Raw genomic sequence first — 144,179 nt, forward strand, 5'->3', positions numbered from 1 at the left:
ACTGGAAATAACCTGCTTAAGGGATTTTAGAGATTGAACATAGCAATTTGAACACAATTTAGTTCTGAAAGGGATGAAATCCTGTAACAATGGAGGAACAATAAAAGGAACATTTTATGAGCAAATGCAATGTGACAAATACTGAGCTGCTTGCTGTACATGTCTTGTCTCACAGGATCAAACAATGCTGGGAGGGAGGTACTATAATGACCTCCACTCTACAGATGTGAACACAAGGCATCTAAGGCTCACCGCCTCCCAGGGGGCTTCATCCTGGGATTTGACTTCTTTTGAATTTGACCAGTTCTGTTCTTAGAAGATTATTTAACCTTACCACCTTGTCTGTAAAATTGGAAAATGAAACCTACTTCCCAGGATGTGGTGAGGATTCTCCAAGATTTACAAGAGTCCAATACAGTGCTGTCATTCTGTGAGGAGGAGGATCTGTTTGCTGCAGCTTCCATCTCTGGGGCGTTGTGGGCATTGCCACATATGAAGAAGGCCAGTATCTTTATCAGTGATCACATGATTTGGGCATGAAAAGAGTAGGACATCATCACTGACTTCTGAAAAGAAGGTTTGCACAATTACATTTATTTTAATTACTACCTAGACCATTTTTGCCTTTGTCCAAAATTGGAAAATAATGATTATCTTCTGGTTTTCTCTCTCTCCCTCCCTTCCTTCCTTCTTTTTTCCCCCCTTGTCATTAGAGTATCTCAATAACAGATGCATCCTTCCTTCTTATCATGGTTTCCTGGAACATGTTTTTTCTCTTTGATTTTTTAGTATTGTCATATTCTATCTTTTAATATATTCAAAAAAGTGACTTCTATTCCTTTCTATGTTCAACCTGATTCCATGTATGATAAGAAAACCAACATAATGTATAAACTCATGATATCCACTCTACATGTCATAATTTGTTACTATTTAGGCAAAAATTCTCATGAAATACTTGGTATATGCCTCTGAATCTATTTACTTCATAGCTACATTTTTCTTGTTTGCTCCAATATGACCATTCTGTTTAAAAATCTAATGGCAATCCAGTATCCTAAGTAAACTACCACATCCACCTCTTGATTCATCCATCTCTGTACGTTGCTCTGAGGGAAAACTCCATTTCTTTTGGAGCAAGTACCAGACCAGTGTCCTAAGTACAGAGGTCATGGAATTCCAATAGGATAGGCTGCCAATGGCTTTCTCTAAATAACACTAAAATGAGTGGATAATGCATTACTGGTCTCTAAAAAGATTCCTCTTCAGTGGAAAGGCAGAGGTGAGGTCTTAGGAAGGAGAGATAAAATGTTGCTTTCCCCAGAGCAATGACCAAATGTACCAGAATTCTTGGGGGAGCTTGTAAAACATAGAGTCCTGAACCCCTTAAGTAAATTTTTATATCAGATAGCTATTCTAATTTGGTAGGTCAGAACAGGTTTAAAAATCTATATATCCTTAAGGCTAATTTTAATGATAGTATGCATATTGTTCTAGTAGGATTTTTAATAGCCCCTAGTTGGTAATAACTAATTGTTCATCAATAGACCAGCAATGAGAATGAATAAACTTCACACATAGTGACAACATAAATTTCATGAACATAATGCTGAGCAAAGAAAGTCCAAGTATTATATTGTATAATTATTAGCTTACTGAATGAAGAGTTTCCAAAAGTAATCATACCCAGAAAACTATTAAGATCAAGAAACAGTATTAGCACCCCCCAAATTCCTTTCATATTCTTCTTCCACAGTTTCTTCCCTCAAAGTTAGTCAATCTCTTGACTGTTCATAGTATAGACTGATGTTGCTTTAAAAACTTTATATAGGGGCTATTAAAAATAGTGCTGCAATTAACATTCTAGTGTTCATTTTGTTCATGTCTTTTGTTCACATATATATGCCTGACCACTGGGTACATATCTAGGAATAAAATTGCTGTGTCAAATAATAGGCAAATGATTAGTTATATCCTGCCAAATGAGTTTTCTTGGTGGTCATATCAAATCCATCTTTGACTCCATGTTGATTCAGATGCCAGGTCTGGTAACCACTAAACTAAAGTAATTTGAAGGTAGCCACCATGTTAGCCTCTTTCTGTTGCTCCCAGTGTATTATTGGTATCTTACACATGGGAAGATATCAACAAATATCTGTTGGATTGTGTTCAGATTAAATTTTTCACATCTACTCATAAGTGAGAAACAACAAAGTTGTCACTTCATTTTTTTATCACCTTGCAGTTATATAGAATAGAATCCCAAAGGAGATCATGAAAATGAGACATAAAACCAACCAAACCAGTCATCTGTTCTCACTTCATAGAGACCACTTCCCAAATCCCTCAGACCCATTCACAAAAAAAAAAAAAAAAAAAAAAAAAATCCTACTAGAACTAATTCTGGCTCAACAACAACAATAACAACAACAACACACATACACACTGAAATTTAACAAGCATTTATTGAGCTTACTGGGTTTGGATATTTTTTCGATAATTTTAACTAGTTCTAAAAGAAAACTAAAGTTGGCTTTCAGAGAGACACCTTAGCACACTGTTTCAAAGCATTTGCTCACTGGTTTCCAGAGAAAGAGACTTCTGACCTTTGCCCTCTTCAGGGAGACAAACCCTCCAGAGCTATGGTTAGGTTGTTCCAAATTCACAAGTTCCAATACCCCAGCATTGGCACTAATACTGGTTTAAATAGGCAAGGGCTCCCTCAAAAGAAGAAAGATTCTATATAAAAGGCTGAAAATTAGGACTAAACTATCTTTTCAAGGGGAAAAAAATTATGTTTATGGCTAAAATTTTCCCAAAAAATAGACAGTATAATCCCAATATTTAAAAAATATACTTATGTATTTGTGATTGTACTTACATACACTCAGACCTATATGCAGGAAAAGAAAAACCACAGAGTCTGAATGACTAAAGGGGAAAGTCTCATATATATCAGTAGGACTGTAAATTGCTTAAAGCTTTATAGAAGGCAATTTGACAAAGGCTGTTATGATTTAGGTATTAGGTGTCCCTCAAAAGTTCACATGTGAGATAATGAAAGAAAGTTTAGAGGTGAAATATTTGGATTTTGAGAATTTTCACCTAATTAGTGCATTAATCCCCTGATAGGAATTAACTGGGTGATAACTCCAGGCAGGTAGGATGTGGCTCGAGGAGCCAGGTTGATGGGAGAGTACCTTTGGGGCTTATATTTTGTCTGTCATGAGGACAGCTCTTTCTCTGCTTCCTGGTGCCATGTGCTGAGCTGCTTTCCTCCACCACACTCTCCTCCTTTGTTCTGCCTTGCCTCATGCCCCAAAGAATGGAGTCAGCCCTCTATAGACTAAGTCCTCTAAAACCACGAGCCCCTAATAAACTTTTCCTCCTCTAATTGTTCTTGTCAAGTCTTTCGGTCACAGCAGTGAAAAAGTTGAGTAAAACAATGGCTTTCCCATTTTAAATGTAAATGCTTTCTGACCCATAAATTCCACTTCTGTGATGATTCTTAAAGATGTTAGAATAGGAGCCCAAGCACAAATGTACAAAGATGCTTATTACAGCATCATTGGTCATATAAAAAAAATGAAAACATTCTAAATGCTCATGGAGAAAGGAATGGTTAAAAAAAATCATTACATTCATACAATGGAAACCTATGCGGTCTTCAGTAAGAACAAAATAGGTGTTTTATTTTGATTTTATAGGTACTGAAATCTATGATACACTGTTAAATGAAAAAAGCAAGTCATTTTAGCAATATTTAGAGTACGATCCCACCTGTGTTAACAAGGTACTCCCTACATATGACTGTGTACAAAATCATAAGAGGTAAGTCTGGAAGGACAGAGTTGGTATGGTTACCCCTGGGAAAGTAGGATAGAGGACAAAGTATACAGTTTGCTAGGGCTACCATAAAAGATACAATAGGCTAGGTGGCTTAAACGACAAAAATTTATTTTCTCAGTCTGGAGGCTGGAGTTCAAGACCAAGATGCCCATAGCCTTGGGTTCTTATGAAGCCTCTCTCCTTAGCTTGCAGGTGGCTGCCTTTTCACAATGTCCTCATATGCTTTTTCCTGAGTACACATGCCTAGTGCCTCTTTGTGTACCCAAATTTCTCCTTTTCATAAAGACACCAGTAAGATTAGACTGGGTCTACTCTAAGAGCCTCGTTTTAACTTAATTACATCCTGAGGTTCTAGGAGTTAGACCTTTAATATGTAAGTTTTAAGGGGATCTGAGTTAGCCCATAACAGGGTGACCTCCACATTTTGTTCTACATTATCACAGTTTTTAATAATGAGCATATGTTTCTTTTGTATTTTTAAAATCAATAAAACAGAAAAAAATTGACTAGAAATCAGAAGTAAAAGTGAAATGTTAACATGAGTTACCCCTAACTAGTATAGGCGCACCTTACTTTTTCCTCCTGCGTTTTTCAGTTTATTCTCTAATACTTTTCAATGAACATATATTACTTTTTAATTAGGAAGGAGAATAAATGTTATTCTTTAATTAAATAAATAAATCCAACAGCTCCCTCTACAGCCCGGAAATTAGACACATTTCCAAGCCTGAAACTTTTGGAGTTGACTAATGATCTTTAACAATCTGTAATGATTCCTCCACCTAGAGTCAAGCTATTTGAAATATGCTATCATTCAGAGATGGCATATGATTCTTAGGGTCTGAAAAATCAACATATCTACTCTTAGTTTTCCAAGTTAAAATAGTTAAGTGAATCCATTCTTAAGTTAATAGCCTTTTTAAACAATGTTTCAAACTAAAGATTTTTTTTCAAACAAGGTCTACATTATGCCTATGCTGCTAATTAATTCTGTGAATTGCATTTTTTCTTTATTAACTCAGTTCCATTAAGTAATAAGTTTTAATCCTAATACCAGAATAATATCCTATATATTAATGGACTATTTCTTCAATAGATGTACAATATAGTCACTAATGCCATCATATTATGAAATCACTGTGAAGAAATGTGTTAGAATAAGAAAATAAACAGCTTATAACTTTAATACTTACCTACTTGGCCGCAGAGTTAGAATTCAATTGGAAATACCCATGGATTCACTAATTCCTAGGTTCTACAATTCTACCTTGGGGCCCATTTGAGTAAAGTACTATGAGGTGGTAGTTTTCAGTTTAGCTCTCAGAAGAGTTCTCATCAGTGTGGAGAAACACAGGATGCTTCAAATGTCCTCATAAGAAAATTATTTCACACTGCCCAACTGGTTACTGGAAGGATGAAGGTGATTTTTTCCAAACTGGATCTTCTTTTTTTCCCCCCTATCTTTGGAAATGGCCCTTAGTGCTGGTAAGTGTGGATTTCCCAGAGTTGGAAAGAAGTCTAAAGTAACAAATACTGGAAATTTTGAAATTTTCCTTTCTGTGGTCAGTATTCCCAACAATTTTCTTCTCATTGGAGGAGCCACTCCTAACTCCTGATTATTCATGAACCCACTAGACTGCAACAGATTTCGAAATCCTACCTCTTTATCATGCCAAGTCTTATCAGTGACAGTAGTTCACATTTACCACTGCTTTGAGAAAAAAGAAGGGTCCTTTTCACGTTTTTAGTTGTAATAAACCAAAACAAACATTTGGAGAATTACTATGTATAGATGATTGTAGAGGAGTAAACAGCTTCCACTATTATATCATTGAATGTGATATTCCACAAACTCTTTGGCAATAGCAATACTGTATTCACAAATATTTTCTTCCCATAAATTTTAAACTACATCTTGCACAACTGTATGCAAGCTGCAAAGGTTAACCTTATTTGTTTACCTGCTGGGAAAAGGGTGGGAAAGAGGAAGGAAGAACCAACTGCCAAGTGATTGAGAGAACTACAGTGTTTTGGGGGTTTTGTTTTGTTTTATTCAATTCTCTTTCATCTGAGCACTGCAGTGTTTGGAGGTTTTGTTTCGTTTTGTTTTATTCAATTCTCTTTCATCTTTCAGGTGTGAAACCTATGCCCTTTTCCCCCAAGAATAAGAAGTCAGGTTGTTTGGTCTGACTTCTGAGGAGGCACCTAAATTAGCTAAGATGGTTCCAGGTGGCCAAATGATCAGCAATAGTTTAAATGAGAAGGACTCAAAGAGATGGATGAAGAAGGATGAGGAGGCTGCTGGGCTTCTTGTTCTTTCCTGGTTCTATCCTGGCACGCAGTGGGTGAAACACCTGCTCACGAACACTGGTGATTCCTTTATGGTTTTCCAAGCACTTGTATATTCAAATGATTCATTTGATTCTCAACACTTCTTAGGAAGAAATAGCAGGTGTATTCAGTAAACATTATTTTGAATCAAGTCCTGTTTGATTTTCACACTTTGGGGTCATACCACTGGTATTCAGATCTTAATCATTTCCTGCCTGTATAAACTTAAGTAAAATAATTAACTGCCATGTGCCTCATGTTTCTTATTTAATAATAATAATAATAATAATAATAATAATATCTTTTTCATAGAATTAAAAACAAAATGAGATAACTCAAGTTCTCAATACATGACCTAGCACTAATCATTTCTCAATTGATGTTAGCTACTATTTTTTCTTCAGATGTTGATGGACTTTTATTCATTTATTTATATGCTGTGTTGAGAATCGAACCCAATGTCTCCCAAATGCTAGGCAAGTGCTCTACTACTGAGCCATAACTGTAGCCCAGTTAGGTACTATTTAAAACCAATTTTTAAAAATAGTTTCTTTGGATCTTCTCTCCCTAAGATTACTTATTTGCTCATATTTCCTCCTAATGTCTTGTACTTTACATTTCAATATTTTATCTACTTGGAATTTATTTGGATATATGGAATAAGGAAGGGGGATTTGTTTTCTTATTTATTTATTTATTGTTGTTTTTCCAGCTGGCTACAGGGCATAGTACTTTAAACAAAAAAAAATCACATAAAGTACACAATGCCCCCCAAGAGTCAGGACTAATTCTTTCATAATAAGATAAAGTTCAATTTTAACTTTTTTTTCATTATGGTATATTCTTTTCTTCTCTAACATTATATATATTTATAGGTGTACACAATATATTTATTTTTATTTTTATGTGGTGCTGAGGATTGAACCTAGTACCTCATTCATGCTAAGTGAGTGCTTTACCTCTGAGACGCAACCCCAGCCCTGTGGTATATTCTTTATTTTAATATTTTTTAATTGTTTAATTGTCAATGGACCTTTATTGTATTTATTTATTTGTTTATATGTGGTGCTGAGACTTAAACCCACTGCTTCACACATGCCTGGTGAGCACTCTACCACTGAGCCATCATTGTGATATATTCTTTTTAAAATCTTTTTATTAGTGCATTATAGTTGTATGTAATAATGGCATTTATTTTGACATAATCATACGTTCATGGAATATAATTTACTCCACTTCAGTTCCTAGTACTTCCTCTTTCCCTTCCCTCTTCTTTCTCCTGTTCTTCTTCTACCCTACGGTCTACTTATTTATTGTTTTTTAATTGGTACTTCATAGATATACAGAAAGGTGGAATTCACTGTGGTATGTTCATCTATTACACAGGATAATTTGGTCAATTTCATGCTGCAGTTCATCCCTTTTCATGCCCTTTCTCCCTTCCCCTCAATTGCCTTCCTCTAAAATAAAATAAAAATAAACAAATAAATATAAAAATGAAAAAAAATCTATAAGGGATGTTTTTCTCAAAGGATATGAAATTATTGTAGTTCTTCTTGGTTTCTGTCATAAAAAATAACAAAAATTATTTTGTCCTCTCAAATTATAGGGAAAGAATATTCCAAAAGGGTTATTCTTTGGAAATAAGAGAAATAATGGCATGTTGGTTGTACCAAATAACTTCTGTTCATTTATGGCAGGAAGGTGATGTAAGTAATCCACACTTCCAGACACTTGACAAAGTAACAGGGAGGGGAGGAAGCATACAAAAAACAGAATATTTATATTTTATTTGCTCATACTTAATTTTTGAATTAATATAGTTTAATGAAACATATAAAAGAGTAAATTAGAAATGGACAATTAAAATGAGGCAAAAGAAAAAAATAAGAGTAAAACTATAAATAGGAAGTAAGAATAAAGTTAATCTATGGGCTGTGGTTGTGACTCAGAGGTACAGCGCTTGCCTAGAGTGAGGCACTGAGTTCGATCCTCACTATCACATAAAATAAAATAAAGGCATTATGTCCACATATTTTTTTAAAAGCCCTAAAAAAAGAATAAAGTTGATCTAAAAATACTTACCACTGAATTCTGAGCATTTTCTAAAAATGGGACACAGATTTATCTCTGAGCTTTCAACTATCAATGCAGAGTTAAATATAATTTCACTTATAAAATGCCAACTATCTGTAAGGAAAAAAGAAAGCAATTTCTCAGAAGCTACTGTTGAAGAAAAATACACAAAGGTGAATATTATTTGTTGTATTCCCAGAATCCATCTCCCCTTCATCCTTCCTAACAGTCTCAGTTTTAGTTTTGCTCAGGTATCTACTTTCTTCATGCAGCATTTGTGATTGAAGGGAGTTGATCCCAAATGTGATCAGCTGATTAATATAAAATTATTATACCATTAGTATGAGTCAAGCAGTGATTGGTTTAAGAATGAACATATGACTCAACTGCAGCCAATAGGATACAAGGAGGTGGTTGCTGAAGAACTTTTGGGAATATTTTCTTGGCTTTGAAAGATACTAATAAGAATCCAATGTCTCTTACCTGATGTATGTGAAAAGAAGCTGCAATTGCTACTGAAATCCATTTGGAAATCATGAGGGAAACTTGATTGAGGACAAACAAAACATACAAGAAGGGAAGAGCCAAACAACTGAAGAGAAATGAATTCGTTTCACTGTACCAGAAGTTATTACTACTGCTAGACATCCACCCATATAAACATCATTATTTACTGATTTGATTCCAATGTCTGATATCTGTAGTCCCCAAAATGCTGAAGCTTATGCCTTCCAATGTATAAAAGCATGATCTCTCTCCCAAACTTAACATCTAAGTAAGTATAACTGTATAACAACACACCCTCTCCTATTCAACTGCACATATCACAAATACTACCTTGAACTTATCTCACATGGCAGTCTACTGTGCAAAGTTCTGGGAATGTAGTGATGTGATGGTGATGTAATAAGTGATATGAAAAAGTACTTCATGCCATAGGAAAGAGATCTGATCTATTCTGTGAGGCAAGCAAGAGGCCTTCTAGGAAGATCCATTTAAATTGAGATAGGAAGGATTAAAATTGAGGAGTCATTTGCCAGGAGGAAGAAATAAAGGAGGAAGAATATTCTCGGCAAAGGAAACAGCATTTATCTCAGACATAGTGGAACTGAAGTTAGTTCAGGAGAGCTGGAACTGAGATAATAAAGTAGAAAATAGGATGAAATGAAGCTGAGGGACAGGCAAGTGTCCCCTAAGCAACATGAAGGATTTGGAGCTTTATCTTCATGCCAATAGGATACCCTAGAAGTATTTTAAGCAGGGGTGAGATAACATTTTCAAAAGACTATTTTGACAAGGGATCAAAAGGGTCAAAAGTTGTTATAGAAAGCCACTTTAGGAGGCTCATGTGGTAATCAATGTGACAGATGATGATGGCTTCGATAGATGGTAGCTACAATGGATGAAGACATGCATAGACCAGACAATGTAATCTCCAAGATTTGTTGATAATGTGGATGTGAAGAATGAAGTAAAGATAGAGGTAAAAAAACAAGCACCAGGTTTGTATAAGTAAAAGGTGGTGCCATTTAATGAAACAAATAGCAGTAGACTAAAGAGGAGGCTTGAAGGTTGTAGGAAGTAATGAGTTGGATTGGTTAATTTTTTCTAACATTTTATTATGAAAAATGTTCAAGCATACAAAAAAGCTCAAAGAACTGCATAATTTACTTCCATGTACTCAACATCTAGATCCTATAATTAAGGTTTTACTGTATTTTCTTTATCACATCATATATTAATCCATTTTATTTATTTATGTATTTCAAAATTGCAGGAGTCAGCACATTTCATCCCCTAGATACCTCAGCATACATATCATCAACTATGTATTAAATACTAGCTTTGACTTCTTTTTTATTCCTCTTTAAGGTAAGATTTATATGCACAAATCTTGTGTATAATTCTGTCAGTTTGGGCAAGTACAGTCATGCATTTCTTAATTGTGGGGTTACATTCTGAGAAATGTGCTATTATGTAATTTTATCATTATATGAACATCATAGCATGTATTTACAAAAACCTGGACAAAAGAACCTACTACACATCTATACTACATGGTTCAATCTAGGCCATGTGCTCCTAGGCCACAAAATTATATAGCATGCTACTGTACTGAATACTATGGCAATTATAATACAAGTGAGTATCAAAACATATCTAAACATAGAAAGGGTATAGCAAAAACATAGTATAAAAGATTAAAATGGTATACCTGTATAAGGCACTTACCATGGAGCTTGAGAACTGGAATTGCTTTGGGTAAGTCAATTAGTAAATGAGAAGGCCTAGGATATTAACTGTATGCTACTAATAGACTTTACAGATATTTGACACTATAGATATTAATTTTATTTAAAATTCTTCTTCAACAAAATATTAACTTCAGTTTACTGTAACTTTTTTACTTTATAAGCTTTAAATCTTTTGACTCAATAACAGCTTACATATACAGTGTACAGCTATATAAAATATTTTCTTTATCGCTTTATTCTATAATTTTTTTCTATTTTTAGAAGTTTTTATTTATTCTTTTTTTTTTTAATTTTGTTTAAAACTAAGACATGGGGCTGGGAGTGTAGCTCAGTGATACTGTGCTTGCCTAGCATGCAAGGCTCTGGGTTCAGTACCTGGCACTGTAGAAAACAAAAGAAAAGAAAAGAAACATAAGAAAACACACACATTCATTATCCTAAGCCCACACAGGGTCAGAAGTGTCAGTACCACTATCTTCCACCTCCACACTTTGTCCCACAGAAAGATCTTGGGGGCAATGACATGCATGGAGCTGTTACCTCCGATAACAGGGCCCCCTGGAATCCCTCCTGAAGGGCCTGCCTGAGGTTCATCTTGAAGAGGTAGAACTCTTTTCAGAAATATGTCCGTGGTGGTTTGCTTTTTAAAAATTTTCACCATACATTTGCTTGTAACTAGATAATGCATTATTATTATTATTATTATTATTATTATTATTATTTTAAAGAGAGAGTGAGAGAGGAGAGAGAGAGAATTTTAATATTTATTTTTTAGTTATCAGGGGACACAACATCTTTGTACGTGGTGCTGAGAATCAAACCCGGACCGCACGCATGCCAGGCGAGCGCGCTACCACTTGAGCCACATCCCCAGCCCCAATAATGCATTATTAACATTGCTGTCTATTATTGAAAAAACATCTTTGTGTCACTGGGGGAGTGTGTGTTTTTAACCTTTTCAAGGTGCTTGTTTAGGTTTGGAAGAGCTTCGGCTAAGCCCTTCACTGAATTTTTTCTTTTTCTTCTGCAATTTCCTTTTCTTTTGCCTTTTCTTAAGCTATGTGTTCACTAGGTGATAGCAATGTTTCAGCTCCATTATAATCTTGCAGGAGCCCTATCATATATGCAGTTCTTATTGACCAAAACATCATAATGTAGCACATGACTATATATTCACCTGTGTAACCCAAGCCCCTATTGTGATTAAACATTACCATTAACCTAGAAAATTTCCCAAATCCAGCTTGTTCCCAATAAATTAACTCCCTAGCACCCAAGAGGAAATCACTTGTGATTTTTTTTTTCCTATAGTTTAGCTTTTGGTCTTCTAAATTTCCATTTTAAAAAGTGGAATGACTTGCATTTACTCTCCTACATCTAACTTCCTTCACTCAGCATGTTCTTAAGAGTCATTCAGGTTGGTGAACACATGAGCACTTCATTCCTCTCCATTGCTAAGTATCATTCTGTCATGTCCCCTCGCCAGCAAGGAAGACACGACACAGGATTCTTCTTTCAGCAGTTTATTCAGGACCCTTGAAGCATGGCGAAAAAACTCTCTCTCTCCCAGTCTGCACTAGCTTAAATCCCTCACCCAGCCAACGCACTTGTGCCACGTGGGAAAAACTGATTGGTACACGAAAGTGGAAACAAGTCAGAGCTCAGCTCTACAGCCTTACAAGGAGTTGTTTACTTCAACAACTCCAACTGCCAAGAAAGCGGAAGAAGGAGACCGACGCCATTTTTAGGGTGTGGTCACTGGCTCCCTACATCATTCCATCATAGGACTATTGCCATTTTATTTTCTGTTTACTCCTTCAGTTTATTATGCCTCTTTACCTCCATTCCCATCCTCATTCATGCTAACAAAATTGTTTGTATAATTCCTTTATAATTCATGTGTTGGTGTGTATATGTCTATATTATCAGTTGGTATGTCCCCTCACCTTCCTCCTTGTCCTTAATATCACCATTATCAAATCTTCATCTAAGTTGACAGTTTTCAATTGACACTTTAAAGATATCACTGGCCAGTTTCTGATGAGATGTTCACAGTCATTTGAATCTTTTTTTTATCTGTTCATAAAATTCTGTTTTCCTCTGGATGCTTTCGAATGTTTCTCTTCATTGATTTTCAGAACTTTGAGCCTAGACAAAGTTTTATTTGTATTTACCCTTGGTAGGGTTCTTCCTGAACCTAGAAATATGTCTTTTGCCAAATTTGAGAAAATTTTGGCCATCTGTTTCTTTTTTTAAAAAATTTTATTGGTACATTATAATTATACATAATAGTAGGATTTATTGACATTCATATATGCACATATTATAATTTGATCAATTTAATTCCCCAGGATATCTGTTTCATTAAATAAATTTTATGCCCTGTTTTCTCTTTTCTGTCCTTCTGGAACTCAATTACATGTATTTTAGACCTTTTGATATTGTTGTATAAGTTCCTGGGAGTGTGCTTATTTAAAAAATCTTCTTCCTTTATTTTCTTCAAATTAGAAAATTTATATTGCTCTGTTTCAAGTTCACTGGCTCCTATGTTTTTTATGCTATTAAGATCTACAGTAAATTTTTATTTAAAATACTGTATTTTTTAGTTCTATAATTTCTATTTTGTTCTATTTTATTATTTCTATTTTTCTGTTAAGAGTTACTATTTGTTCTTTTAGTTTGTGCATATTTCCTCACCTTCATAAATTGTTATAATACCTATGAAATCTTTATCTACTAAAATCTTTACCTACTAAATTTACTACCTAAGGAATCTTAAGGTTAGTTTCCATTGATTGCCTCCCTTCCTTTGAATATAGAATCACATGTTCAATTTTTTTATGCTTAGAAATTTTGGATTCTGTGTGGACATTGTGAATGATACATTACAGTGGCTCTTGATTGTTATATTTCCCTAAAGAGCATTGATTTTTTTTCTGTTTATTTGCTTGTTTTATTCAGTAACTTGGCTGAACTCATTTAAACTCTGCCTCTCTTGGATGGTAGCTGAAGCCTCTGTTAAATACTAGTCTCAGCAGGGCTACTTGGAGTCTGCCCCAAGCAAAGATGTCCAGTGTGGGGTTAGCTAGATACATATATTTGAATTTGGGGAAAGAGATTTAAACTAGAGATAAAGAGATTTTGAGGAATCAGCATATAGATGGCAGATAAAGTCACTGGAGTAGGTGAAGTCAGTGAAGAATGAAGTGAGAAAAAAGGATATTATATTAATTTTCCAGGGCTACTATAATATAGGACCACAGAATAAGTGGCTTAAAAGTTAAAAATTTATTTTTTCATAATTCTGGGAGCTTAAAGTCTGAGATCAAGGTGTCAACAGGTTGGTTTCTTCTAAGAATTCTTCTTGTTAGTTTTGCATCATTGTGACCAAATACTTGACAAGAACAACTTTGAGAAGTGTATTAGTAACTTTTTCACTGCTGTGACTAAAGGATTTGACCAGCACAACTATAGGGGAGGAAGAGTTTATTTGAAGACTCATGGTTTCAGAGGTCTTCGTCCAGAGAAGGCTAGCTCCATTCCTTGGTGCTTGAAGTGAGGCTGAACATCATGGTGGGAGAGGATGGCAGAGGAAAGCAGCTCACATCATGGTGACCAAGAAGCAGAGAGACAGACTCCAGTTCCAAATACAAAATATATACTTCATAGCCATGTCCCCAATTAACCACTTCCTCCAGCCACATTCCACTCACCTCTAGTTACCATCCAGTTAATCCCATCAGGGATTGATTTGCTGATCAAGTTAAGACTCTCACAATCCAATCATTTCTCCTCTGAAACTTCCTGCATTGTCTCACACATGAGCTTCTGGAGGACACCTCATGCCGCAGTCTCGCTCGGCTGGGCACAAATCACGAGTCTCCACACAGCTTGTAGATTCAAACAGCAATTCTTTATTCCCGAACTCACACCGGCCGTCTACAAACACGTTCTGGGGAAATCCACGTTCTCTGCCCAAATCCACACTCTGCCCTAATCCACTCTCTCCCAAATCCACTCCGCATGGGCTTCTGTCTCCCAAAATATACTGTCTGACCCTAAGCACTCAAGAGGAACTCAGCAGCAGGATACGCCCTATTCCAAAAGAGGAACACCCTAATCTCCTATTATACTAAACCGCCCTATTCTAAAGGGGAAACACCCTACTCTCCTATTATGCTAAACTGCCCTATTCTAAAGGGGGAACACCCTAAACACGGATCCTGCCCTGGTCCTTGAGCAAGGTCACCTTTCAGAAGTCCTTCCACTAGACAGCATGGGAGTAAGCTGGCAAGGAATTTGTCATACCTACTTGGCTGATGGCTCCCAGCAACCTCATATCCAGACCATAATAAAGAAGAAAAGTTTATTTTGGCTCACAGTTTCAAGATGTTAGTCCATGGTGAGCTGACTTCTAGCTCAGGGTCCAAAGTGAGGCAGAATATTATGGCAAAAGGGCATGATGAAGGATTGTTGCTCTGTTGTTCATGGCAGCCAGGAAACAGCAGGGCAGGGCAGTCACTAGAAAGGTGAACCCTTCCAGGGCACACATCAGTTACCCACTATCTCCAGCCATGCCCTACCTGCTTACAGTTACCATCCAGTTAGTCCACTCAAACTAGGATGGACTGATTAGGTTATAGCTCTCAATTTTTTTTTACCTCCTGTATTAACACAGGAGCTTTTGGAGGACACACCATATCCAAACCATAGCACCTTGGCTTACCCATCTTATAAGGATATCAGTCATTTTAGATTAGAGCCCACCCCTAATAATCTCATGTTAGCTTTATTAGCTCCTTAAAGACTCTAGCCCCCAGGGGCTGGGGTTGTGGCTCAGAGGTAGAGCACTTGCCTAGCATGCCTGAAGCACTGGGTTCAATTCTCAGCACCACATAAAGTAAAAAATAAAGACATGTGTCCACCTATAACTAAAAAATAAACACTTAAGACTCTAGCCCCCAAATACAGTCATATTCTGAAGTTCTGGGTATTAGGACTTCAATATATAAATTTGGGGAGGGAGAATAATTCATCCCACAAGAGAAAGCATAAATTAACCAAAGGAACTCTAGCATTTAGGGTCAGAAAGTGAAAGACAGGCCAGCAAAGGAGGCTTTAAAAAATATGTCGTAGAGGGACAGCCAGGAGAACATTCTAGGTGCCAAAGGAAGAATGAGTTCCCAAGAGGAAAAAGTCTACAATGCCAAATGTTCCTGTGAAGTTAAACATGATAAAGACTAAAAGATATCCAATGGGTTTAATGAAAGGAAAACCATTGGTGATCTTGATGAGAATTGTTAAAGTGATGATGGGAATTAAAGTCTGACTGATAGATTGAGCAGTTAGAAAGAAGGAAATAGAGGCATTTAACTCCCCTGGAGTTGGAAACTGAAAGAAGGCAATAAGAAACAAGTCAGGCATCATTGCAGCACTTACTGTAGATTATTTCATTCAACCCTCACTTAACCACCTTCACTGTGGTGTACTCACTACTTAATTGAATTTAATACTTGTTAAATGCCTACTATGTGTCACACATTATTTCAAGAGCTTGGAACAAAATAAATATCCCTGCTTTTGTGAAGTTTAATTCTTGCTGAAAGAAACAAAACTATAATCATTAACAACAACAACAATAATAATAAATTTTTATTATATAAACAGTAAGCTATAAAATTATATAGCCTATTAGAAGGGATAAGTACTATGAAAAAAATAAAAGAAAGAATAAAGAAAATGAGAATTATAGGAAATGGGGAGGGGGAAAAGCTGCAGCATCAAATATTGGGTATAAAATTAATGAAAATACGCAATATTTCTACACTTACAACTACCAAACTAAAAAATTTTAAGAGATCAAATACATGGAAAGATGTACCATGTTCATGGATGCCTCTATACAGTTAGTGTATCAGTCCTCTTCAAATTGGTTAATATATTAAAGGCAATCACAAATCAAAATCACAGCAGACATATTTTTGTAGGAATTGGTGATTCAATTTTAAATATATAAAAATTTTAAAATCCTTTTTAAAAAATCCCAAGAAAATCTTGAAGAAGAAAAAGTTGGAGGTCTTCAATACTGATTTTCAGAATATAGTATACAGCAACAGAAACACCCCACCTGCTGGCTTCCCTCGTGTGCAACTAAGATCTGTATACCTGTCCAAGAATCTTTTATGCAGTAAAAGCACATCACAAAAACAACCTAAGTTAATGCAAAGTCTTCCCAAAGATATAAATGAACTAAATATACCCCAATGTTAACATTTGGTAATGTTGTCCATAGCAGAGAAAGTAGTCAAAACATTAAGAAAACTCTTTTATCTCAAAAGAAAATTATTAGCTCACTGGAGATTTATTTTCAATTCTGTTTGCCCTAATCCAAAATTTCCCAAAGTTTATGACTTGGTAATGTTATTTTATGAAAATGAAGGGGAATGACTCTTGATCACATAGAGTTGCGCTGAATTCAACAAACTTTTCTACAGTGATTCTATTGATGCAAAACTTCCCAAAACTTTTAATATGTTAGTATGCTTTATAAGTATCCAAGATAGCAGAGAGTAGACATCTGCATTTCAAACCTTTATAAAGTAACTAGTGTTCAATGAAACAACACACTTTCAGAAATTCTACCTTAGGTCAATGAAAAAATGTTGCAAATATTAACTAAATTTTTTCCAACTCAGGAAGAAAGAGCTAAACTTAATGCTTATAAGGGAAAATCTTGTATTATATGAGATATAAGGCATCTACTTTTTTCCAAAAGAACATAGGATTAGAAATCAGGAGATGTGCTCTTGCTGTTGATAAGGTAGAAATTTGGTGATACAGAAAAAGAAAGACTGAATCTCAAAAGAAAAGTACCCAAGAGCCTTTGGAATGCAGGAAACCCTTGTGAGTTCAAATGCAAAACAAGCATTCTTGAGCAACCCAGCCTGTGCCCTTGGTTAGTGCCTCTGATCCATGCCCTTGCCTGTAAAAACTAACTCTAGGGCAAGAGGCAAACTGGCATGAAATTGTTTAACTACACCCTGTCTCCATCTCTAGTTTAACCCCTAGCTACTATAAATATTAACACCAGAGACAAAGGGTTTTCTGTCTCTTCCTTTGGAGACGGCCTTCTTTCACTTGCCTATTAATTTGTATTTAATTGGTTCTTTATGTAATCTCTTTCTCTCCCACTTTCCTTTCTTTTACTCTAGCTTCCACATATAAGAGAAGACATTTGACCTTTGAGTTTCTGAGTTTGGTTAATTTCACTTAACATGATATTCTCTATTTCCATGATTTACTGGCAAATGCCATGATTTCATTGTTTTTAATGGCTGAGTAGAACTCCATTGTATATATAGCACAATTTCTTAATCCATTCATCTATTGACAGGTATCTAGATTGATATAATTTAGCTATTTTGAATTGTGCTACTATAAATATTGATGTGGTTGTGTCACTGTAGTATGCTGATTTGTGATCTTGTTGAGAAAATATCCAGGAATGGGATGGCTGGGTCATAAGGTGGTCCCATCCCCAGTTTTTTTTAAGGAATTTCATACTGCTTTCCAGAGTGGTAATACTACTCTGCAGCCCCACCAACAATGTAAAAGTGTTCCTTTCTCCCCGTTACCTTGCCAGCATTTATTATTTGTATTCTTTATCTTTGCCATTCTAACAAGAATGACATGGAATCTTTGTGTAGTTTTGATTTGCATTTTCCTGATTTCTAGAGATGTTGACCATTTTTTCCTGGGGCAAGACAAATTGATGAAAACAGAATAATACCTCTGAGTGGGAGATGGGAAGGAATGACTGGAAAGGGGCATCATGGAAATGTTTTATATGTTGAACGGGGTACAGATTGCATGAACACATGCATTTGCAAAACTCATCAAATTGCATGCTTAAAATCTGCATTTTATATGAAAATTATATCACAATTTTAAAAAAGAGATTACAAAAAGCATAAAGAGTTGCTTCTGCTCTCTATGATGGATACTTATATAGGCTCCTTCAAACTATTTCATCTCCTCTGTGGAGAAGTTGGAAATCTGAGAGTATTCTTCCCTACAGTCAGGCTTCTGCATCTGAATTGGATTTGCCAATTAGTATGTCTGTTCAAGACTTGGATAGTGGAAAGAAAGCAACATCACCTTGCCATTTCCATGGATCTTTGGGCAACAAATAGACTCTGACAAATGATAGTGCTGGCAGTGGTCAGACCCCACACTGCTATAGAGCAGCTGACAGTGAGAGCCTGACAGACATCAGTGACAGAATGACAGTAGCAAACAAAACTCTGGATCTCAGCTGTGGGAGAATGACTGAAACCAAGAGCCCAGGGGCTTTGTCTCCTCCAGCCCTTCTAAGGTTTTGTAAGCACCTATTCCTGTTCTAAATTCCTTTCTGGTTCAAATAGCTGGAATGGTTTCCATTTCCTGCACTGAACCCAGATACAAAGCCCCACCCCAGACCTAACAGAGTAATGCTAGAACCAAGTTCAAGGGTGATTGTGAGGCTTACATGAGATCCTACAGTTAAAAGAAAAAAGGACTTGCAATAGAGTAGATGCTCAGTATATTAGGAATCTACTAAATTATTGGGATTATTGGGTTAAATTATGGAGATTATTACTGGACAAGGTATAAGAGAACATAAAAACTTAGTGGCCTATTATAAAAACACATTCAAAATTTCAACCAACTCATCCTTTCCTAAATTCATATGGATTATGATATTGCAATCGGAGGAAGTTAAAGATGTTACTTAGATGCAGTTGTTTGGACCAGGGACTGGTGACGAAGCCCAAGGATGTCATACTAGGTGTGAACAAAAAGGTCAATTGCCCTAAAGCTGCTGATTGGGGTCAGCCGTTCCCATGTGGTCTCTCACATCTACTCCAAGCCTGTGAAAACACTAGTCTCCATACAGTAGGCATAATGGTCTTCTAAACTTGCAAATCAGATCATATCACTTCCTTTCAATGACTCCCCATTATCCTTCAAATTAAACTGTAAACTCTTGGAAACTTTAGTTAATAATACCCCTGTGGTCTGTTCTCTACCTGGTGTTCAGATCTTATCTCACATTATCCTTCCCCTCATAATCATATCTCAGATTAGGCTGTATTCTGAATATTTACATCCCATAAAATTCATAAATTGAAACCCTAGTCCTGATATGATTGCATCTGAAGAAGGGGCCATTGGGAAGAAATTAGGTCATGAAAGTAGAGCCCTCACATGAGTGATACTGGTGCCATAATAACAGCCAGAGATCTAGCCAGCTCTTTTTCTGCAATGTGAGGATACAGTGAAAAATCAGCAGTCAGCAACCCAGGAGAGGGCCCTCACAAGAACCAAACATGCTGGCACATGATCTCACTTTCAGCCTCCAAAACTGTAAAAAATAAATTTCTGTTGTTATAAGCCATCCAGTTTATGCTATTTTGTTATAGTCTTATAACACTAAGTTAGACACCAATGGGTTTGGGAAAATATAATTGGTTTCTGGTGGCAAGCATTGCCAAAATACCCACTAAGGAACCACAGATGCAGAAAATCCTGATAAACTGAGTCTTTTGTGTAACCATGCATTTCATTTTTTTTTTCATTTATAAGGAAACTTAAGCAGTTTCCATCACCCAGTTTTTTGTCCCAACATAAAATAAGATGATATTATTATTATTATTATTATTATTATTATTATTATTATTATTTCAGCATGAAGCATGCCAGAAAATTACCTTTGCCTTTCTAAAGCTGCTCAGGTAGTGCAATCTCCTGTGGAAACATCAGACAGTGCTTTCCTACAAATCCCACACATCCCTGCTCTGGAACCAGAGAAATAAGTATGGTTCTTTTTCCCTCTAAGAGCCTTGACACCTATGACCACCGTTTACTGAGCATGCCCAGGCTCTAGGTGCTCAATGGACAGGCACAAAGAAGAATGAGACACAGTACTATCTTTAAGGAACCAAGAATTTGACAGAATGTGTAATGTTCTGCATAGCCAGGCTCAGTGACTATAGTACTAACTCTGAAGAGTTTGTGTGAGAATTAATGAAATTAGTCCTGAGCCTGGCAGATGGTCACTGCTCAAAAATGTTAGCCATTATCATCATAATTGAGGTGAAAAGTTAATTCTAAAATAACTTTCATCTCAGAAGCTTTTTTCCTAATCTCTTAGAATTCACAAGATTAAGAAGGCAACTTTCCTCCTACAGAAAAAGTGAAGGTTTAGTTTCTCTTTTTCTTGTTATTCTCTTATTGATAAACATTTGCCGAGCACCTACAATGTTCAAGAAGCATGCTAAATACTGGAGGTAACATACAGTTTTGGACTCTGCACCTTTTGTATCTCAGCTGTTACAGCACACATTTTCACTTAACAATTTAATGAAAAAAAGAAGGGAAAGATTGGAAGTATTGTGAAAAAACAAACTAGGGTAAAGACTGACCTAGTCTTGAGGTAAGGAGAGTGGCCTGGAGCAAGTCACAGTTGAGCTGAACTTTGAAAGGTAGGTAGAAATTAGCTAAGTCAGGGTTTGGATATGAGAAGTGGGAGGCCCATTTCAGGCAGAGAGAGTAGCAAGAGAAAGGACTGTGAAGGAGCAGGGCAGGTTTTCTGTTTGGCAATGGTGTATATGTGTGGTTATATTTGTTTCTTTTTACCTTTCTCCCATAGACCAGAACCTCAATGTTATGGTAGGAAGTGAGGTGTTCCCCCAAAAGCTCCTTTGCTGATGCATGAACACTCAGAGGTGAAATTATTAGATTATGAGAACTATAGCCTAATCAGTCCACTCTAGTTTGAATGGTCTGACTGGGTGGTAAGTATAGGCAGGTGAGGCATGGCTGGAGGGTGTAGATCACTGCAGCTCTGGAAGGGTTCATCTTCCCTCAGGTCCCTTATCCCTTCCCTCCCTGCTTCCTGGCCACCGTGTATGCAGCAGCTTCTCTGCCATGCATTTTCACCATGACGTGCTGCCTCACCTTGGATCCAGAACAAAGAAGTCAGCCAACCATGAACTAAGACTTCCGAAACCATGAGCCAAAATAAACATTTTCCTCCCCTAAGTTGTCCTTTTCAGGTCCACCAGGGGCCTGGACACTTGTTCTAGCAGAGTCATTATCTGGCCTCTGCACATACATATGAGATCTTAAGTCAGTCTAACTTTTGTGGGGGCTTCCATTTCTTTATTTGAAAAATGAGAGTGTTAGGATAAAGTGATCTTTAGGGTGATTCTGATGATCTCTTATACCACTTGGAGATGGTCTGACATATGTTGACATATTTACTGGATCCTCCTTCTCTGGATATGCCATATTTCTGATATATGGCCCCTACCACTCTGAACATGATTGATTTGGGGGTGTGAATTTGACTCAAGCTTGTTTTCTTCCCTGGAAATTTTAAATTAGGCTAATCCTCTGAATAAATTAAATTAAAAACTGGGTGGTTGTTGGGAAATCACTTTCTTCCCATTGGGTAGAATACTTAGGGAAAGGAAGATTTCAGAGGGAGAAGAATGAAGCATGAACAGAAAGTTCTTATCTAAGTTCTTATTCAAGTTCTTATCTAAGGCTTAGGTGTAAACTTCTGCTTGTATTCCACTAGACTCCCTTATATCTTGAACAATAAATTCCCCTTTTTCTTTAAGCTAGCTTGAATTACATAGTGGATTGTAGTGTTTTTCTAATGATGTGTTCCCTTACCCACTCCTTTTGGTTTACCTAAGGGAATTCTCCCCTTACTTTTCATGGGGTTCTATCTAGTAAGACAAACCATCATCAACACTGCCTTCCAGGATGAGTTCATAATCTATCCTGGCCAATCAGGGCACACTATAGCCCCTGGCCACAATGACTGCTTTGTGTATGGGGCTTAAGACCCAAGCAAGGTTAATAAATGTCTTCCCTAAAACTGATATGCTGAGTTGGAAAATGAAGTTCTCTTTCTGCTGAGTGGCAACTGAGATATATTTAGGATGTTCAGGCACCTTTTTACCTGATTTGTGAAAATGCTATCTGCAGAATGAAACCAAGCAGGGACAAGCCAACCTAAAAGATGGAGTGAGAGAGCTCTGAAGACATCATTTGTACCTTATATTCTGCCCTGCCTAAAACTAGGTCCACTACTAGACTTTCCTGGTTACATAAGCCAGTTAATGTATTTCATTGTTGCTTTGTTTAAACCAGCTAGAATTGGGTTTCCATCACTTGCGACCTAAATATACTTGATTAATATCAATTAATTTCTATTACTTGCCACCAAAACCTTAACTGAAACAAATATATACAAATAAAGAGTTTGATGAAGTCTTGTAACTTGAACAGTTTTCCCTGTAGAATTAAGAAAGACCACTGTTTGAGCAAGGGCTCCTGAGTTACTCAGGTTAACTCCTTTCAGATGCACTCTCTTTAATCTCTGGTTTCCATTATGGGTTGAATTGTGTAGCCTCTTAACAAAAGTAGTTAAGTTAGTTACTTCCTAATCCCAGTATTTCAGAATGTGACCTGACTTGGAATTAGAGCCCATTTAAGTTATAAGTAGATAAGAAGAAATCATACTGAAATGAAGAATGGGAGCCTAATCCAATATAAGCATCTTTATAAGAAGACATCCATTGAAGAAAGAACCCCAAGGAAGGCTATTCCTACAATCCAAGGGACATCTACTGACATCTACAAACCAAGGAATACTTGAAATTTTCAGAAGCTAGGAGAGAAGTGTGAAACAGATAAGATGCTCCCTCAGAGCTCTAAGAAGACACCAGTCCCACTAACGCCTTGATTTTGGACTTCTAGCTTCCAGAGCTGTGAGACAATAAATTTCTGTTCTTTTAAGCTGTCCAGTTTATAGTTCTTCTGTTATGGCAGTCCTAGAAAACAAAGCTCCCAAACCATGAAGCACTGCTTGGGTGATGGTTCTAGGTACATATGCTGTTGCACTTGCTGCCTCCCATAAGGGTTGTAGTTTTATTTAGGTTAGAATAGCTGTCTTTAGACTACCTCCCTACTTCACTACTCCCCTTTCATAATTTCTTTCCTTTGGCTTTAAAGAAACTGGAGGCCTAAATGGAAATTCTGATAGAGTAGCCCATGGTCAACCCCAGTGGAATTGAGAGTTCAGAGCCTGGTTTCCAAGGGCCAGAGACATCTACGGAAGATGGCATTCATGACTGGCAGCAAGGAGGAAGAAAGAAGACAATGAGAACCACATGCTTCAACACAGCTGGCGGCAAGGCAGACACCCACCAGTTAGTATCCAAGGCCCTGTTCCCAGCCTATGTTTGGGCAGTCTGTGTGGCAGCCGTGTTGAAAAATGAGGGAATTGTCCTTTTCTTTTCCCAATAGCCAGTGCCAACCCTCAACACAACCTCTGGGAGAGCCAGCCCAGGGCATGGAAAAGGAGGGGAGTAGAAGGCTGAACAAAAAGTAAAACAAGCACAAAACCTGTATCTCTGTCCCAAGAAGAGATGTACAGGAAAGAAAGTCCCATTCCAAGTGCCTGACCTCCTTAGCAAGCTAATTAGAAACCAGATATGATGTGGGATAATGCCAGTACATGATAAAAGGCATCCCCATGCTGAGGGCTACATGGTTCAGCAGGAAAGAGTCTCAAGGAGCTGCAAGTGAGGTTCAGAAGATGAGCTGGCAATTGTTACTCAAGCATTGTTCCTCTAGCATCTTCCTTCTGAAAAGACCTAACCTCCATTCACAAACACCTCACTCCACCTGTAAGAAGGACCTGCCAAACTGGAGGTAAGTACTCATTACAGGAGCAGCTGCTGAGCTGAGTGCTTTTTCAAGCCTCATCAAAGGTAGCATGTGTGAAGGGGAGGGAGTGGAAGCCACTTTCCTATTGAAAAGGATGACCTAAAGGGCACAAGGAGCACCTTGTAGTTTTGGAAGAACAAAACAATCTCCTCCTTGATATACTTGATATTCTCCTCCATATACTTGATATTCATTGGTTTCCCAGCAACAGCTCCATTAAACTGGGATTTGATTTAATGTTCAAGTGAGGTTAGCACCAACAAGTGGCGCAAACTGCACTGGCCTTTAGGACAGACAGGTTTTGGTGACCAAGATCCCACAGGTGTGAGTGGATCAGGGTCAGGCTTCTCCATATGGTGCAAGCAGCACTCAGGCAATCAGAAAAAGACAAGCTCAACTCAGTGCTCTCCCCAACCTCACCATGCCCTGCTCATGCCTCAGGGCCCTATAAAGCCTCTGCTTTTATCTTTACTCACTTGATAGCGTTACCAAGTCCTCAGCTTTTGGAAATCTGGGTGTGGGGAAGATGAGGGGGTTGTAGGACAGGATCACACGCACCAAGCTCTTCACTAGTGTTGAAGTTTTATTTTGGAATGTCCTCCAAAGTCTCATATGTTAAAGGCCTGAACCCCAATGCAGCAAAGTTCAGAAGTGGGGATCTGGGGAAGTGATTAGACCATGAAGGCTCTGACCTCATCAGTGGATAAATCCATTGATGGCTGAATGGACTACAGGGAGGTGGTGGAAACAGGGGACAGATAGAGCATGGTTGAGAAAGCAGATCACTGGGGACATGCTGTTGGGGATACATCTGATCTTGGGCCCCTACCTCTCTCTCTGCTTCCCAGCTTCCATGAGCTTAACAGGTTTCCTTCTGCTGTGATGTTTCTGCCTTGGCCAGCTGATCATGGAGTGAAATCTCTGAAATCATGAGTCAAAATAAATCTTTCCTCCTCTAAGTTGTTTCTTTCAGGTATATCACAGTGATGAAAAGCTGAATAACAAAACCAGTTTGAGAAAGTTTTTCTCGCCAAGGCCACCAGAGATGGTGCTTTCACGTAGACTGCCATGGAGGTAGGGGAGAAATAAAATTTGGGGTCTGGGTACCTTTTGCGAGGGGTGGGGGTGAAGGAGAAATGCTTTCAGTTTTGCCACTTGGGTGTGTCAAGCTAGAAGTGTTCTTGAGGGCATCCCATTCCCACCCCATACCATGTGCCAACACTTGGGGGTAAAGAGATAAATACAATATGTACCCTTTCAGGACCTTATAATCCAGCAGGTAAGAACCAAGCAGTAAAACACTGTGGGATAAATGCTGTGACACTCCGAGTGAGTTGTGCCTAGGGTACCATGGGGATCCAGCAAAGATGTCCCCTGTAAACATATTCTTAAATTAGCTGTTCATCACAATATTGAATGACTACATAGGATACCACAGGACACACGTAGCTATGACTACATAGGACAAATACCTATTTTTGCTTAAGCCTATTTGAGTTCTTTTCAGTCACACTAAAGAAACAAATCCTAATATAATTTCCAGGGGGAATATTTGAGTCAATATGCATTGGTCAACTATAGGTCTTCAGTTCCCACCCCCCCAAAAAAAAGCACAAAAAATTAGGATGCTGCCTTTTTTATCTTTTTCTCACAGTGTTCATCTTCCTATCTCTAGTTACTGAACAGACTTTTAAAGAATACGCATTTGAAAGGTCACCAAGGTATGACTTGCTAGTGACATTCATATGCAATAGTTTAGAGCTATGGGAACCCAAAATTTAATGTTCATGCTGCAGTTTCTTCACTAATTGTACAATATAAGTCTCATAGTTTTTCTAAGTCTAAATTTAGCAGTGTCTATGTGAAAGATATGAGATCATGTTTATAGAAGTGTTTTAAAATCCATAAGGCAGTGAGTGGTACATGTGAGTCAAAGCAGATAGGAACACATTCCACCTTAGAAGTCAGCTGCTTAGAGGAGAAAAACACCCTGAGTGGAGGAAGCACTTATCTCAAAGCAGGGAGGTCAATTTGGACATTTTAGTATTAGATCAATGATGCCAATTGGAACTCCCTCCCTTTGATGATTGAGAATGGCTCAAAAAGTGAGCTGACCTACAGTCTTATCCCTTCTTTTTCCTAACCCTCCCCAATATAGGCAGACAATGTTAGTGCCATGAAGTTCAAAATTCCCAGAACCTTCCAGATTATTCTCATTACCACGACAGGTAGCCAACTAGAAACTACTACTAGGGAGAAAATCATTTTACAACCTAACAGTCATTCTAACCTTTTCAAAAAAGCGTAAGTGGGGGCTGGGGTTGTGGCTCAGTGGTAGAGCACTTGCCTAGTATGCAATGAGGTATTGGGCTCAATCCCCAGCACCATAAAAAAAGTAAATAAACAAAATAAAGATGTCATGTCCATCTACAACTGAAAATATTTTTTTTTAAAAAAAGCACAAGGACCTCTTTTAAATACCTATTATTTCCACAGACCTGTTTCTATATGAAAGAATCTACTAAAAAAATACTGCTGACTTAGAAATTGTATGACTCAGTAATGCTTTAAAGTGGATTTATATGCTACTCACCATCACCATAGTTTTAAACATCTGGAAAGCCAGTCCTACAAGAAGTACGAGGTGTACAATATGTTCAGTCATCAGATAGTCTTCTTGGGACACACAGATTCCTGGCAAACAGATCAGACAAGTAGGACAGCCCCTGAGGGACTGGGACAGCTGATCCATTCCTATTTCCCCTGAAGCCCCCTTTATTGTTAACAAAGGTTTTTGCCACATACTCCTTTGATCTTCTACCTTTCAGGTAAGTGGACAGGAAGTTCAAGGTCTTGTGGGGTTTTGTTATTATTATTATTTTTTTCATAACTTGGACTACATTCAAGGTTCTGATTGAACCTTCACTGGTCCTTCACCATCTGTACTCCCAAAAGACAAAACTTGGGACTGTGAATAACACTCAGGTTGTCAAGGGAAGAGCTGTGAAAGTGTATCGCCTCCAAAACCACATCTTTGTATCTGAATGATAGCTACTGCCAGATGGAGCTCTAGTCAGACTTCTCTACAAAAGTAGGTGTTTTGAGGATCATGCTTGAATATGGTCAACCATAGGACTTTGAGGAAACTTACATTTCTCCGTGGTTCCCTCCCCCATCCCACAAGGGTTTCTCCCTAAATTCTCCTGACCTTTTCTTGCTGAGGATCCAAAGTGGGCTCTTCTGGTATGTGAGCCTCTGAGCTATGAAGAACAGTTAGTGTGACTCTTAAAAAAAACAGGGAAATTTTTATAACACACCTGACCCCTCAACAAAGGAAGGTGGTTTGGATCAGAGTGGGGCTGGCAGTCTTTGTTCTGAAATCCATATAGGGAAAGTCAATCAATACTGGAGGGCTGGGTAAGGGGTTAAACATAAATCCTGAATTTTCCACCTCAGTTCCCTACAACTGCTTGGCTTCTCACAAATAGCCCAATCAAGAACATTCAGGTTTATATATTCCATTTTTCTAAAAATCCTACTAAGCCAGGAATCTCCAACATAGCATCTGAAGAATAAAAGCACTATTTGATGTTAATACTGTCCCTCCCCCCCACCCAGGGTGGGGAGAGTTCCCTGGTGAAGTAACTTTGAAAAGCGTTGGGTCAATAGACAGTTTCAACTGCAGGACTTCTGGGAACTTTTGCAATGTTAACATACAGTGTGACTCTTCAAACCTGGGTCGGGACTGCGGCATTTTCTAAATCTGTTAATTCGTTCCAGGCAAATCATACTATGATGCTCATATCCTGTTGAACATGCTCTGTAAAGAATTATGCTGGATCTAAAGAGTCCCTAATTTTTAGGCAGAGAATAGTGCTCTAACTCAAATATCCTGCTGCCAGCCCTGGAGAAGAGGCAACAAGCAGGAGCCCATGCCCCTTCCTAGAGGATGTGAAAGGCAGACCCATGATGGACAGCATCAACTGAATCTACCTGGAGACTCCTTCTTCCCTTTGCTAGGCTCCTGTCCCTCCTCCTGGCATGGCCACTCCCCACATACTGCTCCACACCCAGGATTGGCCATTACTTTTCCCTCTGGGTTATCATCCAGGTAGTGCTCCTCTTTCTAGACCAAGAATACCACTGGCTAAAATGCTGACCATTTGCCAAGCTTCCATGTTAGCTTTGGTCTTCTGAATTCAAAGATCTTGCCATTGTCAGAAATGGATTGTTAAACTGAATTCATCCTTGTCTATCCAATTCTTTACCATAATGGTGGAAGACTCTGGATGGTAAAAGATGGTGGGAGGCAGGCAGTGGACATCTTTTTGAGGATATCTAGGGAATTCAGCAATGCAGTCCACAGTGCACACCTAGTTTTTGCTTGCCCAATACCCACTTTATTGTAAAAACATAGATTTTCCTTTGAGAGTCATCTCTTCCTTCCCTCTTAGTCCACACAATTTGAGTGAGGCTGACACCATTACCACTTGAGAGAGAAAAATACGCCCCAGTTCCAGTCAAAGAGTACTCTGTAATCAGCAGCAATTCTAGGAGATTTTTAAAATTTTTATTTATTTTTATTTTTTTGAAGTATGGGCAGAGATGCTCTCTCGGTCTACTAGAGTTGTCTAGAGAACAGAAAACTAAAGGTTATGCTTCTGGGAAAAAATACTGAAGAAAGCAGAGCTGAGTGATGGGACAATATCAGTGTGAATTCTGATATTGTCTGAATGCCTGGATCCAGGTACATCTGAAGCCAAATAATCTACTAAATTTCTTAGTTACAAGAGCCTATAAATTCTTTTGAATCAATTTGTTGGATTTCTCATTTGCAACAATATTCACTCCAATTTCAAAACCTTTGGATTTACCCAAGTTAAAACTGACTTCCATATCCCTGTCTTAATATCTTGGAGCTCAAAAACCCTTAATTTTTACTCTACCATCCACCAAGAAGGCAACTCAAAGATTATTAACACCTACTGTGTGCCAGGGTTTGTGATTATAGCCTTTTGCAGGTTTTGTTCATATCCTAATGAGGCAATTGGGGCTTAAAGACCAAAGCTTGCTCAAGGGTAGATGGAAGACTTAACACCACCAGAGCCTTAGGCACATCTGACTTTTTCTGTTCCATGTTGTTCCAAAGCATGAGAAAGGCTATGAGAAAGGTAGATTGATAGAATATTTCAGGCCAATAACTAGAGGTTGATAATTTTTCTTTCTTGGTAGGAGAGGGTGTACTTCCTTGCAACTGTTTGGTGTACATGTGGTAGGATCTGACAGTCCTAAGTTCAGCCAGGCTTGTCATTCTGCCCTTACTGGATGGATGCTGGCATCTGTGCTGGAACACAGTGAACTTCACTGAGAGGCCTGTGGGCTCTTTTTAATTCTGTCACGTTTGTCATGGGGCAGTGTGACCTCAAGCCATGTGCAGGTGCCATAGGTTGTATCTGTTCTTCTAACTGGGCACATTTGAGTACTAGATGTAAAGATAAGCCCTGTGACTCACGCTGACATTCACCTCACCATGAGCTAGAAGGCTGCTTGGAAGAGTCCCCCCAAAGCGAACAACTCAAAGAAACCTAACCACAACCACCATGTTCAAGAGCTCATCTCAATACGAGAGTGGTGTGAGTAGCTATTTCCCATTTTCAGATGAAGTAACAGAGGGTCAGGTCAGAAGGAAGGAGGGCCAGCCAAATCCTACAGATGGAGCTACGATTCAACCACAGGTCTAATTCCTAAGCCTGTGGTAGTTCCATAATGCTCTTTAAAATTCGGGAAACCAAAGCTTTCCTAATAACTGACTTTTTTAAAACAAAAGATTTTTTAATAAAGAACTTTAAAATCATAGCCACACCAAACCTTAAAATATGGACCCAGTCCCTACCACCACAACTTACCTGGGAAGATTAAACAACTAACAGTAGGGTGAGTGCTGGTAACAAGTAGCAGGGGGTATACTGTGGGGACTGCAGAGATCCCTCAGGAACTGCTGAGGCTTTAAATTTGATGTGTCTTAAACAATGGAGGCATCAGAGGGTTGAATTTCTAGGGCTTTTATGACAGTGTTATCAAACCACATGTAAAAATGTGTGTATCTCAAATCTCTGACTTTTTATAATCTTCCTTTTAAATTGCTTGGTGGTCAGCAACTCATTTAAAATATAATTAACTGGTTCATTTTATATCATTGTATGCTTAGAAATCCTTGTTGGCGGGGGGAAAAAACCCTCACCTATAGTGTTCTCAATATTTTATCAATTAAACCGGAGAGCATTTATTTCATTGTGTAGATATTTATTTTGTCTCTTTTCTTTGCATAATTTGCAACCAATGTTTTTGTTTTTTTTCCCCCATGTTTTTTCAAAACTAACAGACACTAAGCAACAGTGGTCAAAACAGAGCTTAGAACTAAGAGAGGAGCATGTGGGAGGTCCAGGACCCAGGTACACTTCAGCACTTAGAACAGCCTGAGATTGGTTGTCACAACTAAGATGGATTCCTTCTTGCAGCAAGCCAGCTACCATTTCAAAATATATGCTCTCCACTAATATTCTGCCTTGAAAACGATAAAGAGCTTCAGAATTTCCTATCATTCCCAGATGCACCAGGAAGAAGCACCTGTGCCCATCATCTCCATTGCAGAGCATCATTTGCTCCCAGGATGAAGACCAGTTACCTAGATGGCAACTAATCAGTCCAGCAGCAGCCTACCACACTCTCTCCACCATGACAACAAGGCCCTCATGAAATCATCATTTGTCATTGCTGTTGGTTCATAAAATTTCATCTTTAACTTGACCTTTGATTCCTATAAACTTGTCTACCTTTTATTAAAATTTATTAATTTTAAAATAATTTCTCTACTACAAAAATTTTGTAAATCTACCATTTCCCAAATTGTAGTAGAGAAATTATTTAAAAATTAATAAATTTGAATTTTTTTTTTTGATGCAAGGTTCTTTAGAGGGTTGGGAATAGAGAGGAAATATAAAGGAACAATGTCCTGAGCCATCAGAAACTTAAATGTCAGAACACCTAGGATGTTCTGAAACAGGTGCTAATCCAAGGCCCATGCTCAGGTCTAGGGTCAGGCTATCTGCCAGGTACGGGTCAAATATGACAAGGAATTAAAGCAGTCCTACACCCAGGCAGCCCAACAAAATGACAGCTTCTGCTTATTTGAGTAAAGGAATGATGTCACTTGGCCTCTGTTAAATGTCAAACACTGATAAATTCTTTTTCTCAAATTGCTTAAGATGTGGTCGACAAAAGAACAAAAAGACTTAGTTGTCTACTGACATTCCCATTAACTATTAGTCACTTCTAAAGAACAAGATAGGGTCATCAGAACAGGGAAGCTGTGACTAAGCCCCAGTTACTTCCGGTAGCTCTGAAGCAGGTAAGGAACAATGGAGATACAGGTTGGGCCTAGGGTGCTGCATGCCCAATCACCATGGCCTGGTTTACCCGACTCACATGTACCTCCACAGGTTTCCAGTAGCACCAACCAAAAAGCAATGGAATACATACCTTCTTCTCCTGACACACTTGACAAATCTACTTCTTCAGCCTATCCTATTCCCCCACTCAGGTACTACCAAAACTGAAAATTCTGTTTCCCTGGTTCTTCAGTTTCTCCACCTACCTTTGATTTTATTAATTGCTTCAAATCTTTTGGACTCCATCGTGCCTACTTCTTTTCCCCTTCTTTAGCACTCTCAATTCTTGTGTGTGTGTGTGTGTGTGTGTGTGTGTGTGTTGCTGGGGATTGAATCCAAGGCCTCGTGCATGAAGGGCAAAGCACTCATACTGAGTTATAGCCCCAGCCCCATACTCAACTCTTTTGCCTAGTGACCATAGATCCAAACGTCAGTTAGTTGATGTTGGCCAGTGTTGGCCTCATCTGGGAGTCTCCCAATCTGACGACCAAGATAGAAATGGCAACCTAAGAGTGACAGTGACAAAGGACAGGTACCATGTTGCAACATAAATTTCTGTTTTTCATTTTTTTTAAAAGTTGCTTCTGTGATTAGACAACCTTTACCACTTTTATCAGAAAATATTTTTAAAAATAAAAAACAAAACCAGTGAGGTTTAGTTGCCCTGATGGGGCAATTTGAATTTCAGCAGGTCCTCCTGTTGTTCTTTCCTAATCAGCATGATGGTGTAATACCTTAGTTTCCTCCTACCTCTTACCAAGGTTTTGATAAGTATGATAAAATCATCAGGATATGATGGAAGGAGATTGATTCTCTCTGCTGAGAGACAGAAGCAGGGTCTGAGGATATACACAATGATTCTACCATGATATCAAACAAATTCACAGGTATACTTGCCTACAAAACTTAATGGTCCCATTGAACAACTACTGCCATAACTCAGAGCACTCCATTCCTGTCAGCAGAGAGGGGCGGACAGGCCAAGACAGAAAACTAAGCCCCCAAATGCTGGAATCTCTCTCAGCAAACTACCCCAGGTCAGTAGCTAAACCAATCAGGATCAAATCGGAGAACACAGCAGAAAATGTAGGAATTGAAAGGTTTCCACAATGTACCAGCAAGCAGCAAAGGGTAGCTTCTGCCTGAGAAACAATACTGTTCCTGAGAATTAAAATAGGGGCTGGGAGGAAGCTATTTAAAAAAATATTAAGTTTTTCCTTTTCCAAGCAATTCCATCACCACTTCCCCACCACACACTATCAGATTTGTAGGCAGGAGCACATAACATCTTCTCCACTGCTTGGGATGATCCATCTGGTCTGAACCTGCCACCCTGAATTGACCGGAGGTATCATTTCCAGGTCTTGTGCCAAAGGACAGAAGCTTTCTGTCAGATAACAGACACGTCCAAGCAATGTGGCTACTTCATTCTATATCTGAGTTCTATATGGGTAGGTCTGAGTTAAGATATCAGTGTGGTAGGCAGAATTCTAAGATGGCCATCTGTGATTTCCAACCCCTGCTTATTCAAATCGTAATCTAGACACTGCTGTGACCAGCTGATGTTAAGACTAGGAGATTATCCAGGGTAGACTTTGGTGCTATGAGTCATTTGAAAGCAATATTTTCTCCAGTTGGCATCACAAGAGGAAGTCAGATTCAAGTTGAGCATGGTGGCACATGCCTATAATCTCAGTGACTCAGGCAGGAGATCCTGTTTCAAAATAATATAAAATGAGCTTAAAAAAAAAAAAAAACCAATATATAGGATTCAGTTCACCAATGCTGGCTTGAAGATGAAGACAGTCAAGTAAATAGAAATGTGAGGAGTTTCTATATGCTGAGAATTATATTCAGCAGCCAGCCAGCAAGGAAGTAGAGATTTAAGCATATATCCTAAATTGTCAACAATCTCAATGAGCTCAAAGCACATTCTTTCCTGGAGTCTTCAAATGAGAGTCTGATCCAGCTGACATTCTCACATCAGCTTTGTGAGACCCTATATAGAAAATTCAACAAAACCTACCCAGATTTCCACCCTATAGAACTATGAGATGACAAATGGACATCACTATAAGCTGCTAAGTCTGAGTTCATTTGTTATGCACCAACAGAACACCAATACAACATTTAAAGTTTTCAGTAGAGTGCCTCAGCTCATATGGCCAGGCCTTCCCCAAGCTTAGCTCTCCATCTCCACATCTCCCACATCCCATGCTCACCAGAACACAGCCTTTCATTGGCCTTTTTCACTAACAAAAAAGCTTTAAAAAAAAAAAAATGGTACCAAGAAACATTGGTAAGGCAAAGACTATTCCTTTCTGCAAAGCCCACCCAGGTGGAGAATATCATTAGATCCTTCCCCTGCTACCAACCACAACTCCATACATACCAAAATATGAAATCTATTTGTTGGCAGGGAGAATCTACATGGGTCCTGAGTATTTCTGCACATGGTTACTGGGAAGCCTTTATCAAATCCGTTCTTAGAACTGTGTTTGCAGCAAATATTCTTGAGAGATAAAGTAATGTCTCCAGGTAGAAAAAAGAACAGTCTTGCTAAAAAAAAAGAGGTGGAGTTTCCAAATTATGCACTGCATTTAGACGGGCCCCTTCATGTCCACTGTGGGACTTGTGAGATAGGTGCTATCAATATAAAAAAGAAGTTCATGCTGCTTTCTGTGCTGAGTCTAACAGTTCTCTGTTTCTGACCCAGGACTTTCATGTCTTCTTCTAGCATCCATGAAACAGTAATCAACCTTATCAGCTTATGCACAGGTAAAATCCCAGATGCTGACTTCATTATACTTAGACCTTTAAATCAGGAGATCTTACTTTTTTTTTTTTTTTTTTGGTGATTCTTTCACTGCATTTCACCAAAGGTTTGATATTCACTGAACCAATTACAACACTGGGAAGGAGATCTTACGTTTTTACATTATAAATACCAAAGGAACAAAACACACATTTTGAATTTTCTTCTGGAGATAATAAAATTTATATCATAGGGCTGTTATAAGAATAAAATATAGTATGGCACACTTGGTATATGGAAGACATCCAAAACACCCAATAACTGCTCAACCCCAACACCCCAGCTACCCATTCCTCATACACACCATGAACCAGATGAGAAAAAGCATATGTTCATGATAGCAATCCAGTCAGAAGACAAGAGATAAAATGGTCTACTATACCAACTTCAGACATTTGCATGGCACTGCAGGACACATAAAGAGTTCCCACACACATTGTTGCATTTAATCCCTACAATAGATACCATGGTCAAAGAGGTGAGTCCTTGCAGAAAGAAAGGAAACAGATTCCACAGGTCTGGAAGATAGCTGCAGCCCAGAAGTCCATGAGTGTGAGCTGAAAAAGTACAGAATGCTTCTGTGATACTGATTTAGAAGCGTGATCATGTCTTGAGGACACTGTTCCTCTAGGTCAGCCAGGGAACATGTACTTCGACCAGGCCTCCAAGGAATGTCAATGCCACTGAAGAAATAACTGGAATCCACACAGCAGAGAGATGCCTTTTATTTGCATATTGATATTTTAGTAGGAAATCCTTAATATAAGTGGCTATCCTGCTCTGGATCAATACATGTGGACTTGGTCCCTTTGGTGTCTTTGGCAGCTTCTGTAGGCAATGGGGCTTTATCTTGTGACAGTATCACTTGAGAGTCTTGCTAAGGTTGGAGAAGCCAATGCCCACACAGGTCATCAGCACTTTATCCCCACCTTTAAGTTCTTCACCACACGGCTTGGTTTCAATTTTAAACATAATCTGGAAAAAGCTCTTCAAGTGCCGTAAAAATTCTATCCTAAAAACAAACAAACAAAAAAGGGATTTATTTTTTTAAATTTCTCCTCTCCCTCCCCATACCTAGAATTCAAATTTTTAATTTTCAGACCAAATACAAAGATTGAAATTAAGAGTTTCTAATCAAGCAGTATTTACTTATAGCCTACTAATTTCCAAAAAGGATTTAGCTTACAGAGATGCACACAAAACAAGTTTAATTGAAAAAACAAAAGTTAATCCATGACATCCACAACAAATAAACCATTTAGTCCTACAGAGTGTGAACATATGGTGATAATTCTGAGTGGTCCATGCAGACAGAAACATGTAATTCAATGATTCACAGCATCGTGATGTGAAAGACAAGCAAAATGATTCTTTCTGGTGTTTTTAGATAAGTTCTCCCTTCATTCCCCAATAATTCCCCTCTGTTTACTCAACAAATATTGAGTGCGTACTACTACATGCAGGCATTGTTCTTGGTGCTAGGGAAGGTCGTGGCCACCTGAAAAGATGAAAATAAAAATTCTTCCCTCATGAAGATTTTGATCTAATAGTACAGACAAGATAAATAAATTCAATATTTTTGAAAAGTACAGTGGTAATTTAAATAAAGCAAACAACACAGATGGGGAAGATATTGGTCTAACTGTATTTATGCATATTTGACAGAAGGCAAAATTTAATAATATGGTCATGGAAAAGTTCACAGTAAACATGGCAAATAAGATTCAGGAGGTTGTTTCTTATAATCTCACTTAACACAGAGTGTTAACAGCATCCCAAGATGACTTTGGGAATGGCAATTCTGTAGGCAGTGTGGGCAAACAGGCCTCTAAAGGGATGCCCTTTATGAGGTGATGCTGCAGACTCACCACTACCTCATTGAGCCTGACTATAAGACTCACCTGGAGAGGTCACTAAACCTGTGTTCTGATCAACTTGCAATCAAAAGGGAGCAGGTGTCCATGTGGAAGAGCCCTGAGTCACAAACAGGCAAAAACTTGCCTTCCCCACCTTCCTACCAAGAAAGCTATTATTAGTAAGCATGCCTGGCAATTCTTATCAGGCAAGTTTGGGAAACACTGGTTTGGGGAAGAATAGTGGCATTAGCTTCTTTAATGAATATTACAGAAAACCTGTACTATGCTGCCTTCCTATCAAACTACCCAAACTCCATGTCCCATCCAGATAATTCTCAACCTTCACTGTACATGGAATCACTTCGGGGGCTATAAAAATGCTGATCCTAGACATGTAGACCAGTGTAATAGAGTCAAGAAAAAAATACATATTTAAGGGCAATTTGATAATTCAATTGGGAAAGAATGATCTCTTCAAAAATGCTATGGAAACAACCAGATACCCACAAGCAAAAGAATGAAGTTGACCCTTTCTCATTTCACAGAAAAATTAACTCAAATGGATCAAAGACCAAGCTGTAATTGCTAAAAAGATAAAACTTACCAAAAGGGGGGGGGGGAATAAATCTTCATTATTTAAAAAAAATTTTTTTTAGTATATTTTTAGTTGTAGTTGGACATTTACTTATTTGGTGGTGCTGAGTATCAAACACAGTGCCTCACACGTGCTACACGAGCACGCTACTGTTGAACCACAACCCAAGCCCCTTTATTACTTTTTTTTTTAAATAAGTTTTTAGTTGTCAATGGAATTTATTTTTATTTATTCATATGTGATGCTGAGACTCGAACCCAGTGCCTCACCATGCTAGGCAAGCACTCTACCACTGAGCCACAACACCAGCCCCCCTTCATTACTTTTTGCTAGGCAACAGTTTCTTAAGTATGACACCAAAAGCACAACAATAAGAGAAAAAAATAGATGAAATGAATTTCACTGAAATTAAAATCTTCTGTGCACCAAAAGACAATATCAAGAAAGTAGAAAAACAACCTACAGGATGAAAGAAAATATCTGCAAACCATATGTCTGATAGGATCTGGTACCCAGAATATTCAAAATCTTTTTCACCTCAATAGTAATTTTGTTAAAAAAATAAAAAATTAAAAACTAAAAGATGGACAAGAGATCTAAATAGATATTTTCTTTAAAAAGACATACAAATAGCTAGTAAACATATGAAAAGATACTTAATATCATTTGTCATTAGAGAAATGAAATCAAAACCATTATAAGCTGGGTTCAGTGGTACACACCTCTAATCCCATAGGCTCAGGAGGCTAGGGCAGAAGAATCGCAAGTTCAAACCCAGTCTCAGCAAAAGCAAGGCACTAAGCAACTCAATGAGACCCTATGTCTAAATAAAATACAAAATAGGGCTAGGGATGTGGCTCAGTGGTCAAATGCCCCAGAGTTTAATCCCCAGGACCACCCCCCCACCCTCCCCCCCCACCCTCCCCCCCACCCTCCCCCCCCCACCCTCCCCCCCCCACCCCTCCACAAAAAAAAATCCACTATGAGATACTACTTCATACCAAACAGGACGGGTACACTAAAGCCAGACAATAACAATAATGTGGGTGAGGAAGTAAAGAAATTAGAATCCTCACACAATGCTTGTAGGAATGTAAAATGGTACAGCTGCCATGCAAACAAACTGGTTGTTCTTTCAAATGTTAAACAAAAGGCTACCATATGACATAATAATTTCCCTCTGAGGTATGTACCCAAGAGCAATGAAAACAAACCCACCACCTCCCCCACTTTGTCCTAGGGAAAAACAAAAACTCATACACAAACATTTATAACAGCATTAGTTACAACAATCAAAAAGTAGAAACAACCCAAAAGCTCATCAGTTGATCAATAGAAAAATAAAGTGTGACTATTATTCATATTTTAAAAATTTTATTTAAATGTTTTTATTCAGATAAAAATGTTTTTTTATTTCAATAAAATGTTTAAATGATTTATTTTAAATAAAATAAAATGGAATATTATTCAGCCATAAAAAGAAACAGAGTACTAACACATGCTCAACATGGATGAACGTGAAAGTATGTTAAGCAAAAAAAGCCAATCAAAAAGGACCACATACTGTATGGTTCTATTTATATACAACGACCACAACAGGCAAATCTATTACAAAGGCAGAAAGTAGATTAGTGACTGCCTGGGGTTGGGAAGAGTGTAAGGTTGACAAGTGACCACAATTGGGCACATGGTTTTTCTTCTGGGGGTGATGAAAATGTCCTAAATTTAAGCTGTGGTTACACAACTCTGAATCTGCTTTAAAAAAAAAAAAAACTATTAAATTATACACTTTAAGTGTAAACTGCATTGTATGTATATTTCAAAAAAGTTGTTAATAAATAAATACATATCAGGCTGGGGTTGTGGCTCAGTGGTAGAGAGCTTGCATAGCACATGTGAGGCACTGGGTTCGATCCTCAGCACCACATAGAATAAATGAAAAAAAATTTAATAAATAAATACATATTTATGAAGTAAAAAAAAAATACTGATTCTGGTTTTCAACCCTACTCAGTCTATACCAAACTAAATATAAGTCTACTGCAATTATTTTTCCTCCCTCTCTGTGCCTCTGATCTAGTCAAAGGAAACAAAAGGCAACAAGGAGGAAAGAACATCCTGTCTGGCTGAAAATGACCAGTGTGTCGGGGCAAAGGGACAAACCAGCAACTACCCTGGAACACCAGAGCTCAGGTGAGTGTACAAGCCCACAGAAAGCGCTCCACTTCTTTTCATTCCCTTCCACCCAGGAATGTACAGCCTCACCTTCATCTTTAAAATAGCATCAACTCTTCCTATGAAGCATTCCTTAGTCAACAATGCCTACCCTACGGGATTTCCCCTCCCCTCTGGGGTTTCCCCAGCATTCTGTTTCTGGTGTCTAATTAAATGCTTACATACAGTTCTGTCCATAACTGTCCCCTCTCCCTTTGTAAATTATATAAAAGCATCAATGACCTACTCTATAGATGGAATCCATTATAGCTGCTAGGCACTATCTAAGTCCTCAATAAAAAGGCACTGAATAGAATTTAGGAGTTATGGGTGATTTTGAGAAATGACTTCCAACATTTTTGGCAACTAAAGGAAACCAGTTCTCCCCCTGCTGGCTTTTCTGTCTTCCTAACCAATTGAAATTTCTTCCCTCTCTCCATTCATCCCATCACCTCCCTCACCCTGTCCTAGGGAAAAAGAAAAGAAAACAAACACATCAAACCCATACATAAACAGGCCACATCTGTGGGCCAAGCTTCCAGCTGGCAGCAACACAGAAAAAGCCAGCCGTCTCACCCACTCATCTGTATTCTAAGGAGAAAACAGCTTGTTCTCTCTTTCACTGCTGCTGTGGACTAACATAGGCCCGGGGCTCTCTCTGCTCCCAGAGCCTTACCCAGCCTACTTCACTCTGAATCATTTAACTGTGCTTGAAAAGCCAGACACCTCCCCAGCTGGCAGAACTCCTGAGGGGCCTCAGCTTGCTTGATCTCTTGGAGGAGGATGGGAGAAACAGGTTTGGGTATGCAGGACTATGTATTTACAGCTCTGGGGTATTTGTAGCCTTTGGAACAGTTAGAGAAAGCAAAGTCGGTTTGACTTTTTACATAATGTTCTGCCAACCTCTCTGCCTGTCCAAAGAAGGCTGTAGAAGAAACTGGATTAAGGTACATTTCAGAATGTCTTTCCCCCCATCTCCAATCCATTTTCCTTAAGTCTCCAGTAGCTGGAATATTAAATAGCAAAAATTCTTAGAAGCTGAGAAATGACCAGGGATGATGGTAATTCCAACAAACAGCCTTTTTAGGAAAATGGAAACCAAGAGAAGAACAAACTCACCCAGACCTGCATGCAGATGAACAAAGCCTGAACTGGTGCTGCTCCCAAACCCTTCTCCACAGCCCCAGGCTGCCTCCCCATTCACAACACTTCTTTTTCCTTTGCTCTCACAGCGCATACTGCAGACTCACACTTCGTAGGTACAACCACATGGCAGGACAAAGGGACCTACAACACACTGTGGGCAACACTGCCCTTCAACTGATGACCACCAGCACAGTGCAGCTGGTAGCCTTTCAATAGAGCCATTTTAGGCAACTGGAACTCTATGAAACTCCTGGGTGAAGGATTTTACTCCTGACTCGGAGAACTATGTCTGGAAAGAGGCTTTATTTTTTTCAGAGGTGATTTATTTTCAGAAAATAAAAAATGAACTTTTCTATGCAAATCTCCAATCCATCTAACAAGCAGATTTTAGAGAATTCTGGAGCACAGACATAAATTTTCACATATTTTCAAAATGTGGGTTGTTCCCATTGCCATTACCACTGCTGGTCAACAGGCAAGGGCCATCAGATTCATGGCCATTAGCCCACTGAATCCCAATTACCCAAGACTTGCCAGGTCCTGCCCCTTAGAAACAACCCCTCTTACCAGGACCCCTTCTGAAGCATGTTATCGAAGGGAAAGCAATCATGGGCTCAGCTTTTTCTTTGGCAGTTCCACAGACACAAACCATTACAGAAGGCCCTGCCTCTTGCTCCACTAAACCACTCAGTTTCCATGATACTTGGATATAGGACAGACAAGAGTTGGGGTTAGCCACAACACAGGTATGTAAGGCATTATTCAAGAGGTTAAGGAGAAAGAACTGGGAGTAGGAAAAGAAATCTGCTGTAGTCATTACATGGCAGCTTTTAAATATATTGGTGGTGTTTTTTTCTGCCGATAACAGTGTTTCTGAAGCTTATCTAACATCAACTCCAAGAATAAAATTATTACTTCAGGTAACAGAACAAGGCAGCTGCATTGTCGAGACTCACAGTTCCAAGCAGAGTTTGGCCAGGATCAGGCCACGATGTCTCCTTTTTCATCTGAAAAGTAAGGGCATTACTTGTTTTTTACTACATGCCAAATATGTTCTGAGGCTCAAACATTAACAAAGGTGATAGAGCGTCACAACATTTGTAAAGCACTTCATAAATGTAAGGGAAAGGGTGTTGTGTGAGCACCCAGGAACAGTGAAGCTTGTCAATCTGTTGATCTTCATTTGCTGTGCTTCGTTCTGGGCGGGTCAAGCAGCCTGATCGCAACAGTTTAAAAATGATGAGGGGCTGGAGCTCCCTAGCACTTCCAAAAGTAATGGGAAGAAGCTATTTGTCAGAGTTAAGAAAAAAACTAAGTGGCATGATCTATTTTAGACTTCCAACTAAAGATAGGATATAGTTTTACAGCAGAGTTTGAAAGGAAGACTCTCAAGGCACCCTGCCTCAGGCAAAGAGCTGGGAATCCAATAATGGAGAGAATCCCAGCTCTTACATAAGAGCACAGTGATTAAAGGAAACAGGAACTCCAGATAGAGCTGTTCTGATCTGAACCCCACTTCCTGTCTGTGTGATCCTGGCACATGACATGACCTCTGTGTGCCTCAATCCCATCACTTGTAAAATGATGCATATAGTAGTAGTACCTATTGTTGTTGTTGTTGTTTTAACCCACCCCCATAGGATTATGCTGAGAACTGAGTAAAACATTATTTGAAGGCTGGGGATTTAAGTGGTACAGTGTTTCTCTACAATGCACAACCCTGGGTTCAATCCCCAGCACCACAAAGAAAAAAGAAACAAAACAGTATCTGGCTCACAGTAAGCGCTGTTTTTTTTGTTGTTGTTGTTGTGTTTTTTTTTTTTTTTTTTTTGGTTTGTTTGTTTTTTAAATAAACCTCTACTTTTCAGAATTCGTGGGAATAGTAAATAAGATACACATAATTTGCTTAGTAAGAGGACTACAGGAAGTTATTCATGTTTAAAAATCAATGGATATAGATTTGCAGGTAGATGAGTAGACAATTTGCTGCTGACTTCAGTCCTGGGATTGCCCAAAGCAAGTTTACCTCCTAGTGTTCAAAGTGATCTGACTAGGAGAATGGACTAGGGTAGGGCGAGGAGGTGTCCAAGCAGGAACCTTGGTAATAGAACTGACTATCTCCTCAGGAATGTTGCCAGGAGCACTAGCTACCTGACCTCACTTAGGCCTCACTCCCTTTCCATGAGCCCAGGATTTCAGAACCATTCATCTTATCTACAGAGCCTGGCTTATAGATGCTGAACACCACACCAATGGTCCCCCAAACACTCTGTGGCAAATCCAGAACTTGTGGCTGGACTCCAAGGCCTGGCATAGGCATTCACAGGTGACTGGTAACCTCAGTCACCTGTCACAATTTCTAAAAGTACTAATTAAGATGTTTATTGGTATGTATTTTTCTTGCTGCTAATCCAACTTTTAAATTAAGTATAAATCCTCCCCTAAACTATAAAATGAAGCTTTTTAAGTACAAGAGTAGAACCAGTGTCACCAATTTTAAACTACATTTTAAAAAACAAAAACCTACAACAACAACAAATTTAACACAAATAGATTCTCCATATACCAGTGTGTAATCCAGTACTATTTTACTCTGATGAAAAATAATCTCTCTTGCCTTCCTTGAGAATTTCATATGTAGACTTACTTTTTGGACTAGTACAATAAAACTATCAACAGCAACCTCCCAGAGCAAGAGAGTGAGAAAAGAAAACAGGAGGGATACAGATATCTTACTTTCCAGGAAGGGACTGAAAAGTAGCACTGAAAGAAAAAATACCCTTCTTAATCCCAGTGTTCTGTAAATAGACATTTAAAAAAACTACTTAAACAAAGCAAAATATATGCAAACTGCCAGAAGAAATACATTTTTTAAACCAATGAAGATGTTGCTTTGGTTTTCTTTAGAATTGTGAGGTTTCCCCAAACTGACTTCTATAACTTTAACTGAACATAAAAATCTATGTGAACTAGGGAACACCTGTAATCCCAGCTACTCAGAAGGCACAGTCAAGTTCAAGGCCGGCCTGGGTAACTTGGGGGAGACTCTGTCTCAAAATTAAAAATAAAAAGGCTGGGCATGTGGCCCAGTGGAAAAGCACCCCTGAGTTCAACCTCCAGTACTGCAAAAGAGAAAAATGAATGAATGAGAGAGATACTTTGGTCTCCAAAACTCTTGACTCCAACTAGAATAAACTGTTCCCTCTACCATGATGGTACTGACAATGGATTCCCCTATTGGTACTGAAAATGGGCTCTGCCCCATTTTACCCTTGACTGTCCTCATAAGTAAGATGTTGACTATGCCAATAAGGTTCTACCTTTACCATTCATCACTATGGGCCACTGGAGCCTTCCACAGTAATTAAGAGCAAAAAGTATCCAAATACAAACAGAGCTTTCTTGAAAATAAATTCTCTATTCCCTCTCTGTACTAGCTTATCAAAAAGAAGAGAGGCTGCCGTTCCTATCCCAAAACAGAGCCCTCTGCATGAATCCCTGGGAGGCAGGTAAAGCAGAGGAAGAAGAATGTGTCCAAGTCACAGGCCAGGTCTCAAAACACATAATCTTACAATCTGTCATACTCCTTTCAGAGCAGACCACTGTCTTCCTGAGCATGCAGTAATTTAGGCAAGGTTTCTGGAAGACAAGACACTGCAATTAATGTTTGGTGAAGGATGTGCTGAGAAGGATGCAGGAACCTTTAAAAATGTCTAGTCACATCCTGGCCATCTCCAATAGTCTTAAAAAGATTGTTTCTTCTCTGGAGCCAAACTGAAAAAAATCTCCAAAAGGAAAAAAACAATTTTTTTTAGAAAAAAAAATAAATAAAAACATATATTCCATTTTCACATAATGTTCTGCCAAAACCCATGCACAAGGACCACATGCATTTTGGGACAAAAACTCTTTGCTGTGTAAGCTGTGAGGCCTTCTGCTGCCCCTGAAGCAGAGCCTGGGAAAGCAGCAAAGACGCTATCTAAAAAGTGGATTGGGCTTGGGGCAGTCACACAGCTATGTACCACTTCTAGCAAAATTTTGATGAAAAGTGAATATCTGCATTTAGGGTGCTATATTCCCAGCCTTCACCTCCTCTTCAATGCTTCACCATGTCTATTTTAGCAATGTTGACTACTGGTGTTAGCATGTCGTTTAGGATTACTCAATTTCAGGTTTCCTGTCCCATGAAATACTTTACACAAGTTATCAGGAGATAACGTGCTGCTCACCAGTTCCCTTTTGTTAGTCATCCCCCACTGCTAACAGAATGCACTCTATTTTCTTGATCCAAAAAGACCTTCCATCACTAACCCAAAAAATAAAAATAAAATAAAGCCTCCAAAAGAATCTCAGTTCCTTGGCTGTCATGCTCCCAAAGCTAGGACTCACTGCTGCACTGCCCTGTCATAGTTCTTGCCCTTTTCTCAACGTGATGGCACCACCATTCTTCAGTTATCACAGTACTGTACCTTTCAGATATACAGCATCGGTACCATGATAACCGAAAAAGGACAGTTCAGTCTCATATCTAGCTGAGTATTCTCCCTCCCAACTTACCACCCACAGATGGACATATAATCATCATGAAGTACATAAGCACATGAGTATGCCAATTGAAGTCAATTACTCCAATAGGATGTTTTCAGCAATCTCACTATTGATGGAAAATGCTTCTGGTACTGTGCTCTTCATAATTAGTCTTGTGACTAGCTTCTCTTTTTGTTTGTTTTCTTACCTCAGCAGTCAATTTCTGCTAGCATTCAACTGCCAAACTCCCCACTACAATTTCCCTACTAGTCTAGTAATATTACTATAAACTCTGCCTTTCTTCATCATTTCTAGCAAGCTAATACCTATCATTTTGGAGAGAAGGACAGCCCATTTGAGGGACTTAAACTAAGAACAAAATCCAAATTATATAGAACCAGAAATTAACCTCTAAAATTGAAGCAAAATCTAAAGCACAGACAAAAGAAGAACTACTCAATAAATATCTTGTAACTTCCGTTACATGGAAATAAGTGGGTAAGGAGAGGAAGGCAGCAATCCTTGTACGTAAAAAAAAAAAAAAAAAAATCAGGTCATGAGCAGCAACTACCAGTTCATTTAAGCAGGTGGTCATATGATGGGCTATGCGCAGGGCAACATTTCTATCATTTCTACAATTAGAAAATTAAACTGGACAGAATAATGAAGTTGAAAGAAAACGACTTACGTATAAGGAGAGAGTGGTCCTAGCAGAACTTTGGAAACATCCTGCTGTCCAAGGGTCATTAGCAGTAGAGCCAGACTTTGATTTGTCGAGTCCACACATCCACCCTGTAAACACAAACACTTTAATGATTAATCATTATACAAACCAGAAAATGGAAAAACAGCAAAAGAAGGAATGAGGGAAAACCCAGAAACACTCAGAATGTTAGAATGTACTACATAGGAGACTACAACGTTCAAGTAATAATAAAACAGAACACAGGTCTTATAAGAGTAAACCCTGTATCAACTAACATGAGGAAGTTAAACTAACAATTCAGCAAAGCAATTATAAAGCTGAGACAATCAGAATGGATAACATTCAAATTTCCAGAAGTCAATCTAGTGAAAAATGAAACTTTCCCTTGGTAACTGAATAGCAGTGAGACATCATTTTATTAAGTATAAGGAAAAAAGGCAAATTCAAGGAAATGTTCAGTTAATTTCAGAGTTAAGTGCATTATGTTTATATTTCTTCAATCTGTCACAAAACAACACAGTCAACCCGACATAAAAGCAGCTTTCCCTTTAAAGAACCCTACTCCTACACTTATTCCAACCACTCAGAATCTGCTGGTCATGCTCTTAATTCTCTTCTGCACTTCTTCCTGAGTGCCTTGAAACTGGAGAACTGTTACTGTCATATCCCTCCATACTTATTACTTATACATTATTTCCTCCCCATTTTCTTTCTTTTTTCTTCCAAATCAATAAGCAGAACAGGAATCTCTTCAAAAATTTCCTCCCAAGACACAGCTGCTTTGGTTGCCTTTCTTCTTTTGTTCATTTTCTCAACCACTTCAGTCAATTTGCTTCTAGGCATTACTGCTATTTAAACTTGTCTTAAAAATGTCTTTATTTCGGATCATTCTTTCAGGTTAACTTTAGTTGCAACAATTTAAACCTTATATTGTACACAGGGCATGTAGGATGACCTAGAATTTCTACCTATTTTGCACAGGTCACATGTGGCATGCTGCTGTCCCAGGTTAGACTCTGAATAGAATAAGTGGCCAGTCAGTACTGTTCATGGGGGACATTCCCTTCCTTTTTAATGCATGCAGGGTAAGAAGTAAATCAGTTCTCAGGTACAAACACTCATTTTCTGGCTGTCAGATTTCATTTAGTAACCTTGACAAGAACATAGGAAATAAGGGGGGTTATCCTACTGCTAGTGTTAATTAAAATTTATTGCTCTTCCTCAATTACCTAATAAAGAATAGGGAACTATGTTTATCTCACTCAGCAAAATTTAGGACAAAAGTTCCTTTTCCAAACAAAATCAGAAATCTCACCAACAAAATTAATTCTGTTTTACAGATCTTGCTCCCTTTCATAATACAGCCTAAAATCAAACTGTTCTCTTCGGGCTCTGCTTCCTATCACTATGCTGTTATCGCACCATTCTCAACTGATTCTTATTAGATACTGGACCAATATTTTAATGCAATAAATATGTTAGGGTCCTTTGCAGGATACCAAGGAGGAAGTTGTGGGAGCTACCAGATGCCAAGGCATGGGATAGGTTGCCTGCCAATTACCCAGTACCAGAGGGAGGCTTTGAGAAGCAGGTACTTGAACCGTCCCTGAACAGATGAACAGGCTTTGGAGAGGGAGAGCAGGACAATGGGAAATAATGAGCCAGGGCCAGTGTGGAACAACCATAGGGGGAAGGTGGGGTAGCCAGAATGAGGAAAGGCTTTCCTAACTAGGTTAAGAGTACTGACTTTATCTCAGGAAAGTGAGAAGCCAGGGAAGGTCCCTGAACATAGAAGCAAAGAGATCAACACGGTGTTTGGAGGGATATTTAGACTGCAAAGGAGGCTGGAGAGGATTTGGAAAGGACTTCTCTGGGCCAGTGTCCATGTATAATCCAGGTCTGAGATGAGGTGAGGTGGCATGGGATGGGCAGGACAGGAAGGAAGTTCCTGGAAGTCTGGTACAGAATCTAGGGGCTTAACAATCAATAAACAAAGGAATTGGGTCAGAGCCTTAAAATTTTGGTAAAAATAAGGAGTACCTTCAAAAGGGGTGGATTTTTATTACTCATTCAAATCATGTTGCATCACAGATCTGTAAAGAATTACTTTAAAAAGCATGAAGTATATTCTTTTACCAAGTAAAGATTATAGTCACACAAAGAAGTTTTCTTAATGATTAAAACAAAACAAATTTGGTCAAAAAATAACAAAATGGTTTAATAAAGCTCTTAAGTAGAGTAAAGGGAAAAAAAAAAGGGGGGGAGAGGGCCTAATCCAGATTGTTTGTTTTTCCTCTTGTGGACTGGTGGGCTGTGCTTTCACCCTGAGGCTCATAATTCATTCCAGCTGTGTCTGTGAGCTCCCTGAGACTGCTCTAAAATGTGACGCTTTCAATTCTCCTAAGGTCTACTAGAAAGGAAGAGAAAAGGGCCCATGGTCCAAGGGAGGGCTGGTTAGCCACCACAGGATCAGGTAAAATAACCCTAAATAATTCAAAAACGAGCTTGGGTACACACATATTACATGCATCTTTTTGCCTTTCATAATGTATAGATAGCAAATGTCATGAATTAATTAGTTGGCAGATCAACCTCTTCATCACTGACTTTCAAACTTTTAGCTACTACCCATCTTTCAAAACTATCACCAAAGCTAGTAACAAAAAAATGAACTGATTTAGCACCAAAAATCTTGCAGCAGATCTTGACTGCATGAGACCTGTAACAGGACACTTCCTCCTTGAGGAGAATTTTACCTCCTTCCTCCACTGTGGTCCCACTGTGAGACAAGAAGAGAGGGCGGAGCCACTGTCCACAGGGTACAGCTATAATGCTTTGTCTTCCATTTTTAATTAGATGAACATTATTACATAAATCCACTTAGGATTTGGAAATTTTAATTAATTCTGAAACAGTTCATTCTCACTTATCTCACCTTGTGACCAATGAGATATTTTCAAGAACACTGGCATAATCAGGGAAGCAGACTATGACAGTAAACTGTCTTTCACTGTAAGGCCTTTCAAGGGAGCAATACCCAGAATCCAGGCTCCTCTGCACCTACAGAGATTAATAAACTGAACCAGTGGCAAAAGGTAGAATTAAAAGAAAAACAAAACCACCAGTGTACCCACTTAACTGATTTTATTTCACTGGCTCAGATGTGATTTTTGCTACTTTAAACAGGATACAACTTCCTTGGAGACCACAAAGATGACTAAAAACCAGAAAGAAATACATAAATAGTAAGATGGAAGCTCCTTAGATGGAAAAGAGAGAGAATTTACAAATATTAAACACCCTCCAACAGATTTTATATTCAAGATTTCTTGAAAATTTTGAGTGCAATCAGTCTCTATTCCTACATGGCAACAACTAAGGGAGATGACAGTCAAGCCATCTGGATTATGTTCTTACTAGTGTCTAGCCCAAAAATGTGGAGCCTACCATCCCTCAGAACCTGGCCTGCATTCTGCACATGTTGGGAAGGGTTTTGTCTTTTTGAGGCAGAACCAAGGCAAAAGAGAGTACAACTGATCAAAATTCTGGTACTAGGTTTATGACACTCTTCTAACCTATTACATGGCATTTTGGAGAATGTACTTTCAGACAGCTGCATCTTATTCCTACTGCCATCATCTTCTCTTCCCTCACAATTTCTTCCCTTACTTTAGGTCGCCTCAGCTATTTTGGGGAATCAATAAAAGTATATGCATGCTTATGTGCACATTGCATGCATGGATTAACACAGAAAGATGGTCACTAAGGCAGGTTGATCTGAGCTGTGTCCCATCAGCAGAGGTGCAGAAGCAAAGTGATAATCAGCTGAAGTATGTCCTCAACGTTGTATTGTCTTTTCTTTGCCCCAGGTTCTCATGCTTTCCAAAGCCCACCATAGTATGACACTGGCCTGCTTTCCCTAGACATTCATCTATGCTCTAGAATAGATTGTAAAATCCAACCTGCTGGCATTAATTTATACTGAATCAATGGTCACATGCAAAGCCAGATTTCCACTTTTTCTTGAAAATCCTGAATGCAAGGAGTCCCCATTCCCACATGGCAACAACTAAGAGAGATGACAGAATCTGTCTAGTCAGAGCAGTATACTAGTCACTAGTCTTACCTTACCTGCTTTATTTTTTTAACCTTCACTCTTTTGCCTATTCCAGTTCTTTCTCTGCCCCCATTAAAACTTTTTGCTGTAGTTAATGCTAAACTGTTTGATAAATAGGTGCAGATTAACTCCTTGGCTTAAGCCCTTGGAGAACACCAAGAATGGGTGACACCAAACTGCTTTTCCCTGATTACTCTTCTCCTAGCACCCGCAGAGGCTGAAGACATACCCTGTAGATTTCTTCAAGCAGAAGCCTGGCACAGTTCTTGCCAAGGTCCTCTGGAAGCACAGCTGCTCCCTGGCCCTGTGGGTTGGAGGCCAGTTCAGCACTGAGGAAGGTGCCATTGGTGGTCTCAGCAACCAGTGACAACCCAAAGCCTGGAGACCTAGGGATTCAAAGACACAGACACTTAGTTGGTAAAGGTACATGGGCCAGCAAGTAGAGAACAGAAACATCTTTTGGATGGGCACTGTGTCCTAAGGCTTCCTTCTGTTTGCATGAAGCATTAGAGTGCCTGTAGCTTACACTGGAAATAACAGATGACATAGTGAGGTCACACAAAGCAGAACTAGCAGAGGTATAAGTTTGCATTGCTTTACCTCTTAGCCCTCCACTCCCTCCCCTCCTTAGCTGCAAAAGCTCTTCTGTGAGAGTTTGTAACAATCAACAGTACCTGATAACCTCAAGGGCTATCAAGTATTGAGTACCTACTTTCTGCCAGTTATGGAGCTAGGGGCTTTGCAAATAAAACTTGTGATACTACAAACGCTGCATATGAGCTATTATTATTTTAATTTTACAAATAAGAAAAATATTGAGATTAAGCAGTCTGAACCAAGTCCACATATCTATACAGTGACTGAAATGAGTTCCAAATGCCCATCTTACAGATCCAAAAGCCCACAGAAGTTCTCCACCACAGCACTCACTCCAACCTATCACCAGCAGCCCAGGAGGCATATAGGCCCTGGAGACCACTGATCAAAACTTTCCTTGAGAAACATCAGGTGTTTTTCCCAAAATGAAAATCATGACACAAACTAGACCGGGCCTAGATAAGACATACCTTTACATTTTTGTCCTCATAGGATAGCACTAAACTCAGAATTCAATTAATATAAGCAAAGAGCTTGCACTATGTTCTCTCTCATAATGTTTCTACCACCCAACAGCCAAACTCTAACATAACACCCTGCTTGTTCTGGACCACAGTAGACTCTTTCACTCATGTATCCAACAAGCATCTCAGGGAAAGCACCCACAGGCCAGGAACTGGGGGTACTGTGGTAAACACAAGAGTAGCAACCAGGTTAAACACACACACACACACACACACACACACACACACAAAGCCAATGAAAACAACATTCCATAAACAATAAAAAAAAGTACCTTTTCTCAAAATTTTAAGATTTGGTACCTCAAATCTACTTTGCGTTTTAAGTAAAAGTGTTATCAAGAAAGCTATAGTTCTCCCAACAGCAGTCACATGTGACTTGCAATCACAACAAATGACCTGCTTTCTTCAACACAACTCAACATTGCTCATGAAGTACCTTCTGTTTGTCCAACAGAAAGCTAGCCAAAATTATTTGTTTGAGAAAAACTATTTATGACATTAATAAGGTTTTAAGTATACATGAGATCACGATGTGGAAGAACTATACTGATCAGTTATTTGAAAATTAAATTGTCACCAGGAGTGGTGGTGCATCCCTGTAATCCTGGGTATTCAAGAGGTTGGGGCAGGAGGATCACAAGATCAAGTCCAGCCTGAATAATTTACCTCAAAATAAAATTTAAAAAAGGACTGGGGATGTAGCTCAGTGTTTGCCTAGGATGTATGAGGTCTTGAGTTCAATCCGCAGTTCCATAGGGGGAAAAAAGAAACAAATAATTTCAATTAATTCAATCATCTAATCAATCAATATTTAGTAACACCTGCTAAGAGAAAGGGGCACAACAACTTACCCACTTAAGCAAAGGCTCAGAGCACTCTGACTCATGTTTAACAAGCTAACATTACCCACCATCAGAAATGCCTAAAAATTCTAGCACGACCCCAAGTTGCCTTTGAGTCACTTGATCAGGAGGAGGAGGGTGATGGCACACAGCTTATCACAGAGGAAGTAGCATGCAAAAAAAAAAAAACCAGAAAAGAGAGGAAGGGAGACCCAGAAGACAGGCTGATACTGCTGCTTTAACCCACTGACCTGCATTTTCAAATTTTCCTTTCCATGTGAATTTTTTAAGGTGGTTAAATCAGTACTGTTCCACTTAGTTGTTTTCTTTGTTGATACTGGGGATTGACCCCTAGGTTAACCACTGAGCCACATCCCCAGCCCTTTTCATTTTTTATTTTGAGACAGGGTCTCGTTAATTTGGCTAGGGCCTTGATAAGTTGTAAGTCACTTTGAACTTGCAATCCTTCTGCTTCAGCTTCCCAAGTGCTAGGATTACAGGTATACACCACTTCACTCAGCTCACATAGTATATTAGGCAACTTTTGGAGAAAATAAAGAATATATAAAGAATATACATTGAGCGTTATGTATATTACTCTTATTTTCCCCTCAATTTGGGGTGGGTACATAATTGGGCCTAATTTATGTTAGGTTGACAACGCAGCAAGCCATCAGGTGACCTGATTATCTGCATTGGTATAGATGAAAAGGAGAGCCTCCAAATGGGAAAGGGCTAGGAAACAAAGTATTTACTCTGAGAGTGAAAATGGGTCACTGTGAAATGATACGCATGCTAGTCATAGCACTGACACAGACCACCAAAAATTGCCAGCCCTCTGGGGCCTGGACCATGGCCATAGAATAAATTCTCACTCATCTCTAATGGTAGGTGATGTTAAATAAACTCACTCCTATATTTGAACAAGCCAACTTGTGGGTATTTCACTGAATTAGAAGAGAAAAATACACATCCATGACTTCATTAATTTTAAAACCAGAGAAAAAAGATCATCATTTGTTATCTCTAACTGGAAATTTAGAAAATTAAACACAAACTTAACTCATACATTGGTTTTATGTCATTTTGCAAATGGAGCATGGAGTCAATGACCCATGGATCTATATCATGTCCACATCCTGATTCATATGTAGTAAGGCTTCTTTCTACTCACTGTTAGCAAGCATGAAACTTGATCATGCACTAGGGTCAGCTGAGTCAGAGGCATTATTAAAAGCTCCACTATAGCTGGTAGCAGTCAGCATGGACTTCAGGCCTGCTCTACTTCATTCCTGCCCACTTATTGCTAAAGCTATCGACCAGATTTAAAAAAAAAAAAAAAAAAAAAAAGGACTATCAAGATCAGGCCACTTGGACAGCTTCTGCAGCTACCTATCCTTCCCTAGCCCTCTTTAATCCTTCTCCAGAAAACAGCTTGACAACATAATTCCAGACTTACAGCCAAGATGGGAGTGGGGGAGGGACAGCAATAGCAGGCAGGCACTGTTTCTGTAGCAACTACCTTCAATGTGTAAGTAAAGAAAATACTATTGATGCTTGAGTAATAAATCAAAGTTTTGAAGACATCATTGACTTTCCCAACCCCCAGCTTTGCAGAGAAATCCTTTCCCAACCCTGACCTCTGACACCACCACCTTTGTTGCTTTGAACTATGAGCCAACATCATATTTCTGAAATCACCTTCACCAAGGTCAAAGATCTTCACTCACACTTAACCCCTTTCCCCACAGTTCCTCTTTTCTTTTTGCTAAGTTAAAATAGACCTTGGGTGGGAAAACTGTGAAAAGGATCAGCTATGGTACCACTTAAGAAAAAGTTAACTTTGACCCACAATAACCAACTTCACACTATTTTTAGGAGACACAACCTAAAAACTTCAGATTAAAAATGTAATGACGCCATCACTCACACTAAAATGATTCAGCAAAACAGAAAAACAAAACCCACAAAGAAATAAAGTAAATGTGGCAAAACACTCATTGCTAACTATAAGCAATAGGAAGCTATGCAGGTGTTCACTGTACTATTCCCTGAATTTTTTGTAGGCAATAAACAAAAATGGATTTAATTGCTTCCCTACCTTCCCAGTTTCTAAATACACCAACAAAACCCAAAACAGGCATTACGCAGATCATTTTTTTCCTCTATTTTCATTTTAATTTTCCTTCAAGTTTTTTTTATTTTTTTTAATTTCAGTTTATATTTAGTTTTTTTAATTTTTTACCAAAGTCTTTAAGTAAACTCAATTCAAATCTGTAATAACAACTTTCTCTGGATCTAGGTGTGTTGTTATTACAGATGGAGAAAGAAGCTGACTTGCAGGTAAATGACAGAGAATTTTTTCCCCCTGTACTGTTATTTGTTCAGGGTATAAGAATCTGTTCATTTTAAATTTTTGTTGGGCTAGAGTGTAGATGGAATTAAAGCCCAAGTCACTTTTTATTAATAGATAGGTTTAATCCCCAATGGTTAAGAACTAGACCCTAAGCTCCTAGCCCTGGCCACTGGGATGTTTTCCAAGTGACAGTGACTCAGAAGTGCCTATTGGTGATAGAAGCAATAAGTTGGAAGGAAATTAATTCTGAAATAATTCTTCCCCTGCTACCCAACCTCAGAGCTGGCAGTTTTAACTTTACCCAGAAGAGACATGTAGCTACCAAAGGTAGCTACAAAAGTAGATTCCAAAATGAAGACACTTACTTCCCAGAGTTGACTCCTTTCATGTGATCTGTGTAAATATAGATATCAGGTATGAACTTGTTGAGGATGCCCCTTGCAGAATCCACGATCCGGTTTGCCATCTGAGGTGATACACGTACAGAGTACCTGTAATCTGGAGTTAAGGGTGTCATGTTCCTTGGGCTCCGGGATAGAAGAAAGTCAGTTCTAAAGCTGACAAAGTGTTTTGGAACTGTAATAACATACAGTTGTAACATAGTTTTCCAACTGTGTTTCATTGTTTAACTTTATAGTACCATAACTCAATTTTTTTCATTATAATTATAAAAGGCTTAATTGGTCAAAATTAAAAAACGTAAATTCAGGGCTGGGGCTGTAGCTCAGTGGTAAAGCATTTGCCTTGCATGCATGAGGCACTGTGTTCAATACTCAGTACCACATAAAAATAAGTAATTTTTATGTGGTATGTGGCTTAAGCGGTAGCGAGCTTACTTGGCATGCGCGGGACACTGGGTTCGATTCTCAGCACCACATAAAAATAAAATAAAGATGTTGTGACGCTGAGAACTAAAAATAAATAAATATTGAAAAATTCTTTTTCTCTCTCTCTCTTTAAAAAAAAATAAGTAAAATAAAGGTCTATCATACCCAAAGTTAGCCAATCCCAAAAAAACAAATGCTGAATGTTTTCTCTGATATAAGGAGGCTGACTCATAGTGGGGTAGGGAGGGGGAACATGGGAGGAATAGATGAATTCTAAATAGGGAAGAGGGGTGGGAGGGAAAAGGAGGGAGCAGGGGATTAGCAAGGATGGTGGAATGTGACGAACATCATTATCCAAAGTACATGTGTGAAGACACGAACTGGGTGTCAACATACTTTATATACAGAGATATGAAAAATTGTGCTCTATATGTGTAATAAAAATTGCAATGCATTCCACTGCTGTTGTGTATTTGAAAAAAATAAAAGATTAAAAAATATCTATCAACAACTTTTTTTTTTGTTGTTTGTTTGTTTGTTTTAAATAAAAACATAAATTCAGAGACTGGAAAATATAAAACATGAGCTCTTCCATCCCTGCCCTCACCCTATTTTCTATTCACACCCCTCTATCTAGAAATGGCTCAACTCTAGGAGTGAAGACAATTGCCTCTCTGCAAGTCATGGGTCAGGTTCTCTTCAAGCTCAACACCTGAGAACACTTTTCTATTCTCTATCCATTCCCACTTCTGTAAGCAAGAAGTCTTTCTCTTAAGAACCTAAGGTCAGGACAGACACCACACTGAGGCACATCAGGGCCAATCCCAACCCACCTCCTATATGCTGACAGGGAAAGCAAAAAATGTTTAATCAAAGAGCCAGATGAGTACTGTTTTTTTCAAACTTACAGATCCTATTGTTTCTATTATTTAACAACTAATTATTCCATTTGTGTATGATACAGGCTCCTCCATCTGCTATGTTATGGTCAAAAATACTGATCCCTAGCACTTCCCAAAGGAGGCACCCCGAAAAGAAAGGAAGAAGATATTACTAAAGCAAGTAAAAGGCTGGTGCTTGAGGATGTGGAAACTGTTAGCTAAAATCAGACTTTATTACAGAGACTGGTTCTTCCCAACCCCATATGTCAAATTAAAAGTATTAAGCACTTTCAGGTGCAATATATGGTTAAAAGCTGATTGTATATGTAGGACTAAAGAAATTGAAAAATAATGTCACCTTCCCACCCTGATATGAACCACATGGCAAGTCCAACACAAAAAGCAAGGTGCCATTCCAGCCTAGCTGTTCAAGAATTACTGTCAATAATACATTTAATTTTCATTTGAACTGTAAAAACAAAATGCTATACAAGGAACCTGACCTGACGTTTACATCCCCCACCACCAACATCTGATTCATCCTGAACATTTTACTAACAGAGCAATCTCCTTTAGGCTGGTGAGTGTCCCAGTGACTCCTGACTCTTCAGGGTCCTTTGGAAGACTTTTCAATCTGCTCAGTATGTTCATCCCCAGCTTTGCACTATCACTCCCTACAACCCCCCCCACACACACACACATTCAAACTGTCCAAATTCTTCAGTGTGAACTGCCTTCTACCATTTTCCAGTCCAGAGTCCTCTCTCCTTCCCTCCCTCTCTCTCTCCTATAACCCTCCAGTCAGCACCCACCTGTGTTTTTCCCCTGAACTCACCATGTACGTCCTTTCACATGCACACATCTTGCTCTTGTTCTGCAGAAAGACCATATATTCCATAAGGCAGGAACTTTGATTCTGTATCCCTTACAACTCTCCAATACACTACTTTTGTACCCAGAAATACCCAATAAATATTTGACTAGACAAAAAGGACAAACCTGAAATGAGGAAAGAGCAAAGAAGGATTTTTCAATACACACACAGTCCAGTTACATCACCCCTGCTCCTGTCCAGAACATACTTCTAACCGCAGACAGTTTAGACAAATTGTCCCAAGTCTCATACCCTTTGGACTGAGTGGGTGCCACCCTGAAGGCTTAAACCTACCTACCCTCCCCAGAACTGATGATGTATCCTAATACATAATCCACAGCACTCATGGCTCCCAATATCTTTGGCGTCGTATCACCTTTTTTTAAAAAAATTTTTTTTATAGTTGTAGATGGACAGCATGCCTTTATTTTATTTGTTTATTTTTATGTGGTGCTGAAGATCAAACCCAGTGCCTCACACGTGCTAGGCAAGCGCTCTGCCACTGAGCTACAGCCCCAGCCCCATATCACCTTATTTTATGCTCACAGCAACCCTGCGGCAAGGGCCATGATGCCTAGTTCTAGGGCTCACCTTAAGAAACAGAACTAAGACACTTGCTCAATATTAAACAGATCTGACTTTCAAAAAAATCTTCCTCTTACCCCTCCAAAAATATGGAAACCAGGAGGATAAGAAGGGTGTGTTTTTTAAGTGAAAAGAGATGAACACTTTCTCAAGTGCCTTCCCTACAATCAAGGAAAGGAAAAAAGATTACTCCACAAATTCCAATTCATTCCCAATTCATCTATAAGCTACTTCGTTTAATTTTTATGTACCAAATCATGAGCTCTGGGACAACACGATAAAACTAAAACAGTGTTCCTTTCTTTCTTGCCTCACCTCAGGCAAAGGGAGAACCACAGTGGGTGGCATTCAATAAAAGGTAACTACTGTCTATTCACAGTATTGGCAGGAATCAAACCAGCATCCTCCCAGGCCCTGGCTGGTTGGTCATCATTCTGCAGAATGCAAGAGAAAAAAAGATGCATTGGGAAGGAACTCAGTTAAAACCACAGTTCTCCCAACCACAGCTCTCCCAACTCAGCCCTCCTGTGAGGAAAACCACCAGTGAGCTCAGTCCTACAGCCAACCAGCCCTACAAGTAAATAAACCACAAATTTAAAGCTTTTTCCAAAAGCAGTTCTTTTTTCCCAGGCTCCAAAACTGGCAAAGAAGATGATAATTCAAACCTACATTCCTTTGAGGTGTTTGTTAAATGGGCAGTTCTGGAGACCAGTGGCTGGAATGTTTGATCCATAGACAGTAATCTGAGAAAGGGTGCTGTGTTGACTTTCCTGGGGAGTTGAGAGAAAGCCTCTACTAGTCACAGATACACTGGGGATGGTTTAGGTATTCTTTATCTCACTTAAGACCGAGACAAACATGAGACCTTGCAAGTGTTTTCCTGATTCTAAACAGGGAAGGTTCAAGGAACACTAACAGGAGAAGCCAGAGAAAAACAAATTTGCATCCAGGGGGGCGCCAGGGCACCAGCAACTCTTCCAGCTTTTATGTTCTCTGTAAACCCTCGCAGCTTCCCACATCCCACCACCACCACCAAAGGAACACTCGCCAGGCTTTGAATACTCACAACAGAGAGCACAGGGGCACCCCAGTATGATGCCTCCATGAAACCTAAGGGATTATGACAAGACCATATCAAAACAAACAGAGCGCACTGCCGGAAATCACAGTTATGGACCACAGACTGGATTCCAAGCAGAGTTCACTGCCACAATACAACATTAAAGAAACATATCTCAAAAAAGGAAAAGCAACAAAACTCAAAATATTCCTGAAAGTGTATAGCATTTCATGTACAAGGCCATTTAACTACAGTACTTTGGACAACAATGAAAAATGCAAAACAATTCAAGGGTCGTAAATAAGATTTGACTTTTTGGAGTCCTTTATATGGCAGAATACATTGTGTTTATTAATAAGATCCATCTATAAGTGATTGACATGGATCAGTAGAAAAGGAAATTTTGGTTTTAAAAAACATGCATACCTAGCCAGGCACAGTGACACACGCCTGTTATCCCAGCAGCTGGGGAAGCAGAGGCAGGAGGATCAGCAAAAGTGAGGCACTAAGCAATTCAGTGAGACCCTGTCTCTAAATAAAATACAAAATAGGGCTAGAGATGTGGCTCAGTGGTTAAATACTTCTGAGTTCAATCCCTGAGACCCAAAAACAAAAAACAAAAAACACACACCTAGTCACACTGTATTTCATTTCTTTATAACCTTCTCTATAGCCTTTTTTTCCAGCTCCTCAGAATCCAAGAATATCAAAATTGAACAATCTTAGGAAATCACTCAACCAATTTAACTATCAATCAAGTTGGGGGCTTCCAGGACAGGAACCATTTCTCCTCAATTTGCCCGTGTTCTCACACAGATAAGGTTTGGCCCTTAGGTAGTTCCCAGGACAGCCATCCAAAAACAGACAATAAACCAGTGAAATTCTGTTATATATTCCTCCGTTCTTTTTTATTTTTCCTTTTATCCCATTTGTGGCACTGGGGAATGAACAAACCGAGGGCCTTGGATATGTAGACTAGTGCCCTACCACTGAACTATACCAGCAGCCCTTTTTATTTTATTTTGAGATACGATCTTGATAAGTTGCCCAATCTTATCTTGAACTCATCATCTCCTACCTCAGCTTCCCAGGTAACTGGAAGTATGAGCCCCCATCCTTGGCAATTCCTCTGCTCTTGATGATTCTTACAAAGAACTTCAGGCAGCATCACAAGTTTGATCTTTTAGGTAACAATTACACTCTCCATCTTGTGGCTATGCAGCCCACCCTATTCCATGTCCTTCACCACTTTTTATTCAGGTTAATCAAGGCCTCTGAAAAGTTAATCCACACCATACCTCTTTTCCTCCAAGTAAGACCATCCCTGTTTCTCAGTAAAAATTCCTGAGAAATGCAAAACATTAAGCACACACCTTGCCCCGAGAAGCAGGCATCCTGGCCTACCTTCTTCCTCTACTTCCAGGAAAGTCACTGTCTAACTCATCCACCTCCTTTGCCTCCAACACCTAGCTCTCTTGTCTGCACGTAGAATCTTAACTCTTTTAATAACTAAAACATCAAAACAGAATTCCCTAAACATAATTCCTACCCTTCCACACAGCATACATATCTACTTCTGTTACACCTGATCTTCAAATCTATTAAGATCTCCAATCCCTTGACTTCCTGCCTTCTCCAGGACAGTGAGTCCTGCTACCTTACCGAGTAAGTCGCGTACTGGCAATTGTTTCAATGACATAACTGTCCACACTCTACCTCTTTCCACCTGTCATCCTGCACTGCTCACCCACCTGGTTAAGTGTATTCATCCCCTGGGTGAAACTAGCCTTCCTGCCTTCTCTATTCTTCCCTCTAGGATGCCACCATGACAAAATTTCAACTTAAGCTGAGCCCTTATTGCTGTTCTCCAAACCTTTTTATTATCTTCAGTTACTACATAACTGGAATAGCACACCTTTACCAACTTTGTCACTCTCCTTGTCCTACCATGCTGCTCCTCTTATCTTCGATACCATCCTATCTCAATAAAAACTAAAAATTCACCCCATCCCCTTCTACTCACCTCCACACAGTTCTATCTTCAGCCATCCTTACTATATGCCTATATACTTGAATCCCTCCAATAAGAGTAAAAATAACAGCAGCCACCATCTACCAGTAACTTACCTGTACCTCTTACTGTGTATCTCCTGTCTCATTTAACCTCACTGCAAACCCATGCAGTAGGCACAATAGACCCACTGATATATGAGTCAACCAGGGCTTGAAGCCAAAGTGCTATCATCAGCAAACAACAAAACAGAATTAGAACCCAGGCCTGTCTTACTCCAGCCCCTGTCCTTTTACTCACACCTTGTTACCTTAATTCTTCAATCGCCCTCTTTCCTACTTACATCCACTTTATCCAATCTGCAAAACACTCAAATAATTACCAACATTTTCTTAAAAGGGAGGACATTCTACACTCTCTCCCCATCAAGTTACCACCTCATCTTTTTTCCTCTTCTCTTACTATTAAGATTCTGAAGAGAGCATGGTAGCACACGCCTGAAATCACATATTGAGGCCAAAGAATTGTAAGTTTGAAGCCAGCTTGGGGAACAAAGCAAAACCCAGTCTCACAATAAAATTTTTTAAAAAGGACTGGGGATGTAGCTCTGAGGTAGAGTGCTCTTGGGTTCAATCTCCAGTACCATGAAGTAAATAAGTTTCCGAAAAGAGAAGTTCCAACACATCACCATTTGGTGCATGCACCACTCTCTGGCAATAGCTCTTCCCAAAGACCTTAGCTCTTTTCCCACCCTAACACAGTCTCTTCGGGGGCCTTTGCAGTGCTGATCTGGACTTCCCAAAGGCTGTACTCTCCTCTTTACTTTGCTTTTACTTTCCAGTTTTGGTGGCCTCTCAGGGTTCCACTCTCCTCTCTTCTCGTTCTACCTAGTAACTGACTCCAAATCACTCTTTGTAGCCCCCTCCTTGCCCAAGTTAGAGAGCTACATTTCTAATTTCCTTTTATACTTACCACCCTGTAATACTCTTGAAGGACCCACAAATTCAACATGTATAAAACCAAACTCAATCCCACCTTCACCCAACCCCACCCCAAATTTTGTAGCTACTATCAGAACACAGATATCTACTTGGGTGTCTCAGTGAGAAACATCAAAATCATCCTCAATAACTCCCTATTCCTCTATCACTGACCAGGTCATCCTGCTGTCATACTCACACTGCCTCTACAGCCTCTCAATAGCACGTCTTACCTGTCCTCTGGCCACTACCCTCACTGCCTCTCTTTTAGGCCCAACAATAATCCCATTACCTTTGCCTCTAAGTGTTGCCATTAGGTGGTATTTTTTAAATCTGATTTTCAAAAATGTCCACAGTGAGCCAAAGTTCTTACATTATCAAAGGTGTTCTCTTGATATACAAATTCATTCCCCAGATGAAAGTCACCGATTTTCGAACAAAGGTCAACTCCTCAACATGCCCTTCAGCTATTTACTGACTCCTACCTGTCTTGAAGTCCTGTCTTCCCCATCATCTTTCCCATCAAATGCCACTGACTCACCTGACTGCCAGCCACACCACAGCCACACTGCCTTGCTTGTTACTCCCCTCTACAGAGGTGCACTGCTCTGTCTGAAGCACTCCCCCTTTCTATTTCCATTTCACAAGCCTCAGTCCTTCAGGGCTCTAATCGAATGGCCTCTCCTTTCTGTGGGAAAAAGAGGATAAAAGCCTGGGCTCCAGAGTTTAAATTCCAGCTCTGCTATTATTGGCCTTGGGATGGTATTAACAAATTCCTTAAGCTTCTGAAGCCTCAGTTTCCCCATCTGTAAAACAAGATGTGAGTAAACTCAGTTCTTCTTCTGAGTTTAAAAATAAGGTATAGGGGCTGGGATTGTGGCTCAGCAGTACAGCACTCGCCTCACACATGCAAGGTCCTGGGTTCGATCCTCAGCACCACATTAAAAATAAGTAAATACATAAACAAATAAAGTTAAAAAAAGAAAAAAATTTAAAAAAATAAGGTACATAAAATGATTGTCAAAATACACACAGTAAACACATAAATAGTAGATACTACTTATTATTCCAGCCCTCCTAAATCCTTTAGACAAAAGTGGCGAATCCCTACTCTCAATGCCCCAAGCCCACTGCACACCCTCCTATATACCATTTTGCAAGTTATATTAGAACTATAAGGTTGTATCATTCGTTTCCTTTACCAGATGATGAGCTCTTCTGAGGGAGGGAAGGGACTACAGTTCATCTGTGACTCTCAAACCAAACCCTCAGGAGAAGACCTCATACCCCAGGGTCATATGCTTAAACATTAACTGAAAAAAACTGAACAAATCAATCTAGCATGGTGAGACAGATAATAAAACATCGTATCTCAACTAACAAGTATGATTTAACTAAAATCTTTCCCTAGGCTGTTGCCTAAAATGTAAATAATCCTTGGAAGAAGTAAAGCTATTAGTAATTCTTATCTTAGTAAAGCAATTAAAAAAAAAGAAAAAAAAAAAGAAGGAATCTAAACTCAAAGCAAAAGGATACGCCATTCCTCTGATACGTTTAATTTTTCCTGGATCTGTGAGCTGGACAGGCTTCAGGGCCTTCTTTACAGGACATGAGAAAATCACTTCACCTCCTCCCCCAGGGGGCATTCCTCGACGCACAATCTGCACAAAATGATGAAGAGTGATGAAGCAAGGATACAGCAAAGCAGTGAATTACTCTGACACCTAATCCAGAGAGGTTTCATTTTTCCAGTAAGCTCTTCCTCAAGGCAGATGGTCCTTTCATATTCAATGTCAATCCCTTCAAAACCAACAACACCTTGTGTTACCTGCAAGAGGGTATGTGCTGTTGGCAGCATGTCCAAGTCAAAGTCAAAATGGGCTTTGCTTCATCTATCTACAACCCTGGGTAGGTCATTTCATCAACGTGACCTATTTTTTCTTCCCAGTTCATCAGCTGATCCCATTTCTTAGCTATCAAGAATCCCTTTCTCGGGCTGGAGATATGGCTCAAGCGGTAGCGCGCTCGCCTGGCATATGTGAGGCCCGGGTTCGATCCTCAGCACCACATACAAACAAAGATGTTGTGTCTGCCAAATACTAAAAAATAAATATTAAAAAAAAAAGAATCTTCTCTCCTATGCAAATACCTGATCTATCAAGCCCAAAAGAAATCACTGTCCCTGTTTAAAAAGATCAATTTTAAAAAATAAATATGCTAAACAGCTTAAGATATCCAGAATAACTCTTATTAAAGTTTGGATACACAGTATCTCCAGAAAGATACTGCAAGAATATTAACAAGTAAAATGATTAGATTATGAGCACTGTAGGCTAATCAGTCCCTTCTAGTTTAAAGGGCCTGAGTGGGTGGTAACTATAGGCAGGTGGGGAGTGGCTGGAAGTGATGGATCACTGGGGGCATGCCCTGGAAATGTTCATCTTCCCTGTGGTCCCTTCCCCACTTTCCTCTGTCTGCTCCCTGGCTTCCATGAATGGGGCAGCTTCCCTGCATTGTGCCCTTCCAACATGATGTTCTGCCTCACCGTGCCCAGAGCAATGGACTTGGCCGACCATTGGCTAAACCTCTGAATCGTGAGCTAAAATAAACTTTTCCTCCTCTAAGTTGTTCTTGCAGAGTATTTTGGTCATAAGCAACAAAAAGCTGACTAACACAAATTCCTTTAAATAGGAACTTAAATCACTTATACTATGTATTAGAAATACTGAAAAATCTGAGAGACACTCACGTTGGGAGTTCCTGAACACAAACTATATCAAGATCAGACTGGCAATAGGAACAGAATCCTTACTGCTCTCCTAACTGCTATGGAGAGGGCTGTGTGACGAGTACAGGAGTTAATACATGTAGAATGTTTACCACAGCACCTACCACAATGTACAACATGACTGTTGGTCACTACTATCATTACTAGCAAGTCCCTTTCAGTTCAAAGGTTATAGTGTTTGGTTCATGAGCCCTTTGGGACTTCTTAAAGATGATAACTTCAATTGTGACACACATACACACTGAGTCACAGAACTCTTCCAAGTAATTGATAACATACATACAGCCAACAGTTCAATATATTCTTACCTTTAGTTCAAACGATTCACCATCAATCCCAAACTGTTTCAACAGAGGGAGAGCTGTTGCCTTAAGAACATCAACCTATAAAGTATTTGAAGGGAAAAAAAGTTTAATTAAACTTTGGGCAGATAGAAAGAGTTCAAAAAACAGGCAAGGGTTAGCAACAAGGTAGGTGGTACAGTTTGGTGAAGAGAAAATGCTGGCCTACAACTGCTGTATCCAAGTTAAGTCTCTGATTTTGCAAATCACTGGGCTTCTCTGAGCTTTGCTTTCCTCACTGATGACATGGAGACCTACACCTACCTTGTAGTCTCTTTGAGCATTACATGCAATCGGCATGAAGAAACTGCAGGGCTCATAGAAAAAACAAACCGGGATCTCTGCTCATTTTTACAGGTATACGCACTGTGAAAGAAACTATCATTCTCTTAGAGTCCAGATGAAGGTGCTGATTCTACATGGGAGGGGAGAGTAGTGAGGGAATTATAGTCTCAAAACCCATGAGGCAACACAGACCCCAAATTATAATTATAAAACCATTCACAGTTAACGGCAAGACTTTTGCCAAGTGTTATTCTTATCTCTTCCCTATTCAGAGCTCTGAGGTCTTCCTTATCAATTTGTGGATTTCTCATAGGATATAGGGTTGGCATCCAAATTATGTATATCTAAAAATCAGCAAATGTTGCTCAATTGTAACATGGGCATTATATCTTGGCTATGAGGTATCCCCCAAAAGTTCCTGTGTTGATATTCAGAGGTGAAATGATTAGATTATGAGAGCTGTATCCTAATCAGTGGACTGATCCATTTGATAAATTAAAAATACTGAGCAGTAACTCTAGGCAAGTGGGTCATGACTAGAGGAAATAGGTCACTGGGAGCATACAGTAGAGATTTTATATTTTGTCCCTGGTTCCTTGCACACCCTCTGCTTCCTAGCCACCATAAGCTGATTAACTTTCTTCCCTCACACCCTTCTACCATGAAGTCCTGCCTCACCTCAGGCCAAGAGCAACAGAGTTGGCCAAACATGAACTGAACCTCTGAAAATAATGTGCCAAAATAAACTTTTCCTCTTCTGAGTTGTTCTTGTAGGGTATTTTGGTTACAGCAACAAAAAAGACTACTAACATGATGGGAAAGTGAATCATTCCCTACTAGTTCCTAATGGAACCAGGGGCTGGGGATATAGCTCAGTTGATAGAGTGCTTGCCTCACATGCAGGAGGCCCTGGGTCCAATCCCCAGCACCACAGGGGTGGGGGGAACCTCTAATGGAAACAGGTATTCCTCCTTGATCCTGAGAAGACTGACCCTATCAGGGGACAGCGAGGGAAGGTAGCACAAACAGAGGATATAGGAGAAAGCCCTAATCCTGGTCTTGGCTCTGCCTCTAATTAGCTGCACAGCCACAAATGAGAAAAATCACAACCATCTCAATTTCTTGTCTCTAGATAAGAACCTTATGCTGGTTCGTCTCCAAGCTGCTAACAATTTTCACAGGCTGATTTGACAGAATGATCTTCAAGGAGGCTTTATAGCAGAAGATACGCTCTAACTAAATATCTGGGTATTAGAAAATTAACCAGAAGTAGAAATAACCTGTAAAGCCTGGGAACGTGTTCAGAATGGATCAGGTGTGGCAGAGGCAGTGACGAGGAAAACCTATTAAAGATTAGCTTATTTTAATTAAATATTAAAGCTAAACATACCCAAAAACGTAATTCAGTCATGCATCACTTAACAATAGGGATATTTTCTGAGAAACACGTCATTAGGTGATTTTGTCCCTGTGCAAACATCACAGAGTGTTCTTACCTACTTTTTTTTTTTTTTTTTTTTTTTTGAGATGGGGGTGTTGCTAAGTTGCCCAGTTGCTCAATCCTCCCATTTCAGCCTCCAAGTGGCTGGGATTACAGATGCACACCACCACTCCAGCTAAGTGTGCATATATAAATCTAGATGGTGCAGACAAGTACACTCCTAGGCTATACGGTATGGTTGATTTTTAAATTTGTCATTTTTATTTTTTGTTTAAACTTTTTTGTTCAAAACTAAAACACAGTCTGGGTGCAGTGGCGCATACCTGTAATCCCAGCAGCTCAGCAGGCTGAGGCAGCAGGATCACAAGTTCAAAGACAGCCTCAGCAACATGATGAGTCCCTGAGTAGCTTAGCAAGATGCTGTCTCAAAATGAAATATTAAAAAGGGCTGGGGATGTGGCTCAGTAGTTAAGCACCCCTGGGTTCAATCCCTGGTACAAGAAAAAGAAAAAAAAAAAAAAAAAAAAACCCTAGGGCACAAACACATCAGCTTAGGTCTATGCGGGAACAAGATCATCAATATCGCTATCTTCTACCTCCAAATCTTGTCCCACAGGAAGGTTTTCAGGAGCAATAACATGCATGGGGTTGCCATCTCCTCTGAGAACAATGCCTTCTTCTGGAATTCCCTTTTGAAAGGGCTTTCGTAGGGTTGTTTTACAATTAGCTTTTTCATAAGTAGAAGGAATAAACTCTAAAATAACAAGAAAACTATAATAGAGTAAATACATATACCAATAACATTTCTTTTTATCAAGTACTATGAACTGGATGAGCACAGTGGTTTACATCTATAATCCCAGGCTGAGGCAGGAGGATCCCAAATTCAAGGCCAATCTAGGCAATTTAGAGAGACCTCAGGAACTCAGTAGAACAGTGTCTCAAAATAAAAAATTAAAAGGGTTAAGAATCTAATTTAGTGATAACCTGTCCCTTGGGTTCAATCCCCAATCCCCAGAAAAAAGTATTATGTCCTGTACATAACTGTATGTACTATGTTTTCATATAACTGGCAGCACAGTAGGCTTGTTTACACTAGCATCACATGTGACAGAAGCTTTGCACTATGACATAAGGACAGTTGTGGGGTATTTTGTTTTTGTTTTTGTTTTTTATCAGAGATTGATCCCAGGGGCACTTAACCACTAAGCCATATCCACGGTCCTTTTTTGCATTCTATTTAGAGACAGGGTCTCCCTAAGCTGCTTAGAGCCTCGCTAAGTTGCTGAGGCTGGCTTTGAACTTGTGATCTTCCTGCCTCCATCTGAGCCTCTAGGCTTACAGGTATGCACCACCACACTCAGCTAGATGCAACATTTCGACAGCTACAATGTCAATGGGTGACATCTTATGGGACCACTGGCATACACGTAGTCTGTCATTGATGGAAACACTATTATGTGGCACATGACTATATACTCATATGGGATTGCCAGAACCCAGAAGAGTCTGTCTAGGATAGAATTAAGGGTGGCTGGGGAAAGGACGAAGCCAAATCTTAAAGACTTGGTAAATGCTAGGATACAGGTTACTCTGAAACTAGGCAGCCACCACCTCTCCTGGAGAAAAAAGGTAAGAAAGTAGAGCATCCTTTCTGGCTCATTCTACTTATACCCTAAGTCACAAAAGACAAAGTCAAATAAATTTATTTCCAAAGTCAGCCAGAAGCACAAGTGTAATTTCAAGTACTGTCCTGTCTCCTAATCACTCTCCACCAGACACACTTGGTATTGTGAGACAAGGGTTGGAAAGCTAAAGAGGGCTTAAGCCTCAATCTGCCTCTAACTAGCTGTGAAATCTGGGATACTTCCCTAAATCTCTGAAGCCTTAGTTTCTTCTGTATGAAATAAGAAGCTAGCCAGAACACTCTATTATCTTCTCCAGCTCTGCATGTTCTAGCTAAAGCAGAATAAGGCCTGCAAGTTTCAGGGAAACTGAGCTGTCCCTCTATGGTCAGAGAGAAAAGACAAGGGTCTGACCTAAATGGTAACTCAGGGTACCTTTCTCAGAGGTCAACAACACTTCTCACTACCAAACCTCACTGCTCAATCTTAACCTGACTCCTGCAAACAGTAACTCTGGATCATTCCCAGCTACTTACAATTTGACTGCTGCTTGGTTTCTCCAAATTTCTTTTCTATTTCCAGCTACTTTTTTCTCTCTCATATCTTAAACACTCACTTCCCCTCATTCTTCTATTCTCAGTTCCTTGCTCCAGAGGGCAAAAAATAATAAACAAACCAAAAAAAAAAAAAAAAAAAACTACGACTCACAAAGTCTAGAAAGGAAATTGAAATGAATAAGGAGGTCAACTGAGAATTGTGTCCAGCTGGAAAGCTCATGTCTTACCAGAGGGCAGCTGCCACATAGCTCCAACTGATGGCCATCATGCAGGAACAGCCTTCCACTGTTCCTGCATTGCCCTACTCATGCAAAAGCTGGGATTTTGACATGAACAACAAATTCATTCTCTCTCTCTCTTACTCCCCTCTGCCAACACACACACACCACTGCCATCATCACATTATATAGGCCAAAGCAAAGACAGCTATAGGACCAATTCAGCTAAAATGCTACTAGTGTTCAACCATAGCTGGTCAATCTCACTGACCAGATTTATCTCAGTAGATAAGATCCTGAGGACCTGCTTTGAATTTCCAGTAAGTAGTTTCTAACTGCCATATGGACATCCCCAAGTGGTTATGCTGCCAAAAGCTCAGAGTACGGTAACAAAATCAAACACATCATCCATTATCCTGCCACAATTTCCCCTTACTGTGTCAAACACTATCTAAACATTATCCTTAAAGTCAATCAGGACAAAAAAAATTATGAAGTCACTTTTGGCCATTCCTCTCAGTCCATCTCCAAGTAGCTGTCAAGTCATGAAGTCACTCTTGCCATCATGCCCTTCTCCTTATTTTCTACTTCCAGCTTTATAAAGCCCAAGCTAGTCTATCACTTCTCCAATTCACTGTTCACTCAACATCCAGGATTATCCTCCAAAAAGCCATATTTAGCGTGTTAAGAGGTAGGACCATGGAAGACCTAAAGATACGCAATCCTGTCTTCCTGTTTTCTATTGCTATAATAAAATGCCTGAGTCCAATTAAAAAAAAAAGAAAGAAAAAAAGTTGATTAAGTCATGAGGACACCACCTTTGCAAATGGACTAAGGATATCATCACAGAAGTGGGCTTGTGAGAAAAGGATACATTTAGCCCAATTTTTCTGTGTTGCCTACACCACTTTATGATGCAAGACAAAGGCCCTCACCAGAAGCCAGCACCATGTTCTTGGACTTCCCAGCCTATAGAAGTGTAAGAAATAAACCTCTGTTCTTTATAAATTATCCAGTCTAGGTATTATGTTACAGCAATGCAAAATGGACTAAGGTACTGACGATCAGCACTTTGCTTGTACCTCTATCAGGGACCAAGGGGATTCAGTTTTTTCATCTCCCTAGCCATGCACACAGGTGTCTACCCCATGAGAATGAGAGCTCCCTGACAGCAGAGTCACTCTTGCATGACATGAGTAAATGGAGACAGGCTGAAGAAGTTACTCCTTACCTAGGATCAGGAGTATTTATTTTAACCTGGGCTAAGCCAAGTATATCAACCACCATCATTTAGTCATGCTGCTGGCAAAAGGAGACAGTCCTGTCATATATGAAAATAGATTTGTTTTTAATATGCTGCATAAAAGAATTAAGTACCGTTTCTGGGGAAGTTATCAACTACACTGAGAACAGCTTTTAAAAAAAAGTAATTATAGAAAAGGAGTACAAAATTGGGATACACAGCATTAAAGTCCCAAGTATACTTTAGAACCTTTCCCCATAATTTGACACACTTTGCCTCCTTACATCTCAAAATATAAGATGCCTCCTCTCACACTTTTAACAAAAGGGCCCATTTCCTAGCATCTTCTTAAAAATGCAGATTTTCTTCTTGAAAATCTTCTCAAAATGCTTCTTGAAAAGCAATCACTTAAATTAAAATTCTTATCAGTTTATATAACATTCATTTACAGGTAATAATTTCAGATCTTGCACTGTACACTGTATTTAGCATGCTAGAAAAAGAGTTTACACAGCTGAATTCCCAAGGATTGAGAAATAAGTCTTCCATTGCCTAAGAACACATTAACCCAGATACTGGAAGGTATTCTGGTGGATACCAGCCTCCAATTTGGAGCTCAATACACCACTAACTGGTCTTTTCCAGTTAGGAATGCTGCACACACTTCACAGTTGGCCTTAGAAACTGCCCTTTCAAGGTTATGGTCTATGTCTGTAACAGTGAAGACAAGTCAGGCCTCTTGGTCATCAGCTTTAACACCTTCTCTGGACAGTTAAGTATCCAAAAGCAGCAACTTTTCCCTCTGAGCACACTGGCATTAAGAGAGCTGTACTGATCAAAATGAAGGTTTCAATTGTATATCAAACTGTTCTCCCCACAAATGCAGAAAAACTAGAGAGTTTAGTAAGAAGTTTACACACATTCCTTCCCTGCCCTTATGCTTTTTTCTAAATCTGCAAATTTCTCAGATAAAGAAAGTTCCTGATTTTATAGTTGAAGACTGGATAAGTCAAGACTCTGCTGTGGCAATGCCAAGAGATTATTTTCTGCCTAAAACTTTGATCTGCTGCCCTCTAGCCTCAGCTCTCAGATGACCTTACAAAACTCCACTCTCATACACTTCAGCCAACAGAAGCATATTTCATGTCAAACACTATGAGACATCAAGCATCTGTTTTGAAGATTCCTAGACATAACAATGAAAGGCACCTTGATGAATGTTAGTAATCATCCTGAATGTGATGATCACAAGTTTTGGTTCATCTGCCTCCTGGAGTAAATTAACCACTAAATCTCAGATAAATAACAACAACAACAACAACAAAAACCCACTCAAAAATAGAAGCATGCTTATGAGAAACATTTTTCTTAGTAATTGAGTAATAATGAGAAACAAAAGAAAAATCACACCATGGTTTGACCTCGATACTCACCGAAGGGTCAACTTGGTCATTGGTCACTCCTCGCAGTACTATTTTTAATGGGTGCTTCATAAATGGTGCCAGGCAGAGAAGACCCTCCAGATAATAGCCAATGCCACGAAGGACACTACAGTCATGTTCCAAGGATCCACCATATAGGAGGCCAGGTTGATAATATAAAGTCGTTCCTTAAACCAGAGGGAAAAAAAACAGCCAGATGCAGCAGGAACAAAACCAGTGTCACAAGACAATGAATGCAGTAAGTCCCGAGGGGAAAACATGGCAAGGGCATCCAAGGGAGTTCAAAATGCCATTCCTGAGAGTCTGCACTTCACTCCAAAAGCTGAGTCACTACTGACAAGCCTCTGTAACAATAATAAACTGTGAGTGTAATTTAATAAATAGTAATAAATTAAACCCTTCTCTAAGCCATCTGAGTTTCCAAAGTCATGGCAGGGCACAGAAGAGGGCTCTTCATAGGCACCCTAGCCTCTTAGATGAACATTCTCAGGCTGTGCTGACTGTAGGTTCATGAACAATAGCCTTAAAGCATCACACCAGCAGCCAGTATCCTCTAGGCCCCTTGAAATGAGATTTCTCATACAGTTCATAAACCAAAAAAAGATGCCTAGAAAAGCAAGTACTTTGTGGCACTCAATGCCAAGAGTGGCAGCAATTTTAAATTAATACTAATAAATGGAACTATCTAAAATTATGTTATGGCTCTTGGTAAACACTCTTCTTCATTTTCTTTACTTATTTTTTCACATATATTTATATCATCCCCAAATTTTCTTACTAAATCTGATATCAGAGGAAAAACATTGTAAAACACCCTAGATGATTTGGGACAGTAGGGTAAACTAAGTACTTCTACTGCTCAAAATCTTTTGCAATGTCTTCTGGCACAATTTATCGAAAATAAATAAAGGAAAATAGCTCTTGAGAATTTATAAAATAAAACACAAAAATCTAAATAATCACAATCATGATTATATTCTCATTAAAGTGACCAACACTTCTCAAAGGGTATGATTCTAGGTCATTTATCCTCAACAGTGTTAAGATCAAGAAGCCAGAGAAAGAGTATATAACCACAAAATCCTTCAATTCCACCTACTTATGCCAGAAATTAACCAAATGAGAAACTGACGAGATAAGGATGATGGCTTTTATTCTAATGGGGGAATGAACAGGGTCACATAAATGTCTTTCCAAACTCCACTGTGGACATGACTAGAGAATAAAATTATCTGCCTTCTGAATCTCCAATAATTTTTTCATTGCTGAAAAAAATCTCCAGCAATTTCAAAGTAAACAAGGCAAGAAGACTGAGGGAATTACAGCTGGCAAAGAGCATTTAAACATTTCAGGTCTGAACCTTGTTCTCTGCCAGGTATAGGTAAATGCAGCTACAGATCAACATATCTCACATGGTACAAGGCCATGTATGAATCCAAGCTTGTCTTTCTTTAGAGAGTCAACATGGTGGTAACTGGGCATGGTGGCCAACACCTATTGTCCCAGCTATTCAGGAGGCTGAAGTGAAGATCACCTGAGCCCAGAAGTTCAAGTCCAGCCTGGGCAACACAGGAAAACTCTGTTTCAAAATTAATGAAATTTTTTAAAAAAGAAAGCCAACATATGAAAAGTCAGCAATTCCTTTGTGGAATATGTGTATAGAATTCACAAAGCCAGTCAAAGGATATTTGCCATGACTCGTTACACAAAGCATAAAGATTCTAATAGAAAAAAAGAAGAAGAAGGGGAGAAAAAGCTAGAAACAACCTAAGTATTTATCAGTAGAGAGCATTAAATAAATTATCACCCATCCATACAATGGAATACAATACTAGAGCCCACAGAAATATGGAGGTGGACCTGCATGTGCCAGTAGGGAAAGTTCTATGAGACATCTGTGCAAGTGAAAAAAAAATACTAGCTACAGAACTGTGAAGAACATGACCCTGTTGATGGTCTGGGTTACATAAGTGCTCATGTAAGCAAGTGTGGTGACTGTAGCTACCCCAGGAGAAGGGACTGGAAGAGGAAAGTGGTAAAGGGATTTTTGCTTTTTTTTTTTTTTTTTTTGCACATATTTGTATAAACTTATTTTAAAAGACAAAATTTTAAAATAGATTTCAACACGTACAACTACTCAGAGTTTACTTTAAGAATAATATGATGATATATGTAAATGGACTTTGAAAAGATTTATGTAAATAATAGGTATAAAACATGCTTGCTTGCTCATTTGAAACTCTCAGTTCTCTACCTTCCTTAAATCAAGTGTATGCCCCTTAAGTTGACAGATTTCATATACACCTCTGGAAATTTTTATCAAACACAGGAAACTGGGTCTATTTGAACTATTTTAATGATCTAGAATGATAAGTTTTTATTACAATCTTCACTCACAGATTCCTCTTGTTAAATCCAAAAGAGAGCCTCTAAACATTCTAACTTAATGAAGACTTGCGTGACACAAAGTAATTAGTAAAGTTTTAAACACAATATAGTATTTATACCATTAAAAAGAGAGAGGGCTGGAGTTGTGGCTCAGTGGTAGGGCACTTGCTTAGCATGTGTGAGGCACTCACTGGGTTCGATCCTCAGCATCACATACAAATAAATTAAAAAAATAAAGATCCATCAACATCTAATAAAAATATTTTTAAAAAGAGTGAGAAACAGAGGAATGTTTAGGTAATATCTATAGGTCCTTTCAGGAATGGACAGAAAAGGAGCTCACCTGTTTGGTTTATTTCAATTCGAGAACCATTCGTTATTTTGTCCAATAGCCTTATGAAGCTGGCTTCAAAATCTGTGGGGAAAAGAGAAAGATTGGCCTCATGTTAGGACACATCATCTGACCCTGGTACTTTAGTAGACAACAGGTTATTTCCAGCACTATATGCAAGCTTTCCTCAAGAGCTGTGTGAGTGGATGAGTTGAGGAACCTGAAGCAGTAGGAAAAGCACTAAGTAGTATATATGGTTAGCAGAACTGTTAGAAACAACTCAGCCTTCACATTCCACAAAAATCAGCAACTCTATACCAGCAATGTAATGGGATATTAATTTCAACTGCATAAAAGTCCTTTATTTGACCTCAGGAGGACAAATCAAATAAGAGAAATGGCAGAAAGCAAGCAAGGGTTTTGACTTCAATTCTTCCAGATTCTGAGAGGGGAGATTAAAATTATGGGCCACTCTTCAGTCTCACAGATAGAAAGAGTTCACAGTTTCTCTCTGGCACTCCCGCCAAAAAAAAAGTGTCCCTTCTCCCTTCCTATCCCTTTCTGATCCATAATCATCTAACCAGTTCAGTTTTTATTAGATTAAAAAGGTGCTTGGGGACTGAGGTTGTGGCTCAGTGTAGAGCACTTGCCTCGCATGCGTGATGCACTGGATTCGATCCTCAATACCACATAAAAATAAATAAAAATAAAGATATTGTGTCTATCTACAACTAATATATATATAAAAGGTACTTGAACATACAGTATAACTGGCACCTACTTTAAAATGTATAAAAAAGACTGGGAAAAATGTTAATGGGTTTTTCTTGATAGGATGATAGGATGGTATATAAATTTCATACTAAAAGCTTATATTTTTATGTTTGAATTTGCTTTAATTCATTTTATGAACAGATTGTTTGTAAAAGCTAGTCATTCTTGAAAAGAAAGAGTGGAAGGAAAGAAGAGTGCAAGGAAATGAGAACAGATTTTAAATGTGAAATTATGGAAGAAGGGGAGTGATGAGTGAAGGAAGAGAATATGTCCCCTGGCCTTCCCTGAAGCTTCTCTTACACAAACCCTTTAGCCGTAATCTGCCCATGGACAAGAACAGGAAGACCAACTCTTCTGCCATGGAAGGTACTGGAACAGCTTAGCACTTTTAGACAGTTCCCACTTCTGTAATCAACGAGCAGTATGGGGGAGAGATCCCAGCAGTCCTCTAAATTGATCCTAAAGGGTGACGAGATTAACTAAACAATTCTCATTTACCTGGTCTGTAACTTAACCCTGTCCCATAACTCCTGTCATAGTAGGTTCTGCAATCTGTATAAAGAACACTGGGCTAAAAGTCAAAAGAAACTCCACTAAAATCCTGAAACAAATAAAAATAGTTAATAACAGCTGCTGTGTATAGAACACTTACTTAACACATTACATTCTGTCATTTCATCCTCATAACCCTGAGACAAGTGTCATTCCCATTTTACAGAAGGTTGAGTGACACCAAGATTATCAACTGGTCTAACTTGGTCAAATGATCAGTAAGTGGCTGAGCCAGGATTTGAGCCCAAGCCTTTCTTTCTCCAAAGTCTGTGGTCAACACCACACCATCACACTTGTTTGCCTCTACTCTGTTGAATCACTCAAAGCCAAGCTCTTTTGCTAGAAAATCAAGGCAACTTTTTTTTTTTAATTTTTAATATTTACTTATTTTTTTTAGTTTTCGGCGGACACAACATCTTTGTTCGTATGTGGTGCTGAGGATTGAACCCAGGCCGCACGCGTGCCAGGTGAGCACGCTACCGCATGAGCCACATCCCCAGCCCTATGGCAACTTTTTAACTACAGGCAGTGACCCATTGAAGGATCTGGCAGTCAATTTAATGAGGCCCAATCAATATTTCTTTGTAACATAATTAGAACAGAATGGACTACAGTAACTACCTCCTATCTACAGTTTTACTTTCCACAGTTTGTTCAACTCATAGTTACCCACAGTCTGAAAATATTAAATGGAAATTTCCAGAAATAAACAATTTATTAGTTTCAAACTGCATGTCATTCCAAGTAGCTCGATGAAGACTCATGACATACCCTTCTGTTCTGTAAGAGATATGAATCATCCTTTTGTCTAGCATATCTAAACCATATATACAACCCACCAAGCCGGGCACGGTGGCGCACCCCTGTAACCCCAGTGACTCAGGAGGCTGAAACAGGAGAATCTTGAGTTCAAAGCCAGCCTCAGCAACTAAGCAACTCAGTGAGACCCTGTCTCTAAATAAAATGCAAAATAGGGCTGGAGATGTGGCTCAGTTGTTGAGTGTCCCTGAGTTCAATCCCCGGTACTTAAAAAAAAAAAAAAAAAAAAAGCCTCAGCAACCCACTAGTTAGTCAATTAGCAGACCTCTCAGTTATCAGATCTGTTGGGAATCGCCCTGGCTCCAAAGACTAACTTCCCCATCCCCCAAGAAGAGCAATCCAATGGTGAGCCCTGCTTTGGCTCACATGATCCTTATCCACCAATCAGAGTCCTGCTGGCTTACATGATCAGTTTCCTCCTTACATGGGTAATGTGTCCTCTCTGCTGGTCGACTACTCGGCTGCTAGAGAGACACTTACCCTCCCCTTCCTCTCCCTTCTTTCCGGCCCTGGGAGTATCCGGCCTCTCTAGGAGGGGTCCCGAAAAGCCTTGGCCAAGGTCTCCGATGGCTCCGGCTCTGTCCAGGACGAGAGCTTCGACTGTCAGGTTTCGGTGATGACCAATCTCTGCAGTTCGAACCTGCCACTTAGGCACTCCTGATTTTTTGGCTCCAGTGGGGACGCCCCTTTTGCCAATAAATCAGTTTCCTCCTTCTCTGTGTCCTCTTCCCTCCTCCTTACATGGGTAATGTGTCCTCTCTGCCAGTCGACTCTCCCCTACAATGCCTCTTGGATCAAATATAGCACCCAGGCCTGGCCCACTATCCCTTAGACAACCAAAGCAGATGGCCCCCTTTTGGGTCCCTGGATCCCTCCATTCTAAGGGATCTCTTCCAGGCTTTCTTCTTGCTCCGATCCAATCCTGCTCTCTGCACCTCTTGCAAACAAATTCTTCTAGCCGTCCAAAGGGCGCTCAACAGATGACAGAGTTTTCCTATTTAATTTCTTGGCCTTAAAGGGATATCGGGCCTCTCCACAAAAGGTCCAAATAGCATATATCTAGGGTTCTCTATCTCTCAAGGGAAAAAGGCCATTATACTAGACAGAAAACAGCTTATTGTGTCTATACCTACACCAAAGACCAAAGATGACTCTCCTTCTTGGATCTGGCTGGGTACTTCAGAGCCTGGAATCTGGCCAAGGACCCCCAAGATGAACCCCTACTTAGCAGTAGGGAAGCCCTTTAAAAAGGCCCTCCTCTGGGCACTCACCCTGCATCTCCCTGACCTCTCCCAACCCTTCACCCTCTATGTACATGAAAAACAGGGACAAAGTCTGGGTGTTCTGGGTTAGGAATATGGTCCCACATTTGCACCAGTGTCCTACCTATCCAAACAGCTCCACCCCACTGTCAAGGGCTGACCCCCATGCCTCAGAGCCCTAGTAGCGGCCCATGACGATTTTACCCTGCCCTACCACTATTTTCTACCACCAAGCTGAACTCATAGCTGCCACAAGGGCATGCGAGCTAGCAGAGGGAAAAACCCTCTCCCTATATACTGATCTCCCATGCAGCCATTTGGAAGAAAGGGAGCTATTGACCACCAGAGGGATGGCAGTCATTAATTCCACACTTATTTCTGGCCTACTACGAGCCTCCAGGCTGCCTTCCCAACTGGGAATAATCCATTGCAAGGCCCACCAAACTGACTCCTCCCTTACTACTATGGGGAATTCCAAGGCCGATCAAGCGGCTTGATCAGCCGCCCTACAGAGCTCTACCTCCTCTCCACTACTCGTTACCACCAGGGATTGGCCCAAAGATCCCCAGCAACTCTTCCAGTTTCTTCACTCTCTATTCCATTCTAGTCCACAGAGTCTTATTATTTTCCTTCACTCCTTTTTCACAATTTCCCACGTGATAAGACCCTCCTACAACAGATCTCTTCCGCTTGTCAGACCTGCCAGAAAACCAATACAGAGAATACCAATACCAATACTCCATTAAAACCTAAAACTTTCCCTTCTCATCAGGCCCGCGGTCATACCCCAGCTGCAGACTGGCAGATTGATTTCACCAATATGACCTGAGTAAAAATACATAAAATATCTTCTTGTATTGGTAGATACTTTTTCAGGATGGGTTGAAGCCTTTCCCACTTCCAATAAATGGGCCTCTATGGTAGTTGATCTGTTGCTTACTCACATAATCCCCCGTTTTGGGATGCCCACTTCTATCCAATCAGACAATGGCCCAGAATTCACCTCACAGATAACTCGGGGACTGGCTCACGCGCTATCACTCCCTTGGCACTTCCATTGCCCTTATCGCCCCCAGGCTTCCAGAAAGGTTGAAAGGACCAATTGGTCCCTTAAAGAGACCCTCACCAAGCTCACCATGGAATTAAGTCTGGACTGGGTAAAGGTGCTCCCCTTGGCTTTATTGCGCATTAGGGCTCTGCCAAAAAAGCCTTCTAATCTCTCACCTTTTGAAGTCATGTATGGCCATCCCCTCGTTCCTCCCGGACTGCCTACAGAACCCCTACCCTTCTCCAAAACCTATGCCCTGCCCTTCCTCTTTCATCTATGCTCTGAACTCTGGTGCTATCAAGCCTGGCTCCTTCCTGACCCCAGTCTCTCTCAAAACCCTACCTCCTTAATACCTGGTCAACTTGTCTACTATTGCCCACCGGGGGAAAAGCCCCCTCTAAACCAAACTGGGAGGGTCCTGCTCAGGTGACTATGTGCACTCCCTTGGTGGCCAAACTCAAGCTGTCTAATAACCAACTTACCCTGTGGATTCACATTTCCAGGCTTAAGCCCGGCACTCCTACACCTTCATCAGAAAAGCCAACGATCGTCATCTGTCATTAAGTACTCTTGTCAATGCTCCCCCTCATTTCTGGCTCCTCTTGGGTCCTCTCTTCACCCTATGTCTGAAGATTCAAGGCAAGTGACCCTAAGGGCCCCCTCCAGCCAAACCCGCCCCCCTACTTGCTTGAATCTGGCCGGTAGTAGGATCGCTGTGTGTTGTCCTTCTGACAAACCACTTAGGTGTCCAGAGCATGGTGACCCCTGAATAAATGTTGATCATAAGAGAGCACTTTACCAGTTGCCTTCTGGGCCTAAGGAGAAACATGTGTGTTTTGTTTACCCTCCCAGTTTCATTGAAGTGTAACTGGTGTGCAGGACCCTGCACATAGTTGGCACGTACAGTTTGGGCATGTGCACACCCTGGTGTTCCCATCACCACTCTCCAACAGTGTTCCCACGCCTGAGTTCCTGGTGAAGTTGTTTCTTCCTGTTGCTTACATCTACCCCTACCTGAGTTACCTTAAGTGAGTCCATGACTGTCCTGGGAGGCAACCCGAGTTCTCCTTGGGTGAGGCGTTGGGTGTGCTCTGGTCCAGCCTACCTGCTCTATCGTCACTCTGTCTTCCCCTGTCTGAAGTGCTCTCTAAATCCTTCCTTTCCTCAACTTCTCCATCCTGTGTGGAGGTTGCCCTGTTATGGTGATCCACATGCCCTGCTTCTGAAAAAACCAAGGTGCTTCTTTGGGTCCTGCCCGTTTGCCAATAGAAGAGTGAGAAGCTTTGGTGTCATGAGCTAGTTACAGGCTTTGATAGAGTTTCTGCTTTTCCTATGTGTATGTGTGTGCATGTCTGAGTTCAGTTTTAAGTTCCCAGAGGAAGAAATCACCATCTTCTGACGGCAGCTGAAGTGTACGTAAGTACCACTGAGACTCGTTGGTCAGACCAGTGTCCCTTTATTACATTAGCACCCACACACCAAGGGTGCTAATGTAATAAAGGGACAATAGCTAGGGGTTGCATTACGGACAGAGCCAGAACAGAGTCAGAGCATCTATGCCAAGAGTGATAGCATGCACTTAGTGTGTACACCTTCAAGTTTACACAGGGCTCCAGAGGGCCTCCCAGTTTCGTAAGAATTCCAAGTATCAGTACTTAAAGTTGAGGTGTTTCACATAAAACCTGGAGAGATCTGACTGCTCTCAAAGGGAAATATGGTAGCTGGTACACCCAGGTAGGAGAAAGTTTGAAGAGCAGCCTTAATAGAGAGGGGAGGGAGCTAGATTGGACTAGGAATGAAGAGTGGAATTGAGGATGTTAGGTGCAGGACAGGCTGATCTGTAGGGCCTGCAGGGCATGCCAAACAAAGTTAGCTGCAGAATGACCTGGCCTCTCAAACCCTCTGTCTGGTTCTATATCACCTGTTTGCTTCAAGCCCAAATGCCCAAGCCCCAGCTCAAGGCTGAACACTCAACCCCCACGCTCAGGGTTGAACACTTAACTCCCCCTTGGGCCAACAAGGCAGCTTGCAGACCCAGAGACCCCATTAGATTTGGGCTATAAAAACTCCCTGTGCCTGTTCCTTCCCCCTATCATAAAGTTCATTCAGACTCAGGTGGGTAAAATTTCTAATCAAGCTTTTAACCAGCTTCTCCTCAGGAATTACCAACTCCTGGCTACTGATGATACCTCCAGTCGAGACCTATGCCAAGTGGACTGACGTCATCATGAATCTGTGGTGGCAAGGAACCTTTGTTGATACTGGTCTTCTCTGCCATCCTGTGGGGGCTCCTTACTTCCCTCCTCTTTCTCCACACCACCCCATTTCAGCAGGAAGCAGCCAGAATGAGTCAACGTCCATTCTCATTTAATAAGAGGGGGGAATGTTGGGAGTCTCCCCAGCTCCAAAGACTAATTTCCCCATCCCCCAAGAAGAGCCGTCCAATGGTGAGCCCTGCTGGCTCTCATGATCCTTACCCACCAATCAGAGCCCTGCTGGCTCATATGATCCTTACCCACCAATCAGAGTCCTGCTGGCTCACCTGATCCTACCCACCAATCAGACTAGCCCTGCTGGCTCACCTGATCCTTACCCTCCAATCAAAAAGCACCCCATGCCAACTGTCAAACCACCCTTGGCTCTATAAATATGCAGAGCGGTTCCTCAATAAACGGGTATTTGCTCCGACGACAAGCCTTGTTCGTACTTTCAAGATCCATCATTGTGACACCACAGTAATTGCGTTCAAGTTATCTTTATTTTACTTAATAATAGCCTGAAAGCATAAGAGTAATGATACTAGCAATTTGGGTTTTGTTTGTTGCTTGTTTTGTACTATGGATTGAACCCAGGGGCGCTTTACCACTGAGCCACACACCCAGCCCTTTTCTTGTATATATTTAGAGATGAGAGTCTCTCAGAGTTGCTTAGGACCTCGCTCAGTTGCTGAGGCTGGCTTTGAACTTGCAATCTTCTTGTCTCAGCCCCTCGAGCTGCTGGGATTATGGGCATGTGCCACTGCACCCAGCCTTTGTTTTTTTGTTTTGTTTTGTTTTGTTTTGTTTTTTTGAAATGGAGTCTAACCATGTTGCTCAGATGGGTCTCTAAATTGTAAACTCAAATGATCCTCCCACCATAGCCTCCTGAGTAGCTGGGACTACCAATGTGTGCTTCCATGTGAGGCTGATGGTGGCAATCTGGATATGTTAAAGAAAAACCTATCATCATAAGTGCTTATGTATAGAAAAATCATAGTAAACATAGGCTACAGTACTATCCAGAGTTTCAGGCATCTACTGAGGGTCTTGGAACATATGCTCCATGAAAAAGGAGGTACGACTACATAAGGGAGTAACTGTCCATACTATGGATGCTGTTCATGAAACTTTGGCTTCAGTTTTACATATATTTGTATGCATAATAAATTGTGGTAGAAGTAGCATAACAATGGGGCTGAGGTTGTGGCTCAGTGGTAGAGCACTTGCCTAGCATGTGTGAGGCACTGAGTTTGATTCTCAACACTACATATAAATAAAATAAAATAAAGGTCCATCAACAACTAAAAAAAGTAGCATGACAAAAATTGAAAGTAACTGAACTATGCTATGTAGTTAAAGCAGAAATTATTTCCTTAGTTTCTATAGAATATTCTATTTTTTAAAAAGCAGGCACAAGGAAGGGGCTGGGGTTGTGGCTCAACAGTAAAGCACTGGCCTAGCACACGCAGGGAGCTGGGTTCGAGCTTCAGCACCACATAAAAATAAATAAATAAATAAAATGAAGGTATTGTGTCCAACTACCACTAAAAAATTTTTTAAAAATAAAAAATAAAAATCAGGGATTTCAACATGGCAGCAGGTGCAGAGAGATCAATCCTGTGATTCCCCAGCTGCGCCGGCAAAGAGAGACTTCAGACTGACTGAATGCTGTCTGCTCAGATACATCTGGCAATGCTGGGCTGAAGTGGATCTTGGGCAAGCAGTTTGAGCTTCTCAGAGGCCACAAGTGGGCTCAGTGCAGGTGAATTCAGGCTGCCCCGCAGGCAGAGTTACTGGCTGATTGTTTGGCGCCCTGCCGCCAAACCGCCATGACTCAATGCTACAGAGACGCTCGAGCGGAATAGAGAAACAACTCTTCAGTTCTTTTGTGAATCCTTTGAGGTGATGCCAACCGAGCCTCCATAGGCCAGCGGGCCCAGAGCTGAGGTGGGACCTGGGAGAGACCGACCGGACTCACCCTTCCAATCAGACACTCTGGCAGAGATAACGGAGCCCACCATGGCAGAGAACTGACATCACCAGAGTTCGGGGGATGGGATAGCTCCGCCGCGGGCGACTGAAGGTATGTGACCCTCGGCCCCGCTCTCCACACAGCGGGGAAATCTCAAGGGCCCCTCCCCAGCTCTCCGTGAGCGTGACTGTCGGACCCGAGGGAGTCAGGAGAGGCGCCTGAACCCCGGCTACCACTCCCACCAGTGCTGACAACGGAGGACACTTTCACCACCTCCCAGGGGCGTGCCTACTGGAGGGAAGTAGGCAAAATAAGCTGACGGTACCCAGCCCCGTGAATGGCAAACAGAGAGAGTACCCAGTCGTTCAAGAAAATAGGGCACCCAGGGAGCAGCAGGCCCGGTGTGTAGCTAGTTCTGTGGAGAATGCCACCGGTAAATGGGGCCTGGCTAGCAGGAGAAGCAGGGAGGTGGCTGGAGACCAGGAAAGGCCCTGGGCGACCAGGATTGGAGAGCCGCCCAGTGGGGGAGGAAGAGCCGCCTCACAGGGATCATTTCCTGCATAATGAGAAAAGAAGCTTGGCCCGGTGGGCACAAATCCACCTACTGGAAGAGAAGTTAATCGAACTTTAAGAATGCATTTATCCTAACTATAAACAAATTAAAAACTCAAACGAGAGTATCATTAGTAGAGTAGATCAAGTAGAAGTCAGAACATCAGACAATGAAGACAAAATATATCATCTCAAAAAGAGTCTAGCCAACTCAGAAAGGCTGGTAAGAAACCACGAACAAAACATCCAAGAGATATCAGATAACATAAAAAAACAAACTTAAGAGTCATCGGGATAAAGGAAGGTATAGAGGTCCAAACCAAAGGAATGAGCAATCTGTTGAATGAAATAATCTGAGAAAATTTTCCAGACATCAAAAAGGAAACGGATATCCAAATCCTAGATGCATACAGGATGCTGAGCATACAAAATCACAGTAGACCAACTCCAAGACACATTGTTATGAAGATATCCAATATACAGAACAAAGACAGAATATTAAAAACTACAAGAGAAAGGAGGCAGATTACATCCAGGGGTAAACCAATTAGATTAACAGCTGATTTTTCATCACAGACGCTGAAAGCAAGAAGATCCTGGAACAACGTATTTCAAACACTGAAAGATAATGGATGCCAACCAAGAATTTTGTATCCAGCAAAATTAAGCTTCAGGTTCGACAATGAAATAAAAATCTTTCACGATAAACAAAAGTTAAAAGAATTCGCAGCCAGAAAACCAGCATTGCAAAGCATCTTGGGCAAAACACTACACGAAAAGGAAATGAAAAACAACAACCAAAACCAACAGTGGGAAGTACCTCAGTAAAGCGAGGGTGGAAAAAAAAAAAAACTAATCAAAGAGGGAAAAACAAACCAAATTAAAAATAAATAAATAAATAATCAAAGATAACTGGAAGTACAAACCATATATCAATAGTAACCCTAAACGTTAATGGCTTAAACTCACCAATAAAGCGACATAGGCTGGGAACCTGGATTAAAAAAACAGATCCAACAATATGCTGCCTTCAGGAGACTCATCTGATTGGAAAAGACATACAAAGGCTGAAGGTGAAAGGTGGGAAAAATCTTACCACTCACACGGTCCTCGGAAGCAAGCAGGGGTGGCCATCCTCATGTCAAATAAAATCAACTTCAAGCCTAAGTTAATCAAAAGGGATAAGGAAGGACACTATATACTGCTAAAGGGAACCATTCACCAAAAAGACATAACAATTTTAAATATTTATGCACCAAACAATGGTGCTGCTACATTCATAAAGCAAACTCTCCTCAAGTTCAAGAGTCAAATAGACCACAACCCAATAATTATGGGTGACTTCAACACACCTCTCTCACCATTGGACAGATCTTCCAAACAAAAGTTGAATAAAGAAACTATAGAACTCAATAACACAACTAATAACCTAGATTAGTTTTTACAAAACCTTTAAAAAAGAAGTAATACCAGTACTTTTCAAGTTATTTCAGGAAATAGAAAAAGAGGGAGAACTTCCAAATTCATTCTACGAGGCCAACATCACCCTGATTCTGAAACCAGAAAAAGATACTTCAAAGAAAAAAAACTACAGACCAATGTCTCTAATGGACCTAGATGCAAAAATCCTCAATAAAATTCTGGCAAATCAGATACAAAAACATATCAAAGAAATTGTGCACCATGATCAAGTAGGATTCATCCCTGGGATGCAAGGCTGGTTCAATATATGGAAATCAATAAATGTTATTCACCACATCAACAGACTTAAAGATAAGAACCATATGATCATCTCGATAGACGCAGAAAAAGCATTCGACAAAGTACAGCGTCCCTTTATGTTCAAAACACTAGAAAAACTAGGGATAACAGAAACTTACCTCAACATTGTAAAAGCTATCTATGCTAAGCCTCAGGCTAGCATCATTCTAAATGAAGAAAAATTGAAGGCATTCCCTCTAAAATCTGGAACAAGACAGGGATGCCCTCTCTCACCACTTCTATTCAACATAGTTCTTGAAACACTGGCCAGAGCAATTAGACAGACGAAAGAAATTAAAGGCATAATGATAGGAAAAGAAGAACTTAAATTGGCACTATTTGCGGATAACATGATCCTATACCTAGCACTCCAAAAGGTTCTACAAAGTAACTTCTAGAGCTAGTAAATGAATTCAGCAAAGTGGCAGAATATAAAATCAACATGCATAAATCAAAGGCATTCCTGTATATCAGTAACAAATCCTCTGAAATGGAAATGAGGACAACGACCCCATTCAGAATATCCTCAAAAAAAGTAAAATACTTGGGAATCAACCTAACAAAAGAGGTGAAAGATTTATACAATGAAAACTACAGAACCCTAAAGAGAGAAATAGAAGAAGATCTTAGAAAATGGAAAAATATACCCTGTTCATGGATAGGCAGAACTAACATCATCAAAATGGCGATATTACCAAAAGTACTCTATAGGTTTAATGCAATGCCAATCAAAATCCCAAAGGCATTTCTTGTAGAAATAAATAAAGCAATCATAAAATTCATCTGGAAAAATAAAAGACCCGGAATAGCAAAAGCAATTCTAAGCAGGAAGTGTGAAACAGGCGGTATAGCGATACCAGACTTTAAACTATATTTACAGAGCAATAGTAACAAAAATAGCATGGTACTGGTACCAAAACAGGCGGGTGGACCAATAGTACAGAATAGAGGACACAGAGACCAATCCACAAAATTACAACTAACTTGTACTTGACAAAGGTGCAAAAGCATGCAATGGAGAAAGGATAGCATCTTCAACAAATGGTGCTGGGAAAATTGGAAATCCATATACAACAAAATGAAACTGAATCCCTTTCTCTCGCCATGCACAAAAGTTAACTCAAAATGGATCAAGGAGCTAGGTATCAAACCAGAAACTACGTCTGATAGAAGAAAAAGTTGGCTCTAATCTCCATCTCGTGGGGTCGGGCTCCAAATTCCTTAATAGGACACCTATAGCACAAGAGTTAAAATCAAGAATCAACAAATGGGACACACTCAAACTAAAAAGTTTTTTCTCAACAAAAGAAACAATAAGAGAGGTAAATAGGGAGCCTACATCCTGGGAACAAATTTTTACTCCTCACACTTCAGATAGAGTCCTAATATCCAGAGTATACAAAGAACTCAAAAAATTAAACAACAAGAAAACAAATAACCCAATCAACAAATGGGCCAAGACCTGAACAGACACTTCTCAGAGAAGGGTATACAATTAATTAACAAATACACAAAAAAATGCTCACCATCGCTAGCAATCAGAGAAATGCAAATTAAAACCTCGCTAGGATACCATCTCACAACAATAAGAATGCCAGCCATTATGAAGTCAAACAACAACAAGTGCTGGTGAGGATGTGGGGAAAAGGGTACACTTATACATTGCTGGTGGGACTGCAAATTGATGCAGTCAATCTGGAAAGTAGTATGGAGATTCTTTGGAAAGCTAAGAATGGAACCACCATTCGACGCAGCTATTCCCCTTCTCGGACTATTCCCCAAAGACCTAAAAAGAGTGTACTATAGGGAAACAACTACATCGATGTTCATAGCAGCAAATTCACAATAGCTAGACTGTGGAACCAACCTAGATGCCCTTCAATAGATGAATGGATAAAAAAAAAAAAAAATGTGGCATTTTATACACAATGAAATATTACTCAGCACTAAAAAATAACAAAATCATGGCATTTGCAGGGAAATGGATGGCATTAGAGCCGATTATGCTAAGTGAAGCTAGCCAATCACTAAAAAACAAATGCTGAATGTCTTCTTTGATATAAAGAAGGCAACTCAAAACAGAGCAGGAAGGAAGAGCATGAGAAGACGATTACCATTAAACAGGGACGGGAGGTGGGAGGGAATGGAAGAGAGAAGGGGAATTGCATGGAAATGGAAGGAGACCCACATTGTTATACAAAATTACATATAAGAGGAGGTGAGAGGAAAGGGGGGAAAAAACAAGAGAGAGAAATGAATTTCAGTAGATGGGGTAGAGAGAGAAGATAGGAGGGGAGGGGAGGGGATGGGGGATAGGAAGGGGGTAGGAAAGGCAGCAAAATACAACAGACACTAGTATGGCAATATGTATAAACGTGGATGTGTAACCAATGTGATTCCGCAATCTGTACACGTGGTAAAAATGGGAGTTCAAAACCCACTGAATCAAATATATAAATATGATATGTCAAGAGCATTGTAATGTTTTGAACAACCAATAAAAATAAATAAAAGCAGGTATAATGTGTATCATTATGCCACTTTCTAGCTAGGTTTATAGCAAATGCAAGGTACTCTGCACTGCACCCCCCCCACTAAAAAAGAGAGAGAGAGAGAGAGAGAGAGAAGAGGGTGGGGACTTGATTTACTCAAGATTTCCAGGTGCTTTAATATTAAAACCCCATGGTTTTTATAGATTAGGAAAGAGAAGAAGAAAGTATGACTTTAGAAATGTTGTTTTGTGATCCACAGGAGCTGTGGAGCATAAATAATCAGAAATGCCCCACCCCAACATGAACAGAAAAAGACAGGGCACCTAAAGACACCTCCAGAGGAGATCATCCCAGGACATAGCAAACAGGTGCTTCAAAAGCAGTATTTCAAAGAACTAGACGTGAGCTAGCTCATCCTGGCAACAGTGAAGATACAGCTCCATCACCTGGTATAAAAACAATCTCAAGTTCACCTAATAGTAAGACAGAAGTTCTCAAACTTCATTAAGCCAAGATGTATAGGATTCCTTACCCGTTTACCTTCTGGACACCTTGCTCCTGGGGGACAAAATTTCAGCTATCTAAAAACCTTAAAGGAAAAGTCCCCAAAGCAAGCATAATTTTACTACATTGTTTAGGAATACATAATAAAGTTATACATCTATAAAGAGAATTGAAGCAAATGCCATATTAGTCAGGATGTGCCTACCACTAAGGACAATGTAGTTAGCTATGAATAACTGTAAATGGCAAGAAGTGCATAGATGTGGGCAAGGTTCTACTTCTTGAACTGGATGAGTGTCACCCAAATGTTCATTTTACGATCCTTTAAGCACTATTTTATGTCTTGGCTATTTCTCATGTTCTTATATTTCATAGTTAAAATAAAATTTTAACTGTTAGGATAATTAATCTTGGGGTTCCTTAAATTCCACCTGCCATGCCTAATCCCTCCCATCCCTTATCCCCAGAGTTACTCCTCTGGTAAGTGAACTCATCATTTCTTTCATGTGTGTATATGTGCCCTATAAGACAGAAAGGCAAAAGCATGTCTCAAAGAAGCATGTACTTTAAAAACAAGGACCTGACCTGGAAATAGAGCTCTACGGCACCTGCCTGGCATGCCTAGACCATGGGTTCAATCCCCAGCACTGCAAAAAGTAAAATTAAAATACACCCAGGAGCAAATTTCAATAAAGCTTCAATTTCAAAGTATTCTAACTCAAATGTGTACAAATACCGAGCTGATTAAGTAAATAATGGCACATCCATGTATCATATCACTCTGCAGTCTTTTTAAAATACACTGATATAAATCATCTCCAAGGTACACTCAGTGGGGGGAAAAAAAGATGACCATTTATGTAAAAAAGGAAATTATATATTATAAATATTGCTTATATAATTTATATAACTTGGTTATATACATATATATAATTTGTTTTGAGAAAAGAGTTCTGAAGAGAAACAAAACAAATTAATAATACTGCTTACTTAACAGCGAGTGGGGATTAGAAGAGAGTCAAAAGAAAAACTTTATAAACTCCCTTTGAATTTTGAGTCATGTGCATGTATTTTGACAAATAGTTTCACTAAAAATACAAATAAAGTTACTGCCCTATAATTTAAAAAGACAAAGAGTTTTAATCAAATAGCTTAAGACATATCTTTATGATACTATGTAGCCATTAATATGTTTTTTAAGTTGTTTATTTACAAAAGGACCTGCTAACACTATATTAAGGGAAAGTTTAAAAGGAACATATGCAATGTGATTGCAATTTCTTTAAAGAATAACTGGAAGACAAGACAGTAAACTGTTAAAAAATTAAACTGAATCATTATTTTCCTCATTAAATTCAAGACAGAAATTACAAACACATACCCAACTCTTAGAATTAAAAGATGTCCACACACTTGAAAATAATATGCTTTATTTATTTATGCACATGTGATTATATAAAATGTGATGAAAAATTATATTTTAATGTAAAGAAATATATAACATCTCTCCTCAATTACGACCAGGTCAAGGGAAAATTACAGGACATAATAAAATACCTTAAACAGATATTTAAATTTAATCAAAATATATGGTAGTCTACCCAAAGAAAAAGTTACAACTCTAAAGATTGTAATTTGATTTGATTACCCTTAATAGCCAAGAAAAGGAAAAAAGGCAAAAATAGCTGACAGTTTAGAAATGGAACAAAATTAAAAGCTAAAAAAGTAAATGAAAACAATTATCCCCCTAGAAAATAAACAAAATTTAAAAATAAGTGTTAAAAAAAAATCAGGCTAATTCACTGAGAAAACACAACACAAAATAACAACCTCACTTGTTTAAAAAAAAATAAGGAATGATTGAAAATTAAAATAAAAACATTGAGCTTTTATGGTAAACTATTTCCCATTATTTACTAATACATTTAGAATTAAGATAAATAACTGTGATAAATGGCAATCCAACACAGATAAAAACAAAAGATATGTAACAAAGGGAAAGAGAAAACTTACCAATAATAAAAAGAAAATGAAGGACTTGGAAAACTTTTCCAATACTCAAAGAAAAAATAAAAAGCATATCACATACTTCAAAATACAAAAAAGAATGTGCAAAGATGGTTATTGCAAAACAAGAACACCTCTAAACAAGAAAATTACAGGTTAATCTCATCCAATGAGAACCGTTTTTAAAAAGCTAAATAACATCTTAGAAAAGAAATTATAACACATTTTTTAAACTATTCTTTATTAAGAAGGGTGCTTCCCAAAAATGGATGGCAGATGAAGCATAAGAAAAACTACAGTATAATTAAATATAATTCTAAATACATAAATGGAGAAAAAATCAAGCAGGATAATTACTACTGAATATGTGTTTGATAAAATTTAAATCAGTGGGGCTGGGGATGTGGCTCAAGCGGTAACGCGCTCATCTGGCATGCATGGAGTGCTGGGTTCAATCCTCAGCACCACATAAAAATAAATAAAGATGTTGTGCCCACCGAAAACTGAAAAATAAATATTTAAAAATTCTCTCTCTCTCTCTCTCCTCTCTCTCTTTAAAAAAAAAAAAAAATTTTTTTTTAAATTAGTTACTGGACTAATGATATAGCTCAGTGGTAGAGCACTTACCTAGCATATGCAAGGCCCTGAGTTCAATCCCCAGCACCAAAAAAAGAAAATTCAAATCTGTAAAATTTGTTTCCTACTTAATATCCAAACTCTCCAGTTCTAGTCCTTTCCTTCCTGAACAGAGAGCATTTCATTCACCTCAGTAAACCACTAGAGACAGAGGGACATTAAATAATAACAAAAGTCAATGCACCAAGATGGCACACCAATCCTAAATGCATCAAACAACAAAGCTGCAAAAACTGATCAAATTGAAAGGTAAAAGATAAATCCATAATTATTGTTGGAGATTTCAACACCCCTCTCTTAATGATCAAGAGAAAAACTGGACAGAAAATCTTTAAGGACAGAGTAACTGCAGGTTCTAAGATTAACTATACCCAACACTGGGTATAGAGCACTCTAACCCAACAAAAGGAATACAGATTTGTTCTACCTGACCATGGACTATATACCAAAATAGGACATTAAAATTTTTTAAAAATTGAACTCAATCAGAACATGTTCTCCTGTGATAATGTAATCAAATTAAAATCAATAACAGAAAATTAACAGGAAACATTCAAACAGTTGGAAACTAAACAATAACTTATAAATAATCCATGGGTCAAAGAGAAAGTCTCAAAGAACATAAAAAATACATTGAACTGAGTGAAAATTAAAATATAATACACCAAGTCAAGCACAATGTCATGTGGCTGTAATCCCAGCCACTCAGAATAGAGGACTACAAGTTGAGGATAAGCCTAGGCAATACAGTGAGACTCTACATCAAAAAAATAAATAATAAAACACAATATAATAAAATCTGTGGGACAGTATTTAAAATCTGTTAAAAAAGTATTGAGAAGAAAGTTTATTGTACTAAGTGCATATATTAGAAAAGTGAATTTTTTTCCAATAATCTGAGCTCTACTGAAGAATTTAGGGAGAAAAAAAGGAAAATAAAACTAAACCAAGTAAAGGACGGAGGTAATAAAGATACAAGCAGAAATAAATGAAATTGGAAACAAAAACTAGAGAAAACTCACTAAAACAAAGAGCCAATTCTTTATTTTACTTATTTAATTTACTCCTTTTTTGCTGGGGAGGGAAACAGTGCTGGAGATTGAACCTAGAGCCATATGCATGCTAGGCAAGCATCTGTCCACTAAGCTACACCCCTAGACAAGTACTGGTTCTTTAAAGAGAGCAATGAGATCAATAAAAATTACACACACACAGAATAAGAGAGACAGGGAATAGAGAAGACAATTACCAATATCAAGAAGGAAACAAGGTAAGTCACTGCAGGCATCCAAAAGATAATAACAGAACACCATGAACAACTCTACATATATAAATTTGACGAGTTAGATAAAAATGTACTACATCTTCAAAAAATACAAACGACTACAACTCAACCAATATGAAGTGCATAATTTTAATAGCCCCATAGGTATACAGGAAACTGAGTTTAAAATAATATTAAAACTTCCAAAAAATAACCCTCTAATCCTATATGCTTTCATTGGAGAATTCTATCCAATGTTTAAAGAAAGTTAGAATCAATTCTGCACAATCTCTTCCAGAAAAAAAAGAAGAAAAAACATTTCCAATTTATTTTAAATAAATATGACCCTGATACTAAAACTAGAACAAGAGAACACAAAAGAAAAAAAACAACAGACTAATATCATTCATGAATATACACACAAAAATCCTTCATAAAGTATGAGCAAACATATGAAATTATTTTACATATTCAGTAATACATAAAAGAATTATACACTATGACAAGAGGGATGATTTCCAGGAATGAAATGCTAGTTCAATATCTGAAAATCAATCAATGTAATAGACTGCACTACCAGACCAAAGAAGAAAAATCACACGATCACATCAATTGTTGAAGAAAAATCACTTGATAAACTAAAACACCCATTCATAATGAAAAACTCAGAAAAAAAAAATGGTAACAAAAGGAAACTTCCTCAATTTGATTTTAAAAAATCAAGAAAATAATATAGAGCTAACATATTTAACAGTGTTTTCCATATTTAACTGGGTGTTTTCAACTTAAGACAGGGAGCAAGGTAAGAATATTTGCTTTAACCACTCTTATTTAACATAATGCTGGAAGTTCTAACCAGTGTAATAAGGCAGAAGAAAGAAATAAAAGCACACAAATCAGAGAAACAAGTTATTCCTGTTCATAAATGTAGGAAATTGTAAATAAATTTACAAAAGCCTCCTACAACTAATAGAAAAATAAAGCAAAGTTGCAGGATACAAGATAAATAGACCAAAAATATTTTTGTATTTTTTTATACTAACAACACATAGAGACCAAAATTCAAATACTACTAATTTCAACTGATTTAATAAAAAAAATAAGTACACAATCACAAAAATACAGTTATCTCATCCTAGACAAAGGCACCACAAACATACATTGGAGAAAAGATAGCCTCTTCAACAAATGGTGCTGGAAAAACTGGAAATTCATATGTAATAGAATAAAATTGAACCCCTATGTCTCTCCCTGTACAAAACTAAACTCTAAGTGGATCAAAGACCTAGACATTAGACCAGAGATCCTGTATTTACTAGGGGAAAAAATGTAGGCCCAACTCTCAAACATGTCAGTTTAGGAACTGACTTCTTCAACAAGACTCCTAAAGTGCAAAAGGTAAAATCAAGAATCAATAAATGGGATGATATCAAACTAAAAAGCTTCTTTACAGCAAAGAACATGTACAGAGAAAATCTTCACCACCAGTACCTCAGAAGGCACTAACTGCCAAAAAAGTACTCAGAAAACTTATCAGAAAAATAAATGACCCAATCAAAAAGTGGCAAAGGAACTGAACAGGCACTTCACAGAAGAAGAAATACAAATAGTTGTGGCTCAGTAGTAGAGCGCTCACCTAGCACGTGTAAGGCATGGTTCAATCTTCAGCACCACATAAAAACAAGTAAAATACAGTCATTGTATCCTTCTACAACTAAAAGAAAAATATTTTTTAAAAATACGAAGAAAAATTTCAACATCTCTAGCAATCAGAGAAATGCAAATTAAAACTACATTGATATTCCATCTCACTACAGTCAGAATGGCAATCATAAAGAATACAAGTAACTGGGGCTGAGGCTGTAGCTCAATGGTAAAATGCTTGCCTCCCATGTGTGAGGCACTGGGTTCAATCCTCAGCACCACATAAAAATACATAAAGATACTATGTGTTCATCTACAGCTAAATAAGTATTTAAAAAAGAATACAAGTATATTAAAAAAGAACACAAGTAACAATAAATGTTAATGAGGATATGGGGAGAAAGGTATTCTTACAGTTTGTTGGTGGAACTGCAAATTAGTGCAACCTCTATGGAAAGCAGTGTGGAGATTCCTTAGAAAACTTGGAATGGAACCACCATCTGACCCAGTTATCCCACTCCTCAGTCCATACCCCAAAGATTTAAAAACAGCATAGTGCAGTGATGCAGCCACATCCATATTTATAGCAGCTCAACTCACAACACCCAAGCTATGGAAAACAACCTAGGTGTCCTTCAACGGATGAATGGATGAAGAAAATATGGTATATAAACACAATGGACTATCACTCCGACATAAAGAAAAATGAAATTATGGCATTTGCTGGCAAATGAATGGAACTAGAGATTATCATGCTAAGTGAAATAAGCCAAACCCAAAACACCAAAGGCCAAATGTACTTTCTGACTTGTGGATGCTAACTCAAAACAAGAGAGGTTGGGGAAGGAAATAGTAGAAACAGATTGCACTAGACAAAGTGTAACGAAGGGAAGGGAAGGGAAGGGGGAGGGGAACAGGAAAGACAGTAGAATTAATTGGTCATAACTTTCCTAGCCTTATATTTGTATACACAACCAGGGTAACTCTATATCGAGCACGAGCACAAGAGTGAGAACCTAGCCAAGACACGGTGACGTACACCTGTAATCTCAGTGGTTCAGGAGGCTGAGGCAGGAGGATCACAGTTCAAAGCCAGCCTCAGCAAAAGCAAGGCGCTAAGCAATTCAGTGAGACACTGTCTCTAAATAAAGTACAAATAGGGCTGGGGATGTGGCTCAGTGGTCGAGTGCCCCTGAGTTCAATCCCTAGTACCCCCCACAAAAAAAAAAGTGGGGACTCTAATAGAAAAAGTTATACTTTATTTATGTATATTCTGCCAAAATACATTTTACCATCATGTATAACTAAAAAAAAATTTAGGTAAAATCTAAAAAAACACGTACAGGTCTTATATGCTAAAAACTATATCATCCTGATGAAAGAAATTTTTAAAAATCTAGATAAATGGAAAAACAATCTGTTCATGAATTAGAAAACTCAAGTTATGAAAAAATATCCCAGGAACTCGGGGTGTGGCTCAAGCCATAGCGCAGGGCGCTGGGTTCGATCCTCAACACCACAAAAAAAAAATAAAGATTTTAATATATATATATATATATATAAAAATCTTTATTTATATATATATATCCCAAATATCTCCCCATACTGACATATAGTTTAATATAGTTCTTATCAAAATCCCAACAAGATTTTTGGAGCTTAGACAAGATTATTCTAAAATTTATATAAAAAGCCAATTTACATGGAACTCAAATAAAATAAGTAAAGTGATTTTGAACAATAAAAATGTTGGAGGAATCAGTCTGATTTCAAAAAATTATAAAACTACAGTAACCAAGATTCAGTGGTTAGACACATAGACCCAAAGAACAGAATGGAGAGCCCTAAAAGAGAACCACACAAATAATCTAATTGATTCTTTACAAAGGTACAAAAGCAATTAAGAAGAAGAAAGATTACCATTTCAATAAACAGTGCTGAGCAACTGGAGATGCATGGAGAAAAAATTAACTTTCATCTAATAAGCTTTACATGTCATACAAAAATTAATTATAATACTTTAGAAAAAACATACAGGTTGAATATCATTTATTTAAAGTGCTTGCAACCAGCAGTGTTTCAGACTGTGAATCTTTTTGGATTTTGGAAAATTTGTATATGTATAATAAGATATCGTGAGGGATAGGGCTCAAGTCCAAACATGAAATTCTTTTACATTCCTTATATGCATAGCTTGAAGGTAATTTTATACATTTTTAATGCTCTTGTGTTTCAACTGTGACCTCTCACATGAAGTCAAGTATAGAATGTTCCAGTTGTCAATGCTCAAAAAGTTTTGGATTATGGAGGATTTCAGATTTTCAGATTAGGAATGTTCCAATTTGTGGTAGAAAATCTTCAAGATCTAAAGCAAGGCAGGGTTCTCTGATGTGAAATCAAAAACCACAGAACATAATAAGATAAATTGTTAAATTCCACCTTATTAATATCAAAATCTTTTCTGCACAAGACTGAAAATTCATAATATAGAGTGGGTGAAAATATTAGTAAACCACATATCTGACAAAAGACCAGAATAAGTAAAGAACACTCAAAACTCAGGAATGGGGGTATAATTCAGTGAGAAAGTACATAGCTAGCCTGAGCAAGGCCCTGGGTTTAATCCCTAGTATCAAACCAAACCAATCCCAACTCCCAAAATGCAACAATAAATACAAACAATCCTATTAGAAAATGCACAATAACAAGAAAATATATTTTACTGAAGACATCATTAGTCATATGGAATACACAAATTAAAACTACAATGAGACATCACTACACATGTATCAAGATGATTAAAATTAGTGACAATATCAAGTGTTGGTAAGGATGCAGAGAAACTGATACTGAAATTCATATGCTGCTGTGAACTGCTAATGGGAATTAAAAATAATATGGGCACATTTAGAAAGAATTTGACAATTTTTTAAAAAATTGAACATGCAACAACCGTAAAGCAAAGAAAATGTCCTCCTGACATTTATCCCAGAGAAAGGAAGACTTGTGTGCACATAAAGACCCATACACAAATTTTTATAACAGTCTTATTCATAATAGCCAAAAATTAGAAATGACCCAGGCCAGGTTCAGTGACACACTCTTATAACCCCAGCAAGTTAGAAGCCTGACACAAGGCTTAGTCATATGGAATACACAATTCCATATGAAACCCTGACAAAGTTGGGAGGTGCTTTCCAACACTGATGAGAAAGACGCAAGTCCATCATGCAGTTGGACAGGGAAACAGGCCCTCTAGGCTAGAGATGGCTGCATTCTCCTTCCAGCTGTTAATCAGTGGATGTTCAATTTTACCAGCTCTTACTGAATTATATCTTGGCTCTTTTTATTTTTTTAACCAAAAAAGCAACAAAAAAACTTTTTTAATACTCAATGACAGAAAGTATAATGAGACAACAAAATTGGTTATGTTCCTCCAGAAATGAACTATAAATTACTCATGTGGTTGAATAATTATTAAAACCACTCCAGGATTATCTTTCTTTGGGGTTCAAATTTTTATTATTTACAACCTCTGCATAGAAGGAGACAGCCTGAAGTCTCAGAGATGACCTATATCTCATCCACTTATTAATCCTGTGCAGTTTTCTGTGTACCACATGATGCTATTCCTAATCATGAGGGATATGGGAAAAAGAAAAGCCTTAATTATTAAAGTCCAATATGCCAGAATTTTTCCAATATCAACACTACTGACACTATGGGAAGAACAATTTCTTGATGGGGGGAGGGGGGCGCTGTCCTGTGCATTATAGCATACTTAGCAGCATCCTTGGGCTCTAGCCACTAAATGCCAATAGTACCCACATCCCAACCCAGTTGTGACAACCAAAAATGTCTAAGCACTGCCAAAAGTCTTCTGGGGAACAAAATTGCCCCTGATTAAGAAACCAGTATATTATATAACAAAGAAATACTTGTAAATGATCACCTGATAGGAAAATGGAAAAAGAAGATACAGAGAAGGCATCATTATAATTCTCTTAAAGTATCTGAAAATTTTCCAAAAAAGAAACTGGAACAGATTTTTGATACCAGACAGCATAACTTTACCTAGTGAATTTTAAAGGATTCTTTAAAATTCTAAAACTAACATTTATTTGTCTTCTAATAAAACTAACACTTATTCTTCTTCTGTGTCAAGCACCTTTCACTACACTTGCATTATTTAATCCTTACAACAATACTGTGGGGAAGGTAGCATTGACTCTTATTTACAGGTGAAAAAAGTTGAGGTTTAGAAATATTAACAAACTTGCCCAAAGTCTAAGAGCTAACAGCAAAAAGGCAGAACCAGGACTCAAACCATGGTCTAACACTGAAGCTACTATGACCATGACAATTAAGAATTTTTTCCTCAGCAAAAAAAGAAAGAAAAAGAAATGTTTCTATCACCAATAACTAACAACTCCATCCTGTCAGAACAGAAATCAATCTAGAAAGACTTTTTTCACAACTTTCAGGGAAATGGCTGCTCTGAACTCCATTGAGCCTCTCTGCCATACTCACCTATCCCCACTACTCCTCTCAAGTTCTTCCAACTTAGATGGCAAGCTCCTTTAAGAACAGCAGCAGCAATCAGTTTCTCACATTTACATCCTCCACAAAAACATGTACATAATGGGTCTCGAAAAAGTTTTTCTGAAAGAATGGTCCTGAAACAGAAGGCCTCCCATACCATCCCCATCCTCTCAAAGCCCATTCCACAAGATATTATTCTTGCAATTTGATTTGAAGATTTTACAAGATATGCTAAGTTTTTTCCAACTCTCATGAGTCAGGAAGAGACAGAAAAAGACAGATGACTGGATACACTGGCTATACCTTCAAACAAGCCACAAAAAACTCACTTGACTATGATCATAAGCAATGTGTCAAGGGCTACCTGTATTTATGTATATCCATGTTTATATTCACATAAACTTACATGTGCATGTACACAAATGCAATAAATCTATAAATGTGTGCATATATGTGTATCACAGTTCCCTCTTTAAGAAATTAAGCATACAAACATCTATCTATCTACCAGGCTTCTGAAGCTTTGAAGTCAGCACAAAGAGGTCTAAAGCAAAGGTCTCTTTTTGTCCCTTGGTATATTAATGAGGTAAAGCAAATAATGCTGTGGTGCTCCCCGTAAAAAAAAATCAGCGTATCTGCCAACTAGTACTACCTGCTCCAGGTACCAGTCTGGTACCATTTCAGGAAAATGCCAGTGGCTAAGTCCTGTTCTTGGAAGAAACGGGAGCTCATATTTGTGTGGCACTGAAGAGATGTTCACAAACAGTGTAGTGGAGAAGACAGGAAAAGCATCCTTTGGAAAATTAAATATTAGACTGGAGGCTACCTGTCAAGAGACAAAACTCTGAATTCCATCTTTTAGGCACTATATTACTGTTAGAAAGCCCACATCTCCAGGTTAAAGTACTTTGAAGAAGGAAAAGATTACACAGTGTTCATAGAAAGTGAAAGCTAGGAGAAAGGGCTTCAGGCTTGAAAAATGCCAGAGCAGAGGAATCAAGCAATCAAGAAGGGGCAGAGTTAAATTAAGAAGAACAGATGTTGAAGAGAAGAGCCCTGGCATAAAAACTTTAGGGGTCTCCCCTTAACTTCCTCAGTTGCTTTCACACAGTAGATGGAGGACAGGAACGACGCATAACCTTTTCCTCAGTCACTATTGTTCCTGGGGTCTTCAGGTTCTTTCCTTCCTAACTTGTCTCCATCAATAACATGATATTTCCCACCACCACCATGTGCAATCACCATCCAAGAGAGGCAGAAAAAAAAACACATTCATCCAGATTATGAAATGGGCTAGCACCCTTATACAGGAGCCAGTGCAAAATTAAACATATGAACATGACCCAGGAGGCTTCCAGTACTAAACCAAAACCATCAACCTTCTACTTCAATTTACAGACTTGTTTTTTTTTTTTTTTTCTTTACCTGTTTCTCCTAATTTGGGACAATCAGACACAAGCTTTTAAATGCATACCTTTCACCAGGGGACCAGGTGAAAACCGAAGCCACTACATGCCATGTGTTTGAATTAGGCCCATTTTTAATCTACCTATCTTTGTGGGGCAAAAAGTAAGCTTTGAAACCTGTAGTTTTATCGCTTGTAACCAACCCTTTATTGAAGTCAAGGCAATTGGGCCTTTGATTGTTTAAAAGAAAAAAAAAAAAAAAAACCTATCTCAAAGCTCCTGACCTGCACACATCAGTTACAGTTACATCTGAAAACAGATTTTTTTTTTTTTTAATCCACACCCAAGAAGAGATGTGAGGGCAGCTGAGAAATAATGGCGACAGACACAGCGGGGGGTCTGAGGGAGGCAGCAGCTTCTGAGACCAGTATTGGGACGGGGCAGGGAACCAACCAGTGGCACTTTTCTCTCCAAATCTCCCGAGGGCTCATTCACCCTTTCAGTCCAACAAACTGTTTTTCTCCTTTGAGACGTTTATTACAAGAGGAATAGGGACTGAAGGAAAGCGAGAGGAAGATGCCTGGGATTTGCTACAACACGTAATACTGGAAAACGTGTAGCTGTTTACTTACTACTAGCGCCTGGGAGACGCTGAGCACAGCGCACAGCTAAGCGCACCCCTTGGGGTCCCACCCCGCCTCCGCCACCACACTGGCGCCTGCGGGCACTGGGGCCACGTGCCACCAGCCCTTTCGACGCGCCCGCGGGACCCTGAGGACCCCTGCGCGCGCCGCCCCCCAAGTCATCAGCTCCGGCTTCCCTCGGCCCTGCGCTTACACCGCGGCGCAGCCCTCCCCAAGTTACCTCGGAGGCCTGGGTTGTCATCTCGGGCCCGAATCTTTCGGATTTTGACTGGGCGCCCGCTCAGAGTAGACAGGACCAGACGCTGGCGCAAGAAGTTGCACCCCGCGTAGCTGAGGGAGTGATTCTGGGTCGCCATGTGCGCGCCCTTTGCAGAGGCACGGGCAGGCGAAGCGCGGCTATTTGGATGGGCCAGAGGGTCTTGACCCCACCCCCGTGACAGCGGCGGCAGCGGCCCTAGCTGCCTCTCTCAGCCCCACAGCCCCGCAGCCCCGGGCGCGTCCACGTGGTTTGGAACAGGAAGACGGAGAGACAAGACACCGGGTCAGAGGGGAGTAGGGCGGAGCCAGTGGCCACCTCCCCGCCTCCCCGCCCGACTGGGGGCGGCCCCTGAGCCGGGACATGCTGCTATTGGCCAATGCAGAATCAGGGCGGTGCCCGTACGCCGACTCCATTGGTTCGTGTTCGAACTGGGCGGAGTCTATACCGAACTGCCATTGGCCCGTAGTGGAGCTGGGTGGTGCCCGGGCCCCGGCAACAGAGCGCGGCTGGAGGGAGCGTGCTGGCGCGGCGTAGGAACCCAGGTGCTGGAGTCGCCTGTTCTTTAAGTCACTGTGGGGTTTTTCCCGGTATAAGGGTGCAGGGATAGCGACAGACTTCGACTGGGAGCCTACTACGCGCTGGTGGCTTAGCATCGCTGCTTAGAGCAACTGAGGAGTGAGGATGGCATTATCTTCCCTGCTTTTTCCCTAATAGAAGAGAAAACCAAGGTTGGCGCGCCTCTCCTGCTATCCGCGCAGTGCTAAAAGCATTGCCGGCGCAGTTCTTTGGTTCCACTGTCACCCTGGAAGGTAGTGCCTTCCGACTTACTACAAGGGGAAGGACCCCAGGAAAACTACGAAGCTAGACGTGGTAGCCTGTATTAGGATATGCCCTTCGACACCAAGTTATTATTTTGAGATAGCTCGTTGTGGCCCTTAATTATTTGTTCTTTATATTCACCGTGCGTTTTATGTCAAAACAAGCCCTTCACCTCACATACTTCATAATGGATAGTTGTGATAACTTCAATGCTGCTTTTTTGTCCTCCAATCCTGCACACTAAAATCTTACTGAATCTTGGAGTTTTTCACTCTTTTTCCTAAAAACCTTCAAAGATGCGCAGTCAAGTATCAAATGACTCCAAACTTAGGAGACAGCTCTGAGATAATAGATTCTACAGTGTTTCCCTAAGATTCCCCAATGAATTTAAGCTTCACATGCCCACAGTGGTAATTTGCTTGGTTAAGAATCTTTCCTTTCCCTGTATCACTTACCAACACCCTTATGATATGTCCTAGAATTAAATCACAAATAAATTAATTTCACTCAAATTCTTTCCTTGGGATCTTCTTCTGGGCAACCCCAAAATAAATCCTGACTTTGAATTTGTGAACTGAGATTCAGAAAAAAAAAACAAAACATGATTTGTTTAAAGTGGTACCAGTAAATAGTAGAATCAGAACAAAATATCCATCTAAGTTCTGAATATTTAATAAAAAGCCTAGCATAAGTCTGATGGTGATGAAGTTGTACTGTTAAAGGAACCAGACAGAGAGAGGGAGAGAGAGAGCACGCTGCTCCTGTAGACACCCAGCATCAACTGCCAGATAGGGTAATAAACAAACCCTCAGATGATTCCATTCCCCAGCCAGCTTCTGACCAGCCTTTGCAGCCATCCTAGCTGAGGCCATCTGGAGCACAGATGAGCTATTTCTTATGGGCCCTGTCCAAATTGCATATCCATAAACTAAACCAATTATTGTTACCATATTAAAATATGGTTTAGGAGTGGTTTTTTATACAGTAATAAATAATGGAAAAAGATTCATTGTGGCACATTTGTATTGTTTCAGTTTTGATACAGTATAACTATATACTCTTGATTTAGTTAGGGTTTTTTGTGGCTGTGACCTAAACACCTGACCTGAACAATATAGAGGAGGGGAAGTTTATTTTAACTCACAGTTTCAGAAGTAAGGTCTATGGTCAGCTGACTCCATAGCTCTAGGTCCAAGGTGAGACAGGTCAATGGCTTAGAGTGCAGTAGAGGAAAGCAGCTTAGGACATGGCAACTAGGAAACAGGACTCTGCTCACCAGAGATAAAATATAAATCACAAAGGAGTACCCCCAGTGACCTACTTATTCCAGCCACACCCCAGTTGCTGCCCAATTAATCTGTATCAGTGGATTAATCCACTGATTAGGTTACAACTCTGATACTCATTTTACTTCTGAACATTCTTGCATTGTCTCACATATGAGTTTTTGAGGAACAAACACTTCACATCCAAACCATTACAAACCCTGCATAGTTCTATCTCAGCAAGCCACAAGAAATATCTTGGATAAGATTATTGAAGGCCCACTGGGAGTGAGGCTCTATGCTAAAGGTTTCACCAAGGTAATCTTATTTATCCTCATACCAATTAGTTCAAATGTTATATTAAAGATAAATAGAGGTTTGGGGGGTAGAAAAGATGGTGAAATGAGACAGACATCATTACCCTAGGTACATGTATGATTGCATGAATGGTGTGATCCTACTTTGGGTACAACAAGAGAAGTCAAAAGTTGTGCTAGCACAACTCCATTGTGTACAATGAGTCAAAGAGCATTCTGCTATCATGTATAACTGACTAAAACAAATAAATAATTTTAAAAAGATAAATACAGGTTTATGATACAACTCTGTTGATCTTTGCTTATATTTGAAATTATCCATTACAATTTTTTACATCTGTTCATAGATTCTTCTTTCATACTAAATGATAAATGACATATTTCTTGCCTTGTACTTGCTTCCACACTTCTATGTTCATAAGGATTAAAGCCTACTTGGCTCAACACAGGCCCTCAGATGTAAGGGCCAGGGTAGAAGTTAGCTCCTCCCAGTTCACAGAGAACTTGCTCAAGACCACACTTATATCCACCCTGCTATTTCATTATGTCCTTTGTTTTAATTATCATGAATCTGAGAGCTTTTTTCCACATCAGCCTGGAACTAATACTAACACTGCTCTAGTTTCAGGATAAATGTTTATGTCCAATGCTCCTCCTTTGAGATCCCATAATAACTATTCACAACTGCACACATAACCTTGTGTAATATATGTAGTAGCCTCTTGAACAACATTCTGTAATCCAGTGAGGGAAAGCCTATGTCCTATTGTTTAGAGAAGAAGTAGTATCTTATCATTATATCCTCAGTGCTTAGCACCAAGTAGGAATTTTTAAAAGTGTGAAAAGAATGACTAGGTTAAATCAGTAAAGTCAACGTGTCAACATTCTAGATTCTCAAGCTTTAGAATGCATCAAAATTCCTAGGTGGCTTGCTAAAACACAGATTGCTGGGTCTCCTATCCAGAATTTTTTTCAATATAGGGTTGAAATTGATGCTTCTGGCCTAAGGACCACATTTTGAGAAGTTTTTTAAAAGTTTAGAAAAAAGGACCTGTGATATACCTTTAAGTGTACCAACATAAAAATAATGGGAGTTCTGAGAAAGGAGAGAGATAAAGGGGAAGAAGAAATATCTGAAAAAATACTGAGAGCAAAATATCTCCAATTTTGATTAAATTCATGAGTCTACACATCTAAGAAGCTCAAGAAATTTCAAGGAAGATAGAAGATCCACACCAAGATATGACATAAGCAAACTGTTGAAAGACAAAGAATATTAAAAGCAGCAAGAGAGAAGCCATTTATTGCGTATAAGAGAAACTAAAAAATAGATCAATAGTTGATTTCTCATTGGGAAGCATGGAGGACAAAGGGAAGTGGGAAGAGATAGTCAAAGTACTAAGAGATTAAAAAAAAAAAAAAAAGCTGTCACCAAAAATTCTATATCTAACAAAATTACCAGAACTAAGAGAAAAATAACAGAAGAATTTGTTACTAGTAGACTTAAGCTACAAAAAAAAAAAAAAAGCCAAAGAGAGTCCTTCAGGCTAAAATAAAATGACACCAGACAGTTATTCAAAACTATATGAAAAAAGAAGAACACCTGCAAAGGTAAGGATGTAGGTAAATACATACGACCATTTCAATGCATTTTTGTTCACAACCTATTTTCCTATCTTCTTTCAAAGACAGCTGCATAAAACAGTACTTATGAATCTATACTGATTGGCATATAATAAATAAAGGTGTAGTTTCTAACAACAGCACGGGGAGAGGGAAGGAGCTATACAGGAGTAAAACTTTTACGTACTACTGAAACTAAAATGGGATTATTGAATATTTTTTAGTTGTAGACAGACACAAAATCTTTATTTTATTTGTTTTTATGTGATGCTGAGGATCGAACTCAGTGCCTCACACGTGCCAGACAAGTGCTCTGCCACTGAGCCACAACCCCAGCCCTAAGATGGAATTAATTTGAACTGCATTATTATAAATTAAGATGTCAATCCCAAGGGCAACCGCTAAGAAAATGTAAAAAATATGTAGTAAAATAAATAAAAGGGCTGGGGTTGTAGCTCAGTGGTAGAGCATTTGCCTTGCACAAGCAAAGTACTGGGTTTAATCCTAAGCACCACATAAAAATAAATAAATAAAATAAAGGTATTATGTCCATCTACAACTGATTTTTTTTTAGTTTAAAAAATAACAAAAGAATTAAACTAAGGAAGTGGATAACTCCTTTCCTTTAGCAATCCCTTCTTCTATTTACTTATTGTCCTTAGGGATATTGCTGCTGTTGTTGTTGTTCTTGTCTACAGTATTAGGGAGGAAATTCAGGGCCTTGTATATGCCAGGAAAGTGCTTTAACACGGAGATATTTCCCCTGCCCATTTCATTTTATTTTATTTTGAGGCAGGATTGTGCTAAATTGCTGAGGCTGGCCTTGAACCTGGGTTCCTTGAACCTCCCGAGTCCCTGAGATAAGAGGCATGCACCACTGTCCTCAGCAGGCCTTATGTTTTAAAAAAGTTCCAAAACACTTTGGTGCCATCTATATTCTATATTTTTAAAACTATTCCCTCCTTCGTCTAAATTTATTTGTGGAGAATTCCATTGCAACATAAATTTTAATAGTTTTGACTGCCATTAAAGTCAAAATAACAGTGGTTCAAGCATAAGCAATCTAGAGTTGCTATGCAGATGTAGTATATTATATTATTGTTCCCAATTAGTATTCCAAACCTAAAACATATATTCTCACCATATGTGTGTGTGTGTGTATATATATATATATCCCTGCCTTATTAGTATTGTATTAGTATTAGTATTGGGCTTTGCCATGTGACTTGTTTGATAGCATGTGACTTGTTTGATTGATAACACAGAACTTGTGTGCTTCCACCAACTTCATTTTCTTTTTCCCACTACAGTGAGACTATGTCCAGATTGGGAAATGCTTCTCCAGCATTCTAAAATGGAGATACATAGAAAACATCCATGCCCAACCCAAGCAGCAGTCACCTTACATGTTCTATAAATGAAAAAAAAATTCTTTCTATAATCCTCTAGAAATTTGTAATTGGTTGTTACTGCAGCAAACTGCCCAGTTGGGCTTCATCTTTCTATCTTCTTTCTCTTTAATTATAATAATGCAGCTTCCAACTTGTGATATGAAACAACTTCTCCCAATAGCATCACACACTGCCCTGTGGGAAGACAGAATGGAAAATAAACAGCACCTATACTCTTTTTCTAAAGTCACTCCCCAAAAATTGCACACACCTCTCCACTCAATCCCATAGCCCTACTAACCATAGCCCACAAAAAGCAGGAAAATACAATCTTCAGCTGAGCAGTCATGTGCCAAACTAGTTGCTCTATTTTTCTGCCATTTACAGATCACAGTGGTCCCCTATCTTCCCCATATATAAACTTCAATTGTTATAATAGTAAGAAAGAAAATATAAATTCTTGGATTTTCATGAGACGAGAAACTAATATGTACTGAATTCCTAATACTAAACCAATACTAGGTATGATTATTGGGTGCTGGGGAGACAAGAAACAATCTAATAAGGTCCCTACAGCCACAGAGATTTACATTGTAGTTAGGGGAGAAACACAATGAATAAGTACTCAATTAAGATAATTTCAAATTGTGATAATGTGTCATAATAAGAAATGTATATTTGGTCTCTGCCTCTGTTTCCTGACATGGAAACCCTAAAACCTCATACTTTCCTAAGAAACACTGGTGCTAGGAATATCTTTTGTTCTAATATGTGATCTTTGAACTTGATTCCTGATACAGAGCTCTTAAATCCCCTAGGATTTTCTGGGTGCTAGAATGTCTTTTGTTCTAATGAAAAAATTATTGGTGAGTTCCTGAATGGGGAGGTGAGACAGAAAGACCATTCCACAACCAAAAACTTGGAATGGTTAGCCTTATCCCCCATTCTTCAAAAAGGAAAGAGGTAATGGATATTTAGTTAATAAACAATCAAGCCTATATGATGAAGCCTCCATAAAAATTCCTAAACTATAGTGTCAGAGAGTATCCTAGTTGCTGAACACATCCACATGCCAGGAGAGTGTCAACTTCAACTTCTTAAAGACAAAAGGTCCCGCACCTGGGACCCTCTTGACAACATTCTATTTACCTCTTTTTCAGAGTGCTCATCTATGTCCTTTGAGATACCTTTATAATAAATTATTAAATGTTAATACATGTTTTTCTGAGTACTGTGAACTATTCTGATAAACAGTTGAAACTGAGGAGGATGAATTTCATGATTGTTTTTCTATTTCTATAAGGAATGCCACTGGGATTTTGATTGGAATTGCATTAAATCTGTATATTGTTTTTGGTAGTATGGTCATTTTGATAATATTAATTCTGCCTATCCAAGAGCAAGGTAGATATTTCCATCTTCTAATGTCTTCTTTGATTTCTCCGTTTAGGGTTCTGTAGCTTTCATTGTATAGATCTTTTACCTCTTTCATTAAGTGGATTCCCAAGTATTTTTTTTGTTTTAGGTTATTGTGAATGGGGTAGTTTTCCTCATTTCTTTCTCAGAGTATTTGTTAGTGATATACAAAAATGCCTTTGATTTATGGGTGTTAATTTTATATCCTGCTACTTTGCTTAATTCATTTACTAGCTCTAGAAGTTTTCTGGTGGAGTTTTTTGGGTCTTCTAGGTATCGAATCATATTGTTAGCAAATAGTTCTTCTTTTCCTATACATATCCCTTTAATTTCTTTTGTCTGTCTAATTGCTCTGGCCAGTGTTTCAAGAACTATGTTGAATAGAAATGGTGAAAGAGGGCATTCCTGTCTTGTTCCAGTTTTTAGATCTGGGAATGGAACCACCATTTGACCCAGCTATCCCTCTCCTTGCTCTGTACCCAAAGGACTTAAAAGCAGGGACACAGCCACATCAATGTTTATAGCAGCACAATTCACAATATCTAAACTGTGGTGCCAACCTAGATGCCCTTCAGTGGATGAATGGAAAAAAATGTGGCATATATACACAATGGAATTTTATTCAGCAATAAAAGAGAATAAAATCATGGCATTTGCAGGTTAATGGATGGCATTGGAGAAGATAATACTAAGTGAAGTTAGCCAATCCCAAAAAAAAAAACAAAAGCCAAATGTTTTCTCTGATATAAAGAGACTGACTCATAATGGGGTAGGGAGGGGGAACATGGGAGGAATAGATGAATTCTAGATAGAGAAGAGGGGTGAGAGGGAAAAGGAGGGGGCAGGAGATTAGCAAGGATGGTGGAATGTGATGGACATCATTATCCAAAGTACATGTATGAAGACATGAACTGGGTGTCAACATACTTTATAAACAAACAGAAATATAAAAATTGTGGTATATATGTGTAATAAGAATTGTAATGCATTCTGCTGACATTTTTTAAAAATCAATAAAAAGAAAGAAAAAGAGAGAGAGAAAGAAAGAAAGAAAGAAAGAAAGAAAGAAAGAAAGAAAGAAAGAAAGAAAGAAAGAAAGAAAGAAAAACTGAGGAGGAGGTCGTGGGAACTTCCAATGCATAGTCAAGTTAGACAGAGGTTGTGGGTAACTTGGAAATGCACCATGTGATTGGCATCTGAAATGGAAGAACAATCTTGCAGGTCTGAGCCCTTAAGTGTGAGGTCTGTTAACTTGAGATAGTTAATGTAGTATAGAATTGAACTGAATTGTGAGACACCCAGTTGGTGTCCACAGAGAACTGAAAAACCCATACCACGTCTGGCATTAGAAGTGGTATGAGTGTAGAGAAGAAAACAGTTTGGTTTTTTCCAAATAAATAAGTTCTAAGAGAGTGGTGAATGGTTGGTTGGCAGATTGGTCAGAGAGAACCGTGTTAGAGAGGTAATATTTGAGAAAATGCCACCCTTGATAAACTCTAGAATACAGCATTTCAAGAAAGGGAATTTCAAATTCAAAGGCCATGAGGCAGGCATAGTTCTGGTGTAATGAAACAGAGTAGGCAAATGGTAAGAAATAAAGCTGGAGGGGTAGGTTTGTGCAAAGCCTTGAAGACCATGAGGAGGAGGTCAGGTTTCATTCTAAATGAGATGTGGAGCCTTTGGAGGGTTATAGGTAAAGAAGTTGCATGGTCTGACTTAAATATTAACTAAATCACTGTGGCCATGGGGAATTCCTCCAGGACCTGTGCTATATGATATATAGATATTAGTCACTTAACACTACAAAAATTAATTTTTAATAATTTTAATAATAGCAATTATTATTTCTCAAGGAGGCTATATAAATGTCAAAGTTCATATAATTCAAAGAAGATGTAATCAACATGGCAAATAGATCATCTTTAACTCCTGATATTTACACCCATGTCTAATTTCCTCCACTTAAGTGTTGATGGGACCTGTAACTTGTTTCTAACCAATAGAATATGGCAAGAGTGATAGGATGTTGCTACCTTGACTTTTGCATAAAGGTCTGTCTTGTAGTAGACTTACTTAGTCTCTTGTTGTTGCAAGCCGCCACGAATCCTATAGCTATAAGAAACTGAATGCTTCCGAAAACCACATTGAATGAGAGAGTGGACCCTTTCCTGATTGAGGCTCCAGATGAAAGCTTAATCCTGGCCAACAACTTGATTACAACCTTACAAGACCCTGAAACACAGAACCCAGAGAAACTATGACTGAACTTCTGACCCACAGCAATGGCCACATGTGTAGTATGTTTAAGCCAATAAGTTTGTGAAAATTTGTTACCCACAACAAGAAAATAATATGCCAAGTTTCAAAACCTGGTCTGTCTGGGCTCCAAATTCTGTGCTCCCTCTCCTACATCTGATCAGTTGAATTTATAGAGAAAGTTTTTAACTGAGGAGTTGATAGAAGTTATAGACTGTCAAAATTTGCAGAAGTTCACAGGTCATATAGTCCATCCCTCCTAGGACAAACAAATCCCCCTCTCCCAAGGGAATGTCTAAGGCTAGAATATATGTATGTAGTGTGTGTGTGTGTGTGTGTGTGTGTGTGTGTGTGTGTATGTGTAGTACAGGGGATAAAACCCATGACCTTGTGCATGCTAGGCAAGCGCTCTCCTACTGAGTTACATCCTCAGCCCAGAAGGTTAGGATATTGAGCTAGAAGAGAGCATTTATATTTATATGGCAAGGAATAACAAGGATAACTAATAATTTTTTTAATTTATCAATCTGAAAGAACCATTGATTGTGATAGTAATCTTTCTTTTCCTAGAATTGTAAGCAGTAGAAACACTCACAACATTTGAAAAGGTTTGTGTATTTATTTCAGAGAGAGGGGCAGTATAAAAAACCAAGAGTCTTGGTACACAGACAGTCATAAACTCTATTAGCTGTGAAAGTAAGAGATATGGACCACCAACAGGTGATGGAAATCTCAGAGCAGGATTTTGTTGGTTCCTTCACAGTGTTGAGAATTAAACCCAGGCATGCTAGGCAAAGATCTATACCCACAGCCCTCAGAGCAGAATTTTAATCACAAAAATCAGTCTTGGAGCCATTTTATCATAATTAGAAAACATTATGACTTGAAATTATGAAACTTCCAATGTGAACTGAAACTTAATAAGCAAATGTGGAATTGGATTGTCAATAGTTACATAAATAATACATTACATATTTCTTAGGGCTGTGTTAAATTCCTGTATTTATCCACTGTCTCCATTAATATATCTGTAATTGTCAAACCACATTTTCTACTATCTGATTCAGACCCACATAGTACAATTCTTTTATCATTAAAGACACTTTGACTTGAAAAGGATAGTATTGATTTATTAAACTCAAGAGGTATCCAAATTTCCATCAACTAATTGATGGATTAACAATATGTGGTACACAGAAGAATATTTTTCAGCAATAAAAAGAAATGGTGTGCTGATGTATGCTAAATCACGGATAAATGTTGAAAACAGTATGCTAACTGAAGGAAGCCACCCATACACACACACAAAAGCCACATACTGCATAATTCCATTTAAATGAAGCATTCAAAATAAGCAAATAGAGAAGAAAGTAGATTAGATAAAATAAAAGGTCATTTGAAAATCCAGACAATTCTTAACCAATCTATTAGGAAGAAGCCACCTCTTTTCCTATAGCACTAGCAAATCTAGAATAGGACTTTCATGGGTCCTGCTTGGGTAGCATGCCATTTCTGAACCAATCACTGTAATCGAGGGGGATGCAGTATTGTGACTGACCAAGCCTGGATCTCATATTCACCCCCTCTTTGAAGAAAACAGTATCAGTGCTTCTCAAACCACAAGAATAGAGCCTGAGTGCTATCTTTCCTAAGGAAGATTAAAGTGTTGTTATGGGAAGAAGAGAGAACAGAAGCTAGACAGGCCAAAACAATAGATGAACACTTTACCAAACCCACACAAGGCCCAAGAGAATCTCATCACGTAGAATCTCTTCATGACTTTGTGGAGCTAAAACTTCATAATACATGGCTACTTCTCCAATTCAATTCAATCCCATATTTATCTGAAACTGGTTAGTGTTAGAGTACAAGAGTCATCTGTGCTTGGAAAGCAACAAGGATACAGGGTGAGGGACTGTGATAGTAGAGTTGAACAAGACTCTGTTCTCAGGAAGTTTACTGGCTAATCCAGGAGTTCTGAGACTTTACTATACAAAAAAAAAAAAAAAATCACCAGAGGGGATTTTATTAAAGATGCATATTCCTAGGCCCCAAACTTAGATTTAGAAAGTGTGTGAGGTCAGCTCCAGAAATGTGTGTGTTTGTAAATAAGCTCCCCAAGAGATTGTGTTCCAGGGGGACCAAAAACTCCCTTGAAGATTCTTTAAGGGGTGGGCATGCAAAAAGGAAGATACAGGGCACCTAAGAGATTCTATAAAACCATTGCAACTGAAAGGTGGCACAGAGGAAACAGTGTCCTTGTTTAGCTTATTTCATGAATTTTACATAAGGTATAGTTTCTTATAAAGAAAACCAGAGCATTTTATCTAGTCTACTACAAATGTTTCTGATTTTGATGAGCCTGGGGATGTTTGAGAGATGAGAAGCTAAGAGCTGGCCTTTATTCATTTGCTTAGAACAATCCTATACATTTCATCTCCTTTAATCCTTTGAGAATTTTGTAATGCAAATGAATTTACCCTTCAGAATTTATTCTACTCATTTGTATTTTCTTAGCTAAAAAACATTATCCTTCTATGTTTCATCCAAATTATTCAATAAGTCATTTGAACTTTTCTTTCTTTTCTTTTCTTTCTTTCTTTCTTTTTTTTTTTTTTTTTTTTGTATTGGGGATTCAACTCAGGGATGTTTTACCACTGAGCTATATACCCAACCCCTTTTTTATTTTATTTTTTTTTTTGAGACAGGGTCTAACTAGGTTTATTAGGACCTTGCTAAGTTGCTGAGGCTGGTCTTGAACTTGCCAGCCTCCTGCCTCAGACTCCCAAGTCGCTAGAATTACTGACATGCACCACTACACCCAGCCCTGAACTTTTAAAACTAATTTACTATTAGATACTATTAAGGTTCCATTTAGATTGACTCTCCTGAATAAATAAAGTTGACTCTCCTTAACCTCATGAGTAAATTGTAGGCATGGTCCCTCAGAATATTGAAAATCAACTCTGCAGGCTTTTTTTATACTGGGAAAAGTTTCTGATATTAGATTATTAATTGAGAATGTCACAGACAAATAAAACAAAAAGGAGACCAATTGTGCTTTTTTTTATGTCCACAAGTTCTTATATAATCTCATAAATGTATGCTAATTTCCCTTTCTTTGAGTTATTAGTTGGACTTACAGGCTCATTTTTAATAATAGAATATAGCAGAATTGACAATATAACTTTTAAGATTAGGTCACAAAAGGTATTCCACCTTCTTGCTTGAATTGTTCACTGTGAGAGAAGCTGGCTGTCATGCCATTAGAATGCTTCAGTAACTGTGGAGAGGTCCATGTGACAAAGAACTGAAGTCTTTAGCCAATAGCCATGTGAGTGAACCATCTTGAAAGAGGACCATCCAAGTTCATTCAAGCCATCAGGTGGCTGTAGCCCCAGTTAAAATTTTGACTGCAACCTTATAAGATACCCAGCTAACTGACTTTCAGAGTTCTGACACTCAGAAATTGTAAGAGAGTACATTTTTGTTGGTGGTACCCACTATGTTTTAGAATAACTTGTTACACAGAAGTAGATTGCTAATCCACTGACAAAATGTGTCACTTTTTTATTTTAAAATAAAGGATATTTTTTAAAACTACTATCATTGGCTAAAATAAATCACTTTATTTATCTTTAACTTTTTATTGAGTACAGTTTTATATATGCCAAAGATAAAGAGTAAACCCTCATGTACTTGTTTAAATTCAACAATTATTAACTCATGACCAATTTTATTTCATGTATACCCACATCCATTCACGCATATTCATCTTAAATTATTTTGAAGGGAATTCCAGATAGCAAATTATTTCATTTGTAAATATTTTAGTATATATTAATATATATATACACATTATGTAGATAGATAGATATAGATATTTCTAAAAGATAAGTGCCTTTTTATACATAACCACAATAAGCTTATTATACCTGAAAACATAATTCTTTAATATTGCTGAATATTCAGTGCTGTAGTTTGGATATAGTTTGAGACTATCTGCTTAAGATTCATGTGCTAGAAGCTTTGTTCTCAATGTAACAGTGTTGAGGTTTTAGGACTTTTAAGAGATAATTATACCACGGAAGCATCATGTTTGGAGGGATTAATATAGTTCTCCAGAGTTGATTAGTTCCCTCAAGAGCAGGTTGTAATAAAGAAAGAAGCCTAGCCCTCCCTAATGCTCTAGGTTACTGGCTCATTATGTAACCTCTTTCTCTCAGTACTACTGAAAAGTAATGCCATCTACCTACCATTTTATGACTCAATAGGCGCTCACCAGAAACTGATGCCAGTGCTTTGCTCTTGGTTCTCCAGAATATGAGCTTAATAAACCATTTTTCTTTTTATTTTATACAGTTCCAATGTATTTTACCATAGCAGCACAAAATGGACCAGAACATCCAAGTATTGGAAGGTTTTAAAACTTTCTTATACTTTATATGAATCAGGATCAATTGCTTGATCTGTTTTATACATTTCTTCTCATTCAAGTGTTCCCACATTTCTCAAAGTACATAATGTCTAGATGTCTCCTTTTTGTGTTGCTAGCCATTGATGATCATTTCTAGATCCATTAATATTCTATAGATAGAAAAATAGTAATATTTAATTTAATTATTTTTCATTTATTAGCTGGAATACTCTTCATACAAGAATACTGGAATACTCTTCATACAAGAGAAACTTTCATCAACTCTTTTAGTTGCCTAAGCTACAGTTCATGGAGAAACAATAAGATCTCTATTTATTTCTTTTTTTAAAAAAATCTATCAGTTTTCAAAATAAAGTGTCTCTACGGAATTTTGGGGTATATAAATATATTTAGTGTTTCAGTGCATTGCATTTGGTATTCCCTTTTTCCCCCTGGTGCTGGTAATGTTTGACAAGTGCTCTACCACTGAGCTACATTCCCAATTTTTTTTTTTAAATGTTAAAACAGATTTTTGCTAAGTTGCCCAGGCTGGCCTGGAGCTTATGAACCTCTTGCCTCAGTCTCCCAAATTGCTGGGATTACAGGTGTGTACCACCATATCTGGCTATTATTTTTAATAATGCTCAAATTATCCTCCTTCTCCAGGAGATACTTCAACCTGGCTTCTAAGCCTTTTGGCATGGTTCTAATATTCCCTGGTAATATCTTGCTTTTTTGAATGGAATGATGTTCCAGGCACAAGTTTTATATTTTCTGCCACTAATCTGGAATCGTTTTCCCCAGAAGCTCTGATTTTTATTAATGGGAAGTAGTTATTAAAAGCCATAATCTGGGCACTCTCTGCTACTTAGTCCTTATTTCAAGAATTTTTCAGTAGAAAGAGATTGAAAATACTTTCTCTTTTTAAAATTAAAATACACTGAAAAAGACAAAAATAAATACATTGTGTATTCATAGTGGTACTTCTAATTTAAATTTGGGATTTAAGATATTTAAATTAATTTCATTGTTTTTACATTTGCCTTTGTTTTTATACCAAAAATCTTTGCTTCCCAATGATCCTTGCATAATCACTCATTTGCTTTAATTTATAAGACACAAAATATAGTCTCAGAACAATATACTATTGCCAACAATATGATCACAGAAAACAGTTTATAATTTTTTGTTGTTTTTGTCCTTAGGATATAGTTCCCAAGTGATATATTAGTGAAATTATTGTTTTAAAGCATTTGACACAGTCCTTTCTGTGTGGTTATATCATGTATTCAATTTATAATTAGATTGATGCATTTCATTTTGCTTCTGATTTTAAGGGACTTTAAAAAAACTTTTTTTTAAGTTTATTTCATAATTATATAAACTTTAAAAATCATATTTATAAAACATAATACATCCAGAGAAGTCTAGCTACTATTCCCACCTGTATTCACTCTCCTTCCCTCCTCCTAGAGAGGACTGGTTTTTTTAAAAAAAGTTTTTGGATTAGCCTTATTTTAAAAAAATATAAGCATTAACCTATTAATTTTTCTTTTCTCCCTTCAGCTTTCATAGACAAGTAGTATCAGATCACACATGATTTTCTTCATATTAGTTTTTAACTAACAAATATATTCTATAAATCATTCCATAGAACTGAATAGTTAGTTATTGCTTATTTCTATTTACAGTTTTCTTTGTTTGAGTAGACTGTATCTTATTTGACAGCCTATTACAAAAAGGAATATTTCCAATGTTTTTCTACTGTAGTACTTTAGCAATCAATTGCTTACCTCAAATATATTTTCATATAACTTTGAGATATATTTATAAAAGTGGGATTGGTGGATCAAAGTTAAATACAAATGTAATTTCACTAGATATTGTCAAATTCCCTTTCATATGTGAATTAGTCTGGGTTTGCCCCCAAAACTGAATCAATGGCATACACACACGTCCATACACACACACATGCAGAAAGAGATTTTACTATGAGAATTGGCTTACACAATTATAGAGGTCAGTAAGCCTATCACATGCAGTCTGCAAGTTGGAGTGTTAGAAAAGTCAATGCTATCCTTCAGTCCAAATCTGAATCCCTGAGGCACAGGGTCTTCAATGTTTAAAAGTAGGAGACTAAGATTTAATTTGCCTTTCCTCTGCCTTTTTGTTTTCAAAATTTTGGCCCTTACCTGATTAGATGACCCTGCACTGCTAAGGACAATCTTCTTTACTCAGTCTAATTCAAATGCTAATCTCTTCTAGAAACACCCTCATAGACAGATTCAGAAGTAATATTTTTCCAGGTACCTGGGCATCCATTAGCCCAGGCAATTTGACACATAAAATTGGCCATCATAATGTGCATTATATCATTTTGCATTCTCATCTACAGCATATGAAAACGCCCGTTGGCTCACAGTTCAACTGAGAATATTTCACTTTCACTTCCATGGTTTCAGCTACATACAGTCAACCAGACTCAGAAAATATTAAGTGGAAAATCCTAAGGATAGAAGCTGGGGTTGTGGCTCAGTGGTAGAGTGCTTGCCTAGCATGTGTGAGGTCCTGGATTCTATTCGATAAAGGTCCATAGACAATGAAAAAATATATATTGTAAAAAATCCTAAGGATAAACAATTTATATTTAAAATAATTTTCATTAGAGTATATTGTGATAATTATTCTAATATATTTAATGTTGTTAATCTCTTATTATGCCTAAATTATACATTAAACATTATCATAGGTATGTGTAAGAAAAAGACATATATAGGATTCAGTACTATCTCTGGTTTCAAACACTCCCTGGGGGTCTCAGAAAAAATCCCTTTTTTATAAGGGACAACTGTATTGTTAAATTTCCAGATTCTTGCCAGTATGACAAATAATAACAAGTATTTTTGTGTATTTTTAATTAATAATTTTTTTTTCTCTTAAAAACAAGGGAGACAAGATCCACCCACACCAGGCCATGGGGGATCCAGGCTCACAGTAGGCCCAGGTCTACCCGTCCACCTGCTGGGCAGACGCCTGCCAGAGCCTAGCCTCTGGCACAGGACTGCCCCTTCTGACCAGCAGACTACCACAGGAGGTCAAGCCTGATGGCCCAGATCCACCCACACCAGCCTGTACAGGACCCAGGCTCACAGTAGGTCCAGTTCCACTCCTCCACCAGCAGAGCCCAGCCTCTGTCACAGGACTGCCTCTTCTGACACAAAGACTGCTGTGGGAGCCCAGGCCCAGCCCAGATTCGTCCACACCGACTTATACAGGACCCAGGTCCAGGGTAGGTCCAAGTTTGCTCCCACCATGTGGGAGACTAAGCCTAACCCACTTCCATCTTAGGACACTGCAGTCATCAGCATAACCTTCCCCACACAGTAGCCCCTAACTTTTTGACAATAGACAGGGCCTAGAAGCAGCTGCATCTCAGAGCAGGCATCCCAAAGGGAGTGAGAGGCCCACCCTTTCAGCCCCATCTCTGTAAGATATTGCTTCCAACTTGGGGCACCTTAACTATTATCTCAAGTTACCTCGGCTATTGCTGCCACCACTTTTAGATGCAGTAGCATCCATTAAGGGACACCAGCAGGGTCTGGAAGCCCAACATCAAGGTGAGGTACAGACAATCTGCATGGGTACTCCAAGAATATAGCAAAGAAACTGTAATATCTCAGATCCACACTGCAAGAAAGGAAGACACATAGACAACATGAAAAAAAAAAAAAAAAAAAAACAAGGGAGAAAAGTGCCCCAAACAAACCAGGACACTATAATAACAGAACACATGGACAGCGAAGTTGATGAAATGTCAGAGAAGGAGTTCAGAAGGTTCATAATTAAAATGATCTGTGAATTAAAGAAAGACCTAAATGAGCAAATACAGGCAAAAATTGATCACTCCAACAAAGAGATAAGAGAGCAAATACAGGTAGCAAAAGATTACTTCAAGAGACAGAGAATCTGGAGAAAAAAAACAAAACCAGAAATCCTTGAATCAAAAGACACAATGAATCAAATAAAAAAACTCAATAGAAAGCATAATAAACAGACTATATCACTTGGAAGAAAGAACATCAGATAATGAAGACAAAGTATACAATCTGGAAAATAAAGTTGATCACACAGTGAAGATAGTAAGAAACCACGAACAGAACATCCAAGAATTATGGACAGCATCAAAAGACCACATCTAAGAGTTATTGGGATAGAGGAAGGCACAGAGTTTCAAACCAAAGAAATGCACAATTTCTTCAATGAGATAATATCAGAAAATTTCCCAAGCATGAAGAACAAATTGGAAAAACAAATACAAGAGGCTTACAGGACACCAAATGTACAAAGTTACAACAGATCTACACCAAGTCACATTATAATGAAAATGCCTAGCATACAGAATAAGGATAGAATCTTAAAAGCCACAAGAGAGAGGAATCAGATCACATATAAGGGGAGACCAATTCGTATCTCAGCAGATTTTTCAATCCAGACCCTCAAATCCAGGAGATTGTGGAACAACATATACCAAGCTCTGAAAGAAAATGGATGCCAACCAAGAATCTTATATCCAGCAAAACTAAGCTTTAGATTTGATGATGAAATAAAGACCTTCCATGATAAACAAAAGTTAAAAGAATTTACAACTAGAAATCCTGCACTACAGAACATCCTCAGCAAAATATTCCACAAAGAGGAAATGAAAAACAATGATGAAAATCAGCAGAGGGAGGGATTACACAAAAGGAAAATCTACTCAGAGGAGAAACCAATTCATCTTAAATATCAAAAATGAACAAAAATGGCTGGGAATACAAATCATGTCTCAATAATAACCCTGAATGTTAATGGCCTAAACTCACCAATCAAAAGACATAGACTGGCAGATTGGATTAAAAAATATGCTTCCTCCACAAACTGAAGGTGAAAGGTTGGGAACAATCATGCCACTCACATGGACTGCAGAAGCAAGCAAGGATTTCCATCTTCATAGCAAATGAAGTAGACATCAAGCTAAAATCAAGTAAAAAGGATAAAGAAGGACACTACATATTGCTCAAGGGAACCATACACCAACAAGACTTAACAATTATAAATATATATGCCCCAAACAATGGAGCGTCTACATACATCAAACAAACCCTTCTCAAGTTCAAGAGTCAAATAGACCACAACACAATAATTTGGGGTGACTTTAACACAACTCTTTCATCACTAGATACTTCCTCTAAATAAAAGCTAAACAAAGAAACTATAGAACTCAATAATACAATCAATAACTTAGACTTAACTGACATATATAGAATATTGGAATTAAATTATAAATCAATGGTAAAATAAGAAATAAAAGCCACTCCAACACCTGGAGACTAAATAATATGCTACTAAATGAATAATGGGTTGCAGAAGATATCAAGGAGAAGATTTAAAAAATTTTAGAGGTGAATGAGAACACAGATCCTACATATCAAAATCTCTGGGACACCATGAAAGCTGTTCTAAGAGGAAAGTTCATTGCATGGAGTTCATTCTTTAAAAGAAAAAAAAGTCAACAAATAAATGACTTAACATTACATCTCAAAGCCCTAGAAAAAGGACAAATAAACACCAAAATCAGTAGAAGACAGGAAATAATTAAAATCAGAGCTGAAATCAATGAAATTGAAATGAAAGAAACAATTGAAAAATTTGACAAAACAAAAAATCGCTTCTTTGAAAAACTATATAAAATTGACAGACCCATAGCCATGTTAACAAAGAGGAGAGAGAAAACTCAAATTACTAACATAAGTGATGAAAAAGGAAATATCACAGCAGACACTACAGAAATACAAAGATAATTAGAAATTATTTTGAAAACTTGTACTCCAATAAAACAGAAAATATCAAAGGCATCGACAAATTTCTAGAGTCATATAATTTGTCCAAATTGAATCAGGATGATATACACAATTTAAACAGATCAATTTCAAATGATAAAATAGAAGACACCATCAAATGTCTACCCACCAAGAAAAGCCCAGAACCGGATAGATACACAACCGAGTTCTACAGGACCTTTAAACAAGAACTAATACCAATGCTCTTCAATTTATTTCAGGAAATAGAAAAAGAGGTAGCACTTCCAAACTCATTCTATGAGGCCAATATCACCCTATTTCCAAAACCAGGCAAAGACACATCAAAAAAAGAAAGCTTCAGACCAATATCTCTAATGAACATAGATGCAAAAATTCTTAATAAAATTCTGGCAAATTGAATATAAAAACATATCAAAAAGACCATGCACCACGATCAAGTGGGATTCATCCCAAGGATGCAAGGTTGGTTCAACATAAGGAAATCAATAAATGTAATTCATCACATCAATAGTCTTAAAGCATCATATGATCAACTCAATAGATGCAGAAAAAGCATTTGACAAAATACAACACCCCTTTATGTTCAAAACACTGAAAAAATTAGGGGTAACAGGAACATGTCACAACATCATAAAAGCTATCTATGCTAAGCCCCAGGCCAACATCATTCTAAATGGAGAAAAATAAAGACATTCCCTTTAAAAATGGAACAAGACAGGGATGCCCTCTTTCACCTCTTCTATTTAACATAGTTCTTGAAACACTGGCCAGAACAATTAGATAGAAAAAATAAATTAAGGAATACACATAGGAAAAGAAGAACTCAAATTGGCACTATTTACTGATAATATGATTCTATACCTAGAAGACCCCAAAAGTTCCACCAGAAAACTTCTAGAACTAGTAAATGAAGTCAGCAAAGTAGCAGGATATAAAATCAACACCCATAAATCAAAGGCATTTCTGTATATCAGTGACACATCCTCAGAAAGGGAAATGAGGAAAACTACCCCATTTACAATAGCTTGAAAAAATAAATAAATAAATAAAATACTTGGGAATCAACTTAACGAAAGAGGTGAAAGATCTATATAATGAAAATTACAGAACCCTAAAGAAATAAGTCAAAGAAGACCTTAGAAGATGGAAAGATCTACCTTGCTCTTGGATAGGCAGAATTAATATTATAAAAATGACCATACACCCAAAAGCACTATACAGATTTAATGCAATTCTGATCAAAATCCCAATGGCATTCCTCATATAAATAGATAAAGCAGTCATGAAATTCAACTGGAAAAATAAGAGACCCAGAATAGCTAAAGCAATCCTTAGCAGGAAGAGTGAAGCAGGTGGCACTATACCAAACCTTACAGAGCAATAGTAACAAAAACAGCATAGTATTGGCACCAAAACAGACTGGTAGATCAATAGTACAGGATAGAGGACACAGAGACTATCCCACAAAATTATAATTATCTTATATTAGACAAAGGATCCAAAAATATGCATTGGAGAAAAGATAGCCTCTTCAAAAAATGGTGCTGGGAAAACTGAAAATCCATATGCAACAAAATGAAATTAAACTCCTATCTCTCACCATGCACAAAATTCAACTCAAAATGCATTAAGGATTTAGGAATTAATCCAGAAACACTGCATCTAATAGAAGAAAACGTAGACCCTAATCTCCATCATGTGGGACTGGGCCACAACTTCCTTAATAAGACTCCTTTGGTGCAAGAATTAAAATAAAAAATCAATAAATGGGATGGACTCAAACTAAAAAGTTTCTTTTCAGCAAAAGAAACAATCTGTGAGGTGACTAGAGAGCCTACATCTTGGGAGCAAATCTTTACCCTTCACACATCAGATAGAGCACTAATCTCTAGGGTTTACAAAGAACTCAAGAAGCTAAACACCAAAAAAACAAATAACCCAATCACTAATAGGCCAAGGACCTGAACAGACATTTCTCAGAAGATGATATATAATCAGTCAACAGATATATGAAAAAATGTTCATCATCACTAGCAATTAGAGAAATGCAAATCAAAACTACTCTAAAATTTCAACTCACTCCAGTCAGAATGGCAGTTATTATGAAGACAAAACAACAATAAGTGTTGGCGAGGATGTGGGGGGATAAGTACACTCATACATTGCTGGTGCAACTGCAAATTGATGCAGCCAATATGGAAAGCAGTATGGAGATTTCTTGGAAAATTGGAAATGGAACCACCATTTGACCCAGCTATCCCTCTCCTTGCTCTGTACCCAAAGGACTTAAAAACAGCATACTACAGGGACACAGGCACATCAACGTTTTTAGCCACACAATTTACAATAGCTAAACTGTGGAACCAACCTAGATGCCCTTCAATAGATGAATGATTAAAAAATGAGGCATATATATACACAATGTAATATTACTCAGCAATAAAAGAGAATAAAATCATGGCATTTTCAGGTAAATGGATGGAGTTAGAGAAGATAATACTAAGTGGAAGTTAGCCAATCCCCAAAAACCCAATGCTGAATGTTTCCTCTGATACAAGGAGGCTGATTCATAGTGGGGTAGTGTTGGAACCTTTTACCTCCTTTGGGACCGCGGCCATTATTGGGTGTTGGCTGAGGCGGCCTCATGGGTTAGTATTTCCGTATATGTGACCTGGCTGGATTGGCATTCATGGGCTTTTAGCCTGCGCCAGGGTTTTTGACCTTAGTCCCGCCTAATGGTTTAATCTGAAATCTGCCTAGGCCCCTTAGTGATAGTGACGTAAATGCCCCTTATTGGTTCTTGCTACTGTCTCTTCTTACTCCCTCCTTCTATCACTATATAACCTTGTCCCTGACACAATAAAGTTGAGATTGCTGCACCTCTATGGTTGACTCAACTCCCGACTCGGTGTGATTCTTGGCCAGGCTGGGTGGCGGGCCGGGTCGCGACACTCATCATCTCGCTCAGCCCCGGAGACACTAGCTGGTCTAGTGCGCAGTTTCAACAGGGTAGGGAGAGGGAGCATGAGAGGAATAGAGGAACTCTAGATAAGGCAGATGGGTAGGAGGGAAAGGGAGGGGCATGGGATTAGAAATGATGGTGGAATGTGATGGACATTATTATCCAAAGTACATGTATGAAGACACGAATTGGTGTGATTATACTTTGTATACAACCAGAGATATGAAAAACTGTGCTCTATATGTGTAATAAGAATCATAACACATTCTGCTGTCATATATAAATTAAAAAATTAACTAAAAAACAAGACAGACATAATTTCAAACCAAATATATCTCTTTGAATTGTATACAATTAGATTCTCAAACTCACTACATGTTCTTGTTTGTGCTCATTTTTCTCTAGGTTGGTGAATACTTGCTCACAGTTCAGTATCAGTGTGCAGAATATAGAAACCATTGCTCTGGCCAATGCTTTTTCATCTATACGTATAAAATAATGATATTTGTACACTCTCTGGAGTGGAAGGGTGAGCCTTCTCATAAACAAGGACAGCAAGGTCTGGAGTCTGAACATCCAAAGACTTTGCCTAGATTCCCAAGGAAAAGACCCTTAATAGCTACACACACCTAGAATCCATTTGTTATGGTTTAGATATTGTTTCAGTAAGCTTTTTTGCTGCTGTAACTAAAGGACCCAACCAGAACAATTTTAGGGATGGGAAAGTTTATTTGAGGGCTGACGGTTTCAGAGATCTCAGTCCATAGAAGATCAGCTCCATTAGGGCTCAAGGTGTGGCAGGACATCATGGCTGAAAAAGAGTGTGGCAGACGGAAACAGTTCACATGAAGATCAAAAAGCAGAGAGAAAGAGAGAGATCTCCACTTGCCAGATACAAATATATATCCCCAAACCACACTCCAGTTCCCACCTCCTTCAGCCACACCCTACCACTTCATTTAGCACTCAATTAATCCCAATAAGGGGATTAATTTGCTGATTGGGTTAAGACTCTTACAACCCAATCATTTCTCCTCTGAACCTTCTTTCATTGTCTCACATGTGAGCTTTTGGGAGACACCTCATACCCAAACGATAATAGAAGTGTCCCCAAAAAGCTCATGTCTGAGATAATACAAGAATATTCAGAGGTGAAAATGATTAGATTATGAGAACGGTAACTTAATCAGTGTATTAATCCACTGATAAGGACTGAGTGGTATGTGTAGGCAGGTGGGGTGTCACGGGAGGAGATGGGGGACTGGGGTGTACCTTTGGGGTTTACATCTTGTCCCTAGTAAGCAGATCTCTCTCTCTCTCTCTCTCTCTCTCTCTCTCTCTCTCTCTCTCTCTCTCTCTCTCTCTCTCTCTCCTGGTTGTCATGTCAGCTTTCCTCTGCCATGCCCTTCCACCATAATGTTCTGCCTCACTCAGAGCTGTGGAGTCCATTGACCAGGAACTGAACCTCAGAATCTGTGAGTCAAAATAAGCTTTTCCTTTTCTACATTGTTTTTGTCAGGTCTTTAGTCACAGAAATGGAAAAGCTAACGATAACACCATACCTGTTGGAAATCTCTGTATTAAAAAACTAAATCCATTCATGATATATGAATTCTTATTAGTTTTCACCTCGGAAGTTTGCCTTTGTCTAGGCATAACTATTAATTTAGGACTAGATTTTCCTCTGAGGATTATAACCCTCTGTCCTCTAACTAAAATAAAAGTTGAAATTAATTAAGAGAACAAAGAACAAATAGTTTCCAAGCCCAATGAAGTATTTCAAAAGTTCTATTCACTCTGTTTTTTTAATTATAAATCATATGGTATTTATATTATAAATCTTTTTATTTGTCTATTAAAATTAGGCACATGCATTTCACTGCTATTAGGGTTTAGACCTGGAATGTACCCAAAGCCTCATGTGTTGAAGGCTTGGTCCCCAGTTCAGCAATGTTCAGAAGTAGGGCTTTCAGGATATGTTTGGATCTCTAACCTCATCGGAGGCTCAATCCATTGATGGGATCATAATTTGAATGGACTATTGGACATGAAGGAAGTGGGTTCTGGGTGGCATGCCCTTGGAACTATATCTTACTCCTGATCTCTTCCTCTCTCTCTCTTTCTCTCCCCCCTTCCCCCCCCCTATCTCTATCTCTCTATCTCCCCGATTCCCAACTGCCATAACACAGGAAACTCTCCTCTGCCACACCCTCTTGACCAAAGAGTAGACTCAGACCCAAAGAAAAAGAGCCAGCCATACATGGACTGAAATCATGAGCCAAAATAAATCTTTCCTTCTTTAAGTTGTTTTTCTCAGGTATTTTGGAACAATAATGAAAAGCTGACTAATAATAGCTGCCTGATTAATTTGGGGTATGACCATGTATTTTGCTTTGGCCAATAAAATGTGAGCGGAAGTTACTTGTGTTGCCTTCAGGCTGAAACCCCTCTTTCCCTTTGCTGTGGCAATCAGTATTTTTCCAATTAGCAACTGCTCCATCAGGTTGAGTCCTGGACTAAGACCCACTAAGATGAAGCAACCAACCCACCATGGACATGAGCCTGAGTGAGAAATAAACCTGGGTTGTTCCAAGCTATTGAGATTTGGGGTTTGCTCATTCCTGTAACATAACTAGGCCTATCCTCACTAATAAAGCACTCTTCAGTGTGGCTTTGTATTATGAAGACCTGAGATTTCAATGAAGTTGAAAATATTGTAAAAGACATTGAAATAGATCAGAGATATCAAATGATCATTTCATAATTGAAAAAGTAACATGTATCATCTGCCAAATTGATATCTGCTTACAGGTAAGTTATTATTCATGCAATCACAGATTCTCAGACTTAAAGGATCTTGGAGATGACAAAATACAATACTCTTTCCAACACACAGCTCCTCTGTGCAACATCCCCAGAGAGTGGTCTTTCAGGATCTTCTTGTAAACCCCCATAAATAGAGAGCTTAGGTATATCATATGAGTCAGTGTATTCCAATTCTTAATAACTCTTAGACTTGTTTAAAAGTGCTTTATTATATGTCAAGTCAACTTTCTTTCTCTTACTTCAAAGCATTGGTTATATGAGTAAATTTAATTCCTCATATCAAAGAATTCTAACATGCCTTCTTCTTTTGGTGAAATATACCCAAATTCTGTAATTTCTCAAAGTCACTATTTCAGACCATTCTCTTCACACTCCCTCACCTTGGGTCTCTCTGTGAATCTGGTAGACCATTCTTCAGTCTAATAACCAAAAAGACTCTGCATTCATCATTCACTATTCACTACCCCCATCTCCAACTCTACCACCTCCCAAGATGGTTGCTGGTGGAATGGAATCCCTACCACAGTCACCCATAAAAGACACCTTTGATGTGACAGTCCTCCAAGAAATGAAAACCACATGGAGAAGAATGGCTAATAGTTAAGTGTGGAATTATAATAACAGAAAAGGCTGAATCCCTGCATTTTGCCTTCAGGGAGCACTGGAACAATGAACTTATTGTATAATTTCAGCTGAGTGATTTTTGGGACCAAGGCAGTCTGAAACCAGAGAAGGGAAACCAGCTGCAGTGGATTCCAAGAAATATAAATGTGTGTGTACTTTTTGGAGGGAAATTTCCAGGGATTTCTGGGAACATTTAGTAACTTCTGTGCTTACATATGTTTGGTTGTATAAGGCAAGGGCTTATCCCAAAAGTAACCATTCAGAAATCAACACAATTTTATTTTAAAAAGTATCCAACTGGCTGTTTCTCTAATTCAGTAGTAGACTGATTGTCTAGCATGCACAAGGCCCTGAATTCAATATACTGCACACACACACACACACACACAAAAGTGTCCTACCAAAACATGCTATCAGAAAACTTAGGATGCACAGAAAAATATACACACAGAGAAATTAAAAAGTTATGACAAAAGCCAGGCACAGTGGCACATGCCTTTAATCCCTGTGACTCTGGAGGCTGAGGCAGGAGTATCACTAGTTCAAAGCCAGCCTCACCAAGTTAGTGAGGCCCTAAGCAACTCATCGAGACCATGTCTCTAAATAAAATTTTTTAAAAGGGGGGGGCGCTGGAAATGTTGCTTAGTGGTTAAGGCCCTCAGATTCAATTCCTGGTACAAAAAAAAAAAAAAAAAAGTCATGGCAAGAAACTCTTACAATAAAAGTTTTGCATTATTCAATAGTTAACAGCATACTTATTTATGGTCACGTTTGATGTTAAAAAACATTATTCTTCAAAATTACTTTGTGTCCTTAAATATTACTTAACAAGATTTAGACTTTTTAGAGCTTTAACTCTCCTTTCTGCTAGAATTATAAAATTTATTTCAATTTCTTGACTTTCAGACAAGGAAATCAAGAACAATAAACTTCATGTTTATTGAGTCATTTACCAAAGTGAAAAGTAGTTTGGGGTAAATACTTCATAGTCATTGCAAACTCAAAGTGTCTAAAAACTGAGCTCATCTTCCTCATCGCACCTTCTTCTTCTTTTTTTTTTTTTTTAAGAGACGAGGTAATGGTATTTTTCTGGTCCACCACACTTACAATCTCAATGCCTCCCTCTCTTCTCAACAATTTCAAGAAGACAGAAGTTCTGGTATGGGGGAGAGATAGCTCAATGCTAGAGAGCATACAGAATGCTTGGGACCCAGGGTTAATCCTTAGCACCTCCCAAAATAAAAAAATAAATAAAAAGAAATTCTGTTGTTTCTTCTGTTAAACTTTCTCTAGGATTTCAGCCCTTCTAGAATTTTATGCCACTCCCTTAAGTACCATCACCTGAGAAGCTGTGAGTAAAAGAAGACCCAAATTAATGTCCATTTAGTTTTCTCCATTGTTCTCCCTAAAACATCCTTCCTTATATTTGTCAGTCCATGGTCTTAAGAGTGTCAGATATCTTTTATAATTTTTTAATATTTATTTTCCAGTTCTTGACGGACACAACATCTTTGTTTGTATGTGGTGCTGAGGATGGAACCCAGGCCGAACACCAAGTGAGCAGGCTACCGCTTGAGCCACATCCCCAGCCCCGTGTCAGAGATCTTAATTGTTCATTGATTCAAATGTAAACTCTTTAGCCTAATAGAAAGACATTTACTTATCTACTCTGGGCCATGCATAGGACCAGGCAGGAAAGAAACAATGGTGAAATCAACAGATAAGATTCCCAGCCCCTTAGTGCTACAATCTAGTGGGGCAGGCAGACAATACAGAGAACAACAAAAACAAAATAAATAACTTATGACAACTGCTCTGAAGGACAGTAACAGAGAGCTGTGCCCAAGAATCACAAGGAGAATCTACTTTGATTGCTGGGTAAGGTGAGGTTTGGAGAAGACTGAAAGACAACTTGGGGAAAAAAGAGGTTTCTGCCACTGTCCAGGCAGCAGATGATGATGAGGGTTATATTGGAGATACTAGTTAAGAAGCAAAAATAATAGGACTGACTAATAATGGATTTGATGAGAGGGGTGATAAGAGAAAGAGGTGAATCAGAGGTCATATCCAGCATTCTGGTTTAAAGAAATCAGGTAGAGATAGATATACTGAGATAGATTTACGAGAAGAGTGAATCTGGGGACTCCATTTTCCAAGAGCTCCCTTTTTAGAGCTAACCAACCATTTTATAAGAAGAAACAGCCAGGGGTCACAACAATAGTAACAACTCAGGCATTGGCTCCCCATGGCCCCACCCCTTAGACTCAGCTATTCCAAAGAGAACTCTGCCCTCTGAGCAGATAGTGGCTCATCTTCATCCCAACTGAAAATCCGTCCAGAGCAGCTATGACCTTGTGGGGTTTATCTTCTGCAGCCTTAAGGGAGGCCCTAAGAAGGAGTATAACAAAGCACCTTCCCAGAAGTTTGAACAGGAGGGACAAAGAAGGGAATTTCTCCTGAAGATTTACCCATCTAGCAGGGCCACTCTCTCTAGAGAGGGTCTGTGGAATAGAAGGAAGGGAGCCCCCTCTCTCCCACTGATACAAGGGCAAGGTCCTTACCAAGGGGTTTCTTTGAATCAATCTCATCTGAAAGGAAATGTCACTCTCACAATTTCCTGTCAACAAGAAACAAGTTTGCCTCCTCTGGATCTGGAAAATGTGTTTCCCTACCAGGAGCAGAGAAAGGCCAAGTCAGTCCCTCCTTGGCACACAACCATCCTAAGGCTATGTCCTGGCATCCTGTCCACTCCAGCTCTATTGGCCAAGCTTGCCCAAGGAAAGGCTTCTGGATTGATAGCTTTCCTTTCGCTACCCACATAGCACTCCCTGGACAAACTGAACCCCACCTACCTCCCTCACTGAAATATGTACTGTGTGGCCCCTGGGACCTGCCCTAGATTGACCACTTTTAGGCCACCCTAGGCAAGGCCCTCAACTCTCTGGAGAGAAAGATTCCTGCATTGCTGCTGCCAGGATCACTCAGGCTGCTGACATTCTCTTCGGCTGAGTGCTTAGACTAGCTAGAGACACATTGTCTGCACCAGGGAACAATGTGGCTCTTCTTCCAGACAGCAACCTCACACCCATGGCAGCTCTTCTTTCTGGGTTGGGGCAAGGTACTTCCGACAAAAAGATCTGCCGCTTGAGAAACACTTCTTTTGTTTTCCAACCTCCTGGCCATGGACACCATCCAGAGGTAGCTACCATTCATTATGAGGAGAGCCAATCCCACCTGAGGGACCCCTGGCAGGATGCCCTTGACTGTACCTGTGATGGGACAGTCCAGCAGCCCCAACACCATTCCCATTGCCATCACACTTCAAGCTCCACCCAAGACACACACTTTGACCTTTGGACTCCTTGCCCCAACTATCTCTTGGACGTCTTTCTCTTGACCATCTCTTAGTTACCTCCAACCCCTTACCTGAGCCAACTCTGTGGATATCAAATAATTCTTGACAAATGCAAACTGATTTGTGGTGTCATCTGAGACTTTACCCACTGCCATGACTAGCCCTTCTGGATCAGGCCTGCTGGACTGAGGAAGAGAGTCAACCTTTAGTAGTGACCCATGTGTGTCTGACTTCAGATTTAAGAGTTTTTCAGATTTTGTAATATTTGCATACAATTTATCAGTTGAGGCCTGCATAGTGGTACATGCCTGCAGTCCCAGCTACTGTGGAAGCTGAGGCAGGAAGATTCCAAGTTCATGGCCAGCCTGGCCAATTTAACAAGAACATATCTCAAAATAACATTTGAAAAAGGACTGGGATATAGATGTAGCTCAACGGTAGAGAACTTGCCTGGCATTTGTGAGCACTAGGCTAAACGTTCAGAACTGAGGGGGGTAAAAAATTAAAAAAAAAAGAAAACTTACCAGTTGAACATTCCTAACACAAAAACCTGAAATCTGCAATGTTTAAAGTTTTGGATTTTAGGAGTATTTCAGGTTTCAAATTTCCAGATTAGGGATGCTTTACCTTCATATAATATTAAATAATATGTGTATAATTTTCTTATAACACATATCATTATATGTATGTGTATGTAGAAAAAGATGTATCATAAAGAATTGCCTCAGATGATTATAGGAGCTGACAAGTCCCAATATGCAGGATGAGTCAGAATGGTACAGGCCCAGGAGAATTAATTATTTATTACCAGTTCAAATCCAAAGTCCAGAGAACAAGGACAGCAAATGGTATAGTTCCTAACCAGACTCAGTTCCCAGGAAAAGTCCATGTTTTTTGTTTGAGTCCAAAGGCAAGACACAGCTGATATTCCAGTTTTAAGATAATCAGCAGAAGGAATTCCCCCTTACTTTGGTACTATTCAGGCCTTTCACTGACTGTAAGAGACCCAGCCATTTAAGGGAGGATGATCTGTTTTATTCACTCTACCAACTTAAATACGAATCTCATGCCAAAACACCCTTACAGAAACATCCAGAATCATGCTTGATCAAATATTTTCTTGGCTCCCTATGGGCCAAATTAACACAAAAAATTAACCAGTCCACCTGAGGATGCAGACCAACTGCTCCAACACTTACTAACTGAGGTGCTAAGAATATTAAAACCTATAAAGAAAGGGTCTGTTCTGGAACAATCTAGTCCCAATGTAGGACAACCAGCCATGTAAGACAAACCATGGGGTTTGCCACAAGATCAGAGAAATAAAGCCAATGAATCTAAGATTGCTCAGAGTGCAATTTATTGGGGGTGGGGAGAAACCTATTGACAGAAATGTGGTCTTGAGTAGCAGCAAGATCAGATGGATCCCTGTGATTTGAGACAGAAATGGGGGAATATCTATTGGTCAGGGCAAAAATGACTTTATTCAAGCCAGAATGCTCCTGATCTTGAGATAATTTGCAAAATCAGGCACATTTCTGGCACCTGGGTCCAGTCATAAAGCTCCATATATGGCTTTAGTGATTTTTACCTGCTTTCAGTGTGCTGGGAAACTATGTTGGGAATCTGACCAGGTTTCCCAGGGGCAGTCATGGTGGTCACAACTCAGGATGACTGCAGCCATGTCAGCCTAAATCCATCAGGTTCCAACAGTAAAATGCATCAGGCCTACTTCAGATCCTCAGAGGGATTAAAAGAAGGGTAACGTCCTACTCTGCCTACTCAGTAATGTACTTGTTCTGATTGATATGTTAACTTGAGATAGCTGTGAGACCTCTAAGGGTCAAGTAGGCTGTAGGATATTTGAGCCTGGAGGTCAAACGAGGGTTAAGTTGAAGATACATATATTTGGGAGTTAGCATATAGCATTAAACCAAGGGGTAAAGATTACGGAGACAAAAGAGAAGAGGGTCTGGAATGGATTCCTGTAGATTGAATAGGAAAAGAATGGATATGTATAGAAGAAAACTGAGAAGTGCCAGGGAGGGGGAAGAATATGGTATCACAGGAATTAAGAATATTTGGAGAATGATTGTGTCAAATACCATGGCAAGATCAAATAAAGAGAACACAGAGAGTGCATGGGGTTTGATTATTTATAGACTTTTGCAGATTGTGCACTAAGACACAACACTAGCCCACTGTCATTTCCGTAAATGACCTGACCTCTTGATGACTTCTGAGACACACATCCTACTTTTCTCAGGACAGTCCTCCAGTAAGTCATGTTGTTGTTCTCATTCCCAAATGTAATTCCAAATAGTGTTCTCTTTTATTCCCCGAAGGGCACCAGATTGCATGGTGAACTATATGGTCTCCCAATTTATAACACAAGTCTCTTGTGCCAGGGTTAGAAGGAGGTAACTTCAGTCCTACTTCCTCCATTCTCCTTGCTATCTCAGGGCTTTTGCTCAGGGTACTCCCCACACAACAGAAAGTCCATTTTGCTTCTTTCTGACAAATTCAGATTTACCTTCTCATGCTGCATTGATGGGTCCATCCCATCACAGACCTACTCTCTTTGTCTCTTTCTTTTAACATTGTATTTTTATTCTGAAACAAAATAAGATTTATAGAAAAATATAAAACATGAAACAAAACACTTTTTTCTTCTCATCTAATTAATAATAAGTTGCCAATTGTTCCCATGGCCCCTAAAAACTCCAGTGTGTATTTGGTAGGACATTCTTCCTCCAAAATCAGGAAATAAACATGGATGCATTGTTACTATGTGATTCCCAGATTTATTCCAGTTCCACCCGTGTCTTCACAGCAATGGGTCCAGTTCAGAATCACTCATTGCTTTTGTCAACTCTCTTTAATCTCCTTCAATTTGTCAAAGTTCCTTAGGTTTTTCCTTGACTTTCATGACCTTGACCATTTTGAAACTACATACCAGCTATTTTAAAAAATGTTCCTCAACTTGGGCTTTGTCTGCCATTTTTTCATAATTAGATTCAGGTTGTATGTCTTTGACAGAAATAAAACTTATTGTGTTTGTCTCATTGTGTCTCTGCCTCAATGTCATATTACTAATGACTAACTTTGATCATTTCGTTAAGGTGACAACTACGAGATTTTTTTACTATAAACTTACTCTTTTATCCCTTCATAATAAATCAATATTTTGTAAGTAAGAACTTTGAGACTATGTAAAATTTTCATTTGTCATCAAAAGTTTTCTTTATTCATATCCCTTTATGTAAATATGGATTTATGAATTATAAATTATCCAATAGTATATTACCATCATGTGGACTACATTGTTATTATTTATTTGTTTATTTTTGCAGTGCGGGGGATCAAACCCAGGGCCTCATGCATACTAGGCAAGCCCTCTGGCACTGACACATCACTAGCTCACTGTCATTATTTTTTTCAGCTTTCAAATTGTCCCAGATATGGCCAAAAGGAATATTCCGGGCTGGTTCTAGTGTTTTTCTTTGAGTTCTTTTTTACTTTCTGGTCCCACAAGATATCCCAGGCTCATCTTTTACTTTTCTCGGTCTTAGAATCAACCATTTCTCTAAGGGGTCTTGGTTTCTTAGTGAAGAATTATATTTAGAAACCAGGGTTTACATTGTTGATTGCAAGCCCTCTCTGTGCACAGAACTAGAGAGTATCTAAAGATATACAAACACATAACCTCATGTGCATTTACACTTATATTTATATATACATATCTTATTTGTTTCTTTATTTATTGAGAAACATGAATTCACACTGATGCTTCCAATTCCAACCCAAGTTTCATTCTACTTTTCTCTCTAGTTTCCTTTCCTTTTCCTTCCTTCCTTCCTTCCTTCCTTCCTTCCTTCCTTCCTTCCTTCCTTCCTTCCTTTAATGGAGTTCTACTACATTGCCCAGGCTGGTCTCAGACTCCTGGATTCAAGCCATCCTCCTGTTTTAGTCTCCCAAGTACCTGGGACTATAAGCATGTGTCATTGCACTTGGCTGTCTAGTTAGTTAATTAGTTAGTTAGTTCGTTCCTTCCTTCCTTCCTTCCTTCCTTCCTTCCTTCCTTCCTTCCTTCCTTTCTTCACCAGGGATTAAACACAGGGCACTTAACCACTGAGTCACATATCGCCAGCCCTTTTTATTTTTAATTTTTTATTTAGAGACAGGGTCTCACTGAGTTGCTTGGGGCCTCACTAAGTTGCTGAGGTTGGTTTTGAATTCACAATCCTCTTGCCTCAGCCTCTGGAGCCGCTGGGGTTACAGGTGTGCACTCCCTTACCCCCACCTTGCTCTAGTTTCATTTTCAACTCTTTCCAACAGCAAGAAACTTCACTCCCATTGCCTTTAATACCTTTACATGCATGTCCTTAGAGATACCCCTTTCTCCCCAGTTGCAATCCAACACCCCATCCAGTGAGGACACTCCCTTACCCACTTAGGCAATGACACCCTGTGCCAGACTCCATCTGAATGTAAGCCTCCTTATCCTGGTCAGGTTCTGGACACCATAGAGAGTGCCCCCACACTCTCTCTGTGCACAGAATATCTAAAGATACACAAACACATAACCACATCTGCATTTACATTTATATTTATATATCCATATCTTATTTGTTTCTTATTGAGAAACATGAATTCACACTGATGCTTCCAATTCCAACCCAAGTTTCATTCTACTTTTAGCTGCCTGCCTCGCTTGTCCCTTCTCCCACCCTAATGACTTTTGCATTTGATTGTTCAAGGAAGGAGGAGGAAGGAAAAGGGTAACTGTATCTTCTCTCCTTACAAATACTTCCATCTCCTTTATGCTTGGTCATTCAGAATTCAATGATTATTTCCACCATGTATTGTCCTTAAATTGTGTAATGCCTTTAAATTGCATCTCCCCAATAAGATTGGCTCTGAATAGAGGGACTCTAGATAGGGCAGAGGGGTGAGAGGGGAAGGGAGGGGGCAGGGGCTTAGAAATGATGGTGGAATGTGATGGACATCATTATCCAAAGTACATGTATGAAGACATGAATTGGTGTGAATATACTATGTGTACAACCAGAGATATGAAAAAAAGTGTGCTCCTTATGTGTAATATGAATTGCAAAGAATTCTGCTGTCATATGTAAAAAAAATTAATTAAAAAAATTTTAAAAAGGTCTAGCTATTAATACACACAGCAACTTGGATGGATCTCCAGGAAATTATACTGAGTAAAAATATCTTAAATGGTGAGGGAAAAAAATGGCTCTGCACTGAGAGCAAAGGTCTTGTGTCCTTCTTTGGGTCCACCACACTCTTTTCCCTTTGCACAAGGCCTCCTCCTGGCTTCCATTTGCACCTCTTCTGGCTGAAAGCTGGGTGTGGGGAGTAAAGTCACTCAGGCCTGAGATCTGGCCTTGCCTGATAGTCTGCCCAGTGGCTGGGGCAGTCCTATCAGTTATTTGCACACAGATGGCCCTTGGGAGGAAGGGGTGGAGGGGTTGTTCATGGGGGCCCAGGCTGTAAGGCTTATATCCAACACCTCTGAAGAATAAAGTACCCAACCCAGGACAAAGAGTCACACTTTCAGACTTTGTGTCGTGAGGAATATTATTTTAAAAGGTTAGTCACATAGGCATTTGATAGCCCATAAAGAAAACAGTGGATGACTAACAGAAATTACAGGCTGGCTCCACCCTCTTGCAGAAATGACATCTTCATTTGAATACTTTGGAGGATTTCACAACACACAGTGCTTAGTGCTCCCGGAAAGCAGCTTTCCAGCATCCAGGATGGAAATGGGAGTAATGAGGATGAGCCTTCCCATCCCTTCCTTTTCTGCCCAGCTTTCTTTTGTGACCAACCTCCTCCTACAGGCTTTTCTTGTTTGAGACTTCATACCTTAAGAAATAAATTTATTCATGCAATTGAAAGAATTGTAGACAGAGTATTAAAAAAAGATAAATTTAATTATGCTGCTTTTGAGGCTTGAATTCCAGTAAAACAACCAAATTTTCCCGTCTACTCCCTCCCGCCAAACGTAGAGGTATTTACGTTGACACAGCGCCATCTGCTGGCACTTTGAATAGCAGCAGCTGATTATTCGCTGATTATTGTTTCAATGGCGCCTCTCACTGCTGCTCATTTTATTTGTTCATTCTGAAAACATTTACCGTGTCCTAATGATGTGTCAGACACTGTACTCAGTGATAGAAATACAAGAACATATCACCACTTCCCTGTGTAGTGTGGTAATTTTTAAACTCGGCACAAGTCAGAATCATCTCAGGAAAAACTTAAAATGTACACTCCTAGGCTCTGCTTTGCAGACTTCAAGTTGAGGGTTTGGATTAGGTCCTTGAAGCTTGTATTTTAAACCAACTCCTCAGGTAATTCTGAAACAGAATCTCCATGAATTATATTTTGAGCAAAAGTAAAGACAAAGATACAAACAGTAGAATCCACTATTGCAATGTAGTCTAGTAAATGCCACAAAATAAGGACAGGATTTGCTAGGGACATAGACTAAGGAATGGAATGGGGAAAAGTTCTCAGAAGGTAAGAGTCTAGACAAATAGTAATTGGTATGGGTTACAGGTGTAGCTTAGGATACTTTCCTAGCATGTGTGAGGCCCTGAGTTCACATCCCCAGCACTTCAAAAAAAGAAAAAGAAAAGGTTGGGAGATGACAGAGGAGACGGGTATGAAACTCCATGGGATTTGCAAGCAGTGTGGGAAGCTAGAGCTAAGAAGAGCGTGGGCAGAGTGTCAAAAAGCATGAAGGCCCTGGAATATCAAGCTAACCTTATTTGCAGAGCTCCAGGGAATGTGGACACTTCATACACAGAATGACTTGACCAGTCCTGCATTTTAGGAAGATCCCTCTGGCAGCAATGCTGATGGTGGATCCTCTGGAAATGAAGTATGAGAACTATGAGTGGAGGCAAGGGCGAAGGATAAGAAGGGGCAGATCTGAGCGGGGGTTAAGGAGGTTCAGGCAGAAGAACATGGGGCAGGTACCAAGTGAACAGGCCTCACAGATGACTGTAAACACTCTAGCTTAGGTGACCAGATGTTATTTTACAAGACAGGGCAAACAGAGGGATGGGCAGGGCTGGGTGGCAGGTGTCAGGGAAGAGTAGGAAAGACACAAAAGGAAAAAGGAAAATGCACAGTATTTCTCTATAGTATGCCACTGCTCTCTTCTGTCATTTACTATATGGTCGAAATTCTTCCTTTACCTTTCTGCACTTTAGATATATCCATCTGTAAAATACAGATTATAAGAGCATCTACTTCATAGGGTTGTTGTAAGTGTCTAGCACATATTAAGTCTCAATAAATGCTATTGTTTTATTACTTTTAATGTTATTTATAGTAAAATTTATTACCATATTAAATAGTTGCTTGTGGTACATCTAATGCTCCCAATGCTTCACCCCCTCCATGTTAAGAACTGTTACATCCAGGGCTTTTGCCAAAGGACTTTGCAGTACCTCCCATTAGTACAGCCAGAGTGCTTCCCCCTCCAGGCCTCCGTGACTAGTTATGCCAATGCCATATTACTGATGATGACACAGCTAAGATTTTAAATCTGCTTGTGAAGTTGGCTTATTCTCTTTGCTTATGAAATTCACCAGGGCTGGATCAGCAGCCTCAATTCAGAAGGAACCAGCCAACCCATAGGCTTGTGAACAAAGACATAAATGGGTTTTTGTTGTGTACCAGGAAGATATGAGTGTTTCTATTACAGAGTCTGTTTGCAACAATTACAAATCATATACTGATATGGAAAAAATTGTCTGGCCAAATTGTTCAATAATTAAGGGACTCTTGTCTTTCCGTTAGGCTCTTTGCAAGCAGAAACTGCCTAGGTATTCTAGATCTGACAATACCTAAGGTATTCTGGGCCTTTGGTAAGAGCAATCATTTTATTTATTGTTCTTAATAGCTAAGACATGGAATCAGCTTCAGTGTCTGTCCATCAATGTATAAACAGAGAAAATATGATAAATATGCACAATGGAATATTGTGATTCTTTGAAAAGCAAAAGGAAATCCTGTCCTTTGCAACATCATGGATGTACCTAGAGGGCATGTTAAGTGAAATAAATAAGCTAGGTACAGGAAGATAAATACTGAATGATCTCATTTGTATGTAGAATCTAAAAAAGACTACTTCATAGAAGCAGACAGTAGAATGGTGGTTACCAGGGGTGGGGGTGAGGAAGGAGTTGGGAGATGTCGATTAAAAGATATAACATTTCAATCAAGGGGCTAGAAATGAAGCTCAGTGGTAAAGCACATGCCTGGTACATGGGAGCATTGCAAAATTTTTTCAGTTAGGAAGAATAAGTTCAACAGGTCCACCTAACAACATGTTAGCAATAATGCATGGTACACTTGACCATTGTTACTAAGAAAATAGATTTTGAGTGTTCTCATTATAAAAAAAAAATGAAAAATGAGTGTGGTAATGCCTGTGTAATTAGTTTGATTTAGCCATTCCACAATGTGTATATACGTCGAAACATCATGTTGTATACCATAAATATTTATATTTTTATTTGTCAATTATAAAAGTAAATCTAAATATAAGAGCATTTATTATACTTATTTTAGGGTTTGACCAACTTGTAGCCACTTGGTGTCTTTATGTCCATGAGAAGAGAGGCATCAAGCAGAAAAGATGGCAGATGCCCAACCCCCGTATTCAGCTTAGACCCTTCCTTCCCCCTGATCAAGCTCAACTCGTGGCCCTGACCACAGAATGACCCAACAAAGCTAAATTTAATTATATGTTTGAAACCTAGAGCAGGCTCAACTTGGCCTCCAAATCTCCTATTTGGAGCACCCATATTACCAAGACTGTTTTCTGTATGCAAGGGGCAGGATTGTCTTCTTTCTTTTTGTCAGGGAGATCTGAGGTCTTTGTTCATTTCTCAGTTAAACTTGATAACCCTGCTTTATTTTGGACAGCAGAGTGGGGGAAAAAACACTGGGTCAGGAGTCAAAAGATTAGCTCTGCTACTGAATTGTCTGACACAGCCACACAAGTTAGCTGACTCTCAATGTTTTTCTTCCTTCTTTTCTCCATCCCTCCCTCTCTTTCTTGCTTCCTCTTTTTTTAATTTATTTTTTAGTTTTAAGTGGACACAATATCTTTATTTTACATTTATGTGGTGCTGAGGATCAAACTCAGTGCCTCGTACATGCTAGGCAAGCACTCTTACCACTGAGCCACAACCCCCAGCCCACTCCCTCCTTCTTTCTTTCTTTCCTTCCTTTGTTCTTTCTTTCAATTATGTTACAAGGAGCTCATGTTACAAGGACCTCTTTTCTTTCAATTATGTTACAAGGATTCTAACACTGAGTTACATTCCCAGTCCTGCCCAATTTTTATTTGTAAAATGGGAATTATCTGGAAATTGGGAAGATCAAGTAAAAAAAAAAAAAATGAAATATAAGCAATTATTCCTAAACTGAGGAGGTTCATTAGTGTGGGGTAGGTGTTGGGAGTGAAGCAGGAGAAATAGCACAGCAATGGTTCCTCCAGCTCAGGAACCTCAACACATCTCCCACAGAAGGCATTCTTAGTCCATTCTGGGGAGTTGAACCTTGGGCCATAGGTTTAAATCCTATTCTGACCCTCTCCCTCTAGGTTGCTTTAAGACTTCCTAGTTTAATTTATACCACTATCTCTTCCCTCATTTTGATCTCAGTGTGGGCATGGGACTTTCACAGCAGTTTAGAATTCTCAGTGGTAACCACCTGTGGTGGTTTCTTATCCTTCTGAAACCCACTGAAAGGCTCACTTGGTCACAGTGGGCCTTTCCTATAGGAAATTCCGGGTGAGATATTTATTGCAGATTAGAATCTGAGTTTGTTTTTTGTTTGTTTGATTGCTTTGTTTTTGCTTGTGTATTACTGTTTATTGAGAAGGATTTTTCACCTGCTTATACACATCCTCAGGACAAGTGAACTACAAACTCAAAGCAAAACTGCAAAGAGGGCAAGGTTTGTCTGGAGGGTTCCTCCATCATCCTTGATGCCCTCTTCAAGAGCATGAAGAACCAAGAAGCAGATTATGTTGGATGTCCTTCTAAGCCATCCAAATCTCCTACCTCCCTGTGCCCTGAGGCGTCATGGTTCTGCCATCTGCTGGGACTAACTTGACTATTTTAAAAAATTTATTGCTAGGGTGATTTTATATATATAATTTATTTTTGAGTCAGGGCCTCCCTAAGTTTCTGAGGACCTTGCTAAATTTCTGAGGCTGGCTTCAAACTTACTATCATCCTGCCTCAGCCTTCTAAATTGCTGGGAATACAGGTGTGCATCACTGAGTTTGGATTAGATGATAATATCTTTTTTGTGTGTGTGCTGGGGGTTGAACTCAGGGGCACTCGACCACTGAGCCACATCCCCAGCCCTAGGTTATATTTTATTTAAAGACAGGGTCTCACTGAGTTGTTTAGCGCCTCACTTTTGCTGAGGTTGGCTTTGAACTTGCAATTCTGCTGCCTCAGTCTCTGGAGCTGCTGGGATTGCAGGTGTGTGCCACCATGCCTGGCAGGTAATAATATCTTAATGTGCTAACATATTTGTCTTTTAATGGCAATCTTTAAAACCTTGACCCAAAGATGGGAGTGGAAATATAAAGAGAAGAATTTTAATAACAATAACGCAAAAGCAATATTTGTAGACAGGGCCTTTCATGCACACAATGAGTAGCACTCACACATCGTGAAGAGCTGAGACAGGCAGGCTCTCCATCTTTCTCTTGACATAGAAACATTCAGTGCATGTCCAGGTCTGTGAGATAATTAGTAACTGAAGCAGGACTGGGTGACACTCAGCTGTTCTACTTTGCTCTTCATTTCTTTGCCATGTCATTATACTATAAAGGAATAGTGAATGAGACAGAGGTTGCAAATATTTACTAGAAGGATACACTGATATTCAAAAGAACTGTCTGCAGGTTTACATTTTCTTTTGCTTTTATTTTTTTTCCCTTAGTACTTATTGCATCATTGATTGAAAAGAAGGTGGAGAAAAGAAAACAGAGCAAAAGAAAGAGAAGGAGCACTCAGTATATACCTGGCATTTCACAAACGTAATCTTACTTAAATTACTGGACAATCACACATGATAGGTCCCTGTTTCATAAACACGTGGAATGATGCTGAGAGAGGTTAGTCACTTTGCTCCAGGTCTTCCAGCTCCGGAGAGTGAATTTTGCTGTGTGCCACTGAGAGTCCTGTGAACTAGGGTATCCTTGAATTTCAAGAAGGATTTTCCTCATGGGAGTACACAAGGTCCTGGATCAAGGAAATTTGGACCTATTTTATAGGTTTTCTAATGTTTTAATAACTAGTAGGGCTAGCTCCTCCTCATTGCTTTTTATTTTTTTTCAGGGCTTTCCCTGGTATTCTTGCTTATTTATCCTTCCAAATGAACATTGTGATAAAATGGACTTAGCTCTCAGGCTCCCCCTTCTGTTGCTTTTGCAAAATACAGTGATATTATTGACAGTTTGCAGACAAGAGTTCTGTCTCCTCTATTTTAGTCCCCTACTTTGGTCTAGACATTTTCTTTCTTTTTCCCCATATCCTACTAATATTCTCTCCGCCTAGTCTTATTTCTTTTGTAGTATTCCCATTCTTATCTAATGACAACTCTTTCGGTAGCTCGGGGAGAAATTCTTCCTTCATTCTTTTCAACTGATCCATCAGGGACTCCTTTTGAGTTCACACTTAAAATACGTTCAGGGAGAGACATCTGTGTAGGAGAACAGGGTGAGCAGAGTACTCTTGTGGGTAAGTGGCCAGGTGTGTGATTTCAGAGCCAGGAGTGGCACAAAGATGTCAATGTAGGGATGCTCTAGCATGGAGTGTCTGAGCCCCGGCAAGAAGAGAAGGGTGCCCACATATTGGGATGGTGGTAAAAGGCCCACCATGGAGATGAAGTCAGATGGCTAGAGTTGGATTACAGGGAGGATGAAGCGCTATTTTCTTCATGTAGTCTCAAGGCCTCTCTAGGTGGCTTCTTCATGTGGCCCAAATTTGAGCTTTTTTGTAGTGTGGTGGACTTGGAGTAGTCAGATTCCCTCTGTGACAGCTATAAGCTTCCAAAATGAGTGCTCAGTGAACAAATCAGAAGCTGAATTGTCATTTATGACCTATCTTGGAAGTCACATAGCATTGTTTCCACCATACTCTGTTGGTTAAAATAGTCACAAAAGCCTACCTAGTTTAAAAGTAGAGGGGGACACAGACCCCATCTCTTACTTGGAAAAGTGTCAAAGTCACATGTAAGAAAAGCACATGGGCTGTAAGTTGGTCTCCTGGTAGCTATCTTTGGACAACATCTTTTGTCACAGTGGCTAATAAGGCCCAAAGAGACTGGAACCCTCCCTACCTTCCAGAACCATTCATTCTGTTAATCTCTCGCTTTGTTTGCTCCAGGCACACTGACTTCCCTACTATTCTTTGAAAACCAAGCACACTCCTCCCTCAGGGCCTTTGTACTTGCTCTGCCTACACTTTCTAGGATTTTCTCTCTCCACATATCTAAATGGCAGGGCCCCAGATTTCCTTTAGGTCTCAAATTGTCTGACAACCTTTCCTTAACAATAAAATAACAATAGCCCTATCCTCATTCTCCATTTATCTTCTCTGATATATTTTTCTCTGGGGCACCTATAAACACCTACCATTTAATGTATTTATTCACCTGCTTGCCCCTTTTCTCTCTTTCTAATGGAATGTTAGCTCCATGAGAACAAGGTAAGGCCTTATCTCTTTTGTTCAGGATTGGAATGATGTCTTTAGCCAGTAGCTACAGAGGACCTGAGACGGACCAATAGCCATATGAGTGGACTTCCTTCCCAAATTGTGGCTTGAGTTGACTGTAGTCTCAATCAATGCCTTAACTGCAGCATTGTGTCAGATTCTGAGCTAAATCTGGACTCCTGACACATAGACAATGTGAGATAATAAATACTGTTGTTTTAAAGCTACCATTTCAGAGCCGTTTGTAAATAGCAATTGATAACTAATGCAGATCAGTATTAGTTAGATTCTGTAAAGATTGTTACAGTAATGGTTTCCAATGAATTGTACCTCTCAGTATCTGTGCACATGTGTGGTCCCCTCACACATGGACTCTGGATTTGTTTATAGAAAAGCATGAGGCAAGAAGAGGTGTGAGAAGTACTAGCACATTGACCCTTGCCCTCCAGGAATCCTGAGTCCACAGAATCTAAAGATGCCAGGGACAAAAGACCTTGTGGGGAAAGGCCCAGCTGTCCACATAGTTTCAGCCATTCCAGCTGATCTGTCACCTTGTAGTCACATGATTGAGCCCAGGGGAAACCAACAAGACAAACTATACAACTGTAATAGAAAATAAATCATTTGTATTAAGCCAGTAAAGTTTGGAGAGGCTTTTTACAGAAGTAGACAACTGATGTACCCTCCTTCTCTTCCAGACTCACCCCCCCTCCACACACACACACACACACACACACACACACTATTTATAGACAAGTTCTAGCTGTGTTGCCCAGGCTGGCCTGGAAATTGCTTTTTCTTATCTTTTTATCCCATTACAATGCTAGTCGTGGCTTTTCAGACACTAAACCTTTCTATTCTTTTATTTTCACTTACCAAACTCATGGTGTGAACCAACATACACACCCAGAAACACATTTCTTGGAACCATAGTATATTCCTTTCCTAGGGCTGCCACATCAAATTACCACAAACTGGGGAACTTTAAACAATAGGAAGTTATTTTCTGGTAATTTTGGAGACTACAAGCCAAAATCCAGGTGTCAGCAGGGCTTTCTCTCTCTCTCTCTCTCTCTCTCTCTCTCTCTCTCAAATGCTCTGGGGGGAAAATCAGTTTCCCGTCTTTCTCTTGGCTTCTGGTATTGCCAGCAATCTTTGGTGTTCCTTGGATTGCAGCTATTTAACTCATCTGTGACTCCAACATCACCTGGCATTCTCCTCCTGGGTCTTTATATCATAAACGGTTAAGGGCTGACTGTACTACAATATGATCTCATCTTAACTAATTATCCTATAACAACTCTACTTCTAAATAAAGTCATGTTCTGAGGTACTAGGCAATCCCAGTGTATCTGTCTGTCTTTTTGGGAGACACAATCCAACCTATGACATATATCCATAATCCCTGCCCTTTGCTGTACATTCTAGAGCTCTTAAATCTTCCAGTCTACAATGTGACTAAACATTAATTCTCTTTCTTTTTTTTTTTTTTTTTTGGTACTGGGGTTTGAACCCAGGGATGCTTTGCCACTGAGATACATCCCCAGCTCTTTTTATGTTTTTATTTTGAGACAGGGTCTGGCTGAGTTGCTTAGGACCTCACTAAATTGCTGAGGCTGACCTCAAACTTGCAATCCTCCTGCCTCAGCCTACTGAGTCATTGAGATTACAGGCATGTGCCATTGCACTTGGCTAAAACAATAATTCTTAGCATTCAATTAAGACATTTGTTGAATGCCTACTATGGGTAAACACTCTTTCTGGGCTTTATTTAATTCAAATAAGTCTGTATAAACACTTGGTCTTGTATAGTTTGGGCACCCCTTGCTAGATTAAAAAGCAAATTGGAGGGCTGGGGTTGTGGCTCAGTGGTAGAGTGCTTGCCTGGCATGTGTAAGGGACTGGGTTTCATCCTCAGCACCACATAAAAATAAATAAATAAAATAAAGG

At 39.0% G+C, this 144,179-nt stretch overlaps 1 protein-coding gene across 3 annotated transcripts; it reads right to left on the minus strand.

Annotated features, from left to right (window-relative positions):
* Nucleotides 1–34,726: 34,726 nt before the first annotated feature.
* On the minus strand, nucleotides 34,727–100,564 carry Rcl1 (RNA terminal phosphate cyclase like 1). 3 transcript variants are annotated; one of them, XM_076846005.2, is made up of 10 exons: nucleotides 100,274–100,564; nucleotides 73,929–74,000; nucleotides 71,189–71,364; nucleotides 64,354–64,428; nucleotides 62,794–62,918; nucleotides 54,405–54,530; nucleotides 49,950–50,106; nucleotides 45,586–45,689; nucleotides 41,327–41,377; nucleotides 35,482–35,571 (listed from the first exon to the last, which is right to left on the minus strand). In XM_076846005.2, exons 1-9 carry the CDS (start codon nucleotides 100,407–100,409, stop codon nucleotides 41,374–41,376), a joined length of 975 nt encoding a protein of 324 aa, XP_076702120.1. In that variant the 5' UTR covers nucleotides 100,410–100,564; the 3' UTR covers nucleotides 35,482–35,571; nucleotides 41,327–41,373. The 3 variants fall into 3 exon arrangements, with proteins under 3 accessions (XP_076702119.1, XP_076702121.1, XP_076702120.1); XM_076846004.2 differs by lacking the exon at nucleotides 41,327–41,377 and having other exon boundaries at nucleotides 34,727–35,571; XM_076846006.2 differs by lacking the exons at nucleotides 41,327–41,377; nucleotides 71,189–71,364; nucleotides 73,929–74,000 and having other exon boundaries at nucleotides 34,727–35,571; nucleotides 100,274–100,392.
* Between the last annotated feature and the right edge of the window lie 43,615 nt (nucleotides 100,565–144,179).

The sequence above is a fragment of the Callospermophilus lateralis genome, chromosome 2, assembly GCF_048772815.1.
Source record: "Callospermophilus lateralis isolate mCalLat2 chromosome 2, mCalLat2.hap1, whole genome shotgun sequence".
Taxonomy (NCBI): Eukaryota; Metazoa; Chordata; class Mammalia; order Rodentia; family Sciuridae; genus Callospermophilus; species Callospermophilus lateralis.

Excerpts from the sequence above, each read along its gene's own strand:
- Rcl1 (XM_076846004.2), bottom strand. The coding sequence starts at position 100,409 with ATGGCGACCCAGAATCACTCCCTCAGCTACGCGGGGTGCAACTTCTTG. Across the intron at positions 71,365-73,928 it reads AATTGAAATAAACCAAACAG|GAACGACTTTATATTATCAA; the intron begins GTGAGCTCCTTT and ends CTCTGGTTTAAG. Across the intron at positions 45,690-49,949 it reads TGCTTGAAGAAATCTACAGG|GGTGGATGTGTGGACTCGAC; the intron begins GTATGTCTTCAG and ends TTGTGTTTACAG.